The 124,691-nt window shown below is 34.3% G+C and overlaps 8 protein-coding genes across 9 annotated transcripts; 3 read left to right on the top strand and 5 right to left on the bottom strand.

Annotated features, from left to right (window-relative positions):
• Positions 1–25,926: 25,926 nt before the first annotated feature.
• On the top strand, positions 25,927–34,238 carry LOC100790162 (DNA-directed RNA polymerase II subunit RPB2). The gene is made up of 25 exons (XM_003533726.5): positions 25,927–26,275; positions 26,588–26,809; positions 26,904–27,194; positions 27,380–27,577; positions 28,255–28,319; positions 28,414–28,500; positions 28,584–28,704; positions 28,796–28,840; positions 28,921–29,058; positions 29,155–29,227; positions 29,422–29,498; positions 29,600–29,707; positions 29,793–29,909; positions 30,110–30,265; positions 30,344–30,448; positions 30,556–30,681; positions 30,761–30,838; positions 30,940–31,035; positions 31,124–31,239; positions 31,325–31,394; positions 31,504–31,557; positions 31,634–31,777; positions 32,294–32,593; positions 32,983–33,405; positions 33,497–34,238. The coding sequence occupies exons 1-25, from the start codon at positions 26,021–26,023 to the stop codon at positions 33,608–33,610; spliced, it is 3,579 nt and encodes a 1,192-aa protein (XP_003533774.1). The 5' UTR covers positions 25,927–26,020; the 3' UTR covers positions 33,611–34,238.
• Positions 34,239–44,344: 10,106 nt separating this feature from the next.
• LOC100801104 (metalloendoproteinase 1) lies at positions 44,345–45,900 on the bottom strand. Its single transcript, XM_003534879.5, has one exon. It carries the CDS (start codon positions 45,732–45,734, stop codon positions 44,682–44,684), a length of 1,053 nt encoding a protein of 350 aa, XP_003534927.2. The 5' UTR covers positions 45,735–45,900; the 3' UTR covers positions 44,345–44,681.
• A 2,566-nt stretch (positions 45,901–48,466) lies between these two features.
• Positions 48,467–50,536, bottom strand: LOC100789628 (peroxidase 59-like). Its single transcript, NM_001369181.1, has 4 exons — positions 50,292–50,536; positions 49,699–49,884; positions 49,407–49,572; positions 48,467–48,739 (listed from the first exon to the last, which is right to left on the bottom strand). Exons 1-4 carry the CDS (start codon positions 50,499–50,501, stop codon positions 48,576–48,578), a joined length of 726 nt encoding a protein of 241 aa, NP_001356110.1. The 5' UTR covers positions 50,502–50,536; the 3' UTR covers positions 48,467–48,575.
• Positions 50,537–53,415: 2,879 nt separating this feature from the next.
• Positions 53,416–55,380, bottom strand: LOC100789104 (glycylpeptide N-tetradecanoyltransferase 1). The gene is made up of 2 exons (XM_003533724.5): positions 55,154–55,380; positions 53,416–54,947 (listed from the first exon to the last, which is right to left on the bottom strand). The coding sequence occupies exon 2, from the start codon at positions 54,918–54,920 to the stop codon at positions 53,616–53,618; it is 1,305 nt and encodes a 434-aa protein (XP_003533772.1). The 5' UTR covers positions 54,921–54,947; positions 55,154–55,380; the 3' UTR covers positions 53,416–53,615.
• Positions 55,381–66,729: 11,349 nt separating this feature from the next.
• On the top strand, positions 66,730–70,639 carry LOC100788218 (eukaryotic initiation factor 4A-15). Its single transcript, XM_003533723.3, has 6 exons — positions 66,730–66,954; positions 67,864–67,933; positions 68,073–68,179; positions 68,426–68,856; positions 69,236–69,916; positions 70,409–70,639. Exons 2-5 carry the CDS (start codon positions 67,866–67,868, stop codon positions 69,869–69,871), a joined length of 1,242 nt encoding a protein of 413 aa, XP_003533771.1. The 5' UTR covers positions 66,730–66,954; positions 67,864–67,865; the 3' UTR covers positions 69,872–69,916; positions 70,409–70,639.
• A 1,483-nt stretch (positions 70,640–72,122) lies between these two features.
• DGAT (acyl CoA:diacylglycerol acyltransferase) lies at positions 72,123–94,508 on the top strand. Its single transcript, NM_001255528.2, has 16 exons — positions 72,123–72,479; positions 72,981–73,061; positions 73,191–73,264; positions 73,378–73,453; positions 73,638–73,705; positions 74,447–74,570; positions 74,872–74,970; positions 76,978–77,079; positions 77,195–77,331; positions 90,305–90,386; positions 90,498–90,518; positions 90,857–90,919; positions 91,523–91,570; positions 93,701–93,763; positions 94,068–94,121; positions 94,229–94,508. The coding sequence occupies exons 1-16, from the start codon at positions 72,123–72,125 to the stop codon at positions 94,331–94,333; spliced, it is 1,554 nt and encodes a 517-aa protein (NP_001242457.2). The 3' UTR covers positions 94,334–94,508.
• A 9,135-nt stretch (positions 94,509–103,643) lies between these two features.
• On the bottom strand, positions 103,644–109,895 carry LOC100786777 (casein kinase 1-like protein 1). 2 transcript variants are annotated; one of them, XM_003533719.5, is made up of 14 exons: positions 109,342–109,883; positions 109,168–109,208; positions 107,749–107,818; positions 107,470–107,618; positions 107,191–107,286; positions 107,037–107,107; positions 105,853–105,914; positions 105,677–105,740; positions 105,510–105,594; positions 105,299–105,425; positions 105,079–105,161; positions 104,918–104,981; positions 104,286–104,428; positions 103,644–104,186 (listed from the first exon to the last, which is right to left on the bottom strand). In XM_003533719.5, exons 1-14 carry the CDS (start codon positions 109,415–109,417, stop codon positions 103,947–103,949), a joined length of 1,371 nt encoding a protein of 456 aa, XP_003533767.1. In that variant the 5' UTR covers positions 109,418–109,883; the 3' UTR covers positions 103,644–103,946. The 2 variants fall into 2 exon arrangements, 1 of the variants encoding a protein (XP_003533767.1); XR_005886516.1 differs by lacking the exon at positions 103,644–104,186 and having other exon boundaries at positions 104,375–104,428; positions 104,918–104,996; positions 109,342–109,895.
• Positions 109,896–112,041: 2,146 nt separating this feature from the next.
• LOC102661608 (glutathione S-transferase T3-like) lies at positions 112,042–112,681 on the bottom strand. The gene is made up of 2 exons (XM_006587960.1): positions 112,409–112,681; positions 112,042–112,266 (listed from the first exon to the last, which is right to left on the bottom strand). The coding sequence occupies exons 1-2, from the start codon at positions 112,679–112,681 to the stop codon at positions 112,042–112,044; spliced, it is 498 nt and encodes a 165-aa protein (XP_006588023.1).
• Between the last annotated feature and the right edge of the window lie 12,010 nt (positions 112,682–124,691).

The raw sequence follows: 124,691 nt of genomic DNA, 5'->3' as shown, positions 1-124,691 counted from the left end.
GAAGAAATTGTTGGATTTCATGTGGGTCTTATAGCTCTTGTGTTTTAATCTATTTAAAAATAAATATCTTTATTTTTTGTCATTTTTATTTTCATCATCTTTAGTTTAGTAGGATTTTTTCTCTAAATTATATTTTTTCTTCTTATAAGACTCAAACATGAAATCTTAATAAATACTTGAGTCTCGTGCTACTCATACCAACAACATAATATTTTATATTTCTCTTTATTATATATTAAAAAATATTTTGGTTATATACATTATTATGTGTTATCTTTTCATTGTTTTGGTTCCTTGTCCATTTATTTATCTTTTTTCTATTTTTTTCACTCACTTTTTACTATGAACTATCATTGGAAAAAATAAGAAAAGGAAAAATATTGAGATAATTAATTTCTTTTATTAATGCATTATCAATGGTTACTTGTTGTTAAATAGGTGATAATATAAGATTGATTTAGTATTGAAGGGAGATAGGAAGGGAGGAAAGGTTGCATGTTCAAATCCCTTCTCTAACAAAAACTAACAATACTAATAAGTAACATATGCCAATAAAAGAAAATGTTAGTAAATAGGTAATGCAAGCAAATAATAACACTCTCATTTGATTCTTGAAGGCCTTCCATAAATAAGTGGTAGCCTCCCAAGAAACAATAAGTGCAACTTGAAAAAGAACACTATCTTCCCCACTCATTTTCCTTTTGCATAACCTTTTCATTTCTACTACTACCAACCTCAACCTTAATAGTATTATAAATAGGCATAAATATCATAAACTTCAAAAACTCAACTCACCACAAAATGTAGGCATTAAAGGACAACCAGTAACACAATCAATGTGATCATTTATAACATAATTAAGCTCTTTCCATATTAAATGGTAAATATAACAAATACACTCAAGAGTGAAACGAAGGTTACTAGCCTCTTCCAAATCAAGAGGTTCTATGAAATGTACAAAACTAGCACTAGGGATCAGTTGAGTCACAATGGCGTGAGACTAGCATGTTCGACTTCAAGCTAAGAAACAATCATGTAGTTGTGGAAGAGCTTTCATTGGATTTATTGCACAATGTCAATATGAGTTTGCAAAGTGGCAGCTTAAGACACGTATGTGACTTTTCAAGGTGATGATTTGTAAATTGAATAGTAACTAGAGACAATCCAAAAGGTCTATGTTATGATAAGAGTAGCAATTCTTAAAATTTGAGGACTAGGAGCCTCCTCAAAAGAAGAGATGGGGAATTAGTTAATATTTTTCTTGATTCATTCTCAATGCTTACATACTGATATATCACATACTTAAATTCTAAAAAAACAACAAAATGTTAAATGACAAAGTGCAATCTAGCACCTATATTTGTAGAACTAAGTTAATCAATATAGTTCCAATAGATCCACTCCATAACAAAATTTATTAAGCCTTCACTTGACATAGTTTTCTAAATGCTTTAGTGGAATAATCTTTCTCTTGGGCCTTTAGGTGATACTCAGTTTTTCAACATAGCCCTTCCAAAGAAGTATCACCAAGGAACAAACTTGCCCATTGGACTAACACTATCAAACGTGGTGCAACAATAGAGTAATTCCAACAGTATTGAGGATAGCAAGGGGAGTGATCATAGGTTGGTTCTCAACTACGATTTTAGGTAACATAATGGCAGGAATAGTATCCTCAAGAATTCTTGAAAAGGCTTGTGATTGGAGCAATGAAAAATACGATGAATGCAAAATTGCTCTGGTAGTTTGAGCTTGTAAGTCACTTTGCCAATTTTATCCAATATTTGAAAGGGACCATGGAAATGTTTGGCAAGATTGGTATAGGGGTGCAATAGCAGTTGTGACTTTCCTGTGAGGACATAACTTGACCATAACCCTGTCACCAATTTGAAAATTTACCTTTTTCTATGAACATTAGTAAATTGCTTCATACTTTCTTGGGCCTTCGTGAGTTTCCTCCTCAATACAATGATCATTGTGTCTTTATTCACCAAGAGATCATCCACAGTCACAATATTGAAAGAGTTAATAATATATGAAATGATAGGAGATTTCTTACCAAAAGTAACTTCAAAAGGAGATGCTTTAGTACCAGAATTCTTTGAAGTGTAGTAAAACCATCCAGGCCACACTGAAAACTTGCCCCAAGATGGTTTGGCATGAATGTGCATACCTACTACTCAATGACACGATTCAACACCATCGGAATTGAAAAATGATCCTTTACTACAATATCATTGAGAGCTCGGTCCACACAAAACCTCCATGTACCATTTTTTTCTTACCCAAGAGAACATGAAAAGAGAATGGGCTTGTGCTAAGGTGAATGATCCCATTTTGCAACCTTTTATTTTACCTATTTTTTTTTAAAAAAAGTATAATGGGTAATGGTAAGGTCGTATGCTCGCTGGTTGAAAGTTTGGAAGGAAATGAATGGGGTGTAGAGCTGTCAAAATAAGTTGAAACCTATGGATCAACCTAGCGCACCACAGGTTTGGGTCGAGTCGGGTTGAAATTTTTATTACATCTTACAATCACCTAAAAAAATAGAACCTAACTCACCTAAAAAAATAGAAAATAAATTAATAAACATGAAATGCTTTTGTCATTTTTTAAAAATTTTGTTATTGTAATTTTATAATTATATGATCACCATAGATATTTGGCTCACATTCCATGACAAATTGACAAGATATTTTTTAGCTTGTTGATATGCCATGTTGTAGGTGTGGTGTGTGGACAGTGGAGGATTTAATTTAAGTAATATTTTATATTTTTAAACCCATGAAGTTTAAAAACAATGCTATCATTGATTATTCAAAGTTATCCTAAACATTCCAATATATTTTTCTAAAAAAATTATATTTTATTAAAATTTGTTTTTTGAAAAAACATTTTTTTTAATTTTAGGTGGGCTTGCCCATTTAACCCACCAACCTGTGATGGGCCAAGCCGAGCCAACATTTTTATGGCTTAACAGAAAGTGGGTCAAGTTGGTTTCGGTTGACCCGTTTATAAGGTAGGTCGAGTCCAATGGGCTGGGCTAATCCATTTTGACAACTTTAATGGTGTGGTTAGTATTTCCAACGATGGTATTGTGGAAAAGGTTTGAAAGATGGTTGTGAAGTTGTGAGTTAAGATTGTCATTTATGGATTATGGTGAAATAGGTTATTGGTTTAGGTTGAATGGGCCTCTATGGGTATGATCCGTATATGAAAGAAAACACATACTTCATCTATATGAATCATGCGATGGAGTTGATGGGTTATGACTAGATTAAGCCCATTATCACTATCTTTCTTCATGACATTATTACCATGGCTAGGGGTTTAGAGTTAGGGTTTGCATGGTATTCAAAGATTTTAGTGATTTTAAAGATCATCAAATTTGGGTGCATCCAGCTTCATGCAACGAGGTTTATTGGGAAATGTTGTGTTGCTATAGGTCAAATGGGAAAAGGTGAGGGATTTTGGAGATGCACGATGAGCTATTTTTTGGAGGATTTCTTCGATATTTGTGGTCATGAGGTTTTGGACCATCAACTACGAACATGTGATCTTCGAGATGAAAATCATGATGAAGAGGATATAAATTATGTCCCCTTCGATCTAGGTTTGAGGGCATCTCTTCAAAAAAACTCAGTGGTAGCGGGGATCAGTAGTGAGGTGGTGTTTGGTAGGTTGAAGAAAAGGCTCCATATGGAGAAAAGTGAGGCTGGATTATTGAATTAGAAATTTCACATGCTAAAGAAAGGACTAGGGGTGATGAAGGGGATGTATCACAAGTGGAAGTTACTCAAGTGGAGGAAGTGGCAGATTCCCTGGCAAACTTCCAACTGTCAAATCCAAAGGAAGTAGAGAAAACCACGTCTAGGGAAAAATAAATCCCATTCAGAGTGACACATAGTAAGAAGGTTATGCCATGAGTAGAAGACAATAGTGCTGGAAAAAATGAAGGGACCAGTGATCTAAACAAAAATGAGGAAGATAGGGATGAGTTACAATTTCCAACGTCATTCTCGATTAAAGGCAAAGAAAAGGCACAACAAATCCAACATACGACAAAGACATGGAGGAGACAAGGGGAAAATGGTGAAAGAAAGAAAGAGGACAAGCTATATGTGCATGGAAAAAAGGAAATTAGAGGGGGAAATGATAGGGGTTGATGGTTACTTTGTTCACAGTTTGAATAAGAAACAAAATAATTTTGAAGAAAGGCAGAGGCGACACACCAGCTCCACCAAGAGCAATGAAAATTTTAAGTTGGAATTATTTTCTATGGAAAATTATATGTGACAAAGTTTCAAATTTGTTGTTCCTTATGGAGACCAAAAAGAAGGTGGTATAGCTATAGTGCTTGAGGAATGAATGTGTTAAAAAAATATTTGGAGTAGATTTTAATGTTTATGGGAGAAATAGAGCTGGTGGATTCATGTTGTTATGGAGTGATTACATGGAGGTGGATATTTGCTCTTGGTCGTTGAATCATGTAGATATGTGGATCTTTTTAAACACTAGTCAAAAGTGTTTCCACTTATCCACCATCGACGAGCATCCAGAAAGCCCAAACTAATATATAACGTGGAGACTTATTAAGTCATTATTCCCTAGTGACCATGTTCCATGGCTATGTCTTGGAGATTTCAACAATATACTGAGCCCTGATGAGAAGATTGGAGGGGGGGGCAATTGTGGAGCTATCTTAGGTACAAAACTTTATAAATGTTCTAGATGAAAGTTAGCTTCAAGATCTAGGCTATTCTAGAAATAAGTTCGCATGGAATAATAGACTGAAGAAACATTTCAACATTCAAGAAAGGTTGGGTCGTGTTGTTTCTAATGGAGAATAGAGGCAATTGTGGAAGAATTTTCAAGTCTCTTGCCTTACTAGGCATGGTTATGATCATAGCCAAATCCAAGTGGAGTTCTTGCTAAATAATAGAAGAGATGAAAAATGAGTTGTATTTACAAGTTTTAAAAAATGAGGTTAGAAGATGAGGAGAGTACGACATCATGGCAACAACCTAGAGAAGGGGAAGTAATATTTGTGATAATTTGGAGAGGACAGGAACAACGTTATGGTGTTAGGAAGGAAAAAATCAGAAATTTTAAGGGGGCAAAAAGGAAGCTTGATGGCCTCAAGAAAAAACATTGATGAGTTGCTTTGCAATGAAGAAATTTATTGGGCCCAATGTTCAACAACCAATTGGTTGGAGGATGGAAACAAAAATACCAAGTATTTCCACCAAAAAGCTTCCCAAAGAAACAAGGTGAATACAATTAAGAAGATTAGAGATGATGAAGGTATTTATCATGATAATGAAAAGGATATTGCAAGTATATTGTCCAATTATTTTCTCTACACTTTTTACTTCATCAAATCCAACAGGTTTGGATTTTATAGACAACCATGTGGGGGGTCGTATTAATGATGAGATGTTAAGATTACTGGGAAAAAGTTTCATTGGTGAAAAGGTAGAGGAAGCTTTCTTTCAGATGCACCCCACAAAGGCTCTTGGCCCAGATGGGACACCTGCTTATTTTTATCAACAGTTATGGGATCTTGTTCGACCTTATGTGAAACAAATAGTGCTGGAGGTTCTGAACAATGGTAGGGATCCTTCTTTTCTGAGCTAGACCTTCATTGCTCTTATCCTGAAGAATAAGAGACCTTCCCACATAAGCGAATTCAGGTCTATTAGTCTTTATAATGTCTTGTTCAAGATTATTACTAAGAAAATGGCTAATAGACTCAAGAAGATTCTTCCTGATATTATTGGTGAGACTCAATGTGTTTTTGTCCCTCAAAGAATTATGACTGATAATGCCTTTATTGCTTTTGAGTGTTTCCATTATATGAAAAATAAGAATCCATGGAAACATAGATTCATGAGACTCAAACTTGATATGTCCAAAGCCTACGATAGAGTAGAATGAGCTTTTTTAAAGTCTTGTTTTCTATGGGATTCCCAACTGCTTATGTAACACCTCGAACGAATCAAATCAGAATGAGAGGGATTCAAAGGTTCTACAAGTATGAAACTGCACAGTTGATGATGATTTAAAGGAATTAATTTGTACTACCTATAAAAATAAGATGCATATACTTTTCAGTAGCCTATCAATTAAGAATTTCACAGTTAAACATGTTAGGCTTGGAGTAATTATGGGATGGGTGACCTTTTAGGAAGTTTCCCCAAAAAGTGTGTGAGTGGGGACAAAGCACGCTGAAAAGTCTCGTGCTGGTATGTGGGGATAGTTAATGATCTTAAGAGCAGTCAAGCGATGTCAGAGCTGGTTGCCAAGGTCTCAAAAAGGACTACGTACGGAGAATTCTAATCGGTGGAGGGTTCTGACCAACAATGATGTTGAGTGAAGTGTCATCGTATGAAGTGTAGTAGTATGAGAGTCGTTGAGAAGTCAACAATCATGAACGTTACAACTTGGGTCTCCCTCATTATGAGGTGTGTGCAAACATTGTCTTTTTCTATCCTTGTGAATGGTTTCCCCCGTGATGTTTTCTGTCCATATAGAGGGCTTAAGCAATGTGATCATCTTTCACCCTATTTGTTCATCTTATGTGTTGTAGTGCTATCTACTTTGATCATCAAAGCTGATGAACAAGGGTCTTTGCATGGCTTAAGAATATGTCCCTATGCATTTTTTTATTTCACACTTGTTTTTTTGCAAATGACAACATTGTTTTCTCCAGAGCAACAAAAAGGGAAGCCACAATTCTGTTCAACATTTTGAAAAAATATGAAGATATCTTGAGACAAAAATGTAGAAGCAAATGCCTTTGGTGTTTTGATGATGATCATGATGATTTGATGCAAATGATGCAAATGGGCTTTTCAAGTTTATATTCAAGACAATGATTCAAGAATACAAGCCACAACATCAAGATGATCACTAGTATTTTAGGAAGGGAATTCCTATTTGATATAGCAAAAGGTTTGGTCAAGTAATTTAAGTTAAAAAATGTTTTTCAAGAGATTTACTCTCTGGTAATCGATTACCAGAGGATGTAATCGATTACCAATGGCCAAAAATGCTTTACAACAGCTACTAAATATTTGAATTCAAATTTTAGACTGTGTAATCGATTACACAATATTGATAATCGATTACAAGCAGTTAATAAACGTTTTAATTCAAATTTTAAAAGCTGTAATCGATTACACAAATCCTGTAATCGATTACCAGACAAGTTTTTCAGAAAAATGTTTCTAAGAGTCACAACTTCTCAAAAGGTTTTTACATGACCACCAATGGTCTATATATATATGACTTAGAACACGAATTTGCTTAGAGTTTTTCAGAACAACAAGTGTTTATTCTCTCAAAGAGCAAAATCGTTTTATCCTCTTAAGAATTCCTTGGCCAATCCACTTGCAATTCATTAAGGAATCATTTGAGTGTTCAAATTGTATAATCTATCTCTTTCAAGAGAGATTCATTCTTCTTCTCTTTCTAATTCTCTAAGGGATTAAGAGATCGAGGGTCTCTTGTTGTAAAAGAATTCTAAACACAAAGGAAGGATTGTCCTTGTGTGTTTATAACTTGTAAAAGGATTTTACAAGATAGTGGAACTCTCAAGCGGGTTGCTTGGGGACTGGATGTAGGCACAAGGGTGTGGCTGCACCAGTATAAATTTGAGTTTGCACTTTCTCTTCCCTTAAACTCTTTTATTTATTATTGTTTTATATTTATATTCAGATTGTTCTATTTGAATCAATATTTAAGAAGTTCATTGTTAATGGAATTTGTAACTTGAATAGAAAGTGAAATAGAATTTTAATTGGGGAAATAGTTTGTAATATCTTAATTCAACCCCCCCTTCTTAAGATATCTGAGGCCGCTTGTCTAACAAGTGGTATCAGAGCTTCATTCTTGTATAAAGTTTAGAAGCTTCAAGAAAAATGGCCTCAGCAAACTTCTTATTTCTAGAAGGAAATTCTATCAATAAACCTCCAATCTTTAATGGAGAGGGTTACCACTACTGGAAAACCCGAATACAAATTTTTATTGAGGCAATAGACTTATGTATTTGGGAAGCCATAGAAATAGGGCCTTATATACCCACCACAGTAGAAATAATTACAATAGATGGAAGCACATCAAGTGAAAGCATAACAATAGAAAAACCTAGAGATAAATGGTCTGAAGAGGATAGAAGATGAGTACAATACAATTTAAAAGCCAAAAGCATAATAACATCTGCCCTAGGAATGGATGAATATTTCAGGGTTTCAAATTGTAAAAGTGCTAAGGAAATGTGGGACACTATACAATTAACACATGAAGGAACTACAGATGTTAAAAGATCTAGGATAAACATACTAACTCATGAATATGAACTGTTTAGGATGAATGCAAATGAAAGCATTCAAGACATGCAAAAGAGATTTACGCATATAGTAAATCATCTTGCAGCCTTAGGGAAAGAATTTCAAAATGAAGATCTCATAAACAAAGTGTTAAGATGTTTAAGTAGAGAATGACAACCTAAAGTAACAACCATTACTGAATCAAGCGATTTATCTAACATGTCTCTTGCTACTCTATTTGGAAAGTTACAGGAACATGAAATGGAATTATTGAGATTACGCCAACATGAAGAAAATGACAAGAAAAAGAAGGGAATTGCTCTTAAGGCCTCATCTTCAATCCAAGAAGAAAGTGATAAGGAAAATGATCTAGATGAAGATGATTATCTAAGCCTTTTTGTAAAAAGATTCAACAAGTTTCTTAAAGTAAGAGGAAATCAAAGGCGACCCAATTTTAAATCTAAAAGAAGGACAGAAACTTCATCCTCTACTCCAAAGTGCTTTGAGTGTAATCAACCTGGACATCTGAGGGTTGATTGTCCCATCTTCAAGAAAAAGATGGAGAAGTCTGAAAAGAAAAATCTTAGTGAAAAGAAATTGAAGAAAGCATACATCACATGGGATGAAAATGATATGGAATCTTCTGAAGATTCAAAAAATGAAGAGATAAACCTCTGCCTTATGGCTAAAAGTTATGAAAGTGATGAAGAGGTAACATCTTCAAATAACTTATCCATTTCTTTTGATGAATTACAATATCCATTTGTTGATTTGCATAAAGAGTCAATTAAACTTGTAAAGTTAGTTTCATCTTCTAAGAAAACAATTTCAAATTTAGAAAATGAAATTTCAAAATTAAACAAAGAATTAGATCATCTTAGAAATGAAGTCTCAATTTCTAAATCAAATGAAAAAATTCATATCTCTACTATTTTTGACAAGAAAATATCAGATTCTTGTAGTTGTTGTGAAAAATATGAAAAAGAAATTAAAGAGTTGAAAAACTCACTTGCAAAATTTTCTTATAGTAAAAATAATTTAGTGTCATATTAGGAAAACAAAGATATGTCTCCAATAAGGCTGGACTAGGATATAAATCTGAAAAACAACAAAAATTTCATAAAAACTTCTCTACTTCCACACAAAAATATAATTCTAGTTCTATCACTTGTTTTTACTGTGGAAGAAAAGGACATGGCATATCTACTTGCTACTTTAAGAAAAACTACAACAACATTAAAATGATATGGGTCCCAAAAGGTCAGTTTACACTAACACACAAGGACCCAATAAAGTTTGGGTACCTAAGTCAAAAACTTGATTATGTAGGTGTCTTTGAGGAAGGAGTGGTACATAGATAGCGGATGCTCAAAACATATGACTGGAGATGCATCAAAGTTTACACATATCTCTCCAAAGAAAAGCGGACATGTAACATATGGTGACAACAACAAAGGTAGAATCCTTGGATTTGGTAAAATAGGTACAAATTCTTCAAACTCCATTGAAAATGTTCTACTTGTTGAAGGTCTTAAGCACAACCTGCATAGTGTTAGTCAATTATGTGACAAAGGCTATCTAGTATCATTTGATTCTCAAAAATGTCTTATAGAACATAAGCATGACATTAATATAAAGCATGTAGGACATAGAGTCAACAATGTATACATGATAGACTTAAGCCTAAAACTAGATAACAATCATTGTTTTCTTAGCAAAGATGATGATCTATGGTTATGGCATAAAAGAATTGCTCACATAAACATGGATCACTTAAACAAATTAATTTCAAAAGATTTAGTAGTCGGTTTGCCTAAATTGAAATTTGAAAAAGATAAACTATGTGATGCATGTCAAAAGGGTAAATAAACTAGAGTCTCATTCAAACCTAAAAATATTGTTTCAACCACTCAACCCTTACAATTATTGCATATGGATTTATTTGGTCCATCTAGAACCATGAGTTTTGGAGGAAATTACTATGCCCTTGTTATAGTTGATGATTTCTCTAGATATACTTGGACATTATTTATTACTCATAAAAGTGATGCATTCCAAGCATTTAGAAAACTTGCTAAAGTTATACAAAACAAGAAAAATCTTAAGATTGCATCTATTAGATGTGATCATGGGGGTGAGTTTGAAAACAAAGATTTTGAATCATTTTGTGAAGAACATGGTATTGAACACAATTTTTCTGCACCTAGAACCCCTCAACAAAATGGAGTTGTTGAGAGGAAAAATAGGTCATTGGAAGAAATTGCTAGAACTTTATTAAATGATACTTTTCTTCCAAAATATTTTTAGGCTGAAGTGGTCAATACTGCATGTTACATCATGAATAAGGCCTTAATAAGACCCATTTTAAAGAAAACCCCATATGAGTTATATAATGGTAGAAAACCCAACATTTCACATCTACATGTTTTTGGTTGCAAATGTTTTGTGCTTAATAATGGTAAAGATAATCTAGGAAAATTTGATGCAAAATTTGATGAAGGCATCTTTCTTGGATATTCATTACAAAGCAGAGCATATAGGATACATAATAAAAGAACTATGAATATTGAGGAATCCATTCATGTTACCTTTGATGAATCTAATGCTATCTTGTCAAGAAAGAATATGCTAGATGATATTGCAGAATCTTTAGAAAAAATGCATATTCATGGACAAGATACTAAAGGAAAAGGTAAAGGAAACAATGAAGATCCTCCAGAAGAAGTCAAATCCAATGATGAACTTCCAAAAGAATGGAAAGCTTCAAAAGATCATCCCCTTGACAACATTATTGGTGATATCTCAAAAGGGGTAACAACTAGACATTCTCTTAAAGATTTATGCAATAATATGGCTTTTGTATCTATGATTGAACCTAAAAATATAAAAGAAGCCATAGTAGATGATAACTAGATTATCGCCATGCAAGAAGAACTGAATCAATTTGAAAGAAACAATGTGTGGGAACTTGTAGAGAAACCTAAAAATTATCCCATCATAGGAACAAAATGGGTATTTAGAAATAAGTTAGATGAACATGGAATAATCATTAGAAATAAGGCTAGATTAGTTCCAAAAGGATATAATCAAGAAGAAGGTATAGATTATGAGGAAACATATGCTCCAGTTGCTAGATTAGAAGCCATTAGAATGCTCTTAGCATATTTATCCATAATGAATTTTAAGCTTTATCAAATTGATGTTAAAAGTTCTTTTCTAAATGGCTTAATTCAAGAAGAAGTATATGTTGAACAACCACCAGGTTTTGAAATATTGGATAAGCCAAATCATGTTTATGGATTGAAAAAGGCTTTATATGGCTTGAAACAAGCCCCTAGGGCTTGGTACGAGCGTCTAAGTAAGTTCCTTTTAGAAAAGGAGTTTTCTAGAGGAAAAGTGGATACTACTCTTTTTATAAAGAGAAAATCACATGATATTTTATTAGTTCAAATTTATATTGATGACATTATTTTTGGATCCACTAACGAATTGTTGTGCAAGGAATTCTCTCATGACATGCAAAGTGAGTTTGAAATGTCAATGATGGGAGAACTTATCTTCTTTCTTAGATTACAAATTAAACAAACTAAGGATGGTATCTTTGTCAATCAATCCAAGTATTGCAAAGAGTTAATCCACAAATTCGACATGGAAAATGCTAAGCACATGGCTACACCAATGAGCACTACTTGCTATCTAGATAAAGATGAAATCGGTTAGTCAATAGATGTTAAGCAATATCGAGGTATCATCGGATTCACTTCTTTATTTATCTGCTAGCAGGCCTGATATAATGTTTAGTGTGTGTATGTGTGCTAGATTTCAATCAAATCCTAAACAATCACATCTTAGTGTTGTTAAAAGAATCATTAGATATTTGGTAGGCACTACAAACATAAGTTTATGGTATCCTAGAAATTCCACATGCACCTTAATTGGATATTCTGATTCAGACTTTGCTGGTTCTAAAACAGATAGAAAGAGCACTAGTGGAACTTATCAATTCATTGGATCTGCTCTAGTTTCTTGGCACAGCAAGAAACAAAATAGTGTTGCTTTATCCACTACAGAAGCGGAATATATTTCTGTCGGCAGTTGTTGTGCTCAAATCTTATGGATGAAGCAACAACTTTCTGATTATGGAATTCTTCTTGACCATATACCTATTAGATGTGATAATACAAGTGCAATTAATCTCTCCAAGAATCCAGTTCAACACTCTAGAACTAAACATATAGAAATTAGACACCATTTTCTTAGAGATCATGTCCTAAAGGGAGATTGTGTATTAGAGTTTGTTGATACTAAGAATCAACTTGCTGATATTTTCACAAAACCTCTCCCCAAATAAGCATTCTTCTCTATTAGAAGGGAATTAGGTCTCTTAGATGTTAGTGATTTAGAAAAATAAGGATTGATTAATTAATTTACTCTTATGATTGATTGTTTATATGTTACTTTGATTGATTTTGTTTAAATTCTTGTTATTATAGAATTTATGAATTCCTATGTGTTTTATAGTTGAATGATTGAATTAAGTGCATTAGTAGTGATAATTAATCATATTAGATATATTTAGCATAGACATAGGTATTTTTTTTTTGAAACTAGCCTAGTTTATGCTCTGGTAATCGATTACCATCCAGTGTAATCGATTACACAAGAATAGACAGCCTGTAATCAATTACAACATCCTGTAATTGATTACCAGAAGGCTTATTACTCCTGTAATCGATTACCAAGCCTTGTAATCGATTACAACTCGTCCTCGTCTATAAATACTCACGAAATTAGAGTTACTGCGCAGCCAAGGCCTCTCCTCGTGCCTCCTCCATCCTTAAATCTTCCAACCTTCTTATCTTACTCAAATCTTCACCAAATCACGTCCCGTAAAGCCCAATCTTCCTCTTTTTCACTCCTCTTTCACTTCCACCGATTGAAATCCACTAAAACTTCATCAAATGGCAGAACCATCGAAGAAGAGAAAAGGATCATCCTCCACCGCCGCTGCTGTTGCCCATCGCCGCCATGGACCATCCGAAGCACCCACAACACCTATTCATCCCTCTTTGTCATCTCCAAGATCATCCACTTTGTTTTCATCCGATGATCAGCGTCTACGGTACCTTTCTCAATTTTCTTCTAGGATCATCTTAGACCCTAAGTACCTAGACGTAGATTTCTTTAATGATGAAACATTTGATTGCTATCAAGTGTTTCAAAATTCCGGCTTGGTTGATTTCATGTCCTTAAAATTGCCACATTATCCTGAACTTGTAAAGGTCTTCTACTGCAATTTAAAAATTCAGGATGACATTATTTCTTCAGAGGTGCATGGTATTCCCATGATCATTGATCAGTCATTGTTCTTTTCTTTAACTCATTTACCCAGTCAAGGTGCACCTTTTGAGGGCACCATTGTTGATGCCTGGAAATTTGATTATTCTAGTCATGATGCTCGCCGTATGGTCTGCAATGACCAGGCTGAAATGACCGGTAGATTGCTGGTCGGGTCATTAACATTTGATAATCGCATCATGCACTATATAATTGTTAGAATTTTGCTTCCCCGGTCTTCAAATTTAGCATAAGCCTCTGAGGAGGATTTGATTCTGATGTGGGCTTTCCTTACCGGTCGTCAGATCGACTGGCCCCATTTGGTTTGGTACCGAATGCTTAAGGCATTACGGGCCAATGCACCTCTACCTTACCCTCAATTGATAACTTTGTTTCTGCGTCATTTTCAAATTCCGCTTGATGATGAACCATCTGTTCAAGTCAAGCGTTCCTTTGCAATTGGTGCTGGTGCAGTGACTTCCTTTGGATACCGTAAGGATCGAAATGGTCAATGGCTAAAGAAAGACGCACTCCCTCCTCAAGATGAGCGTACTCCTTCACCTCCTCCTCAGCGAGATGATTCAGCACTCATGAATGAAGTCCTTTCCGAATTACAAGGACTTCGTTCTTATGCTGGTGAATGTTTCGACTCATTGGATACACGTTTTGCCGGCATGGATATTCGCCTCACACAGCTTGAAGAGGATGTGGGTTACATTCGTCAGAGTTTCGATCTTCCACCACCACCTCCACCTTCTTAGCATTTAGTTTCTAATTTTATGTCTCTTATAAGCCGTGTATTTTGGCTATGCTACTTAGATTAGTATGTTCAGTACTTTATTTATCTTGTAGTATTTGGATTTCAGACTTTTATGCTTTGATACTATGTGGTTTTTGAATTTTGAACTGTTTGGATTCTGGTTTGGTTATGTCTTATTTATGAGTTTGGTTGGTTATGCCTTATACTTTGATATTGATCTGTTTCTACTTCATTATTATATCTAGTTTGATTCCCAAGTACTTTGGTCTTTTGATGTTGCCAAAGCGGGAGAAAAATGGGGTGTAGAAAGGCTTAGAAAAAGCTTAGAAATCAAGTGATTAGAAAGGCTTAGTAGAAAGGCTTAGAAAAAGCTTAGAAATCAAGTGATCATCAATTCCAAAACATAGGGGGAGTGAACGCAAATTTTATATATATACATTGCTTGCTTGAATCTTGATTTCAGGACTTATATTGTCATCATCAAAAATGGGGAGATTGTAGAAGCAAATGCCTTTGGTGTTTTGATGATGATCATGATGATTTGATGCAAATGATGCAAATGGGCTTTTCAAGTTTATATTCAAGACAATGATTCAAGAATACAAGCCACAACATCAAGATGATCACTAGTATTTTAGGAAGGGAATTCCTATTTGATATAGCAAAAGGTTTGGCCAAGTAATTTAAGTTAAAAAGTGTTTTTCAAGAGATTTACTCTATGGTAATCGATTACCAGAGGATGTAATCGATTACCAGTGACCAAAAATGTTTTATAACAGCTACTAAATATTTGAATTCAAATTTTAGACTGTGTAATCGATTACACAATATTGGTAATCGATTACAAGCAGTTAATAAACGTTTTAATTCAAATTTTAAAAGTTGTAATCGATTACACAAATCCTGTAATCGATTACCAGACAAGTTTTTCAGAAAAATGTTTCTAAGAGTCACAACTTCTCAAAAGGTTTTTACATGACCACCAATGGTCTATATATATATATATGACTTAGAACACGAATTTGCTCAGAGTTTTTCAGAACAACAAGTGTTTATTCTCTCAAAGAGGAAAATCGTTTTATCCTCTTAAGAATTCCTTGGCCAATCCCACTTGCAATTCATTAAGGAATCATTTGAGTGCTCAAATTGTAAAATCTATCTCTTTCAAGAGAGATTCATTCTTCTTCTCTTTCTAATTCTCTAAGGGATTAAGAGATCGAGGGTCTCTTGTTGTAAAAGAATTCTAAACACAAAGGAAGGATTGTCCTTGTGTGTTTAGAACTTGTAAAAGGATTTTACAAGATAGTGGAACTCTCAAGTGGGTTGCTTGGGGACTGGACGTAGGCACAAGGGTGTGGCCGGACCAGTATAAATTTGAGTTTGCACTTTCTCTTCCCTTAAACTCTTTTATTTATTATTGTTTTATATTTATATTCAGATGGTTCTATTTGAATCAATATTTAAGAAGTTCATTGTTAAGGGAATTTGTAACTTGAATAGAAAGTGAAATAGAATTTTAATTGGGGAAATAGTTTATAATATCTTAATTCAACCCCCCCCCCCCCTTCTTAAGATATCTTATGCCTCTTGTCTAACAAAAAATAAACATGGACAAATCATAACTCTTTTGTTGTTAAAATGTGCCCAGTACCATATTTGATGAGTTAGCTTCACTTCTTGGAGTAAAGATAATGGAAAATCATGAGAAATATCTGGGTCTTCCTACTCTTTTTGGGAGATAAAAGACTCATACTTTTAATTTCTCCAAAACAAAGTGTGGAAGAAACTGAAAGAGTGGAAGGAAAAAAAATGCTTTCTAGAGGGACAGGTCCTTGTTGTTGGTGCAAAAACACTGCATGAAATCAGGAAGGCATGGGAAGTTGAAACACTTGTGTTTAGATGGAAATACAAACAACTTGTGATTTATGCCTCCTAGGAATCCAATTCTTAATGAGTAGCTTACACTTGCTGCAACAATGGATGCATGGAAGAAGCGACACACATGGTGTATGGCTTTCACTCAATATTGCTCAACTTTCCTCTTGATTGCTTGGTGTTTACCAAAAGAAGTCGGAATAGGGTTGCACACAAATTAGCAAATCTTGCCTTTTCTATTTCCAAATCTTACTGGGTAGAGGAGGTCCCTAGTCCTTTAGGCCCCACTATTTTGGATGATGTACTGCATTCCAATTTTTAATAAAATCATAGTATTCTAGTTTTAAAAATAAATAAAACATTATCATTAGCAAAACAATAACTTATCGAAACTTTTTTTTCTATTATCATCTTTCTTGAACAAAATATCTATCGTCTTTGTCAATAATTACTCCAAAAAAAAAAATTAACTCATCACTTCTAATTTAGCTTTAATAATGGCTTTCACACTTTTTTTTATAATATTCCACACCTAATTTATCTTCGGTTAAAAATGCATTAATTCTCCCTTTGCCCATTCATATTGATTTTAAGCATAAATATTGGGATTTTTTTCTTCTTCTTTGGAAAATTTGTTTGCAAAATAAAACACCTATTTGAGTCACTATATGACATTAATACAAAATATCCAATTGAAAATTAGACAAAAAGTCTCCCCCGTAAAAATAAGTTATTTTTTGAATCTGAAAATTTATAACAAAATTATTTCTCAATAGTTTTTTTATCCTCTTTAGTTGTTTCACACTTATTTTTATTATGTAAAAGTTTGATTTTTGTTTTTTTCATTCAAACAAAATTAATTATCTTAAAATTATTTTTAAGCAAACTTATCCGAATAATAGCGGATTCTGATTATAATAAATTATAACAATAATCAATTTGATTGTTAAAATAATTTAATTTTAACAAGTATTCTATAAAAAAAAACACTCTAAAAAGAAAATCGTCTACTTGTTTAATTTTTGTTTCTTACTGGAATATTCTCGCCACCCTTGTGAGAAAACTCCAAGTCCATTGACTGCTCCTCTCGCCTATATATACACCACTCCCTACATTTCATTTTTACCGAACTAAAAACAACATTTTGGGGCAAATTGCCCTAAAGGGGGCACTTTTACAAACTTATTCTCCAAATAGGGCTGTTTTCAAAATAATTTCACAATGGTGTTGTTTTCTACGTAAAGTGCATGCAAAAACCATGCAAACCGCCAGCCTCATTGGCACGTTTGCTGTGGCTATGACACATGGTGAAGACGCCACTGCCACTGGTGGGTTCCTTGGTGTCGCTAGCCCCATTGGCGATTTCACCATGCAGGGGGGAGTAGCCAGTCAATCTAGCAAGTTACAGGCTAGGGTGCAGGCTTGTCAGCCTTTTCAGGCTTTTCAGTTGGCAGGGGCTGGGGTATAGGCAAAAGGGAAGTAGCCACTGACATTGACGAGTTAGGCTAAATGGGAGTAGCCAGTGGCTTTAGCGATTTAGGCTAAATGGAAGTAGCCATTGACTTTGGCAATTTAGGGTCTTTAAATAGGTAGCGCGTCTTCAAAATTGCTTCAGTGTTTTGAAAACTTGCTGAAACCCTCAAAATTTGCCTTCTTGAAGTATAAATTTGTCAGCCTTCAAGGTTCGAAATTCCCAATCAAACAATTCTGTGGCATCAAAATTTTTTTTGAAGTAATTTTTTTAGGCCGGAATAAAGTTTGAATGTGAAGTTTTTATTAATATTTTAATTAAATTAGCTTTATATTCGATATGTTTGTTCGTGTGTGTTAAAAATTTGTGAGGGTTGAAGTAAAAGTGTGTCTAAAATAAATAAAAAAATTATGCCATCATGTTTATTTGAAGAAAATATTTTGAGTCCAAAAAAAATATTTTGAATATGAAGTTTTTAGTATTTTTTTAATTAGATTAGGTTGGTGTTGATGCTTTGTTAGTGTGTTAAAAATTGATGAACCTTGTACTTTCAACTGTGTTTAAAATAAAAAAAATTTGTAGCATCATATTTATTTGAAATAAGTATTTTGAGTGTGGAATTTTTTTTAATATGAAGTTGTAGTATTTTTTTAATTAAATTAGGTTGATGTTCATGGTTTGTTGGTGTGTGTTAAAAATTTATGAGCGTTCAACTTGAACGGTGTTTAAAATAAAATACTTTTTGGCATTATATTTATTTGAAGTAAGTATGTTGAGTGCGGAAAAAATTTCAATATGAAGTGTGCAGTATTTTTTTAATTAGATTAGGTTGGGGTTGATGTTGTGTGTCTTTATAATAATAACTTCGTTGATGCTTTGTAATGTAATTAAAATGTCTATTTTGAAAGTGTTCTTTGATGCTTTGTTCTGCCTTTTTAAATTTATAGTTTTATGTTTTTGACATCATATTTATTTTAATGTATTTGTAGTAATTTTTTAATTATTTTGAAGTTATTATTGTTAAAATTAATTATTTATAATACTAACTTCGTTCATGGTTTATGTTGCCTTTAAAATTACTACCTTGAAATTGTTCATGTTTTTTAAGTGTCTATCATCATATTTATTTGAAGTTAATAATTTTTTTTAGAATAAAGTTTTAATGTGAAGTTCCAGTAAAGGGACTTTTTGTGATTACATTTTATTATTTTGAATTTATTATGATTAATTATTTAAAATATTGTTTTTGTAGATACATCATGAATTCGGTTATAACAGTGTTGTATTTCAATGGAAGAGTATATGAAGAGAATGATGGTGTAATATTTGAAGGCAGTAAAAAAGTGATTCAGATTAAACATGAAATTAGTTTCAATGCTTTGAAGAAAAAAATTGGAGATAAGGTAAAGTTAGAAAATAATGAAATTATTTTTGCTATCAGTTGTAGATTTTTAGTGTCTGGAAAATATGTTGCGTTGCAAATTTGTGATGACGAAGATGTTGAAACCATGCTCGAAAGATTTCAACAACAAGATCAAATGTCAGTTCTGGAATTGTACATAGAAAAGGATGTGGCTGGTGGTTCTATGTTTCATTCTGCAAATTCTCTTACATCATGTGGAAATAATTTATCTAATAATGAGGCGCAATCGCCAAAAAATGTGAGCAATTTACATGGTGATGAAGATGATGATGATTATCTTGTGTCTAACTCATACGTTGAAGAGTCTTTAGACGAAGATGATAGTATTGATGGTATATCTGATACAAACAATGAAGTTACCGACATGATTCAATCAATATGAATTGTTTACCCAACAGAAGGTATAATTTCCTCTATAAAAAAATAGGTGAATACATTTATCATTTGATGACAATTGTATTTAATGCTAAATAAGTATGATTTGAAATTTGTTTTTTGAACTATTTGGTGTACAAGGAATTCAAAATCCATTTTGGAATGATGCTTTGCATTATAACAATATCAACTGGAGTCATCCTGATGAGGATGACATTTGTGGTTTGGAGATGCCATCGAGTTTTAATGTTGGCCAAGAATTATATGTTGGCATGGATTTTGATAGTAAAGATGCGGTCAAAAATGCAATCAAACTATATGTTATGAAGGTGCATCAAAGTTTCAAAGTTGTTGAAAGCAAATCGAACAAGTATGTCGTTTGTTGCTTGAATAAAAGCACAGAGTGTCCTTGCCTTTTCTATATGAGGGCAATTTTATCTAAAAAAACTGATTCATGGAAAGTCACACAATGGGGTGGACCACACACATGTCTCAATATGACCATGACACAAGATCACGAGAAGCGATTCAGATTTAATTGCTACTTATGTAGTAGGTACGTATTTTATGTTCATATTATACTACTTTTGCGTTAATTGTCATTTAAATTTTGTTATTTTATTGACAAGCATGATCAGAGAAGATCCATCAATAAAAGTTTATTTGATTCAAGAGAGGATTACAGTGAATTTGCCTACAAGGTGTCGTACAAAAAAGCTTGGTTGGCGAAACAAAAAGCCATTGCAATTGAATATGGCGATTGAGAAGAGCCATATGTGAAACTTTCGTCGTAGCTAACACACATGCAAAATCATTCTCCTAGATCATATTTTCAACTACTACATGACGATTTTATTATTGGGAATACGGTTAGTCGCGAACACCGTCAGTTTCATAGAGTGTTTTGGACTTTTGGTCAATGTAAAGAGGCTTTCAAGTATTGTAAGTCAATCATACAAGTTGGCGACACACATTTGTACGGAACATACCATGGGACCCTCTTAATGGCCACATCAGAAGATGGAAATGGTGGTGTCTTTCCTCTAGCATTCGCCATTGTCGAAGGTGAGACGTTAACAGCGTGGTCATGGTTTTTGGCACACTTGCGTGAACATGTTACAGATAAAAATGGTATTTGTCTCATATTTGATCGTCACACGAGTATAAAGTCTACTGTGGCTAATGAAGCACTTGGTTGGCAACCTCTCCACGGTTATCATGTTTATTTCGTCCGACACATAGTAAGCAATTTCAATCACAAATTCAATGATGCCAAACAAAAAGAAATGTTGAAGAAATTGGGTAAGATTTCATTTATGATGGTCACGTTAATTTAAGTTTCATATATACTTAAAATTGTTGTTGCTAACTAATTTAATGCAGGCTACACTCCTTGCAAGCACATTTTTTTTAATCAAAATTTAGAAAAATTCCGTCAACTGAGTCCAGCCATAGCAACATGGATTGATCGTATTTCAAAGGAAAAATGGACGATGGCTTATGATAGAGAAGGACGTCGATATGGCCACATGACAACCAACCTCTCAAAATGTATAAATAAGGTTTTGAAGGATTGTCGCAACATACCGATAACAGTGTTGGTCAAATCAACATATAGTAGGTGTCGAAAGTACTTTGTTGATCGTGGCCGCCAAGCCCAAAGACAGTTAAATGAAGGACAAGTATATTGTTCTAATCTTGTTAAAGAACTTAGAAAAAAATCAAGAACAAGCTTGTTCGCAAATCGTTCGCGTGTATGATATCCACTCGACAAGGTTTGAAGTAGAGGAGACCTTCAATCCTATAACGCAACATGGCGGACAAAAGTGGACAGTTAACTTGAATGTCCATTATTGTCAATGCGGAAAGTATTTTGCGCTTCACTATCCATGTTCACACATTATTGCAACTTGTGGTTACGTGAGCATGAACTACTACCAATATATAGATCTTGTTTACACAAATGAGCACATCTTAAAAGCTTACTCCGCACAATGGTGGCCTATTGGGAATGAAGCGGCAATTCCTCCTTCTGATGATGCATGAACACTTATCCCTGACCCAACTACAATTCGTGCGAAAGGTCGGCCAAAATCAACAAGGATAAGGAATGAGATGGATTGGCTCGAACCATCTAAGCACCGACAAAAATGTAATAGATGTGGAGTAGAAGGGCACAACAGGCGTCGATGTCCAATGCAATCTGACCATGGGAGTTGTTCATTTAATTGATTTATGTATGTTAGACGAGTGACTTGTATTGGTTTAAGTTCTCTTGAATGTATTTAGTTTGTGGTCTTCAATGAAATCGTTAGTTAGTAACATTACTTATTTTGGTTTGTGTAGTTTAGTTTTTTTTTTTAACATTAGATATTTTGGAATGTAGCAGTCTCTTAATGGCTTGCGACATATTGGCTTGTTTGATTTTTTACGTCTACATAAGATGGACCTTAAAATTGGCTTGCAACAACCTATAGCTTTGATTGATGAGGCAGGGTGATGTTTTTTCCCTGAAATCTATGCTGCTTCTTATGAAGAACCTTATAATTTGAGCAAACAGGTAGCTGGAAAAAGTCCAGACTGATGCATCTAATGAAATAAAATTACATTTAGAAGTTGAAATAAATGGATCAATCCAGATTGAGTGAGTGGGGAGTCCAATGGAGTATCTGGATCAAAGTGCACATATGACATTGATGTTCATCGTTAGTTAGTAACATTAGTTATTTTGGTTTGTCTACTTTAGTTTTTTTTTAACTTTATTTATTATTATAGTTTGATGCGCGACATAAAATGTATCCATTAGTAAGCCTTAATAAATTGCATATGATAGATTAAGTGTCAAATTCAAATGACAAACATACAACAAAAAATTTAAACAGAAACATGAAAATCATTCATTATGATGTCTGTGATGACGGGAGGATGCGCCACATAGTCGATCCCATCTTTGCGCTTGACGATTAGGATTTCTTCTGCCCCGATGTCTCCCCGCTTCTACTTGGTCAGCCTCAACAAAAAATTGGTGACGCAAATCAACACCTAATAAGTCACCCATATCAGGTATTGCTCCGGGTACATTCCATTGTAGACCTAATGGGGCATTAGGTGTTACAATTGGGGCATCGTGTTGCTGTGAAGGGGTCATAGTCGGTCATGAAAAATGAGGATGTGTTTCCGCAACACCACCGAATGAATGTTCGCTTGCAGAAGTATCAATGTGATGACCTTCGAAGGGATACTGATACATCTGTGAAGGATACTGAGAAAATGTTGGTGGCGTGTAATACATTCCATGGCCACCATTTGTTGGAAATATTCTTCCGCTTCAACAACCTCCCTTCGTCTGCCTATGCCTTGAGTTTCAACACTTGACTGAAGAATGTGAAACTCTTGTGCTGGAAATTGACGCTCTGATGCTGGACCATGTGACACAGGCTCAGTGATTCTCTCTTGCTCTTCGGATAAAATCATTATTTTTGCCCCATAAGGCACAAAATCATCAATTGTCCATGTGTTCCTCCCTTGTGGTGACACCATATACTGTAATGTCTCTGCAACTTTAGCCTGCAATTATTAGGGAGAGGAAATTAATGCCGATGCTTTAAAAAATAATTTGAACTTAAATATTCAAAAACAAATAAATACCAATGTAGCTGTGTTTGCATTCTTCGGGTCAACAAACATCTTCATTTTTCGCATATACAGACCATGTAGTCGGAGTTAAAACTCAATAGGCCCTCTTGTCGAGGATAAACGTCGACCCTAAACTCAACTCGATTGTTCCATTGACTGATCATTGGGGCGAACAGTTGTCCCCAATTTTCATCTTGTTTGCCTTTCAGTGTTATGCCATGGATATTCAGTGGTTGCGAAGGACACTCGGGAATAAGTTGTTGCATTCCAAATTATTGCAAAACTCTATCGGGTTGGTGTCACTCAACAACATGGAAACAAATGAGTGGCACCACCGCGCACCATGCTACACTTCCAACCAAACAAATTGGAGGTAACGCTGACATAATAGTTACTGTGTAAGGCTCCCACAGAAACTGCATACAATAATACAGTTGTTAATTTTCACTGAAACATGACATATTATTTATTATTTAACCAATACATTACGATCTTCTTACCTCATGTCGTTTCATGATATCCAATTTGCGAGACGAAAAACTATCAGATCATCATTGTCAATATGCTGATTTTCACGTCGCAGCCACCTACAAAAAATATGAAATCATCATTGCCCACACGTTACATTATTAATTATTTTCAAATAAAATCTAATTTTTTAAACGACTAACTTGTGTCTGAATGGTTTATTTTCTATTACGGGAGGAAACCTCTTTGGAGCCTAAGTCGTGCATCGTTCCCATGCCCACATTTGGGTTAAGATGCACATATCTCCGATGATTTAGTTTTGTAATTGGTGGCGCTGCACATCTCTCTATGTAAAAAAGCAAGCATGACAAGTCCCTATGCATACGTGCTGCACTGTCCAAAGTCACGTAAAAATTGCAGATACCTTAGGGAAACTTTGCTACTGCTTTTCTCAACAAATAGGACACCTCCTATGAATCTAAGGATCCATGCACGGGTAAACCTTTATAGTTGTTGTACGTCACCGTCATGGTTATTTAATTGTGAAAAATGGTGAGCCAACCAACTTAATTTAACCACACTGCCTTGAAGTTCACCTTCCTGTGGTCTGACTCCTAACAATTCTTCACATAAATCAGCCCAATCAAGATTTGTTGGACCAATTAATGGTGCCCGATCAACACGGAGACCTAATAATACAGAGACATCTTGAAGAGTAATCGTACACTCTCCGCATCTCATGTGAAACGTATGTGTTTCAGGCCTCCATCTTTCAATCAAGGCAGTAATTAATGTCGCATTTATTTTTAGGTATTTCATCTTCATTATCCAATAAGTTTTACCAAATTGCCGAAGTAGAGGAATAATTTCCTCTGGTATTTCTTCTTGCCCTTAATACGTGGGGACAGCTCGTCTGATGTGTAATTTTCTGTCTTCTTCCCCATTCCAAACATGTTCTGAAACATGCTTAGCTTGCATTCATAAAACGTCACCATCAATTGGACCAGACTTAATTTGTATATTTGATGAACATGATGAGGAAGATGCCATTGATACTGTAAAATAAAATAGAATACAATAAATTGACAAAAAAAAATTATACATTACAAAAAATTAATTAAATATACATACCAAATAACTAAAATTTGAATAAATAACAGAATACATATATTTGAATAATAAAATATATGATACAAATAATAAAATTTAAATATACTCTCCAAATAAATTAAAATACATGCAATAAATTAAAATACTCTACAAATAACAAAATTTAAAATTTAAAATACATACATAAATTTAAATAAATTACCATTTTTTTTTCAATTAACAAATTTTAAATTAAATAACATATATTATACAAATAAATTAAAATAAATCAAAAAATTACTATGGAAACAAAAATTTAAACAATATATATAAAAAATAATACCATACAAACTAAATAAGTACCATACAAACATTATAACTAAAAATAAGTACCATACCCATAATAATGTATCATATATTTCAATAAAAAGTTAAAATAAGTAAACTAAATAATATTAACATTCTAACTAATTAACATAGTATATGAAACTAATAACTTACAATAACTAAAACTAATGTAATATGTAAAATTTAAACTAAACCTAATCTACCATATAAAATTAAGAACTAAAAATAAACTATACAAAATTAATAAGTTACAGTATCTAAAACTATTCCATTACATATAAACTTTATAGTATCTAAAACAACTAATTTAATTATCAGAACACAAACATCTAAATAAATAAAACACACAGAATATTAAATAAATAACTTACTAAGATTTTGACAAAATGGAAGAACACGAAGGAAAAAGAGATGAAGCTTTCGTTCTCGCCATAAGGTTTTCTCCGTCAAAGCTCACTTTCACTCTCATTGAAGGGGATTTTATAATCCACCAAGCTTAAATCGCCAATAGGGATGGCGATATCCTCGAAGCCCAAGTCGCCAGCAGCAATGGCAACTTCTCCATCCACGCTGGACTCATCAATGAAAGTGGTGACAACCACTGGTCAATAGGGCTGACGGTTTGCATGATTTTTACCTGTCATTTACGTAGAAAACAACACCATTATGGCATTAGTTTGACAACAATCCTATTTGAGAAATAAGTTTACAAAAATGCCCCCTTTATGACAATTTGTCACATTTTGGGCACTCCTCTATGAGGGTTTAGTTTCACTCCTCGCACACTCACACACTTCCGTGTCTCTATTTTAAGTCCCATCACTTACATAACAAAACAACACAAAATTCAATTCAAAACCTTAATTCAAACCTAACTAACGTAAACCTCTCTCCCGCGAGAAGAAGCCATGGATTTGGAAGAGGAACAGGAGTACGACGAGCAAATGATGGAGGAAGAAGACGACGAGGAAGAGATCACGCAGGAAGACGCGTGGGCAGTTATATCTGCATACTTCGAAGAGAAAGGCCTCGTTCGTCAACAACTCGATTCCTTCGACGAGTTCATCCAGAACACCATGCAGGAAATTGTCGATGAGTCAGCAGATATTGAAATTCGACCCGAGTCGCAGCACAATCCCGGTCACCAATCCGATTTCGCCGAAGTATGCACCTTCTATTCACTCTTTGTGAGGTTAACAATAATAATTTATTTTTTTTATTGGTAAATGTTGAGTTGTTAGTTTTTGTTAGCGGGAGATTCGAACATTCGAATCCCGCAACGTTCCCACCTTTCCATTCTCCCTTCACCACTTAGAACAACCTTATATCATCCTGGGAAGAGGCGAAAGGTCGCGGGCTCGATCTCCTCTACTAACAAAAACTAACAAACTAACATTTGCTGATAAAAAAAATTCTGTTTGTTAGGTTAACAATAACAATAATCATGATGACTTGATTTGGTTCAATTTGCGCAGACCATTTACAAGATCAGTTTCGGTCAGATTTACTTGAGTAAGCCTATGATGACGGAGTCTGATGGAGAAACCGCCACGTTGTTCCCCAAGGCTGCTAGGTTAAGGAACCTTACGTATTCTGCTCCTTTGTATGTTGATGTCTCCAAAAGGGTCATCAAGAAGGGACACGACGGTGAAGAGGTCACTGAGGCCCAGGATTTCACCAAAGTTTTCATTGGCAAGGTGTCTGTCTGTCTAAGTTTAGTGTTGCTGTTCAATGCTTAAGCTCAATGACTTGATTAGTTAGTTAGTGATTACTCTTTTTTATTTTTTGTAGGTTCCTATAATGCTTCGGTCTAGTTATTGCACCTTGTACCAGAATTCGGAGAAGGATTTGACTGAGCTTGGGGAGTGTCCGTACGACCAAGGCGGGTATTTCATTATTAATGGGAGTGAGAAGGTTCTGATTGCTCAGGAGAAGATGAGCACCAACCATGTCTACGTGTTCAAGAAGAGGCAGCCCAACAAGTATGCCTATGTGGCCGAAGTTCGGTCCATGGCAGAGTCGCAGAACAGACCGCCCAGTACTATGTTTGTGCGCATGCTCTCTCGGACTAGTTCCAAAGGGGTAAATGCTAATTGTGCAATGTAGATATTTTTGGGCAAGTTGTTTTTTTGCAGTGGTGTGCTTTATTTTATGCAATGTCTAATATTATGGATTTTTACCCTTTCAGGGTTCTTCAGGACAATATATTCGCAGTGGTGTGCTTTATTTTATGCGATGTCTAATATTATGGACTTTTACCCTTTCAGGGTTCTTCAGGACAATATATACGTGCCACTCTTCCTTACATTCGAACGGAAATTCCCATCATTATTGTGTTTCGAGCATTGGGGTTTGTTGCTGATAAAGATATTCTAGAGCATATATGTTATGACTTCTCATATACTCAAATGATGGAGCTGCTACGTCCTTCCCTGGAAGAAGCGTTTGTAATTCAAAATCAACAGGTGGGTTATGCTAGTTTTATACTTGATTGCAGCCACAGCGGTGCTTGCTTATCTAGTCTATAATTTACAATAATTCCTAGTGAGATTAAGATCATTATACAGTCCCTTCCCATTTCAGTCTCTGACTTGTTATTCCCTTGCTCAGGAGACCAAATAGTATTTCCTCCCTGAATTGCAATATTTTATGTTACCCAGCTTAGTTCAGTCTGCGTGTTCTACTTTAAATTCTTTTCTTTTATATATTGCAATATTATTCTCTTCCTTACTGCACTCCCTTTCCATATGATTGCCGTCATCTTATTTTGCAGTGGAATGTTTATTTTTAATTTCAGATGATTGAAAACTGGTATTATTAGTGAATACGGTAATGGTTATTTCTTTTTAATTTCAGATTATTCAAAACTTATATTATTAGTGAAATATGGTATCATTTTATTCACTTTTTTAATACTCCACTAGTTGAAAACAGACACTTCGTGCCTTGTCACGAACTCATGATTGAGGAGTTATCCTTTATAATAATGGTTGTGATTGAAAGGTAGTTTTTAGGTCCAGTTAAAGGTAAAACAGTCTAAAAAATGTGTACACGAAAGATGGGTATCACCTTTATTATTAGAAGATGCATTTAACATTAGGTAATTTTGTTTTATTTTCTAATAAATTTATCTTAACTGCAGGTTGCACTTGACTACATTGGGAAAAGAGGAGCAACTGTAGGTGTGACAAAGGAAAAGAGAATTAAGTGAGTTGAGTTGAATTTCTATAAAAACCTGAGGATGATTTCCGTGACACCCTTTATTAAGATGCAAGGGTTACACTTGTATGATACTCTGCAGGTATGCTAAGGAGATCCTTCAAAAGGAGATGCTCCCTCATGTTGGCGTTGGAGAATATTGTGAGACCAAGAAAGCTTACTATTTTGGGTATGTTTATTCTTTTTCAGATCCTGTGTTTTCATTTTCATGACTTAGTGAGTATTTATTATTATACTACCATTACCCCACAGATATATCATTCACCGGCTACTGCTGTGTGCACTTGGGCGGAGGGCTGAGGATGATAGGGATCATTATGGAAACAAGAGGCTGGATCTGGCTGGTCCTTTACTTGGTGGTCTTTTCAGAATGGTTTGTTTATGATATTACCCAATTTCATTTGTCTTTTTATATAGTAACTTTCTGATTAGTCAACTCCTGGTTACTGTAACTTGTGATGCAGCTATTCAGAAAGCTAACGAGAGATGTCAGGGGATATGTACAGAAGGTTTGTTCTGACTTCAAATTACATCTATTGCTGTATTCATTTTGCATTTCCTAAACCTTTGTACCCCATGAATGGTGCAGTGTGTTGATAATGGGAAAGATGTTAATCTGCAATTTGCTATCAAAGCAAAAACCATCACAAGTGGACTTAAATACTCACTTGCTACTGGTAACTGGGGGCAAGCAAATGCTGCAGGGACTAGAGCTGGAGTTTCACAGGTATGAATATAAATTATTACATTATCATTCAAGTAATCATTTTTCTATGTCTTACATAGAAGAAATAAGATTGATGTTTTTGATTTTCTGCTTCAGGTGCTGAATCGTTTAACTTATGCATCCACTTTATCTCACTTGCGAAGATTGAATTCCCCAATAGGGCGTGAAGGTAAACTTTCTTGGCTATGATCCAGCCTTCAATATTTCCCTCCCCACCTGTACATTGCTTGCATAAATTAATATCATTAATGCAATATGGTAATGCATTCTCAGTTGTTTCTTTAGATTATGCACTATTGCACTATTGCTTGTTTGCCTAAGTTGTAATTTTTATTGTTTTCTTCCTTCCCCTTTTTATTCCAGGGAAGTTGGCCAAACCAAGACAGCTGCATAATTCACAATGGGGAATGATGTGTCCAGCAGAAACACCCGAAGGACAAGTGTGTATTTTGCTTTCCAAGCATACTCCTATATTACTACTTAGTATGAGGAACTCATCTTACTCTCTGGTATTTATGAGTGTGATTGGGCTATTATATAGGCCTGTGGACTGGTGAAGAATCTGGCATTGATGGTCTACATAACAGTTGGTTCAGCAGCATATCCTATTCTGGAGTTTTTGGAAGAATGGGGCACAGAGAATTTTGAGGTTAACGGCTTTCCTGCATAAAGTTAATTTGTTTCTCTCTATATATGATTTCTTGTTTAAATTTGTTTATTCTCCTTCCACATAGGAAATCTCTCCTGCAGTGATTCCTCAAGCCACAAAAATTTTTGTAAATGGTTGCTGGATGGGTATCCATCGTGACCCTGATATGTTGGTGAGAACATTGAAAAAGCTAAGACGTCGGGTAAACTATCATTTCACTTTTGATGTTTTTACAGCCTTTTTTTTTTCAATTTATCTGTCAGCTAATAGCAAATCCCCCTCCCCCCAAACTAAATAAGATAGCATGATATAGTAGATAAGAAATGATAATGGTATTTCCATTTTTTTAGTTGCTTAGATTTTAATTGCTGTGTGGGGCTGATGGCTCTTCATGCGGTGCAGGTTGATGTGAACACTGAAGTTGGGGTTGTCAGAGATATCCGTCTTAAAGAATTGCGTATATATACAGATTATGGTCGTTGCAGTCGTCCTTTATTCATTGTGGATAAGCAAAGGCTTCTCATAAAGAAGAAGGATATTCATGCTTTACAACAGAGGGTGAGCCAGTGGTAACTGCAGTATATCTTAGGAGCTGATATTGTTTCAGTAATTGCTTAACTCATTCAATTGCTTCAGGAATCCCCTGAAGATGGCGGATGGCATGATCTAGTGTCCAAGGGTTTTATAGAATATATTGACACGGAAGAAGAAGAGACTACAATGATTTCCATGACAATTAATGTTAGTACTATAGTTCTTGATTTGGGAAATGTTATACCCTTTATATTTATGTTCCTAAATGCAAATTAATAAAGCAACAAAAAATGATTATTGAATAAATGTTACAGGATCTTGTACAAGCTAGGATCAATCCAGAAGATGCATATTCCGATACTTACACTCATTGTGAAATCCACCCATCACTAATTCTGGGTGTATGTGCTTCCATTATACCATTTCCTGATCACAATCAGGTAAATATGGTGCTTTTTGTGTACTCATTCTGATTAATACACATTATCCATCTCACTTACCTTTGGATGGTGCAATCAGTCCCCACGTAACACTTATCAGTCTGCAATGGGAAAGCAAGCAATGGGAATATATGTTACAAACTACCAGTTTCGAATGGTATTGTTTGCTTCTTTTTTGTGATTATTGTGTGCCTGCTTTTTTCGTTTGTGTTTTACCTGACACTGAATTTTACTTTATGTTTTTGCTCCATTACTTAGGATACCTTGGCCTATGTTTTATATTATCCACAAAAGCCACTGGTCACTACAAGAGCCATGGAGCATCTTCATTTCCGTCAACTCCCAGCTGGAATTGTAAATTCTTGCTTCCTTTATTTATATAATTTTATCATTATGTTGACAATTAAAACATTCTAATATATTTATCACACATGTGTCTTAGAATGCTATTGTATCCATTGCCTGTTACTCTGGTTATAATCAAGAAGATTCTGTCATCATGAACCAATCGTCAATAGACCGTGGATTCTTTCGGTCTCTGTTTTTCCGTTCATATAGGTACGTCTGCCCTTAATTAGATATTCTCCTTTAGGTTGCCATGTTTGTGATTTTTATGATATGCTGCATTCTTATCTTTTTATAGAGATGAAGAGAAGAAGATGGGAACCCTAGTGAAAGAAGATTTTGGCCGTCCAGATAGAGCTAACACCATGGTGAGAATTTTGGCTTTGGTAGCAAGCAACTATTCATGCATTGCAATTTTTATTTGGAAAAGAATATTGGTTTCTTGTTGGTGGTCTCTTACCAAGTTTCATTTTTCAGGGAATGAGACATGGTTCTTATGATAAGCTGGATGATGATGGTCTTGCCCCACCAGTAAGCATATCTGAATTTATGCTTTTTCGTTGTCTGTCCCCAAGAGTTTTTACCAGACATTATTATTATGAAATAGGGCACACGAGTATCTGGTGAGGATGTTATCATTGGAAAGACCACCCCAATATCTCAGGAGGAGGCACAGGGACAAGCTTTACGTTACACAAGGCGTGATCACAGCATAAGCTTACGTCACAGTGAAACTGGAATTGTTGATCAAGTAAAGTTTATCATATTCATTTACTTTAGTGTGTGGCCCAGTCCAATAAGGATAGCACCTTAAGGGTCTGCTCCTGTAGGAAGAGTTAGTTAGAGTAGTTAAATATGTATATAAACAGTTTGCTAGATAGGCAGTTAGTGAATAACCAGATTGTAACCTTGAGCAATTTGGTTCAGTTAGTGAATAATCAGATTGTAACCTTGAGCAATTGGTTCAGTCAAAGGGAAAGACCCTTTGGGGAGTCTTGTCTCCTGAGTGCATTCCTTAACTCACTCTCTCTCTCTCTCTCTCTCTCTCTCTCTTAACCTGGGTGCCTACATACATGTTGAGTTTGAGCCTATGTTGTGAATGTTTAATGAGAGGGAGGTTTTAAATTTTAATCATTAAATAAGAGTTGCTTGACAAAATTAAATTATAATTTCTATATGTGAAGAGCGTATTAATGTATTCCAGAATCCTGAATTCTGGGCATTACTTCTTTCATTACTGGATTATAATATTTTGTCCATTTTGTAGGTTTTGCTGACCACAAATGCTGATGGATTAAGATTTGTGAAAGTAAGAGTGAGATCTGTTCGTATACCACAGATTGGTGACAAATTCAGTAGTAGACATGGTCAGAAGGGGACAGTGGGTATGACTTATACACAAGAAGACATGCCATGGACTGTGGAAGGCATTACCCCTGATATTATTGTCAATCCTCATGCTATTCCTTCTCGAATGACAATTGGTCAGCTTATTGAGTGTATCATGGGGAAGGTGGCAGCCCACATGGGAAAAGAGGGAGATGCAACTCCTTTTACAGATGTTACTGTAAGTAGCATTCTTCCATCCAATTTTCTGTCATGTAACAACAAATATTTGCTAGAAAGTGGAAATGCTTATGCATCCAGTTACATAAGAATAACTAGTTGGCAATATGTGTTCTTGTGGTATGTATTGTGACTGTGAGTAAGCTGTTATGGCTATGAAAATTTGTCTGCCCAGAAGTGAGCCAAGCAATTTGCTATTCACTATTGAACTATGAACCTAATCATGTAGAGCAAGTGTCTGTTGTGGTGGGTAAATTGTATCTTTTTATGTAAGAGTTGGTCAAAATGATTCCTCAACTTAACCTGTCGGAAAAATTATTGTTTTGTAGGTTTATCTCAAGACACATGTGATAATGTTTAAAAATTCTATCTTTTGTTACTATAATCCAGGTGGACAATATCAGTAAAGCTCTACACAAGTGTGGGTACCAAATGCGTGGTTTTGAGACCATGTACAATGGTCATACAGGGAGACGTCTCAGTGCAATGATTTTCCTTGGCCCTACATATTACCAAAGACTGAAGCATATGGTTGATGATAAGATCCATTCTCGTGGAAGGGGTCCAGTGCAGATCCTCACAAGGCAACCTGCTGAGGGACGCTCACGAGATGGAGGTCTCCGATTTGGAGAGATGGAACGAGATTGCATGATAGCTCATGGAGCTGCTCACTTTTTAAAGGAAAGGTTGTTTGATCAAAGTGATGCTTACAGGGTCCATGTATGTGAGCGTTGTGGGTTGATAGCTATTGCAAATCTCAAAAAGAATTCTTTTGAGTGCAGGGGGTGCAAGAACAAAACTGACATTGTTCAGGTGAATAACCATTTATCTTTTCTGGCAACACAGTCAAAGTCCAAGCTTTTCCATGTGCTGAATTCTTTTTTGCTTTTGATTGTCCATGTAGGTTTATATTCCTTATGCTTGTAAGCTCCTCTTCCAAGAGTTAATGGCTATGGCCATAGCTCCAAGAATGCTTACAAAGGAGGTCAAAACTACAAACCAAAAGAAGGGAGCCTGATAAACTTGTTTGACGAAAGCCACTATTCTTATATTCTGACTCCAAAGCTCTCGAGAATATGGATCAAACATGGTATCTAAATATACAAATTTGATTTGATATTGTTTTTCAAGTCTGAAATTACAGGAACCTTTCAAGTGTTGGGAAAGTCCCAAGCAAAAATAGTTTCGATACGTTCATTCTTGACGTTTCCCTTTGCGTTTTCTCTATTCAAGGGTGCTTGTTCCTAGCGACTAATATTACAGAGCATTGTATATATAATGGAAGCTTTTCAATTCCGAGAGCTTGTTTCATATTCACTAAGCAGAGATGGGTTAGAGGAAGTTTGTGTTGTGCAATTTTAGCGAGCCCTGTCTTAGAAAGCTGTGGAAGGTACTGGGTAGAAGTTTCTTGTTTCCAATCAACCATGAATTCCAGCTCCAATTTTGGGAATCCTTTTGTTGGTTTAGGGGGAGATCAAGAGGCGAATACTGTTTGAGTTGTATAAAAGAAGTTACCTGAATTAGATTATTTAAATTTCGTTGCAATGCTTGAGAGCTATGGTATATTGTACTTGTAACTCGAGACTCTGGCAATTTTAAGTTCAATTATTGTACAAAATAATGAAATGAGATACTTTATTTGACAACGTTGATTTGTGAGTTTTCTATTTACCATCGATTCTGGTTCCTTATCAACAGTAGTTTTGTTTTTGTACCAAGTATAGTTATAAGCCATATCTACAGCTGGTTTTCGTACCAATAGCGGCAGTCACCATATGCTCTTCATGGATTTCAGAACAATTCTATTTTGCGAAGGGATTTGCTCCTAACCAAATTTGGGGAAACATCCCACAAAAAAAAAAAAAAACAGTCCTGGAATTAAAAAATATGATATCCAAAAATATTCTTAATTTATTTTGGGGGATAAAATAAGTAATTTTAAAGTTATTTAAATTTGCACATTTAATTAGAGGTATTCTTATGCCTAATTGACTTCCAAAACCAAAATCAGGTTTCAAGACCATTTTCTTTTAAAGGTTTTTCTGTAGTTTTTCTTAATAAACTATGGTGACGACTTCTCTAATTTTAATGTATTTTTTGTCATCCTGCCATGACCCCAATTGCAACCTAGATTATTTGTAAATCAAGACACTTATATGACCCCAATTTTAATGTATTAGCATTATTCAATATAATAACAATATGATGATGTATGAGAGTTTGTAAATTAGGCAAAGATAAATTAACTAAATTGTAATTTTGGTCTCTCTCTTTCTCTTAAATTTTAGATTCATGATTTTGGTCTATATTTTTTTTTTGCGATTTTAGTTCCTACATTTTAGAAAATATGCAATTTTGATCCAAACCTTTATTTTGCATACATTTATTTCTTTTATTTGATATTTTAATTAATTTAATTATTTATTAATGGTACCTTAAATAAATATGTTATGGCTAAGATTCAATTGGAGCAAAATTAAAAAAAATGTATATAAAATTAAAAATTGGACTAAAGCTGCAAATTTTTTAAAATTTGGGAACTAAAATTATAAAAAAAAAAAGGTAAAGTAAGGATGCCAACGGGGCGGGGCGGGGGCCACTCCCCGTCCCCGCCACCCAGTTACCCCGTCTTCGTCCCTGATCTTTGTTGCGGGGAATTTTTTCCCCTTCCCCGTCCCCGCAAGGCCTCGATTTGTTTTAAAAAAAATGTTAATTTTAAATTCTAATATAAATAAATTTAAAAAAGACTTAAAAAGTCTCACCAACATGATATTCAAATTCAAATAATCCATATACTATTAAACTCAAATAAACAAACATGGACAACACATTTAATTTGAAATAACACAAACATAATGTTCAATGATAATACAAATAGTTCAAACTACAAATTTTTTTTTGCAATATTTTGAACAACTAGCAAGTTTAAGTTTTCCAATTCAGCAACCAACAAGTCAAGTCAGCAGCCCTCCAATGTTGCAAGTCTGTAAACTAATAGTATATTAGTACATATTCATTACCTCGCTATCATCAATGGAAAGCTAAACATGAAATTTTGTTGCCAATGTATCGCACTCATCATTCTGTTGCAAGTAACAATTTACAACAAAAAAAAAGACAAGAAACAAACAAAGAAATAGCTAAGCCCCAAATTATATATTGTAAATGATGGACCACCGACATAACTTCCAATATGATCCACGACCATTAATTCACAAAAAAAAATGATCTTTCAAAGAAATAAAGAAAGCCCTAATAATCAAAACATGAAAGTAAATTTGGGTTTGAACTGAAAACTCAAATTTGAGCAACCAACTAGCCAAAGAAAATAAAAGATTAAAACTTTCAAATGTAAAATGTGATTCTGAAATGATCAAGCAAAACCATGGGAAAAAAAAATGAAGGTGATGTGTAGCAAACAATTCCATTGACAGGAAGAGAGTAGCCAACACTTACACTCTGAGGTGATCACCAACGAGCGGTGATGGGACTGGGTGGCGACAGTGTGGTCTAGGGAGAAGTGAACGGCACAACACTGTTTAGGAGGAGAAGTGAAGTGAACGAGTTATTAGATGGTTTAAGCTTGGGATTAAGTTGTTACTTGTTAAGGTTTCTTAAAATATAAGGATAATTTTGTAATTTATCAAACTCATGGGAAAAAAGTTGTCGTATGTGGAGCCCCAAATAGGACAGTTCTCGTGGGAATTCCCATTTACGGACAAATTGACACCCTTAAAATAAACTAAAATTACAAATAAAAAATAAAAGATACAAAATTATAATTTAGTCTCAATTATTTATAAAGCGAGATAACAATTCCAGTATTATGTTGTTTAACTATTAGTAAAACTGTATGTTTAATGTATTAGCGCTATGCACTATAATCGCAAATAAATATGCTCTAACAAAATTATTTTCTGTGATAAAGTATGTTACTTTTTGTAGATTAAGTAAAACCAGCATATTTGCTTGCGCTAAGATCAAGTATAGAATGTAAATGTAGAAAAGAAAAGAAAGTCTATACAAGTATAAAAGTTTATGTTTTGGAATCAATCCTAATATACCATTTCATAATTATTGAAAATTTAAATTAAAAGAATTTTTACATTCAGAAGGTAAAAGCCAATGAAAGTTTTAAAAACTAATCATAAAAATCAAATCCATGAATTTATACCTTAGTTAATTGGATTTCTAAGTCTAAACGATCAAAGCAGTGATACTCTAAATTTCAAGTCGTTTCAATTTTTTAGTATTTGACATGCATGCAATTTTTATGCCATTAATGTGAAGTCCATTGTTTGCTATAAATATTCAAGTACACACATTAAAATATTCATTATGAATTTTATTGTATAAAAAATAGTATATAAAAATATTTTAAAATAGAAAATTGAAGTATATAAATATAATATTAAAAAAAATTATATTTATATATAAATATTGTTGGAACACACTGTTCCTCACTCAATTGCAAGAGATCCAATTCACTCATGTATCACTCACTGTTTTAAGCAAAGAATTGCTCACCTACACACTAGGAATATCACCAGAGACAGAAAAATGATAGAATGAAAAACACTCATATTATTAAGATGTATGTATGTCCTCTTATACAAGCAAAACAGAGCAACAATCCTTCACACTTAGGCTAGGCACTTATAACAGAATTTTAAAATTTTGATACTCTCTTATATTCAATGTACAATCAAATCTACACTACACAAAATAGAATTAAACTCTCACACCCTCCCTTAATTCTGATCTCCTAGGTTCATCAAGCCAATTCTGTCCCTTAACATTTTAAACCTCTCCCCTTTTAGGGGTTTGGTTAAAATATCAACAAGTTGATCAAATGTGTAGTAGTCCTCCACTTTCAGTTTCTCTTTGTTCACTTGATCCCTAAGATAGTGAAACCTTGTTTCTATGTGTTTGTTTCTACCATGAGAGGTTGAATTCTTTGACAAGCTTATAGCTCACTTATTATCCACAAAAAGCTTCACTCCATCACTCTCCTAGATTTTTAATTCCTGTGTCCAACCAGACAGCTTGGCAAGCACTCATTGCAGCTGCAACATACTCAGCTTCACATGTTGATAAAGCCACTATGGATTGCTTCTTAGAACTCCACGATATTGGTGCTACACCATACATGAATATGTAACCTGTCCACTAATTCTTCTGAGTTGTTGTTGTCTTTATTTGGAAATAGAATTCCAATGTTGATGGTCCCTTTTATGAACCTTAGAATCCTCTTAGCAGCTAGGAGATGAGGAATTCTGAGTCTTTTCGTATATCTACTTACCAGTCCAACAACAAATTCCAAATCAGGTCTTGAATGACACAAGTACCTGAGAGAATCAACAATCTGTTTGAACTCAGTTTCATCGACTTTGTTTTCCTTGCCTTTCCTTTCAAGTACAAGACTTGCCTCAGTTGGTCGAATTACATTCAACCATGTTGAATCTCTTCAATATTTATGTTGCATACTTGCTTTGGTGCATCAAAATACCATTCTCAGTCTTCTTGAATTCAAGTCCAAGGAAGTAGGATAGGACCCCCATATCAGTCATTTCAAACTCGCTCATCAATTCCCTTTTCAATTTTGCTATTTCATTTTCATTACCACCAGTGATCAACAAATCATCCATATAGAGGCATACAATAATGATATTACCTACTGATTTGGATCTTACATAGACTCCAAACTCACAGCTACACTTATCAAAGCCGATCTTCATCATAAAATCGTCAATTTTCTTGGTCTAAGCTCTTGGGGCTTGCTTAAGTCCATAAAGAGCTTTTCTTAACCTGAGAAACTTTGACTCTTGGCCAGCTATAGAGAATCCAGGTGGCTGAGTCACATAGACCTCCTCATCAAGATGACCATTTAAGAAAGCACACTTCACATCTAGTTGGTGCATTGTCCAATTCTTTAGGCTAGCAATTGCCACTACTATTCTAATAGTCTCAATTCTAGCAACTGGTGCAAACACATCTCTGTAGTCAATCCCAGCATTCTGTAAAAATCCTCTAGCCACAAGTCTAGCTTTATACATGACCACCTTGCCTTTTGGATTTGTCTTAATCTTATAGATCCACTTTACATCAATGGGCTTCTTCAATTTTGGTTGAGATACCAGCTCCCACACTTGATTTTTCTCAATAGATTTAAGCTCTTCTGTCATAGCTTCAACTCACCTCTGATCAGTCATAGCATCTTCAAAGTTTATTGGTTCTGCTTCAGAAAACAGAGCAAAATGTACAAGATTCCCATCTGCACTTACATCAGCATCAGACAACATCTCAAAACCTTGAAATCTAGCTGGTTTGGGTGCATTTATCTGGGGTCTCACTTCTCTTTGAGTGGTTTTACCATTCCCTTCACTTGTTTCTTCCTCTTCTGACCTTATCATTATTGAAGGTCCCTTCATTTCAGTATTCTGCTCCTAGTCCCAGCTTCTAGATTCATCAAATACCACATCCTTACTGATTATTATCTGCTTACTCTTCGGATCAAACAGCTTATAGCCTTTAGTTGAGTGATATCTAAGTAAGATCATTTGTTCATCTTTATCATCTAGCTTCCTTCTTAACTGATCTGGAATATGCCTAAAACAAAGTGATCCAAAGATTCTGAAATGGCTCACATTTGGTTTAGCTCCACTCCAAGCTTCTTTAGGTGTTATTCCTTCCAATCTCTTTGAAGGGCTCCTATTCAAGATGGAGACAGCTGTAGACACTGCCTCTCCCCACAAGTACTTGGGGAGACTCTTGCCTTCCAACATGCTCCTTACCATATTCATTATGGTTCTATTTTTTCTTTCTGCAGCTCCATTATGTTGAGGTGTGTAGGGAGGAGTTCACTTCATGAATTATGCCTTCCTGATCACAAAATTCTTGAAATTCTGCAAAAACATATTCACCACCACCATTTGTTCTCAATATCTTAATCAATGAGCCACTTTGCTTTTCTGCCATATTTTTGAACTTCTCAAAGACATCACTCTTCCTTTTTATTAGATAAACACATACTTTCCTGGTCAATTAATCAATAAAGGATATGAAGTATATGTTTCCACCAAGAGATTCAGTTTGCATAGGGCCACACACATAAGAGTAAATCACTTCAAGTTTCTTCTTTGCCCTAATTGGTACATTTTGTTTGAAAGTGCTTCTTGATTGCTTACACTGTAAACAACCATCACATACTTCACTAGGAGGCTTGATCTGAGGCAAGCCCAACATCATTTCTCTTGAGTTTAGCTGAATCAGATCTCTAAAATTTAAATGGCCAAATTTGTAATGCCATAACCACTCTTCACTGTTTACTGTAGTGGCAAAACACTTATGTTCTATCACATCAATCTCAATTTTAAATGTTCTATTTTTTGAAGGAGTGGACTTCAAAATGAGCTTGTGATTTCTGTCAAACACTTTCAACATCTTGTTTTCAAGCTTAGTCATAAAGCCTTTTTCTAGTAATTGACCTAAGCTGAGGAGATTACTTTTCATACCTGGTACAAAGAGTACATCAGTGATGCAAGACTGACCTACATCCTTTGTTTTGATAAGGACCTTCCCAATTCCTTTAGCACTCAAAGTTCTATCATCAGCAAATTTGACTTGACTCTTCACAGATTGAAACCACTCTCTTCTTCCTGTCATATGAGTTGAGCAACCTGTGTCTAGGTACCAACAATTATCACTTGCCCCTTCAATTTGAGTAGTTACCATTAGCAGTACCTGTTCAGTGTCATCATCTTCTTCCTGAGCCAATTTTGCCTCATCGCCTTTAGGTTCTCTTTTGTTATTGGGTTTGCTGTAACACTAATCAACAAAGTGCCTAAACTTTTGACAGTTAAAGAATTGAATACTTCTTTTGTCGAACTTCTTTCTATTTGAAGAGTTTTGGGAATTGGATCCCCCTCCTTTCTTGTGGTCCTTATCACTGTTCTGATTTCCCCTCCATATATTGCTCTTCCCTTCAGTTTTCTCTTTCTTCCATCTATCACCATGCTTCTTTGGATTAGACCGTGCTTGCAAGGCTTGTTCACTTTTCTTCTCATTGATCCTTTCATTCATTCTCTGCTCATGAGATTCCAAAGATCCTTGCAATTCCTCTAGGCTAAGCTCTTCAAGATTTTTGGATTCCTCGATGGCTACCACAATATGGTCGAACTTGGGTGGCATGGTTCTAAGCACCTTCTCTACAACTGATTGCATAATTATCTTTTCTCCATAGCCCTTCATTGAATTCACCATTGTCTATACTTTTGTGATGTACTCAGCAATTGATTCATTCTTTTCCATTTGTAGTAGTTCATATTATCTCCTCAGAGTTTGCAGCTTGATCTTCTTGGTTTTTGTGGCTCCATCATGAGATTTCTCTAGAATGTCCCATGCTTCTTTAGAGGTTTGAGTCATTGCTATCTTTTCAAAATTAGCAGCATCTACACTTTGGTGCAAAATGAAAAGTGTCTTGCAATCTTTCTTTTCCTTTTCTCCATCGACAGCCTTTTGTTCATCTGTTTCTCTCTCTCCCACAGGTATATAACCTTCTTCTAGAAACTCCCAAACCCCTTGGAATCGCATCAGCACCCTGATTTGAATCTTCCAATTTTCATAGTTCTTTCTTGTGAGAATTGGTAGATTTGCAGGAATTGAGCCAGATATTGCAGCCATCAAAGAACTCCTTCAAGAACACCTCCAAGAACCTTTCTTTCTTTTCTTGTTAGCGATTATTGCCCCTTTTATCGAAACCAATGCTCTAGATACCAATTGTTGAAACACACATTGTTCCTCACTCAATTGCAAGAGATGCAATTCACTCCCTCACACATTCACTCGTGTATCACTCACTGTTTCAAGTAAAGAATTACACAGCCTTTTGTTCATCTGTTTCTCTCTCTCCCACAGGTATATAACCTTCTTCTACGAACTCCCAAACCCCTTGGAATCGCATCACCACCCTGATTTGAATCTTCCAATTTTCATAGTTCTTTCTTGTGAGAATTGGTAGATTTGCAGGAATTGAACCAGATATTGCAGCCATCAAAGAACTCCTTCAAGAACACCTCCAAGAACCTTTCTTTCTTTTCTTGTTAGCGATTCTTGCCCCTTTTATCGAAACCAATGCTCTAGATACCAATTGTTGAAACACACATTGTTCCTCACTCAATTGCAAGAGATGTAATTCACTCCCTCACACATTCACTCGTGTATCACTCACTGTTTCAAGCAAAGAATTACACACCTACACACTAGGAATAGCACCAGAGACAGAAAAATGATAGAATGAAAAACACTCATATTTTTAAGATGTATGTATGTCCTTTTATACAAGCAAAACAGAGCAACAACCCTTCACACTTAGGCTAGACACTTATAACAAAATTTTAAAATTCTGTTACTCTCTTATATTCAATGTACAATCAAATTTACACCACACAAAACAGAATTAAACTCACAAATATGAATTATAACTTTGAATAATTTTTTATGTTTAATAATTTGACTACCATCTATATTTAATAAATATATTATTTACTATTTTTGCTAGTCAATTTTTTTAGTAATATATATGAATTATGACATTTATTAAATATAACAAAATTATTACATGGGATAGTGGACTCAAATCCCACATTGAACTTTTGTTTTTCAATTTTCAAACCTTATTTTTAAGGGTCAAGTCAACATTTTAGTTTCATATCATCTATAATGAAATCCATGTCTCCTAATGTTGTTAGAAATTTGACGGTAAAATAAGTGTTGGACTAAATTCCATTAATTTTAAAAGTATAAAAACTTAATTTCAGTAAACAAAACTAGAGGAACTGATTAAAATTACCAATTTGATCAACTATAGGGGCCAATAACACAATTAAACCAATATAATGTTGTATTTATTTTATAGGCGTTTACTTATAATATAATGTTGACCTACATTAAATAATTTTGACCCAAACAAGCAATAACATTGAACATATACTATTAATTTATTATTTAATAATATAATATTGGACTACATTAATTACATTTTATTTAATAATATAATACTTTTGCTATAAATATTCAATTGATCAATATGCTTCCAAGAAACATCTGATTTTAAAGTTCATTGTGACATCTTAAGCTTGTAACCTAGGAGATATGTCAAAGGATACATTCAAATTAGTATATTTGTTTGTGATTCTTGCCATCCAAACTTGTCATGGTATTTGTTTTATATTTATCTCTCTCATTTTCAATTTGATGTTTTACTCAAATATACTCATATCGAAACTATAAACTTAACTTTCTAGGCCTTTCATCCTCACGAGAACCAAATACAAAGGCAGGAGAGGTAAATTATGCTAGATGTGTTAGAGATGGTGATTGTAATCCCTACCCTCCCTATTTGGATTGAATGGGAGCTTCAGCTCGTTGTTATCAGGGTACCTGTTACTGTTATTGGGGAAAAAAAATCAGGTGTGCAAATTAAAACTAAAGAAAATAAATTCTTTGAAGAGAAAGAAGTTTATTTTTTTCTTAGCGAACATCTAGTTTTTTTATTTATTTCATCCCTATCATTATAATATCAATATTATTTCAAAAGACACTATAAATTTTGTTATCAAACATTTTGTATTAGATTCCATCATCGTATCTTAAAATTTTCAACCTAGGAGATATTTCAAAGGTTTGATTCAAATTGACGATTTTATTTGTCATTCTTGCCATATAAGTTTGTCATAGTATTTGATTTATATTTATCTATTTTAAGTTTCATGTGATGTTTTACTCATTTATACTCATATTGAAAGCATACACTTAATTAACTTTTCAGGTCTTTCATCCGTAGGGTCACGCGGGAATCAAATGCAAAGGCAAGAGAGGTAGATTACGCTAAATGTGTTAGAGATAGTGATTGCAATCCATACCCTCCTTATTTGGATTGTATGGGAGCTTCAGCTCGTTGTTATCAGGACACTTTGTTATTGTTATTGGGGATGATTTGAGATTGTAAAAATCAAGGGTTTCAACAATATTGTCTTTGCTTGAATAATAGTGTGAACATACATTATTCATGTTCGAAATATATAAAAGTGAAGTGTAAAGCAAAGTTGTCCTTTGTTCATTTGTGAACATTTTGAGTCTTGTTTAGTTAAATAAAGTTATACATGAGTGAAAACTCTTGTGGAACAAGATTTTTTTTAATATGTGGATATTTTTAGCCAATTTTTAAAAAATGAATTCAATTATTGATAATAGGGAATATCTTCTTGTAGAATTTTGTCTTGTAACAAACATAAAAGTAAAAAAAAAAAAAAAAACATAATACTCCTTCTGGCCGTTCTTGTAAAGAAATGAAAGACAATTCCTCAACAAATTAAACAAATTCAATCACTTTTTTTTATTACCGACTTATCATGCTGACTATTGAAACAAAAGAAAATAGCTACAGATTCATAAAAGCAAAAAACACCAAACAAAGCCTAATTGACATCCAACAACAAAAAAGCTCAAAAAATCATCCAATCCTCATAAACCTTTCGGGACCGATCATAACGAACCTCTACATTCAATTCAACAATAATCAAATTCCAAGAAACATAAGTCAGAACCCAAAACCTTATCCGAAAGCTCGAGTTAAATTTTGTCATTTCCATGACTTTGTTATGTTGCATTTGAACGAAAACGTAGTCTTCCTCGCCATCTTTCAAAACCACTCAATTTAAACTCATCATAATCGAATCTTAAAACGCCTACGTTTTTGCAAACAGATTAATAATCAATTACTATAACAGAGAATTATAACACCTCAACATTCAACATTCTTTTTCTAATTTTCTCATGACTCACACCATTAATCGAGGTCCAAATAAAGTTATTTCTAACAAGCTCCATCAGAAAATGAATTATGAGTCTAACTCAACATTACATAATCAATTTTTAAAATAATTTTTTTTCTTATCTATATAGTTTAACTCATCTTATTCTTAATTGATGCAGAATTTCAATGTATCCCATTTTGTCCACCATTACTTATCATGTGAGATTTGATCTAGGAGTGAACACTATTGAGTAGGTACCTTTTTCAACATCAATCAAGCTAGCACCACCGCATAATAAGCAAAGCCAAGAGCCAAGGTGGTTACAATTCGAACCACTCCCCAACTTCCACCATTGCCAGAGTGACCTTTGCTATACACAAGCCGAATATTCTCCTTATCAGAACTCGAAAGCTTCACCTTCTGCCGCCGCGACGGCAACACATAAGGGTACATAACAGACTCTTCATCGTTGGAATGATCAAGTCCTAGCAAATGCCCTATGTGATGCATCGCTGCACTCTCCAAGTCCAATGCGGTGCCGTTTTCACCCTTTTCACCGGGCAGCTTCCAGTCTTTAGTCGCATCCAAACGTATCTCTCCAGAAACCACATTTGAAGCATTCAATCTTATAATGCTCTCACCCCACACTACATCCTCCACACCTTCATCCAAGTTATAGAACCCTACCTTTAAGTCGGCGCTGTTGTAATTCATCTCTGTCAAGTTTAAACCAGGCACAGATCCCGCCCATCGTGCGAAGGCGTCTCTGAACACCTTCGTCGCGTTGGACGGGATCTTGCTCGCAGGAGAAAACCCGTACGTGAGGTTTCTGTCCGGAAACCATCTCCGATGGTATCTGGACATAGGCCACGACACGTTGTCTTTGGAGACATCGTAGTCAAAGTTCATGTCGGGGACGCCGCACCGCGGCAGCGAGATTTGCTGTAAAGTCTCGTTGGTTAAGTCGCCGGTGATCTTGAGATTGAAGAATCGTTGGTAGGTGGTGATGGCTGAAACCGTTGCCTGGTCCAAATCATCGTTGAATGTGCCACCGGAGGAGGGGAGGTAGCCGAAGTTGGAGAAGTAGTCTTTGATTTTGGAGAGGCCTTTGATTTGCTTCGTTGGTTGTGGAGCAGACTCTTGCTGTTCCACGGTCTCCACGGTTTGATCCCATTGGGAACCACCAATCACTGGGTGGTGCGGCATGAACACTGCTCTGGTTAGAGAAAAACGTGCACCGGATTTGGAGAGGGATTTATCCACAAGGAGAAGGAAAAATAGGAATAATATAGAAAGGTATGAAGAATATGATGATTTCATCATCATCTTATCTTAACGGGGATATTTTCTCTGTGTCAGAGAAATTGAATTTGAGTAGAAGAGTTGAGAGGAAAAATATATATAAAAGAACTCATAAGGGCTAACTTGCCAATGATATACTTCCAGGCTGGAAATGATTCATTTAGTGCATAGATGGCTTTCAAGTTCAAATCAAATGGAAATGCATCTTGTTTAATGTTTATACTAATTGAAAAAAATAAAAAAAAAATGTTCACTTTGAAGATTATAATACTTCTACTTATCTTACAATAAAGCTTTTCGCTTCTTAAAATATTTTATAAATGACTTAAATATATTTTTTATTTTTTAAATTTGGTGTAAGTTTATTTTAGTCTTGATCTTTTTTAATCTTTATAATTTGAAAGAAAAATAAAACTTGTTTTAATCTCCCTCTTCAAAAGTCATTAGAAATTTGGCTTATCTTACTAATAAATTACAACTTATTTATTGGTAACTCACTTTAATTTTACATTCTTATCATCAAAAACCTATCACATGTGTGTTTTTGTTTGAAATTATTTGTTTGTTAACATTACATAGACTAAAAGAACAATAAGTTTAGAAGAAAAAAACAAACTTATCCCATATTTAAATAGACTTGTTCTTTTTTTGACAGAAAATATTAATTAATAATAAAAATAATAAGAAAAAAAAAGTAAAACAACCGTGTGTATAGTTAATAGGTGTTATAAAATAATTAATTTTACTATATATAACATTAAAATTTTTAATGTATATTTAATGAACGAGTAAATTTATACAATAAATTTTGTGACAATTAATTTCGGTGCATTAAATATCTTAGAACAAAATTAATTGTCACAAAATTTATTAGGTAAATTTACATGTGCATTAAATATACATTAAAAAAATTAGTATTATATATAGCAACATTAATTATTTTATAATATAATTAACATATTAGTTCAGTTGATTAGAACATCGTGTTAATAACGTAAAAGGCACAGATTCGAAATGGAAATCCACATAGTGATTGTTAATCCGTAAGTTTACAGGTTATTCGTAAGTTTACAAATTCATAAGTTTACCGGAGATAATTTTGAAAAAAATGAAAAAGTGATAGGTGTACAAATAATTTTCTAGGTGCGTAAAGCAATTGCCGGCAAGTGGCAAGTATCCCCACGTGAAAAGCCTTGTCGGAAACGAGTCGTTGGAAGAGTCAACACTGAAAAGCCTGTCAGAAGAAAAACGAAAAAAGTGCTAAAAGGAGTACAATCTAAACCGTCTATACGTATTGGATCCAACGGTGTGAATTTAATATTGACAATTGTTTCTGTTCAAAAAGTGTGTTTGATTCAATTGCTTGTGTTGTGCATGTGGCTGTGTTTTCACTAACAAGTGGAGCAACATGGATGTGGATTTCCACCAGTTGGTTTTTCAAATGAAAAAAAAAATCTACACTAGTTTTATATTTTATAATTAAAAATTTAATAAATATAGTAGAATCATCCTTTTATATATATAAATTAGATTTTTTTAAATAAGAGTATTTTAAACTAATGTTCCTTCCATCTCTAATATAAGATTTTTTAATTAACTCACACCTTTTAATTGGTTAATATAGTTAGTGACATTAAATTTATTAAAAATTTATATTATTTTGTCAAAATTACTCTTAAAATTATTAGAACTCATAATCTGTTTCTTTTCACTAAATTATTTTTTCACATAATTATTTAATGTATGTTAGTCATATTAAAAGTAAAGTAATTAGGTATATATTTAGGTCAAATGCAAAAGTAGTTATCTTTTTAGTACATAATATTTATTATAAAGTACTTAGACTATTTGGATAAAAAGTCTTATATCTGAGGATGAAGAAAGTATTTTTTAACAAAAATGTTTTAATTATTTTTCTTTGACGAGAGTATTTTTAGAAGAAAAAACTAAACTCCTATCTAATTAGTTGAGGAACTTAATATAATTACACTAACAATAATTTTGTAAGTTACAGTACTTTCAAGCATGACTAGGATAACAAGCAAAGATAACAGTCATCTTGTGTGCAACTTTTATTCATGACAGCAACTTGTTAAAAATAATGTAATTCATCGATAGCCAATTCTACTATGTCAACTTGTTAAAACAAATAACAGTAGAGACTGGTAACCACACCCAACACGGGCCAATTCATCATAGAAAACACAATAGCCATAACTAATCAACCAGAGAAATACTATTAGAATTTTCTCCACTTCCTATATTTTAGTTTGCAAAAAAATTAGATATAATTACCAAAGTTTAAACAATTAGAAGAGATCGAAGATCAATTTAAGGAATTGTCTAGGACAATAAAAAGTATGGCGTTCATTCGAGTGTAACTGAGTTCATTAACCAATAGAGAAATTAACATAGTTTCTTTCTAAATTTATTTATGTAAAATACAGCAAACCATGCAACACACATCAAGTATGCATGCACAAACCCTTTAGGTCTACATATAAAAACTCCAGCCGAGTAGAATTCTCAGTTGAGATCGATGCTTCTTCTGCTTCCTAATTCTAGTATCTGTCTAATGTCTATAATCTTCATATCATTATATTACGAATTAGTTAACTACTCTGCAATTCTTTCGAATCTCACCCTCAGAATCAGTTAGTGGATTTATATTCCCCATCTTTATCATGGCATAGGCAAATTCCATAAAGAAAATTCTCTCATTAACGCTATAAGATTGGACCAAAGGCTTAGTAGTTTCTGTGGCATTATCACTTGAAAAGAGAATCTGGTCAGAACTAAGAAGACCCTTCCAATCGAGCAAGTTCTTGAAGTAGTGGTTATCAAATAGATTCACTGACCCTTGGTCTAGCACACTGGTTGTGTTCTCATCACCGTTTTGTAGGCACAAATTTTGCAATATTCAGTGAGCATAGTGGTTTCTATTGTACTGTCCGGTGCTTCTGTCCCTGAGGAGTTGAACAATCTATTGCTGAAAAAAGTGCACCTTGCTCGTCCAGTAGTGTGGGCACCTAGTGCATATAAATAGATAGATAAACAGATATTGGTAATAATATATTGAATCAGAAGAAGCAAGCAAGAAATGTACTAAGATTTTGCTCCACTACAAAGTAGCTTATCATGTTGAGCAAGAATTAGGGGTCTGGTAAAAAAAAATCAAACCAAATTGGTTTTAAATTATTTTAACTGGTTCCATTTCATATTCAAATGGACAAACTAATTTAGAAAATTGGTTTGAAATCGAACTAATTTCAACCCGTTTTAAAAGGATTCTAAGAATCAAATTGGTTTTAAATTAGATTTTGAATTATTTTTAAAAAAGAAAATGATTTAGGTGAAAATCTATTCGTTTAACTAAATCTATTTTATAGAAACAATTCAGTTAACTAAAGTGATCTAATTATTATTATTTTTTTTCCATTAGTTCGAGGAAAAACTGATTCAGTTTTGGTTTGTTACGTCCAAACCGTGTTTTTGCACTTCCCTTTAAATATCAATAATTTGCTGCATCTACGTGCCCAGTGACATAATGAGAGTCACTCAAGATATATAAAAAGTAAAAAAGAGATATGTTATTATAACTTATAAACTAGTTATTAGCATTTCTCATGATAAGTTTTTTTTTTAATGCATTCTTGATAAGCTTGTATAATTGTCTCTTGTTCTATTTCATTGTACCTGATAAAGTAACAACGTCTTTGAGATCGAGGCCAACGTCATTGAACTTTGAAATGATGGTATCTAGTGTGTCAAATGGAGAAGGAATTGCAAGATTTGCCAGTGTCCCGTTTGAGATTAATCCATCTCTCCGTCCTAGCTGAACATACCAAAAGGGACCCCCACTCTGCAAAAACGTGAATACAATTATGGTAAAAAAAAACACAAACTCAATTAATAGGGAGAAGTCAGTGCCAATTAAGAGGGGGGTTTCATTTTTTATGAATTATCAATATTTAACCATTGAACATACAAGGAGAACAGAATCTCTGGCCGCTATGGCTAATATATCAGCACAGGACACAGCTCCACTGCATGCCCTCTCCACTGAACTTTTGATTGTATCAATAACTTCAAACCCTCTAGCAGAATTCAAGTTAGGAGTAGCAAATTTCTCACTATCTTGGTCTCCATCCAGCAGAATTGAACCATCACAACCCTGAGACCCAAATATATTAATTAGGTAAACAATAAAGTAAAAGAAGAAGAAAATAAGGTTGACAATTCCTACTATATAAATTAATTAGTACAGCACTATATTATATCCATCCAAATGTTTTCTAGCGGAATGGCCAGGTTTCATACATTTCAATATTGGCTATATCCATCCACTAAGGAGTGTTACTATTACTAACAAAATTATAACTGAGACTCACTCCATATTATTAAATTACAAAATTATAAGTGAGATTTATTACATAAGAAGTGAAATCCAAAAAACAAAATTGTAATTTCTTATAATTTCCAACTAATAATAAAGAGTATATTCAAAAGAGCCACTACCTTACTAATATGTCTCTCGTCGTAAAAAAAATGAATAAGTAAATAACTGCCACGTAGACTTACATTTACAAAGCAATCATGGAAGTGAAGCCGAAGCAAGGAAGCACCCATTCGCATCTCATATTTTAGAGCTTTTTGAACCTCTCTCCTAACTATTCTATAAAGATCAGGGCATGTTGTTTTGTAAAAATCCGGGGTCAGTTGGGACCTTACTCCCACACTCAAAATGAAGAAATTCACAAGCCAAAAATTTGCATTAGAGGACCTATTCATTGTCACTTTTGTTGTTATCAACTCAAGATGTGTGTAGCAAACACACCAAACAATGGCTTTATTTATAGCCAAGAAATGAGATACAGCAACTTTTTTTTTATCGATTAATTTGCTGCTTAGTGCTGGATGCAGCAATCTTATCGTATTCAAATTAAGATTTCATTGTAAAAAAGATAATAGATAGATGTTTGAATACTACTGATGACACGTTCACTTGAAAGTGGTTGGTGCCATTCTACTTCTGAAAAATGTAGGCCTCCTATTCAAGTTTGAGAACGAAGAAAAAAATCAAAATCACTCTTTCCTAAATATTTTAAAAATGATAAAATAAAAATTGTCGATTTGGGCAACAACTATGGAGCACTACAAAGTTGTGCACGCATTAAGAATTTATAATTGTTATTTTTTTTCTGAAATCTAATCAATAAAAAAAAAAACACAAGGGTACAGTCATGCTACACTATTGTCTTGTTCCTAATTATTCTTACTTGGTGGGGTGTGATAAATGTCAATTTGTGGAAGGGTATGAGTTACCAGTTGTCCTGGTGTCTCTGGGGCACAAGCTTTTTTTATAGAAGGGTAACAAAGTTGATAATGTTAAAAATGTATACTAGTGTAGCTTGGTTATTGGGCCATCAAACTAATTGTAGGCTCAATTTAATAAACTCAGCACTCCAACGCCATTGAAATTAATAATTCAGAGCTATGCAAACAAGAGACCACCTCTATTGTTGATCCTAGATCTCCACATTTTCTTGATTCTTTTAAGCTAAATTCAGTTTGGTCCCTATTGCTTTTAGGTACATATAATTATGATTGTGAACCATGTATATATATCATGTTTGTGTTTCAATTTGCACATATTCTAAACACAATGTCTTTCTTTAGGATAAAAGCTTGTGTCTATCTGTCTATCTATATCAAAGTAATAAAAAAATTATCATAAACAAAATATTGAAACTAATGATTAAAATTTATTAAATTACTTTTTAGTTAACTTTTTTTCTCACAATGTTCTAACCGATCACAAAGCTAACAAAAAATCAGTCCCTGGCTAATACGTGAGCAAGTTACATCAGAAAATGCTTATCCGTGCTGTATCTTCATTAAAAAAACAAAAAAAAAAAAAAAACAGCGTGTTTGGATTTATGTTTTAAAACCACGTCACAACCTAAAATAACGCAGAAGCTACAATACAATGTGTCAAAACAGCACGGATCATTATGGGCATTTGAAGCGATGCTAATCCAAATACATAATATCCCTTGCATAGAAAGCCAACTTAACCGTTCCCTAAGAATGAAGTCTAGTACAAAACAATGGTAGATGGTGTTATATCCCATGTTAAAAGATTCAATGACTTAACCACACAAAACAAAATCTATTTACAAAGGCATCCGCACCTATTAAACCTCAAATTGGATCAAATGAGATCATATGAACTCATCAGCAACAGAACATATGCAGTCAAACAACATAAACTTGACAGGATAAATTTTGTAAGAATTTTGAACTACTTAGAAATTTGAGAAGGAAAAAGAGCTAAAAGGAAATTGAAGCAGCAGATAATATCAACTTTAGAATTCTGCAGTGCAAGCATATTAGCAGAACATCTGCCATCCAATGAGCTCTCACATACCCTGCAAACCTAATATGTTAACTGTCAATATTTGAAAGAAACAAGAAAAAATCTTCAAACAAGCAGCTAATAAAACAAAACAAATGAATGGTTTTGCCAATTACACAGCAAAACCAAACTGAGTAGTGTCAAACTACAAGAGCACAATCCCACCCCACTCCTTTATTTTTTCTAAGAACACTCAAGTTTCTTTTCCTTTCTGTACTTTGGGATGCAAACAGAAACCAAGTAATTCACAAGTGTGTTCTTACTGAAATCTACACAAGCAAAAACCAAACACAAATGCCAAAATCACAGTAAAAGGAAAGAAGACAAATACACATTCTTTAAGTCAATTAAACAAAGTATGAAATACATTATCTTCATGACAACTGGTTTCTGCTCTTGCCTTATATTGTCATGGAACTGAAATAGGGATTCAGTCAGCAGCTTGATACAGGAATGGTTTCAGTGGTTTGCTGTTGGGGGTGGCAAAGCTGAGAAGGATGATGGTTGGCATTTCAATGTCTTTTGGTTTCTTTTTCTTTTTTTCATTTTCATTTTTAGTATCTGAAAACTCTTGTATTTCTTTTGGCAGGTGGCTTATGGTTATCACAATTATGACCCATCTGGTGGGTGGCTTATGGTATTTTCACAAGTTTCATTAGCACAAAAATGATGTGGTTAGTTGAGTAAGCTCAAAACAGAGATTTTTTTTCCTGTTTTCTTAGTACAAATTTTAAAAATCAAAACAAAGTGCAAACAATGTGATTTGCATGCAATTATTTGGGACAAAGAAAATGTTTTCCCAAAGTTCAAACCGATCACAAAACATGTGAACAAGTCAAGTCAGCCCTGGCTAACATGTGAGAGTTAGGTCTTACCCCTGCTGGCCAGTTAGACGTTAGTCCTGTATCTTCATAAAAACTATGCCTTGCATTGAAAGCTAACTTAACTGTTCCTTAATAATGAAGTCTACTATTAAGCAAAAGTAGATGGCAATATATCCCATGGGAAAACATTCAATTAACCACTAAAAAAATCTATATAGATAAGCATACACACCTATTAAACAACGAATTGGATCAAATGAAAGATTATATGAGCAAATGTAGCCAGCCAGCCATACTCATCAGCAAAAGGACATATGTGGCCAAACAGCAATAAAAACTTGATAGGATGAATTTTGTCAGAAATAAGAACTACTTATACATGCAATCATGCATAGAGAAAGAGAAACTTCAGAAGGAAATAGAGAAAATAGGAAATTGAAGCAGCAGACCATAACAAGTTAACAACTTCAGAATTTTGCAGTATAAGCATATTAGCAGAAAGTCTGCCATAAGATGGGCTCTCACATACCCTGAAAACCTAATATGTTAATTGCCAATATTTGAAAGGAACAAGAAATAATGTTGAAACAACAAGCTAATAAAACAAAACAAATGAATGGTTTTACCAATTACATAGTGAAACCAAAACTGAATAGTATCAAACTACAAGAGCACAAGTCCAAGTCCAGATGGTTTCAAGGCACTACGAATCCTATAATTGTACAAGTAGTAGTGAAGCTGTCCATCTCCTGGTCCAAACTTGAGTTCTTTGAGGAAACTCTCATTGTGCATTACATCCAAGGCATTGAAAACATCAAAATCCTTTTGCTTTGCTACAATCAGCACATCATTCATCAACTGGGTCAGCGGAGTTTTGGTGGAAACATTATAATAAGAATAAGCAGCTTTCAAAATTGAGTAATTTTGATTTCCAAGGATGGAAGAAGGAAGAGTATAGAAGCTGCAGAAGTCTGTGATCTCATGATTCTCTGGACTCTCCACCAAGAAACTATCCACCACATTCTCATTGGGAAGAAGCCAATGTTCAACATCATTTTCATCAAAATCAGGTGCAACAACAAACTGGCTCAAGTAGTTCCTAAGCAGCCGAGTAACAGCAGGGACATCCCGAAGCTCCATTTTCCTGAATCCAGGAGTAACCGTTGAATCAGGCAATTTGTAAAGCTTTATAGTGCGGCTCATCGTCATCCTAGCACCAAGCCTTGAAAACCCAACATCAATTAGCTTCTTCGGATTCAACGATCGGTGCCAATATTGACAAGTCGTGATTGGCGTTGGAAGAACAACTCCAGCCGTATAGGCCGCCTGCCAAATATTCTCCAAATGAACCCTCCTGGTGACCTCCTTGATCATAACAGGTGCAAGTCTCTTTGACCTGAGCTTCTTATGAACACACAAGAAATTGATCTCGGCCATCTTCACAACCTCCTCATTAACCCTGATCCTGGCGGGGATGCCACTGATGAAAGCAACCAACTTCTTCGACGTCTTGGCTCTCACGCCAATGTGCCAACTCTGGTAATAGCCCGGAACACGCAACGCCCAACTGAGAAATTCCTTGGAATAGTTGAACCTGAACATGTTCTCATCATCCTCAACATAGTTATTCTTGAGAAGGGCATAAACCTCATCACAGATTTCCTCAGAGTCCATGTCACATGTTGTCCACTCATAAGCACTGGGAAGGTTGTAAGGCTCCTGCTTAACCTCGGACAAAGGTGTCGGGGGCTCAATCGGGCCCTCGGGCAAACTTGAGTCCCCAACATCCTTGTATTGCCCCACAGGCTGAGTTTCCCAGAACTTGTGTCTCTTACCAAGAGACATTGAATCTTGGAAACTTTGCACAATGGTTTCCAACGACGACGCGTTGTTGGAAACCGCCAAGTCTCTGTCAACAAGATCTGATTTTGCATTTGGAGACCCAGATGGAACACTGCTATCACCCATTATCAATTATATCAAAAAAACCCAACTCTGCAGAAATATCAAATCAAATAAAAATAATAATAATAAAAACACAACCCTGACAGTGAAAACGAGATTAACTGAATTCGAATCCAAATTGAAACAGAGAAACAAGAGGATCTTGATCCGGTGGAAACAGGAGATGAAACAACAATGCAATAAAATTATGAAAGGTGGAAGAGATTAGAGAGTGAATGAAAATAAGATTAACTCACTGTGTGTGGGCGGAAAAGATGATTCGGATCGAAGGAGTGGCGAGGGTGGATTGGAATAATAAGGGTTACTTGGTGCGATAGCGAAAGTATCTATGTGATGAAGAGAAGGGCTTCCGAGATGCGTGTGGAAAGAAGCATTGGGGAAGACGAAGGTGCGGCACGAGTGTTTTTATTATTATCTGCTGCTTCTCCCTTGCCACGGGTTAACCAAGGACTCGTTCGGTCATTCTTCGGGCTACCATGTATTATTTACTATTTAGGCTTTGCAGTAACAAATTACTAGTCCCCAAAAATAAAATAAAATAAATACAATATGCATCTGTAAAAAATATAATAATTATTGTGAGATTATTTTATTATTATAATATTATTAATTTGATACTAAATTTTATTTATGTAGATTAATTTGATATTAAGTTATAAAATTCAAACTTAATTTGTCATTAAATTATTTATAGGACTAATTTATTACATTGTATACACATTTAAAAATTAAATTTGAATTTTTTATCTTTGAAGGATTGATATAGACACTTTCGAGGTGAATTTTATTATTTATCGAATGTTTTTTTAATATTTGCAATTTAGTATTTTTTTTCTTTTTGTCCTTGTAAATATATTTTTTTATTTTTAATCCTTACAAATTATATTTATTTTATTTTTTGTTGAAAAAAGTGTTATCTAAGGTGCTTTAAAGATAAAAAAAATAAAATAAATATAATTTATAAAGATTAAAAAAATTACAAGGACAAAAAAATTATTAAATTACATAGACTAAGAAGATATTTAAATCATATATTCATGGCTTAAATATGTTATAGGTTCTTAATAAATTAGCATATTTCTTTTAGGTTGTTAATAATTTTTTTTCTTTGGGTTGAATTACTAATAAAGTAAATCTTTTGTTTTTTGTCCTTATTATTTTGTTTTAGTTATTCTAATATATCTATTTTTGTGTTTTCCCCCTAAAATATATAGATCATTTATTGTTAGTCTCTATCAAATATTTTTTATTGGAATTAATATAAAATAAACAAAGAATTACATGGAGTAAATTGAAAAATAGATATATTAGAAGGACAAAATATTTTATTAAGAACTCAACACAAAAAAATATTAGAAATCCAAAACAAAATTCATTAATTTATAATAGACCTAAAGCATATTTAAGTCTATATTTATTTATCTTTTTATAAAAATATAAGGACTTAATAGATGTTTTAGTCTTTCAATTTGAATTTTTTTAGGCTTTCAAATTTAAATTTATTTTTTTAGTCTTGAATTTTTTAAAAAATATTTCCTACCATTAATGTGTGACATATAAAAAATAACAATATTGACAATTTTTTACGATTTTCAAATACAAATTATACCAACTAAAATTAAAAACCAAATTATGACAATTAAAAATGATAAAAAAAAAATATCAATTTATTATTTTCTGTTTGGTGCAAACTCATGGGAAGGACTAGAAAAGTAATTTTCCAAATTCACTTACTAAAACAAATTTAATTTTAAGGGACTAAAAGACAAGACTTATCACAAATTGATGGATTAAAAAAATAATTAGGCCAACTATAAGGGTTAATTGTGTTTTTCGTCACTAATATTGATGTTGCTAGTGAAATTGGCATTCTTTTGCAGAGGAAGTGGCAAGTGGATCTTCAAACAGTTCCAAGGAGGCTAATATTGTAACTCATACACTTGCAAGATGGGGTTCAGCTACTTTGTTGCTGATGTAATGTTGGATTTTTTTCCCTTACGGGGATTTTAGCTCATTTAGAATTTGATTATTCTGTTTTGTAATCTCTTTTACTTTCCTTAAATTACCAAAAAAAAAAGGACCATCTCGCTTGAACAAGCCTCAACTCCTCATTACCTCATTACCTCTTTCTCATTGCACATGGGAATTTGCACGAGGACCATTTGAAAAAAAAATCTTGTCTCTATATTCATTATCTACAACAAACTCAAACAAAAACCTACCATGTGTAGAGCCAATAGAAGAAATCCTTCACTCCAAACGCATGTATCCATAAAAAATTCTCCAACTGAAGCCTTGCCGCACTAAAATGCCACCATTTGAAGTTATGCAATGACCTCAAAACACAAGAAAAAAATAGCATTTACAAACCAAACACCACCCATCAAAATAACATTTACAAATAGGAATCCAAAGTAAAAATAAAACTTTCTCACTTTCCATATTTTATTAACATCCAAACACATACCCAAAAAGAGGGAAATGCAAAATTTGAGTAGAGACAATGTCGGGGTGAAGTTTATTTTAGAATGAGGAATCTCGAAAATGATGTCATATGGTATATGAAATAGTTTGAAGCTTCATATTTTGGTGGATGTTATGGTTGTCTACCCCTGAGAGTCTTCAGTCCCCATGATGTCGGGAAATTATGGAAAAACTAGTTTAATTGATTAAAATTACATATAGGGAGTTTTTTTTTATAACATTTATTTATTTTTAAATATTATACTCATTGAAGTGAATCAGTTGATTATTATTGTAGAATGTAATAATAGTTTGTGTATTCCAATTGTATGTTTTACATGTTTATAACATGAGAATAAATAGAAGCTTGTGTTGGCAATTAGTAATTAAGATAAGCTAGAAATAAAGCAACAAAATGACTGAGAATAAGACAACAAATCCATATCATAATGGTCAGTTAATTATACAATATTTTGAATAAGTAATTGGTACTAGAATGAAGGGCTGAAGGAGAGAATCAAGGAGCAACACATGTGGATGTACTAATACGCCCCAGCAAGATGGAGGAGTGGTCAACGACACCAACCTTGGAGACAAGGAACTCACGTCGTGATCGAGAGAGAGGCTTTGTGAGCAAGTTTGTTAGTTGGTGACTTGAAAGTACATGAGACACTGCGAGTTCACCTTTGGCAATAATATCACAAATGAAGTGGTAGTCAATAACTAAATGCTTCATTTGTGAATGGAACACTGGGTTTGCACAGAGATACGTAGCACCAATGTTATTTGAGAAGATGTTTGTCTGTTTAGGTATTTGGATCCCAAGCTCCATGAGAAGTTGTTGAATCCATAAGAGTTCAGACGTGGTGGTTCCGATTGTGCGATATTCGGCCTTAGTGGAAGATCTCGCAATTGTGGACTGTTTTTTGCATGACCATGAAAGGCATTAGGGCCAAGATAAACAATGTAGGCACTAGTAGACTTCCAATCAACATTGTCACCACCCCAATCCGCATTGCAAAATGCAATGAGATCAAGATTTCTTGTAGCAACAAGGTGGATACCATGGAAAATGATGTGCTTGAGATAACGTAGAATGCGCTTGAGAGCTTGCATGTGAATGGATAAGGGTGCTTGCATGTATTGTGATAACTTATTGACAGCAAAAGCCACATCCGATCTGGTGATGGATAAGTAGTGCAAGGATCTAATGAGACTGCAAAAGAAAGAGGAGTCACAGCTAGGTATATCATCATTAGTGCCAAGTGAGCAAGTGGTAGACATTGGAGTGCCTATTGGCTTGGCATCAGTCATATTTCCTTTCTACAGTATGTCTCTAATATAATGTTGTTGAGACAAGAAAATTCCACTAGATGTAGGAATGAGTTCGACACCAAGAAAGTGACTCGGTCTACCAAGATCTTTGAGAGAAAATTTGGCAGCAAGATCAACCTTAAATTGACTTACAAAATTGTCATCATTGCCCGTAAGAAGGAAATCATCAACATATACCAAAAAATAGGCAATGGCATTATCGTGCTTGTAAATAAAGAGTGAAGAATCGAATTTGTTATTGAAAAATTCATAGGCAACCACAAAGGATTTTAATGCATGGTACCAAGCTCGAGGTGTCTACTTTAGACCATATAGGGCTTATGGAGCTTGCACACATGATGAGGGAATGTAGGATCAACAAATCCTTGAGGTTGGTGCATGTAAACATCTTCAGAGATCGTACCGTGCAAGAATGCATTATTAACATCCATTTGTGTTAGGACCAACCTTTTGAAAGAGCAATGCACAAGACTATTTTTGATTGTTTGAGGTTTGATAACTAGACTAAAATTGTCTTTATAATCAATACCTGGTCATTGATGAAAGCCTTTAGCAACAAGTCGTACTTTGTGACGTGCAATGGATCCATCTTGATTTCTTTTCAAGCGAAACATCCATTTGTGCCCAATGACATTAAAGTGTGGTTGATTAGGAACTAGGGACCATGTGCCATTGGTCATAAGGGCTATAAATTCTTTAGACATAGCTTGTTTTCAGTCATGACATTGTAATGCTTTGGAACACACGTTGGTTCGTCTGCTGGGGGTAGTGGATGCTTAGACATAGAAAAAAACTTCTTGGGTTTGACTTTTCCAACTTTTCCACGAGTGATCATGGGATGGTTTGGCACTGCCAAAGTTGAAGACTGTGAAGGAGAATCCGTTGCAAGTGACTAAGATGAAGATGAAACATGTATAGGTGATTGGTGAGGGAGTTGTATTGTGGTTGAGATGGAAGGAAAAGGACTCACAGGTTGATTGGGTGATGAGGTGTCATTTTGGGTTAAGGAATTGGGAAGTGAATCGGGTGAGGTGATGATGGGTGAGTGGGGTCGTTGAGGAAGGTCAGTGATGGTTAGATTTGGAATAGAGATAACTGAGGTTAAGAATGGTGAATTATAATGTTGTGACACCCTCTACCCCATACATACATACATACATATATATATATATATATATATATATATATATATATATATATATATATATATATATATATATATATATATATATTAATAAGAAATCAAACTTAATTAAAAGTTTTTTAAAACATTTAAATACAAGTCTTTCAAAAGGGTAAAAGGCTCACATTCACCTTTCTAACATCATAATAAAACTTGTCCAAATAAATAATAAATTCACTTCAGCTAAAAACAAGGTCGTCTAAAACTTCATACAATCAACATAAAACCTATACCCTAATGTCACATCCTATCAGAGCATTGTGTTCCCGTGTCCTCTAGCATCAGGTTCTTCATAGTCATCCACTTATTCATCTGCTCCCACGAACACAAGGTTTGAGATCATCATAGGATCCAAACACAAACAACACACTAGGAGTGAGTTATTACATTCCTAACTAATAGAGAAGCAAGACAACTAGATATACATATCATATAAATAAAATAAAACTTACTTAAACATAACTCACGTAATTCAACCACTTTGTCATTCAAAATTCACTTCTCAATCATCAATCACACCTTTCAATCATCAATCACAATACACAAGAATCACACACTCCGATCAAGACATAATAACACATCAATTTCATAATAAACAATTAACAAGCGCATGAGATAGTTATGCTAAGACTCAAGCCTATATGCAATGTGGTACCATGTCAGTGAAAAATCACCCCGGGGCGCTTAGGAGTACATAACAAGACACACCATACAATGGGTATGTCAGGTCACTCTTACTAAGTAAAATCATAAGGAGATCAGTCAGGGTCACAGTGTTTTGCGAGAGTGCTCCAACCATATGGGATCAATATAGGCTTAAAGGAGCACTCAAACTAAGTGACCCCCAAGGCCTACACTCCGAAGAGTCCGTCAGGACCTCTCCCTCCTGATTTAGGTCCAACCCCTAAAATTATTTTTGCAAGTAGACACTGTTCATGAATTATACAATACCCACGACATCACACTCGTGTTTTAAACACGTTTAACACAATTGCGCTACAGTTTAACACTGGTTCCTAAATAGGAAACTTACATTTTCTCTTTAACATTGGTTCCTAAATAGGAAACCTACACTTTCTCTTTAACATTGCGCATCAACACTTTTCTCAAGATAACACTGGTCAGGTTATTATACAATTCACAGCTTACAACACAAGTAATGTTACATCAAGTGTTAACCACACACTTATTCATAGCCAAAACTCATTCACAATTTCACATCTCATAGTATCGTAATCCACCATCACATGTCTACATGTATCTCACAAATTAACACATGTTCAACTTTGCACTTATACTTAATCTCAATAACAATACTATAATATCAAGGCAACATGTTATTCCACAATTCATCACATATTTCATTTATAAGCATTGCTCATGAATTATACAATACTCACGACCTCACACTTGTGTTTCAAACATGTTTAATACATTGCGCTAAAATTTAACACTGGTTCCTAAATAGGAAACCTACATTTTTTCTTTAACACTGCGCATCAACATTAGTCGAGTTATTGTATAATTCACATCTCACAACTCAATACACACATCTCAATACACATGTACCTCAAATCTAACCATAATATTCTCAAACTCCAACACTTAAATAATTTTTGGAATCACACTATAACAACACTACATTATTATTTACATAAAATATTAATATAAATAAATATATAGCTAAATCTATATATATAAAACCAGCAACATACATCATATTGGATCATGAATTTCAAATAAGCTTTTAATGTACCAATTCTAAATAATTATATGAACACTTTCCCGTATATATAAGTATACATGAATTCATATATATTATCTAAGAATACAACACACAGTCTATTAGAAATCTTTGGTCAATTTCAAATATAATATTAATTTTAAACTATAAAAAAACCCTAAAAAAACATGAAAAAGAGAAAATACAAAATCAATATCTCACTCCCTCTTACGCTAAATTTCTAGTTACTTAATTTCAATAATTCACGCTAATTAGACAAAGGTTCAATTTATAGGATTCATACTCAACACAAGGACACATCAATTCATAACAATTTCTCATTGGGACATCAACTGGTTCATCAAACGTATATAATTCACACTTATAATTATAAGGATAGAATAAAAATTATAGAAATAACCAAAAACCCATTCCAATTTATACTCTAAGGATCCCTGCACATGTCCTCACTAATCTTCAATTGTGAATAACTCATCCCTTACCTCTAAGCGGGCTCACGTGTCTTCCGACAGCGATAGTGGCATCTCTAGCATTTTCCTGATATTCCTCAATTTTTTCCTCTGATTGCTCTTATAGGGTTCCTAAACGTTAGAGAGAAGGAGAAGGGATTGAAGCCTCCATTTGTACTGTCTTCATGCGATTCCATTATCTCCATCCATGAATATTATCTCGCAAATCCTAACGGTGAAGGTGTGCGGAATTGCATCTCTAACAACATATCAAAATTCATGAAAATCCAACGGTTAACAAAATCGGGATCGTAGTTTTACTAGGATGGTTTTGGGTTTCTGCGGGAAAAGAAAAGACTATGATACGAAGTGTATTTCTCTCAGCTTCGAAATGATTTTAGAATTCCCAACGGTGGGATTGATTGGAATTGAGTGGCGAACCATGTTCTTAAATTTCACGACGATCCAACGGTGAATGAGTTTGAAATTGTCATTTTCCTAAGACAAATTTGGTGGTCTACGGGAAAAAAAGAGGATTTTGGGAGAAGAATGAGGAAAAACGAAAATGAGGAGAAGAGGAGGCATCATTGGTGTGAAAACTGACCTAACATCGTTATTTATACCTAGGGTACTCATAACTTATTATTTACTCTATTTATTTATTTTTATAATTTTATAAAACCAAAATATATTTTATTCTCCATCAAATGAATAAATAAAATACACTTTTTATTTTCTCTAAAATCATTATTTTAATTAATAAAGTTATTTCTCCTTATTTATTTAATTATAAAATCTTATCATTTTATAAAACTATTTATTTATAAATAACAATCCTTTTTAAATTAGTCTACGAAAAATGAGATATTACATGGAATAAAGGGAGGTTGTAGAGAGGCTGAAAGGGAGTCAAAGATTGGCAACAAATTTGGGGAATAGGGAAAAATGTCTTCTAAAAATTGGACATGCCTAGAGTGATGAAATTTGTTGGTTTTTTAAATTGAAACAAATATAAGCACTTTGTGTGAGACGATACCCAAGAAATAGACATGGTTCAGATCTTGGTTGAAGCTTAAGCTTGTTATTTGTATAGGGTTTAAGCTAAGGGAAACAAAGACACCCAAAGGTTTTTAATTTCTTGTAGTTTGCTGGGGTTTTAAAATGGACATGGTGAGGTGTGCTCATGTTAAGGCCATGGGTGGGTAACCAATTGATTAGGTAGATTGTTGTTTGGAAGGCAAAGGACCAGTAATGTGGAGGAAGGGAGGCGTGGTTTAGGAGGTAACGAGCAGTTTCAATGAGGTGACAGTGTTTTTGTTCAGAGAGACCATTATGTTCAGAAGTATGTGGTGGGGTTGTGAGGTGGGAGATACCATTGGCTTGTAAGAATGATTGAAGTTTGATATATTCTCCTCCGTCGTTAGAATAAAGGGTTCTAATTTGGGAATTGAATTGCCTTTCTACCAAGTTCTTAAAAATTGAAAATATGACTGAGACATCAGACTTGAGTTTTAGTGGATAAAGCCAAACATACTTGGAAAAATGGTCCACGAAAATTACATAATAACAAAAATCATTAATTGAATTAACTGGAGTTGGACCCCATAAATCTGAGTACACAATTTCTAATGGATAAGAACTAGAAATTGAGGATGTTGAGAATGGTAGCTTGTGGCTCTTATTGGAAAGATAAGAAAGACATTTAGTGAAGGAACCAAAATAGACAATGTTGTTTGACTTGAGTGCATGAAGAAGAGTTGGTGGTGAAGGATGACCAAGTCGATCATAGCTTGAGTGATGGGTTGGAGAGCAAAGGAAGTCTGTGGGATAGGTGCATGTGGTTGGAGCCTGTACACATTGTCTTCATTTAGTCTTCGCAGAAGAATCTCCTTCGTGTACAAGTCCTTTACCTCGAAATGCCAAGGGAAAAATTCAATAGAAACCTTGTTAGTTTGGCAAAATTGAGAAACAAATATCAAATTTTGAGTAACATTGGGAACATAAAGGATATCTGAAAGCTTTAAAGAAGAACCATTAGTGGAAATAGTTGTTGAACCAATATGAGTAATAGGAAGATGATTACCATTTGCAACTTAAAGATTATCAATTCCATGGTAATATTCTTTTATGGACAAATTGTTGATGTCATTGGTGACATGATGGGATGCACCAGAATCAAATAGCTAGGAAGGTGGAGATGAGTGAAAGATCACTTGTTGGGCCACATGGGCAGTTGGATGGTGTGGCTTGTTTGGGAAAAATCTTGCAACATTGCTTTGCTGAATGACCAGGTTTTTCACAGTATCGAAAAATGGTAGGATTGTTGATTGGTGGCTTTGTTGGTGTTGGAGAGAGTAGGAGCATAACCATGGTAATTATTGTTGCAGCTAGTTTGATAGTGTCCTCGAGCATTATGATTATAATGGCACTGAGTAAGGTATGCAGTAATAGGAACCGGTGTTGAGATGTGTTCTTCACATTGTAGAAACATCTCAAAATCCACCAGCTTGTCATAGAGTTCGTTGAAAGCAATTGGTGAATCACGAGTGCGAATGGAAGCAGTAAATTCTTCGAAGGTTGGTCCAAGATCATTCAAGGCACGAATAACCATTTCAAGGTTATCAATAGGATGACCAATGAGAGCCAATTCATCAACAATATTGCGGATTGAGTGTAAATAAGTTGAGACAGAGGAGTTGCCTTTGGTTATGGAACTGAGCCATTCCCTGAGTGACATAATTCTCAACTGGGATTGATTAGAAAAGGCATGAGAAAGGGCTAGCTAAGCATCGCGAGAAGTATCAGCAGCAGCCATGACAAATCATGCTTCAGAATTGCACGAGCCAAGAAAAGCAAGGTAGATAAGTTTGTCTTGTCTGATCCAAAGGGAGAGAGCAGAATTAGATGATGTTGTTTCACCAGTGCCAATAGTGGCAGGGGGCACGTTGTTGTGCCTGTGGCATAGCCTTAAAGATCATGAGCTATGAGAAGCGAATTAACCTATTTATACCAAGTTGGATAATTGGTGTTGTTTAGCTTAATTGGAAGATAAGAGTTTGTGTTAAACTCTATGAGGTCTTTGAGGTCATTGGAATGTAGAATGTAATAATAATGTGTGTATTCCAATTTTATGTTTTATATGTTTACAACGTGAGAATAAATAGCAGCTTGTGCCAGCAATTGGTAATTAAGACACGCTAGAAATAAGGCAACAAAATGACTGAGAATAAGACAACAGATTTGCACTATAATGGCCAGTTAATTATATAATATTTTGAGTAAGTAGAATGAAGGGTTGAAGGAGAGAAACAAGGAGCAGCAAATGTACCAATAATTATAAGGATGTTAAATAGTAACAAAACAACTAATCCGACTAATTTTTCACAAAGCACACTTTCACACAAGCACACTACACTTTCTATTGTAGGCCTATCTTTCAGACTTGTTCCATACTTCTAAATTTGTCTTGTTTTATTGTATAATCTAAGAACACTAAAAGCAATTATTAGCAATTTTGCTTTTTAGTGGTTTATCATCATTAGAACATTAGTTTTTTTTTAGGGCTTTGTCTCAACACTTATTAGTTAAGCTTTATCTTTGATTTTCTAGAAGTTCAAATCTTTTGTTTTACTTGTATTTATTATTGATGCATGCACATGAGAATTATTATTTTTAAATATTAAAAATTAGTTAATTTCATTGGTTAGAATTATAATAAAGATAGCCAACGACAAACATAAGTTTTCATGACTCATCTTGTAATACTAACTTGACTCGATTTAAAGTTAATTTTGAAGGGTTAAATTTTTAGAAATTAAATTTGATGTACTATGAGATTTAGTTAAGTTTTGGTTGTCCATTAGTACAAAATAAATCTTTAAATATTAGTTGTCATTTTCAACATTCTAAATTGGTTACATGAGTGGATGTGTAATCATTTGATATAGAATGTTAGTATTTTCTAAACCAATTATATAACTAATGTAGATAATGACTTTCTATCTTTATTTTAGACTTGATCATTCACTTTTTACATCGAATATGACTATAATCAATTTAAAAAATGATGTTATATTAGTTATGGTAATAATAAATGTTTATTTTTTCAAAAATTAGTATTGCAACTAATGTTTATCTCAATAATATAAAAAAATCCTTAGTAAAAGAAAAAAAAGCAAAATCTAAAAAGCTCTCTTCCTTCCTCAAGCCACACTCTTTGAGTTCTGGTTGCTTGGTGGGACACCATCCTAAGGAGGGAGGAGTTAGTGAATGATGAATGCTAAAAATAAAAGAACTTTTACAAATTAACTTATGTATAAGTTTATTTTAATTAATAGAAGTACTTAATTTTTTTTTATCTAAACATACTAATTTATATATGTAGAGGGATCTTTCTAAATTTATAAAATAATATTAAATAAAAATAATATATTTAATATCTTAAAAGTATAAAATATGTATATTTTTCTTTAATAAGTAGGAGGATTTATAAAATATATATTGTAATAATTAATACAAATATTTTTCTTACCATGGGCCCGAGCCCAAGAACGGTGGATTCTCAAATCTCATGGCGGTTTGACCCATGCCCGTTGACTGGGCGAAAAGTAAGTAAGGGGCAAGGGCAAAATGGGAATCGCAAGAGAAAAAAGAGCACACTCCCAAAGCCAAAAAGGAGAGAGGGTTTTTGTGTAGTAAGCTATAATCTTCGTTTGTTCTCATAGCTCCCACTCACTTTCTCGCAGAAACGTATTGTTTTTCTCTCTTTCCGCGGCCTAGATCTGAGCAGTTTGGAAACCCTAACTGCTCTCACCAACGACATCACCACTCTCTCCGATCAACTACCTCTTTCGTCGCCCTAAGGTTCCTCTCTCTCTCTCTCTCTCTCTCTCTCTTCTTTTCTCTTATCCGATTCGACGCTACCTCTCTGTCTGTATTTTTTTTCATATTTAATCGATGTAGTTGTTATCGCTATTTTACGATTGGATCTGCTTATGCCGCTCTGGCTTGTTAGCTTTTGTTCGTTTTGAACCCTATGAACGTTTAGGAAGTTACTTTTACTATCGTTTTTTTTTCTTCCTTTCGATAAGGAAGACATCATATGGAGATTTAGATTTGTCTCCTTTGCTCTCGTGATATCTAGTTTATTGTCGTTGATCTTAGGTTTTGCTCTGACTGTGTTCTTTTACGCTGATGTTTTTTTTGTTCCTTTATTTTTTATTTTTTGGTGCTGATCTGCTTAACGTGTGTTTTGGCTCGGATTGGAGTTTACGAAGTTGGTTTTATTTGGAAGTGGTTTCGATGAAATGGAATGACCTTCGATATATGTTGAGAATATAAATTACTTTTTGATGTGTTGTTAAGAGAAAGGGTATGAGCTATGTCTTGAGTTTGATTGAAAATAATTTGATGTTAAAAAATTAGTGGTAAAAAAGTTTAATTAAAAACTTGTTTAGGTGATATTAAATAGAATCAGTTCTGGAGTAGAACTACAACATGTTGAAAACGTTAGAGTTATATAAAGTAATTAGTGTATTTTGTCATTTTACAGACAAACAAGTGTTTTTGTGCTCCTTAATGTCCAAAGCAACAAAATTTGTTGCCTCTTTGGCTGCTGTGGCCAGTGAGAGAATAATGTTAGAGTGCAAACATGGATTTGCCTTTGCCTTGGCAGCATTTATGTGGTGCATTTGAGCCGCAAATGGACTTTGGATAGGCTGAACGCCAAACCAAAAGCATGCCTTTATAATACTATTTCTTTTCATCTTGCAGTCATGGCAGGAATTGCACCCGAGGGATCACAGTTTGATGCTCGTCAATATGATACCAAGATGAATGAGCTGTAAGATCTTCCCCTTATTTTTTGTTTATTGTTCTTCAAAGTAGTTCTGTAGGATTCTGCTTCATTAGCATTTAGTTACTGTGATTGTTTTTCATGTTTCAGTCTAATTTGTTTGATTTTGATAACTTGATGGCTGCAGGCTTACGTCCGATGGTCAGGATTTCTTCACATCCTACGATGAGGTTTATGACAGTTTTGATGCTATGGGCTTGCAAGAGAATCTCCTGAGAGGCATTTATGCATATGGTAGATTTAACTTTCTTTATGTCCTCTTACTTTTTTAATTTTATTTTCCAAACCAAGAGTTATTTTGTATTTTATCGTGATGACAATTGTAATTTTTTTTATTTGTTATGTATTTATGGGACTGAAATTCCATTTTTTTAATCCTTCAAATTCCACTGCATTTTTGTGTAAATCATGGTGTTTATTGTCCTGATGCTGGTATCAATCTTTAACTGTATATTTAAACTAGTTTGATTTGTGTTTTAGGTTTTGAGAAGCCATCAGCTATTCAGCAAAGGGGAATAGTTCCATTCTGCAAGGGACTTGACGTTATACAACAGGCCCAGTCTGGAACTGGGAAAACAGCAACTTTCTGCTCTGGAATTCTGCAGCAACTTGACTATAGTGTGACTGAATGCCAAGCCTTGGTTTTAGCACCAACTAGGGAGCTTGCTCAGCAAATTGAAAAGGTTATGCGGGCACTCGGAGATTATCTTGGTGTGAAGGTGCACGCATGTGTGGGAGGTACCAGTGTTCGTGAAGACCAACGCATTCTATCAAGTGGTGTTCATGTTGTTGTTGGTACTCCTGGTCGTGTATTTGATATGCTGCGCAGACAGTCACTTCGGCCAGACTATATCAAGATGTTTGTATTGGATGAGGCTGATGAAATGCTTTCCCGTGGTTTTAAAGATCAGGTGCTTTTTAATTCATATTCTTTTTGTTAATTTTATAATTACTGACTGGACTTGTTGTTTTTGATATGTAATGCCCACACGTTTCTGTATTTTTGTACATTGATGATAAACTATTAGCCAATGCCTTTTATACATGTTCTTTGAATTTCTTAATTAAATTTATTTTATTTCTTTATTTTTTTTTTTTAACATCATCTTTTGTTGGCATGTATGCTTGTCATGCATTTGAAATTCTTATATTATCAGCAGCAGTAGAACTAAAATGTGATAGTAAGTTCCTTTGAATTATCCTGGAGATTTTATTTATATTGGCCTATTTGTTTAGTGTCCCAAACAAATTTATTCATAAGTGCTTTAACCTTAATTTCATTTTTATCAGATCTATGATATATTCCAGTTGCTTCCATCTAAGATTCAAGTGGGAGTTTTCTCTGCTACAATGCCTCCCGAGGCACTTGAGATCACAAGGAAGTTCATGAACAAACCTGTGAGGATCCTTGTGAAGCGTGATGAGCTCACCTTGGAGGGTATCAAGCAATTTCATGTCAATGTTGAGAAAGAGGAATGGAAGCTTGACACACTGTGTGATCTTTATGAGACATTGGCAATTACTCAGAGTGTCATTTTTGTGAACACCAGAAGAAAGGTTGATTGGCTGACTGACAAGATGCGAAGTCGAGACCACACAGTCTCAGCAACCCATGGAGACATGGACCAGAATACCAGGGACATTATTATGCGTGAATTCCGTTCTGGGTCATCCCGTGTTTTGATAACTACTGATCTTTTGGCCCGTGGTATTGATGTCCAGCAAGTGTCTTTAGTTATAAATTATGATCTCCCAACGCAGCCTGAGAACTATCTCCATCGTATTGGACGTAGTGGAAGGTTTGGTAGGAAAGGTGTTGCCATTAACTTCGTCACAAAGGATGATGAAAAAATGCTGTTTGACATCCAGAAGTTTTACAATGTGGTAATTGAGGAGCTGCCTTCAAATGTTGCTGAACTCCTTTGATGAGTTTTTTTGTTCCATCATATTAGAGGAAAGTTGGTTTCTGAGGTAAGTGTTATGTAATGTTTTTTGTTCCTTTTGTTGTATTTCTGCTCTTAAACCTTGTTTGACCTTCTTAATAGGTGTAGTAATTTAAATTACATTATCATCAGTCGTCTGAATGTCCCAAGTGATGAGTACTTGCAATGTGGAATCACATTATTGTCTGAATTGGTGTATTGGTAGTTGTTGCACCTTTCTAACAAGCAAGGTTTTTTTCATACACGTTTTGGTTATTCTAACATACGTAGGGATAATTTGATTCTTTTTTTCGATTTATTCAAAGTTGATCCATGGCATGGCGTGGTGTGCTGTGGTGCTTATTTTGAGGTTCAAGGGTTAAATCTTATGCTTTTTAAAGTTATTTTTCTTGATCGTTTCATTTCCTCAATTTGAAAATGGTATTTAATAAAATGAAACTGGACATTGGTAGCGTGGTTCTAGTGATTTTTTTATCCTCATTTGAAATAGCTATCAACTTACATTATTCGATGTTCCAAGGATTGGAGGATCATTGTGAGGCAAGATATTCGGTTGTGGTTCTCTACTCAACAGCTATATGGATTGCAATAACCGTGGATTCGCCGAATCATCAGTCGGAGGTTTTTTTTTTCCTGGTTTGTTGTCACAATGTTGTAAGCATTGATGGAGCACGTAGTTTACTTGTTTATGAGCAGGATGTTATTGAAATTGTAAGATTTTAAAATCATAATGTTTGACTCTTTTGACCAACTTTTCAAGTAACTTCAAATATTGAATATTGTGTTGAGCATTGGAAGTCTAACGGTAATTCTGGTGCCATATGTAATTACAATTACCTCTTAGAGGTCTATTTTGTCGAGGCAGAAAACGAAGTATTACTACTAATGAAACATCATTGCTTTTTCTTAAAGTAAATGTCAAACACCCGTATTAATATTAATACCTGATTAAGTATTAAAACGGAGGCTAAAACCGGTTTTACTTTGGTTTATGTTGCAGCTTCCATTTGTATTCAATGCGTGACGAGTAAAGAGCCCGAGATGTCCATTTTGGGAGCATTGTCCTGCGTCCCAGAGATGTCCATTCTTTGGCTATAAGCTATGCCAACTGCACTTTAAAAAAAGGTTTTATATTTGTGATTAACAACGCATTTACTAAGCAAAGGATTAAGCTCGGAAATAATAGCTGGTCATGGAGCATCACAAAAAAAAAATTGAATTTAAAATTAATAATTAACGCATTCGAAGGGAATAATAGCAAGAGCTTATTCATTAACAGATATTCAAAACTCAAAAGAGCGTAAAACACCATTTGGATGCTCATTATTCAGCCGCCATTATGGCGTTCAGTTGATATTTAAGTACCACCTAAACAGAATAATAGTCTAAGTAAGCCTTAAAAAGAAAGGAACAAAAATAAAAAAAAATGCAAACAACAACCTAGTGCGTGTTTAATTTAGCGTTGCAAACAAACATGATCGTGTACAAGAAGTTAGATGATAAAGTAAACATAGTCTTACGGCTTAAAGTATATGCTCCCATGACGCAGCAATTTAAAAGGTAGCATTTATTGCTTCAGAAACAAAAGTCCGCGTTTACGTTACGTGTCAACCGAAGGCTGTGCCTCCCGCGTAATTTTCTTCACAGGAATGGATAGGGAATCTTCCAAGACACAACCTCATATATGCTCTGCTCTCCTTCAATGATGTTTTCACCACCTTCCCCTTCCCAACGTCTCAAATACTTCCATCATAATAAACAAACAACCACACCCTAAAACAAGCAAAGAAAAACTCAAATAATAATAATAGTAAAAAACAGAAGGCAAAACAATATTTCAAAATCTTTTTTTATTGATAAATATTAATTTTTTTAGTTGGAGAATTTAACTCATATTTTTCTTCTTTTACCTTTAAATTAATCTTATAACTTTAATATTCTAAATTCCCTCACTTCTTCTTCCTCGCACCACACGACGACGCTAGACCCTCCCCCATTCTTTTTTTTCCCTTTAATTCCCCTGACGCCATTCCGCGAAATTTCGCTCTTATATCCCACGACCTCGTTTCCAATCTTTTTTCTTAATTGATTCTGATTCTGATTTCTTTCTCTTTTTCTCTCTCCCTATATAAAAGACATTCGCAGTCTTTTTTACATTAAAAGAATAATCATTTTTGCACTGCCACGTGAGTGCCGTGTGGCGAAAGAGTAAACAAAACCGTTACTCCCTGCCGATGGCGATCTCCGATGTGCCTGCAGCCGCTGGCACGACCGCCACTACCACCAGCGACTCAGATCTCCGACAGCCTTCTCTGCGGCGCAGGTCCTCCGCCGGAGTCCTCTTCGACGCTGCCAGAGATTCCGGCTCCGACAATTCCCTGACCGGCAAAATCACCGACGACGACAACATCAAAGATCACAAGCCGAATAATCACGCAGCCTCCGACGACAATGTGGGCGCCGCCGCCAATGACGCTGGGCAGGAGCACCGACAACCGGTCGCCGATTTCAAATACGCTTACCGTCCCTCCGTTCCCGCGCACCGCAGAATCAAGGAGAGCCCCCTTAGCTCCGACAACATCTTCAGACAGGTACATCTCTCTCGCTGGTTCACGATTCCAATCGTGCATGGCACGTCGAATTGACGAAAATGTAAAATTGTAGATGTAGCTCGTCGAATTGCACTGGCGACCTAAACAGCTTTCATGATTTTGTAGTAATAATAATAACAGTAGTTACAAATATGCAGTGAACTATACTCTGTTTTGAAAATATAATTCAAGTTATAAGAGAAATTGTAACGTGCGTGTGTATAAATGATAGTATTTTTTATTTTTATTGGCAAATGTTAGTTTGTTAAAATTTTAGTTTTGTTAGTAGAGTTGATCGAACTCCCCACCTTTCCTTTCCTCTCTTTCATTCTCCCTTAAGCATCCAACTCACCTTTCCTCTCTTTCCCAACCTACTCTTTATTGGTATGTGAGGTGCATGCTTAGTTGTTTTGTTTGTTTGTTTATCTTTTGGCCTCATCTATAGTTCTTTCTATTTTTTATTTTTACTAATAATTGTCATTGTTAATCAATGAATTACAGAGTCATGCAGGACTGTTCAATCTCTGCATAGTAGTGCTTGTTGCCGTGAACAGCAGACTTATCATTGAGAATTTAATGAAGGTTTGCCCCTCTTCCCTCTATTTTTCATGTCTATCCTGCAAAATTTGGATTTCCAACTTGTATGCATGCATTTATCTGTGTGCAGCTGTTTTAACTTTTTTGTCATCGGTGTGCATTTATGTTTTGCAGTATGGTTGGTTGATCAAGTATGGCTTTTGGTTTAGTTCAAAATCATTGAGAGATTGGCCTCTCTTCATGTGCTGGTATGTTTGATGAATCCCCTGAAGAGTATACTATGCTTTGTGTATCCATTTTGAGGATTAAATCTTAAATTGTCATTTGACATTCTGGAACGATATCTATGCTTCGTTTTCAGTCTTAGTCTTGCCATATTTCCACTTGCTGCCTTTGTTGTGGAAAGGTTGGCACAACAAAAGTGTATTTCTGAACCAGTAAGTGGTCTGACCAAGTAAGCTTTTATTATATTTTATGAGAAAAAAAATGTTGTGACCACTGACCACCTCAGTTCCTTGATTTTTTTACAGTGACAATTGTTTCAGAATATTACATGAGATATTGTTAATCACATAAATTTCAATAGTTACATACATGTGAATGTTGAATTGAATATTGCAGGTTGTTGTTCTACTTCATCTAATAATATCAACTGTTGAACTGTGCTATCCGGTTTTAGTAATACTCAGGTCAGTGTAGTCTTCAAAATTTATTGCAGGGTTTCAATTTACTTTTTTTTTTTATTTTTTTACATTTGTTAGTACACAATAATATATACAAATTTTGGAAGTATTTGCTAATATAATTCGAACTTAACTTGATAAAGGTGTTATAACCATGGAATAATGGCCATTATCTAGGAAGGAATTTTAATAATTTTTTTGGCATTATTTGAGAAGAGATTTAATGCCCTTTGATGAACCTCATTTCAATGTTTGGTTTATACTATGCTGAAGTTAGATTATCTTGATAATTGTTATCATTATAAACACAAAAGGTTATGCCAAGGAAAAATTGAAAACAATTTTTGTTGCTTCTTCAAATGTACTAATGTGATAAATATCATTAGAAACACAAAAGGTTATGTCAAGGAAAAATTGAAAACAACTTTGTTGCTTCTTCAAATGTACTAATATGATCAAAGAAGAAGCCTAGTCTGTCGAAACTACATAAGGAGTCATTTGCTGTCAGATGCATTTGACTGACATCCATGTAACATTTGCAATCCCTTAATAATTATATGATCAAAGTAAATCCCTATGTTTCCATCAACAGAAAAGGTTACCACATCTTTGGCATTCTTTTTAGAAATTGATTTCCTTGTAAGGGATACAGTAAAGATGTCTGCTTGTTGGTTATAATAGGTAACTGTTCATTTCATTGATATCAATAGCAAAGATAACTTATGAATCTGGTACTTTTCTGTGCAGGTGTGATTCTGCTTTTGTATCTGGTGTCACGTTGATGCTATTAACTTGCATTGTGTGGTTAAAATTGGTGTCATATGCACATACAAACTATGATATGAGAGCACTTACTGTTTCGAATGAAAAGGTAGTGGTTAGTTTTCATGAAAAATAATATATTTAATAAGAGCTTATGCTGTACATTTTATGTGATGGTTAGTTTTTGAGAATGATGAATGACCAAACTGTAGTTGTAGTTTGTGTTCTAAAACTAAATCATATGCAAAATACAGTTTTGTTTTATCATTATTAGAATAACATCTATCCCACTCCCCTCTCCAATCCTTCCTTCGTGCTCCATGCTGATATTCTGCTATAATCTGTTCAGATTAGTGAAAGATAAACATTCTGTTTTTCCCCTTATTCAATAATGATTCCCTGTGTTATAGGGAGAAACATTACCCAATACTTTGATTATGGAGTATCCGTACACTGTGACCTTCAGGAGTTTGGCATACTTCATGGTTGCTCCTACATTATGCTATCAGGTAGTGGAACTTTTTAAGTGAGTTGCTTACTTACTTTCTGTTTGCAAAATTATTTTGATTTGTTGTTGTAGCATTTTTGGATTCAAATCTCTTACTGGCCTTTGTGTACATTTATTTTTCTGATTGAAGCCCATAAGGCATTGTTTTATGAACTTTTTCCACCTATGTCGTTGGTGTGAAATGCATTTGAGGTTTTAAGTTAGAGCTCCAGTCAGAATCCATCACACACACACACACACACACAATTGTACAGCTAGGAATGAAATCCCCATCCTACAAGAATACTGATCTGTAATCATTCAATCTGTGGGATTTGTCCAAATGACTAACTCTTTATTTTCTTCAATAGATGTTATATCTTTCGGAGAATCTCTTCATTTTTTTATCTTAAATTTCCTTTCATCTCCAGATGTTGCCCCTTTAACTTCATTCTTTTCTGATACTATAATCTCTCTCTCTCTCTCTCTCTCTCTCTCTCTCTCTCGATAGACAGGAGCAAATTTTCAGTACTCCTATAGTGCCTACTTTGATCGTTATTACTCTTATTTTGACACTTTTTTTTAATCTCAAAATAAGTTTTAAAATAGGGAAAAAAATAATCATACATGCCAAGTGTAATGCTTTTAAAGGAAGCAGTAAATATTCCTAGAGCACAGGAAATTTTTTCTTAGACAGCTCAACACTTTGCAATACCAAGCACTGCATAATGAAATTTGTAGCAGAACCACCAAAGTTCCCTATCATGCTTCACTGCTACCTTCCATTCATACTAAATTCCCAACAACAAACCTTCCCATTGTAATGAGCTAGTTTCTATCTCATTCTTTTTTAGTTACATCTTCCTCAATCCACTAATTTTGGAGGGGTAAAATGAAACTTGCTGATCTGGTTGCATTTTACAATGGTGGTCGTTTCTCATTTTACCCTGGTGCTACGGATCTTTTAGGAACCTGCTATAACACCACTCAGTGACATAAAAATATAAATGGTGTACATTTGTGGAACTTCACGATACTGGTTGGCTTTGGCACTATGTTGCATGGATACAGGTACAGTACCGGGTATGAGTACAGTACCAGTACCGGGTACAGGATACAAGATTTTTCAAAAATCTAGGATACAGATTCGTTAATATATATTTCAAAATAATATGTATGTATATAAAAAATAGAATTTAATAGGTATGACTAAATCTTCAAGTGGTTAAAAAAACACAAATAAGCATAATTTATAATATAAAAGAGATTAAATTGTTTAATTTGATATCACATTTTAATAGTATTATGATACCATATTTTAACAATTTCAATCTTATCATTTTATCATCAATAGTCACAATAAAAAATGTCTCTATAGCTGGTTTGTTAAGAGAAAGAGTAGTAACTTGAATTTAAGAATGTCAACCTCTTTTATAACTCTTACTCTTTTTTAAGAGATGAAGATTTGTATGCATAAAGAACTAGATGTTAATGTCTCTTTGGATAAAGCATATTTATTTTCGTAGAATGGCTAAAAAAATATGTGTTTCAATTTGTTTTGTAACATACAAACTTAGGTGTGTGCTTTGATAGGTACTAAAAAGTACCCATATGTACCCAAGTGAAATACCCCATTCGTTTTTTGAAAAATAATTTTTGGTACGTACCTGGTACATACTCACGAGTACCTAACAAGTACCGGGTACAGGTACGGGTACATACTCAGTATGTGTATGGCACGATTTTAGAAGTACTCATGCTTCAGAGCTTTGTCAGCTTCAGTTGTTTTTGGTGTTCGCTTTTTAGTAAGAAATCAGCTCTTTGATATTAATTCATCACTTAACCCATAGGGAAAGAGCTGGAAAAGATTTTGCCAGATTTTGTTTTAGAAGTATTTTCTGCTGTTCACTTGTTTTTGCACTTGCCAAAATGCATTTGTGTGTTAACTTTGTTCTAGTAGAAAATTCTGAAATTTTTACTCACATGTATTTTACACTTAAATGTCCTATGTGATGAATTACTGTTATAGACAAGCTATCCTCGCACACCTTCAGTTCGAAAGGGTTGGGTGTTTCGTCAACTTGTCAAGCTGATAATATTTACAGGAGTTATGGGATTTATAATAGAACAAGTAAGCACTATCCGTTAACAAATTTGGGGTTCATCTCTACCCTTTTCCCCTTTAATTTCTATTCATGAATTCTGCTATATTCTGATTTATAACATAATTCTGTTCATAATTGCAGTATATGAATCCTATTGTACAAAACTCAACTCATCCTTTGAAGGGAAACCTTCTATATGCCATTGAGAGAATTCTGAAGCTTTCTGTCCCAAATGTATATGTGTGGCTCTGCATGTTCTACTGCTTTTTCCACCTTTGGTGTGTATTTCCTCTCTCTCTCTCTGTGTGTGCTTGTCTCTCTCTTTTTGAAAAAATATTTGCATGAAATTGCTGTTTCACACCATAAATTGAAGAATTGTAGCTCTCAGTTGTTATTGTGTTTATTGCCGTGAATGTTTATTGTCAGCAGGGAGATTTTTCACCATAAGAATGATTAAACTGTCATTAAAGATTACATCTTTATCATTTTTCAGTCCCTCTCAATGCCAAGATAGCATTGGAAAACTGATAGTATTACCAGAGGGGGAGAGAGCAAAAATAAGTAATTAAGTAAATTCGGCAATGAATGTCAAACAGTGCTTCCAAGCAATGGCAAGCAAACATAATTAATGGCTTGGAAGAAGTGAAAAGAGTGTCAAACAAAAAGAAGTGTGGAACCTAAGCATGAATAACCCTCAAAGTAAAGGAAAAAGGATAGAAAGCTGAATCCATACAGACTAAAATAGGGTCAATTGAACAAATAACGACCATTATATTGCATGTAGTGTGGGAACAGCAATCAAACAGTAGCAAACACATCAAATAGAGACAAACCATAATGATGATGTGGTTGCCTGAAAACTGAAGAAAAATGCCAAACATTCTTTCACACATTGATGATGGTCACTGAGAAAGAAACATGGCAGAACATCAGTGCTTAGAAGGTTAAAATAGATTGTTTATTGCCATAATTTAATCAGTGCACAGTAGGAGAAAACATTGTCATCAGTTCTTTTTATGGAAATCAGCACCAAAATAATGACAGAAAATGGAGAATGGTTCTGACCCCAATTATAAGGTTTAGGTAGAGAAAGAGGAAAAGGAATACTAAACATATTTGGATAAATACTCAATTTAGTCCTTGAATTTGCAAAGCGCTGACACTAGGATCCCTGAATTTTGAAAAAAATAAAATTTTGTCCCTTAATTTGTAAAAAGTGTGACAAATCCGTCCTACCATTTATTTTTTCCGTTAATGTAAACGGCAAAGTCTACGGGGTATCATTGGACCGTTTTGACAATGAGAAATTTGTTAAGTATGTTGCTGACTCGAATGGACTAAATTGTCATCTACAATTTCGATAGACCAATATGTCAGCTTGGACAAATTTCCATTTATTTTCTCTTTCTTTCTCAGATCCCTTTTTGTTTTTCCTCTCCTCTCCCTCTTCCTCACTTCCCTCTCCTTCTGTGCTTCTATGTCAAGGACCACAATGTCGCCGCCGCTATAGTGGTGCTGCAGACATGGTGCGATGGTTCAAGGAGCGACATCGACCTTATGAAGGAGGTAGTGTACACATGGTGGAAGGGGAAAATAGAAAGACAGAAGAGGAAGTTAAACAAAAAGCGCCGTTGCCGGAAATCACTTTCGTTGGCGGCCAACGACGACACTTATGTTGCTTTGAATAACAGCCATGTCGAAGCAGCATTGGGCAAGAGCATGGCAGTTCCCAGTGGCTCGAATCGGTTAAGGGACTTATGGGATTAAGTATGAGTGCCCTTGTTACTCCCTTTTCCTTTTGTTTTGTGTTATGGTGGTTTCTCTTTGGTTAGTTTAGGTGTGGCATTTGGGTTGTTAGAAACCACTGAAATGAAAATGTAATACTAGATTCAGGGTGTATCTGTTCATGGTGGACTAATTTGGCATTTAGTTGTTAAATTCAGGGATTTAAATGACATTAAGTAATATTATTCAGGGGCTGATTTGTCAGTTTTTTTTTATAAAAATGAGACACTGAAAATGGTTCTTGATGATAAGGAATCCAATTGTCAAAGGGTTTGTCTCTCACTCACTCAGAGAAGGCAGGAACACCAAAAGGCACACATGGTGGGCATTGGTGAGAATGGGTAACAAATGTTGACCCCTTTCAATATTATACAAGTTGTAAAAAGTGAAACAAAATTTTCTGACAAATTAGTCCTTCAAATTTTCATATGGCAATTTAGTCCATCCGAGTCAGCAACACACACAACAAAATTTTCATTGTCAAATACATCCAACAATGCCACGTAGACTTGGCCGTTTCGTTTAACAAAGATTTGACGGCAAGGTGGATTTATCGCACTTTTTTCAAATTGAGGGACAAAATTTTATTTTTTCATAATTCAAGGACCCAAGTGTCAGTGCCTTAAAAATTCAAGGACTAAATTGGGTATTTACTCAAATATATTTGGATTATATTGATGTGGTAAAAATGATGTGTTACAGGATACTAATCCATTGGTTCTCTTTATACAAATGATTAGGTCAAATACTAGTGCAATACTACTAGTACAAGCCCAAGCCTGATAATACCATACGTGATACGACTACTAACCCTGATAAATTAAGGTGTAAAAAATAAGGAAACATAATAAAATTAGGAAACAATGTCTACTATTGTTTCCTCTATTAAGCATTAAGTAACTAATTGATTCCATAATATACTCTAAAGATAAAAAGATATTCTGAAATCTTCTAAGATACACAAAAGATATTCGAAGACATTTTGTACATATTTGAACTGATAGAATATCATAAAAGAGAAAGAGAGAGAGTAAAGTCTATTTCTCATATATTGATCTTATCTGAAATAATGAATACAATGCTCTTATATAGAGTAGCAACAAACTATTGCATAACAACGTAACAAACTAATAGAATCCAGCTGGCATAACTCACTTACTAACTATTTACCCTATTCACTCTATTATTCCCCCTTAGAAACTGAGGGTGCATCAAGCAGATTGAGTTTGTTGATCACACGCAGTTTGTCATGCAGAGGGAGAAATTTCACTGCTGAGAGAGGCTTAGTTAGTAAGTCTGCCCATTGATCTTGGGCTGGAACATGCTTCACAATGAGATTCTTGGAGAGCACTTTTTCCCTCACAAAGAATATATCCAATTCCATGTGCTTGGTCCTATTATGCAGCACAGGGTTATGAGCAAGGGTAACGGTACTGAGGTTGTCACAGAGAATTGTGGGAGTGAGAAGTCTGCATTTAAGTTCTTGAAGGAGAGACTGCACCCATAGAATTTCTGCAGCAAGTTGAGCCATACTTCTGTACTCAGCCTCAGCACTTGACCTGGCAACCAACCGTTGTTTCTTAGACCACCAAGATATCAAGTTTGGACCAAGAAACACACATGCTCCTGAGGTGGACCTTTTGTCATCAGGGTCTGATGCCCAGTCAGCATCACAGAACCCAAGCAAAGACAAAGGCTGGTGAGGTGAGGCAGGCTGAATTAGCAAGCCATGATGCAGAGTGCCACTAAGGTACCTCAATATCCTTTTAACTGCCTTCCAATGCTCTTCCAAGGGATTAGATAAAAATTGGCAAACCTTATTGACAGAAAATGAGATTTCAGGTCTGGTGAGAGTGGCATATTGAAGAGCCCCCACAACAGATCTGAACTGAGTGGGATCTGAAACAGCCGGCGAACCAATTTTAGACAATTTGCTTGTGGACACCATAGGAGTAGGCATGCCATTAGCATTGAGCATGTTAATTTTAGCAAGTAAATCTGTCAGATATTTGGCTTGAGAGAGAAGGAGGGAGCCATTAGGCAAGTGTGTTACCTCTATGCCAAGAAAATAATCCAACTTACCCAACTGTTTGAGGGAAAAATCAGTATTCGGATTCTTGATTAAAGCAGTAATAAAGGATGCAGAATTGCCAGTTATGATGATATCATCAACATATACGAGCACCATTATAGTTAAGCTTGCAGTGTGAAGGAGAAATAGACTAGGGTCACATTTGCTAGCAAGAAAACCATGATGCAGAAGGGATCCTTTAAGTTTATCAAACCAGGCTCTAGGGGCCTGCTTTAGTCCATAAATTGCTTTGTTCAACTTACATACAAGTGTCTTGTCAGCAGCTTCAAACCCAGGAGGCTGCAGCATAAAAACTTCCTCCTCAAGGGTGCCATTTAAGAAGGCATTGTTCACATCAATCTGCTGTATAGGCCACTTGTGAGTAACAGCAAGAGTAAGGACAGTTCTGACAGTAACAGGCTTCACCACAGGAGAAAATGTCTCTGTAAAATCAGTGCCAGCTTGCTGATGGAAGCCTTTAGCTACCAGCCTGGCCTTATATTTGTTAATGGAGCCATTGGGGTTCTCCTTCACCCTAAAAACCCACTTGCAGCCAATTGGCTTCCTAGAAACAAATGGCGACACCAAGGTCCAAGTCTGATTCTTTAACAATGCATGATACTCATCTTTCATGGCCTGAAACCAATGGGGAGAAGACAAGGCCTGACCAACTGAAGTAGGTTCCATATGAGTGAGTAAAAGAGTGGGATGAATTTTAGGCTTGGTAATGCCACTCTTGGCTCGAGTTTGCATGGGATGAGTGTTATGAGGATGGATAGAGGGTTGTTGGGGGGTTGGTACAGGGCTGAGAGGAGAACTGGTGGCTGGAATAGAGGATGGAGAAATGGTGCTGGCCTCTGCAATATCAGATGTGATAGGGGTGAGAGAAGAGGGAGTGATGGGAGAGTGTAAAGAAGAATTTTCAGAAGCAGGGGAAGCATCATTGGAAGGTGTTATAATAGGAGAATTGGCAGTGTTAATAGGAGCAGACATAGGGCTGCTAAGAGAAACAGAGGTAATGGGTGTAGCAGGAACAGAACTGACTTGTAAGAGGAATAGCAGATACAGGAACTGCTGGTATAGACCAGGCAGAAGAAGTATGAGGAGATGATGTGGATGTAGCAGAAGAAGAGGGGAATAAGATGGAGTAGGGAAATCTGGTTTCATTAAAAAGAACATCCCTAGAGATGTAAATACGGCCAGTAGCTGCAAGGCATTTATAACCCTTATGAATGGTAGAATAACCAAGGAATATGCACTCTTGGGATCTATAGTCCAATTTATGAGCATTATAGGGACGAAGGAAGGGAAAACAAGCACAACCAAGGACTCTAAGATGAGAATAGTCAGGTATTTTGTGAAGTAGCTTGAAATAAGGGGACTGGTTGGCAAGAGACATACTAGGCATCCTATTAATTAGGTAAGCAGCTGTGACAAAAGCATGATCCCACATTTTGAGAGGTAAGTTAGAGTGAGCTAATAAAGCTAGGCCTGTTTCAACAATATGACGATGCTTTCGTTCAACTATGCCATTTTGGTGGTGGGTGTGGGGACATGTAAACCTATGAGTAATGCCAAGGTTATTGAGATACCTGGTGAAAGGCCTAAATTCACCTCCTCCATCACTTTGAACAACTTTAATTTTACAGTTGAATTGAAGTTCAACCATTGTTTTGAATTGGACAAATTGAGTAAGTGTGTCAGATTTAAGTCTCAAAGGGAAGACCCAAACAAATCTGGAACAGGCATCTATACAAGTCAAGAAGTAGGTATAACCTCCTAAAGATTGGATAGGAGCTGGTCCCCATAAGTCACAAACTACTAACTCAAAAGGTTGAGCATACACAATAGTGGATAAAGAGGTAGGCAGTCTGTGAGATTTGCCTAAACAGCAGGCAGTACAAAATTCAGCTAGAGACTTGGGGGGTATAGGAATATTGCAAGTTTTTAGCACTTCTGCAAGAGCTTGGTAATGAGGATGGCCTAACCTTGTATGCCACAAAGCATATTTGCTGGTAGGTATAATATTAGGAACAATAGAATGTTGTGGAGATTGAGAATTATTAAATGTAGTAGCATGAACAAGAGGTGAATTAACACAGGAAACATTGCTTGTATTCATTGAAACAGAAGGAGTACAATCAGTAATACAATCACTTTGAGCATTAGAATGAAGTAAAGTATTACATGATGTACTAGGATTACAATTGTTTGAACCTAAGGCTACACTAGAATTGAGGCTAGAGAGAGACTTGAACTTGGACACTTGAGACGAGGGACTCTGAAACTTGTAAAGACCATCAGCTTCTACAACTCCACGAAGAAGCACCTCAGAAGAATCCTGAGATTTAACAAGACAAAAGGAAGGATGAAATTCAAAGAAAACCTGATTGTCTTAGGCAAATTTACTAACACTAATGAGGTTCTTGGTGATGTGAGGTACAAGGAGTAAACTGTGTAGAGTGAGTGGTTTGTGAGGAAAGTTAGGGGAAGTAAAATTCATGGAACCTATAGAGTTGATAGACAAACCTTGGCCATTCCCCATGAACACTTGCTCAGAACCAGTCACAGAGTGAGCATCAGACACATTAGAAGAATCAGGTGTAACATGATGCGATGCACCTGAATCTGGATACCACCATTGGTTGCTGAAGGTTGGATCAGAACTGCCCATAAACGCTTGTGGTGGAGAAGGTCTGGGTGCAGCTGGTCTAGGTGAAGCATAGCCAAAAGAAGGTGCATACACCGGTCGAGCATTCATCAGAAATGGATTGAAGGGAGCACGTTAAGGTGAAAACGGTATAGAAGCGGATTGCGAATACCTGTAATAACAGATAGAGGCGTTATGACCACTTTTGTGACAAATCTGACATTGAGACTTACCAAAACGGCCACCTCCACGGCCAAAACGGCCACCTCCACGGCCAGAACGACCGCCTCTGAAGTTATAATTATTGTTTTCAGCATGAGCAGTAACATGACTAGTGCCAGTGGGAAACAACTCTGTAGCAGGAGACGACAGTTCCATCGGAGAAGACGAATCAGACGGCTGAGCCTGCGTTAAATTGACTGACACTGGTTCTGTGAGAATTGCTTTCCGATGCTTCTCCAATCTCGATTCGTGTGCAAGGAGACAGGATTCAAGTTCATCCAAAGAGCTAAGATCTTCCTTACTATTGACAGCAGCAACGATAGGATCATATTTCTCGGGAAGTGCATCAAGGACGATCTCAATTAGGTTACGAAGAGGAACGGGATCTCCAATTGAGATCAAGGATTCATTGATTTCGCGAACACGCTCCATGAACGACTCAATCGTGAGAGTACCTTTGGAGAGACGACGCAATTCTGAGCGAAGCTGACGTGCTTTCGTCGTGAGGAGCGTGGCGAAGTAACGATGCACTTCAGTCCAAACCTGCCACGCGTGCGTGCAGTCAACAAGCTTCGGGAGCAGCGAATCAGAGATCGTGGAGAGAAGCCACGTACAGATGAGAGCATCTTGTTGTTCCCAATCCAGATATGCATCGTTCACCTCACTGAGATTAGGATCGGAAGTAGAAGGGGAACGATGAGGAATCACCGGAACCGTGACGAAGCGTTGAAGCTTGTGGCCACGAACAACACCGTCAATTTTTTGTTTCCACTGCTTGAAATTTTTATCATCAAGCTTGATGGAGATAAGATGTGAGAGTTTGACATGAGAAGAAGGAAACGCGCCGTCGTTGCGAAACGGAGACGCCATAGATCAAGATCACTGGATCGGAAAAAGAGTAGCTCTAGATACCATGATAGAATATCATAAAAGAGAATGAGAGAGAGTAAAGTCTATTTCTCATATATTGATCTTATCTGAAATAATGAATACAATGCTCTTATATAGAGCAGCAACAAACTATTGCATAACAGCATAGCAAACTAATAGAATCCAGCTGGCATAACTCACTTACTAACTATTTACCTTATTCACTCTATTATGAACATTAAGAAATTGTAGGGCTTTACTATATCAAATAGTATGCATACTTTTGCTGTGAGATATCTTCTCATTCTGTGTGCTCTTAATTTCTTTTCCTTCTCATCATTATTAGAGTATGTACTTGTACAACTGTGAAAACAGTTTTGTAAAATGATTGTAAGGGCTGTTAGCTTTTGCTAACAGCACCCCTTTAGTGTTAAACAATAGATTATATGTTTGTAAGGGCTGTTAGCTTCGACTAACTGCACCTCACTAGGATTAGGGAGTCAGAGTCTATTAGTGTTAGTTTAGAGGGTAAGAGGTAAGAGGTCTATATATACCTCTGCTGTAACTAATTCTAACTAATTTTTCAGATCACAATAATAGCAGTTACACTTTTCTCTCATTTCTCTTCTCAGCTTATCAAATATGGTATCTAGAGTCAATTTTTTGTAATCATCGTCCCTTCGCAAGTTCCAGATCAGTGCTTTCATGGCTTCCACTCCTTCGAACCTCGTTTCTCAGTCGTTCCCAAACTCCATTGCCGAAAAACTTGATGACTCAAACTATCTTCACTGGCGTCAACATGTAGAACTAGTTATCAAATCTCACAAGTTGCAGTGTTTCGTTGTCAATCCCGCCACTCCACCTCGCTATCTCACAGAGGATGATCGAATTGCTGATCGCGTGAACCTTGATTATGAAGCTTGGGAGGTTCAAGATCAAGCGCTCCTTGTTTGGTTTCAATCTACACTTCATGAGTACTTTAGCCTCCATACGAAGTCTCGTGCTTGACAGCTTCGCACTGCAATGCGCACAATTACACTTGACTGCAAATCAATTGATGAGTACTAACACAAAATCAAAGGATATGTTGATAAACATGCTGGCGTTGGAGTTCCTGTTCGTCACAAGGAGTATGTTGATGCGCTTCTCGAAGGACTACTGTCAGATTACGTGCCAGTAATCTCTGTAATCGAGAGTAAGAAGCGCACTCCATCCATTGCAAAGATAGAAGCTTTACTCTATTGGTCATTAAACTTGTCTTACGCTCTACAACAAAGATGCACAGGTGATAAGCTCTACGTCCTTGAACTACACTCAAGGCTATTCGCAACAAAACTCGTATAAAACTGGTGATTCTCGAAGTTCATATGGCCGTGGCGGTGGTTTCGCTGACTGTGGTGCCAGACATGGTCGTGGTGGTGGTCGATTTGCTAACTTCTAGTGTCAAATTTGTCTTAAATATGGACACACTACCAATGTTTGCCATTTTAAGTCTGATATAAATTTTCAGCCCCATGAGTCCATGAGTCTCTCACTTCTCTGATCCTACCACATTCCCACCCATTCCTTACTCCACTAGTTCAGTCAGAGCCTCCAATACCTGGGTTAATCCCAATTCCAAAGTTGTTGTTCCAGGCCCCAACTAACCCAGTGCTATGCTCACAAATTCCTCCTCTCATGGGAATGGTCCTACTGGCTCTACTTGGATTCCAGACTTTGGAGCCAGTTTTCATGTGACTGGTGACTTACAGAACATTAAACAATTCACTCATTTTGATAGACCCGATCAGATTTTCATAGGCAATGGTGAAGGTTTAAGTATCTCTAATATTGGTTCCTCATCCTTTGTGTCCCCTGATGATGCTGGCATAACATTTAAACTTCACAAATTATTACATGTTCCTTCAATTTCGATAAATTTGTCAAGTGTGAGTCAATTTGTCAAAGATAGCTCTGTTTTCTTTGAATTTCATCCTCACTTATGTCTTGTGAAATCTCAGGAGACCAATAAGGTCCTCCTTCAAGAAGTTGTTGGTGCTAATGGACTTTACTCCTTTCATAATCTCAAGCTTCAAGCAAAATCTCGTCTGCTGTTGTCTACCTCAACCTCTGTTTCAAATACTAGCTTCCCTAGTTCAACTGCTATTGTTAATAATAATTCTAGTGTAGTTTCCAATTCTGTTGTTTCTTCTTCTAGTATTACTAATCTCTGACATGCTAGGTTAGGCCACCCTAATGGTCATGTAATGAAAATTGTCTTCACTCATTGTAACATTTCTCAATTAAATAAAAATTTCACAGGTTTCTGTTCTTCCTGCTGTATGGGCAAATCTTATAGATTACCATCTCACAATTTTGTTTCTGTTTAATCCCCTTTAGAGGTTATTTTCACAAATTTGTGGGTCATGTAATGAAAATTGTTTTCACTCATTGTAACATTTCTCCATCGATTAAAAATTTCACAGGTTTCTATTCTTCCTGCTGTATAGGCAAATCTCAGATTACTTGGTTCTCACAATTCTGTTTCTATTTACTCCCCTTTAGAGGTTATTTTCACAGATTTGTGGGGACCTTTTCATGTCACTTCATATGCTGGTTATAAATATCATGTCTCCTTTATTGATGCCTTCTCTAGGTACACCTGGATATTTCCTATAAAGTCCAAGCCTGAAAGTATTTCTATTTTTCAAGCTTTTAAGTCTATGGTTGAACTGCAGCTTAATAACAAAATCAAGAGCATTCAATCTGATTGGGGGGAGGGGTGAATACAGACTTTTTTCTACTCTTCTAGTCTCCTATGGTTTCTCTCATAGACTAATCTTCCCTCACACTCATCACCAAAATGGTGTGGTTGAAAGAAAACACAGACATATAGTTGACTCGGGCCTCACATTGTTGCATCATGCCTCTTTATCCTTGCAGTTTTGGGATTATGCCTTTACTACAACTGTCAATTTGATTAACAGGCTTCTCACTGCTTCCCTCAACTTTGTTGTCCCTTTTGTTACCTTGTTTAATAAGGATCTTGATTATTATTTTCTTAAAACCTTTGGCTTTGTCTGTTTTCCTTTACTGAGATCATACCATACACACAAACTGAATTTTCAATCTCAGGAATGCTTATTTTTGGGGTATTCCTCTTCCCACAAAGGTTACAAATGTTTGTCCTCATCTGGCAGAATTTACATTTCCAAAGATGTTTTGTTTAATGAATTAAGGTTTCCCTCTTCCTCTAAACCCATTAAAAATCTTGATTCCTATTTTAGTCTCAATCCCAACCTTTCTCCACCTTCTGCTACTTCTACCCCTCAATCCTCTCAAATGTCACCCTCTAATTCAGCCTCTATTCCTCTTGTTCCCCCTAGTTTTTCTCCTATACCAGCTCATTCCCCCATCACCTCTATGTTTGTGCCTCATCCATCCACTTCCTCTGAACCTACCTCTATTCAGCCTTAAGTTTCAGAGTCTACTACCCCTTGTGCATCCACTTCAGAGTCTGTTTCAGCACCTAGTTCTATACCCAGTGAATACACACCCTATGCAAACAAGGTCTAAATCTGGAATTCACAATCCTAGACTACATCCTTCTTTATTTCTTACCCATTTTGAACCTAAAATTGTGAAACAAGCTCCAGAAAATACAGATTGGCTTTGCAGCAAGAGTATGATGCCTTGTTGAAGAATAAAACTTGGGACTTAGTTCCCTTACCTCCTAATAGACAGGCCATTGGTTGTAAATGGGTTTTCAGGGTAAAGGAAAATGCTGATGGTTCCATTAGCAGGTTCAAAGCAAGATTGGTAGCCAAGGGATTTCATCAAATTCATGGTTTTGATTTTCATGAGACATTTTCTCTTGTGATCAAGCCAATCACTATTCGAATTGTTCTCACTCTTGCTCTGTCCCGTGGGTGGCAATTGTTTCAGCTTGATGTGAATAATGCTTTCCTAAATGGGTCTCTTGAAGAGTCTGTTTTTATGATACAACCTCTTGGTTTTGAAGTTGCAGATAGGTCTTTAGTCTGCAAGCTCAACAAAGCTCTCTATGGCTTGAAACAGGCCCCAAGGCAATGATTTGACAGGCTGAAATCTACACTGTTGCAGTTTGGTTTTGTTGGGAGCAAGAGTAATTCATTCCTATTTATCTATCGGCAACAAATGCATATAGTTTTCCTTCTAGTCTATGTGGATGATATAATCCTCACAAGTAGCTTAGCCTCTCTAATTCAGCAGCTCACAAACAAACTACACACTGCATTCTCTCTCAAGCAACTTGGTCATTTGGATTATTTCATGGATCTAGAGATCAAGTACCTATCCAATAATTCTATCCTGATGACTCAAAGCAAATACATTCGTGACTTCACAAAACTCACATGGCTGAGGCTCATTCTATTTCTTCTCCCATGGTCTCCAACTGCAAGTTATCTTGACATGGTGCTGATGTTTTTCATGATCCAACTCTATACAGATCTGTGATTGGTGCATTACAATATGCTACCCTTACTAGACCCAAAATCAGCTTTGCTGTCAATAAAGTTTGTCAATTTATGGCTGCCCCTCTAGACTCTCATTGGGCAGTGGTGAAAAGAATCTTAAGATATCTCAAGGGCACTTTGTTTCATGGCCTACTTCTATTACAAAGCCCTTGGTTATTCATGCATTCTGTGATACTGACTGGGCATCAGATGTGGATGATAGGCGCTCCAACTCAGGGGCTGCTAAATTTCTTGGTCCAAACTTAATATCTTGGTGGTCTCACAAACAAAAAGTTACTGCTAGGTCCAGTACTGAAACTGAATATCGCAGCATAGCTCAAACTTCCTCTGAGTTAACTTGGATTCATGCTCTACTAACAGAATTAAAAGCTCCATTCTCTACTCCTGTGATCTTTTGTGATAATCAGAGTGTTGTCTCTATTGCTCACAATCCTGCATTTCACAGTCGTACAACGCACATGGAAATTGATGTCTTCTTCATAAGAGGAAAGATTCAGGCCAAGCAGCTCTCTATTGTCCATATTCCAGCTTTGGATCAATGGGCTGATGTATTGACCAAGCCTCTTTCTGCATCAAGATTTGAAGTTCTCAGAGACAAACTCAATGTGAAGAGTGTTTCTTCTGAAAACTTGAGTTTGAGAGGGGGGGGGGGGGTATTAGAGTAGTTGTACAACTGTGAAAACAATTTTGTAAAATGATTGTAAGGGCTGTTAGCTTTTGCTAACAGCACCCCTCTAGTGTTAGACAGCAGATTATATGTTCGTAAGCTGTTAGCTTCGACTAACTGCACCTCACTAGGATTAGGGAGTCTGAGTCTGTTAGTGTTAGTTTAGAGGGTAAGAGGTCTATATATACCTTTGTTGTAACTAACTCTAACTAACTTTTCAGATCACAATAATAGCAGTTACACTTTTCTCTAGTTTTCTCTCATTTCTCTTCTCAGTTTATCGAATAATCATTAAGATTCTTATTTTATGAAAATAGTATAAATTCCGTGTTCTCTTGCTCAAGTGCTAACCTTTCAAGCTATGATCAATGTGTCTTATTTATAGTTATTAAAAGTAGTATTTTAAAAATTATTCATTTATTGACTTTTTTTATTAAAAAAAAAGTAATATCTGTAGTGGTTTATCCTTAGAGGCACTGTTGCAATGTAGGTTAAATATACTTGCAGAGCTTGTTCGATTTGGTGATCGTGAGTTCTATAAAGATTGGTGGAATGCCAAAACTGTTGAAGAGGTAGGCTCTGTCCTGGCATGTTCTTGGATTGTTTATTTAAAAGCACTTTCTTGAAGAGAACTTATGACTTGTGTTTGCTGAATGTATTTCTGCTGCTGATGCTGCCATCAGTATTGGAGGATGTGGAATATGGTATGTTTCCTTTTCAGATTTGCCTGTGTGAAATGATATACTTGCCCAGTTTTCAGATGAAATTCTTGTCAAAGTATATATATATGTGTGAGATTTTGATATAAATATGCCCATTAGGTATAGCCATGGTATTGTAAGGCTATTTTAACAAAAAAAAAAGAAATTAGGAAGAAAGATAACTTTCAGTATTTTCCAAGTATTCTGTCTTAAATATTCCGCCATTTACTTCATATATGGTTCTGAAACCATATGCCAGAACATATCAGCAATTGTTTATAACTTTCATTTGTAGTTCTAAACCATTAATATTCAACTGAAAGGATTTTTTTATAATGCAGCCTGTGCACAAATGGATGGTTCGCCACATATATTTTCCATGCTTAAGGCGTGGTATACCCAAGGTAAAAAGAAGCATCCTACCATATTGCAAGTGGACCCTAAAATGTAATTTTTAGGCAAAATTTAGGCGCAAATGAAGAGCATGTCTTCAAAACTTTCTGTTTTTAGAATATAGTTAGTCTATCATGATAAATAAGTATGTGTAAAAAACAATTTATAAATATGCTATTTAATTAATGTGAAAACAGAAATTAGGTGCAAATGAAGAGTATGTCTTATGTTGAATTGTAACTGTTGTTTTTCTCAATCCATCAGTATTGTAGCTTCTCAGTTTTGTGCTTTGGAAAGCATGAATGGATGTTAAGAACCTGTGAAACGGCAATCCAAACACACACTTAGTTGTTTGTGAAACATTTTCAACTGATATACTATATTCAAACTCAGCATTTTTTGTTTTGTCACTTCAGATATTGAATTTGGCATACCTAGTTACATGAATGATGAATTTGCATGTGGGTTGACAAGATTAAACAAGAATAGTAGAGGAGCTCACTTTATTTTTCTCATGTTCTATAATCTTGTTCTTTGTTATTTTGGGTCTTTGCTTTCAGCTTGCTTTTCTTAGTTCCTTTTGTATTTGTGATTGTGATTTTCATTGTATACAGGGTGCTGCTTCATTAATTGCATTCCTGGTTTCTGCTGTGTTTCATGAGGTGTGTCGTTCATCTCTCTTTCTACTTCCCCAACGAGTAATGATATTTAGACACTCACATATTGCAAACACCTATTTGACACCTTTGTTTTCTCTCAATCTCTTTCTTCATATCATCTATCATACTTATACTTTTCTATCTTCTCTCTTGAGGTATCAAATAGCACATGGGTTTCTATTTATCCTTATCCTTCCCGAATTGTCCTCTCCTTTTTGGTAGTTTGCTATAATGTGATTGAGTAAACAATAAAATTGAATTTAGATTATCTTAATTTTGAAAAACTAGTTTTAATAAAAAATTGGTTTGAAGCAAAATAATTTATGGCTAGATATCTCATATCTCTGTTGAAAAGTAATGGCATACTAAAAAAGGGTAATTAACTCTGTTCACCACATAAGCATCAATGTTTTACTTCTACTCAAACTTCCATTTGAACTAATTATGTAAATTTCATGGAAAATAATTGCCTAATTATCACAATTACGTAAATTCTAAAATTGTCTAATTACCATAATTTAAGTTATCTAACAATATCCAACAACTGCTTAATTGCCATAACTAAAGAACCACTTTGAGACACTAAGGCAGAAGAATCAATAGGTCTAGATAGAACATCCACAACAAAGGGGGTCCGGCCATTCGGGTGGCACACACAATAAAGTAGACCACATAGAATTCAAAGAAGGAACGATAGGAGGACCCAAAATTTGGTTAGAAGAATACTCCGCAAGTAACCCATATAAGGTCAAGGGCATGAAAATGGTCTTCTGGTGTTCATGCTCCTAGGCTAGGGTGGCTGTAGGGGACAAATGCTCTTTGAAGTCATATGAATAAGACTGTGAACTTTGCCTAAATATTCAGTCATAGGACCATCAAGGTGGTGAGGGGCAATGATATTCATGAGGAATTGACGAACCCCATTAAGGCGTTGAGTATCATTGGTGTAAAGAACCTGTGGTCTGTTCCCAAACTTCTTGACAAGTCTCTTGAGCACAAAATATATGCTTCAGAGTGGGGTTGAACGGTGGTTTTCAGGACACCACACAGCTGGGCATCAATCTTGTTCCAGAAAGAACGGTCAACACATGGGATAGAATCAACCTTCGTGGCGAGGTGATCAACATAGTCTTGACCCTTATGCCAAACCTTGATCCCATCCAACTTGTCAATAGAGAGTGGAACAGAGACATGGTGAAAATAGGAGGCTCAACCTTGAGAGGGGCAGAAGATGCCATGGGTTAATCCAGACTCCAGAAGAGAGATGTACAGCCTGTAACAGCAAGAAAAAAAGGAAAATAAAAAACCACAAGTTGGGGTAGAGCACAGCGCGAGCATGATTGCGTTTACGGCAACAGGAAAAGGCACAGAAGGCAGCAACACTACCCGGACACCAGATAGACATGGTTTCTGGAAAAGAAAATAGGCACCAATGAACAGTGACTCCCCCAGGAAGGCACGAAATAAGGTCTCGTTAGGCTCTAGAGAGAAAGCAGGAGACATGACTGAATCCATGTCAATGTACACAGCTGAGTGTATTAGTTTGGATAATAATAATTACAGAGAAAACGATTGCTAATTACCATAATTATGTGAATCCTAGGATTTCCTAATGAATATAATTAAAGATATCTAGCTTTTTTTATTTGGTACCCATAACATTTTTGTGGAGTTTCCATTAGATTTGCTTATGATTAATCTCGAAAACTGGTCATCTTTAATAGAATTTTCTCTCTCAATTATGTTTTTTCCATTCATACCAACAACTTGTTGATAAAGATATCTAATTATAGCCAACAATTGCCTAATTACCATAGTTAAATATATCTAAATAAATACTATCATGTTGGAATAATTGATTTTTTAAATCTCTGTGGAAAAAACTTAAACATCAATTAATTTGGACTAGAGGGAGTAAAATATATAGTGGAGCAACCCCTGTAAAGTGCTTAAATAGAGATGCCCTTATATGGTGTTCAGATACTCGGCAGACTATTATGTTTCTAGTTTCTACCAGTGTATTCATACTTATTATTGCCATTGTTTTTTTAGTTGAGTTGAGTCATTTGTTGTACAGCTTTTCATTTTTTCTTCATTTAGCAATTTTGCTCATAATTTCTCATTTAACTGCAGTTATGCATTGCCGTTCCTTGCCACATGTTCAAGTTGTGGGCTTTTATAGGAATTATGTTTCAGGTAAAGGCTTATTGCTATATTCTCTTTTTGTCCATTGAAATTATCTATTTTTAAGCTTCAATTATCAATTTATCATTCAAGTATAAAATTTGCACAAATTTTCGTAGAACAATAAACATCACTTTATATAAGAAACGAAAAGCTGGAGTGAGAGTTTAATTCATGTTATATGGCCAAGTGAAAGATGTTGTTCTCTAGACAAATTTGTGTTATCTTAAGCACAGTTGATAACTTAATTATGATATCTGTATTTTTAGTTCACTTGACATGATAATGACAAATGTCTTTTCCCTCCTCCATCTAGGTTCCTTTGGTCTTGATCACTAATTACCTCCAAAATAAATACAGAAACTCAATGGTATGCCTCTAAAGTGTCATATTTAAGAACTTTGGTCTATTAATGAGGTATCTTATAAACCTTCAAGTTGATTTATTCGTTTTTAATTGTTATTTTATGCATGCCAGGTTGGAAATATGATTTTTTGGTTCATATTTTGTATTCTTGGTCAACCAATGAGCGTACTATTGTACTACCATGACTTGATGAATAGAAAAGGAGAAGTTGACTAAGGTAGCATTACACTGTTCATGTGGATGAGCTTTTGCGTTTTCTGAGTAAAATCGATGTTGATATGTTGGCTTCTTTGTTTTGTATGGGGATCACCACCTGTTTTGATAGTGAGTCCTCTGGGTTGCATTTCCATGTTAATTGCCTAGTCTTTCGAGCTTAATTCATCTTGATGTATTTCTTTGACTTAGTTGCTTTGGCGCTTTTATCATGAAAGCAATTTTGGAAGCAAACTAACGAAATGTCAAACACTAACTGCTAAGGTAACACTAACTACTAAGTTGAGTGATATATAGCTGTAAATGCCAAAGTTGGTTTAACTGTATCTGGTTTCTGGAAGTTCAACCTATGAATCAGTTGGGGATCTAGGATTCTAAGTTAGGAGGGATAATTTATTTAAAAAATAAAATTTAATAATTTTTATCATGAAAGGAGGAAAAAATTAGGTGTAGAGGGTTCAAATATACAAAATTAGGAGGGACAAAATACAGGTATTTAAGATATTTTTATGTAACTTTTTAAAAGTGAGGGAATGCATGTGTACCCCCTAAAATAAGTGTCAATCTGCCATGAATGGTGATGGTTATCATTCAATATGAAACATGTTATTGCACTAATAGCATGTTAATTTCATAAAATGAGGAATTGTTGCGTAATAGTTGTGGTAAAATCGTTGCGAACTGCCGAGCTACATTTGTTTTACCTGATTCTTGAATCATTAAAGGCGGTTCCGTGAGATCTCTCATTCCCTCTTGGCAAACAAGGTTTGGGATTCATTGCTTTATTGATGGCTTTGCGGCTGGCATTTAATAGAAACTAGATTTTGCAACTGTGCACCTGTAAGTATTTTTCTGTTGTGATATCAATTTTAACTTTTAAAATTCCACTATATTAAGTCAATTTTTGAGATTAAAGAAAAATATTTTTGCATTTTTTCCTATCTCAAATCGGTATCATGAAAATTAAAAGATGAGTAAGATTAATGTCAAGTGAATATTTATTAAAGAATAAAATTAAAAGTCTAATCTTAAAGTCATGATTTTTTTACATATTATACTTGTATTATAATAATAATCATAAAATAAGGATAAAAATATTAAATGCGAAGAATTCAAATTACATTTACATATCTTCATTTTCTATATAAAGAAAAAGCCACCTTGCCTTATGCGACATTATGGAAAAACACTCGAGAGGGGGAGAGAATGAAGGCAAAAATACCAAATGGGATTCCTTTTACAAATTATTTACCTAAATGGGTATGTTTTATATTAGGATATATTTGTTTTTTATATTTGTTTTTATCTTTTCATTCTGTTACAACAGCAGAATATTTTTTTTTGTTATTCTGTATTTCATCCTTTGCCAACTGTATTGATAAGGGCAAGGCAGCTACTATAAATGCTCCCTTTTGTACTCAGCTTTGATTAAGCGGTGGAAATATGAAATACACCATTATGTTTTAACTTTTGTATTCAGCTTTCTCTTTAAGATGGTATCCAGAGCCATTTGGTCCAGCGATAAACCCTAATTTTGTTTTTAAGCCCATCTCTTCTTTTCATCTATGGCTACCTCAAATCCTTCATCTTCTGTGCCTCAATCTTTTCCTAACTTAATTGCTGAGAAACTTGATGACTCTAATTATCTACACTGGAAATAGCAAATTGAACATGTCATCAAATCCCACAAGCTTCAACGATTTGTCGTTAATCCTTCAATTCGTCAGCGTTATCTCACTGATGAAGATCGTGTTGCGAACAAAGTGAATCTCGCATATGAGGCTTGGGAAGTCCAAGACCAAACGCTCCTCACATGGCTTCAATCAACATTGTCGAAGTCCGTTCTCTCTCGAGTCATTGGCTCGCTTCACTCGTATCAAGTCTGGGATAAAATTCATGAGTACTTTCATATGCAGACGAAGGCACGTGCCCATCAACTTCACACTGACCTTCGCTCCACCACCCTTGACGGCAAGACAATGCGTGAGTTCTTATCCCAAATCAAAAATATTGTTCATGAACTTGCAAGTGTCGGCAATCCGGTACCTCATGACGAACACGTCGATGCCATTCTTGAAGGCCTACCACAGGATTATGCCCCAGTGATCTCTGTTATTGAAAGCAAGTTTGAGACTCCTCCGGTCTCTGAAGTTGAGGCTCTCCTTTTTGCACATGAACTCGAGCCAACTGATTTCGTAAACACTCATTTGCCCCCTCTGTCAATTACTCTCAAGGGTATGTGTTTTCTAACTCAAATGATTCTAGTACTCGCAATAACTCTAGTGGTGTATATGGCCACGATGGTGGAGGCCGTGGCAACAACAGTGGTCGTCGTGGCGGCGGTCATGGAAGGGGCCGTGGAGGATGCTTTGCGAACTTCCAATGCCAAATTTGCTTGAAATATGGTCACACTGCTAACATTTGTTTTTACAGGGCTGATTCAAATTATCACCCTCATGAGTCGCTTGTGCTCTATGATCCCCATACTCTACAATCTGTGCAAATTAATCCTTCGCAACCCACCAACAGAACTTCCAACACTTGGGTGAATCCCAATTTGCCAAACTCCCGACAGGATATCAATGTCACTTCAGCTACTCCCAGTGCCATGCTTGCAAATGTCTCTTCTACAGGTGCTGCCCATTTTGCATGGATCCCTGACTCAGGTGCATCACTTCACGTCACCGGTGAGCCACAGAACATCCATCAGCTAGGTCACTTTGAGGGTCCAGACCAAATTTTCATTGGAAACAGTCAAGGTTTGCATATTAATGGTTCTGGTTCTTCTTCCTTTTTGTCTCCCATTAACTCACATGTTTGTTTTAGGCTAAATGACTTACTTCATGTTCCATCTATTACAAAAAATTTGTTAAGTGAGAGTAAATTTGCTAAGGACAATTCTATTTTCTTTGAGTTTCACCCACATCATTGTCTTGTCAAATCTCAGGAGACTCATGAAACTTTGCTTCAAGGTGTTGTTGGTGTTGATGGTCTATATTCCTTTCCCAACCTAAAGCTTCAAGAGTCATCTATGTTGCTGTCCTCTGCAGCCACACCATCTTCAAATTCTGTAGCTTTGTCGTCTAGCTCTAGGGTTGTTTTTAATTCTGGTGATGTAAATAAATTTTCAAAGGTTTCTTTGACCCCTAGTTCTCACACTCTGTGGCATACTAGGCTGGGTCATCCTAATGCTCATGTTCTTAAACTTTCTCTTAATCATTGTAATATTGCTCCATCCAATAAAAATGTCTCTGAGTTTTGTTCTTCTTGTTGTGTAGGAAAGTCACACCAACTCCCTTCATCTAGTTCTCAAACTATATACTCTACTCCATTGGAATTAATTTTTACTGATTTGTGGGGACCCTCTCATATTACCTCCAACTCTGGTTATGCTTACTATGTTTCCTTTATTGATGCTTATTCTAAATTTACATGGATATATCCTTTGAAATCAAAATCTGAGACACTTTTTGTTTTTCAACAATTCAAGACTATAGGTGGAACTTCAACTAAACCACAAAATAAAAAATGTCCAATCTGACTGGGGGGAGAAAACAGGCCTTTCACTACATTTTTGTCTAATCATGGCATCACTCATAGGTTGATTTGCCCCCACACACACCATCAAAATGGTGTGGTTGAAAGAAAGCATAGACACATTGTTGAACTTGGTCTTACACTCCTTCATCATGCTTCCCTGTCTCTTACCTTTTGGGACTTTGCTTTCACTACTGCAGTATATCTCATTAATAGACTACCTACTGCAGTATGATAATATTATTTTTTATTTGTGATTTTTATAGTTTTTGTTTCATTATATTAGTATTTTTAAAAATATATTGGATATATTTTTATTGTCGCATTTAATGAAATTATTATTGTTAATATTTATTTATATGAATGACTTAAATTTATGTGTTTTTTTATATAAATTTAATGGTGTTAATGTTTTTAATTATTTGAGTATTTATGGATATCGTTTTTGTTATATTAAAACATATGTTACCAAACGGGGTGTATCCTGCACATAATTAATTATCCGCATCAGTAAAATTTGCATAAAAAATAACATATGTTATATATGAAATAATATATGTTAGATAAGAAATGTTACCTAATTTTTTTAACATTTCTTTTTGTTTCCCATTCTTAAACTTGTGATTAAAATTGCTTACAATGTGGCGCACGCAATACACATGATACACATGAGGAGGTTGCCACCCAAGTGCTTCATTCGCAACAGTTGACTTTATACTTGCATGACCCAAGTGTGCCAAAAACCATGACCACGCTGTTAATGTTTCTCCCTCAACCACAGCGAATGCAAGCGGAAGAACATGACTATTTCCATCTTGTGTTGTTGCAATTAACAGCATCCTGCGATACTTCCCATACAAGAATGTACGATCAACTTGTATGATTGGTTTGCAATATTTAAAAGCCTCTTTGCATTGACCAAAGGTCCAAAAGACTCGATGGAACTGCCGGTGTTCACGACTGACAGTATTCCCAATAATAAAATCATCATCACAATTTGATAATACGATCTTGGCGAATGATTTTGCATGTGTTTCAGCCATGACGGAAGAGCGACATAAGACTCATCCCAGTCGCCATATTCAATTGTTATTGTCTTTTGCTTCGCCTTCCACGCTTTCTTGTAAGAAATGTTATAATTAAACATTCCATTGATCTTCTCTTGAATCAAAGAAATCTTGAGCGACAGATCTTCTTTGATCATCCCTATAATAATAAGTACGAAAAATTATTGTACACCAACAAACACAAAAAAAAGGATAAATAAGAATGAAAATTTATAATCATACCTAGTACACAAGTGACAATCAAATCAGAATCCAATTTATCATGGTCTTGAGTTATACTCATATTCAAGCAATTGTGTGGTCCTCCCCATTGCATAACTTTCCATGTATAAGTTTTTTTAGATAAAATTGCCCTTATATAAAAAGGGCATTGGATGTCAACACTTCTATTTCCACAACAGACGACATATTTCTACGATTTAGATTCAACAACTTTGAAACTTTGATGCACTTTCATTACATATTGTTGTAATGCATTTTTTACTGCGCTTTTGGTATCAAATTTCATACCAACATATAATTCTTGACCCATATTAAATTTGATCCCATATCTAAACCGCAAATATCTTCTTGGTCAGGATGACTCCAATTAATATTACTATAGTGAGAAGCAGAATCCCAAAATGGAGTCTGACTTCTACCTACAAAAATAATATAACAAAAATTTAAAATTCAAGGGTAGCGAATTATTTAAATATTATAATATTTATTTATATATAACAATAAATATACCTTCTCCCGATTGCACAACTGTAAGTGGTTCGATCAAACGGGCAGCTTCATCATCTGTGTCAGATATTTCATCAATATCCTCATCCTCATCTATGAGTCCTCAACGTATGAATTAGATATTAAATAATCATCATCATCAAAATCTTCTTCTGAATTTGTTCCAACTCTTGAACTACCTGATTCATTGTGAGACATATTATTTCTGCATGATAACAATGAATTTGTGAAATTAATTGCAGAAGCACCCGCAACATCAACTTCAACACATAATTCTATGACAAACATTTCTTGTTGTTGTTCAAAACTTTCAGTCATTGTTTCAACATCTTCATCGTCACAAATTTGCAGCGCAATATATTTACCTGCAACTAAATCTACAAGTGATAGTAGATATACTTTCATGTTTTTGTAATTTTACCTTGTCGTGTATCCTTTTTTTAAAACTCTCAAAACTAATACCACGCTTTATTTGAATAGCTTTTTTAGGACCTTCAAATGTGATACCATCATCAGTTTCGTAGATCTTACCATTTAAATAGACGAGTGTAATAATTGAACTCATTTTTCAAAAATATACCAACAATAAATAATTAATGTCGTCAACAAACAATAATATAAAAAATATATTAACATAACATAAATTATTAACCTAAAATAAATTAACATCAACAAATTACTCAAAATAAATTAAATTAATGTGAAAACAAATTACTACTTCGCACACTCATGATGCAAAACAATCGGCATTTATTTTTAACGTCTATGTAAATTTTGGCTATTAAAAAAATATACCAACAACATCAATAATTATGAGCTTAACTAATAATAATAATAATAATGTGGTGGACATAAAAATTACTACAATAAATAATTATTGTCATCAACAAACAAATATAACATATATAAACACAACATAATTATAACCAAATATTAAATTATTAAGTTACAAAAAATTACTATTTATCACACAAAAAATATAAACAAAATTACTATTTCATTTTATCACCCGTGTCAATTTGTTTATGCACCTACAAAATATAATCATTATCATCATCAACAGAATAAATATTAAATAATGCTATAATATATCGAAGATAAAAACATTTACTAGTTTTGAGCAAAATTTCTAACCGGTATAAAGCACTTCAACAATGATACATACAACAACAAGGAGTGAGACTCAGCTGAACGTAAACCACTTCAACGATTTCGTAGTGCAAATGGAACGAAGGAGGAGGAGGGGTTTTATAGGGAAGCGTGGAAGGAAGTGTCTGGCAGACCAGCATGGCTGGTCGTGCCTGGCAGGCCAACACGTCTAGTCGCGCCTAGCAGACCAGCACGTCTGGTTGCGCCTGACAGGCCAGCACTTCCTAACTCTGTCCCACCTCCCCTGCCACCTAGTCACGTCATGCCATGTGTCGCCATTTCGGGGATCGCGCCCAACGAAGAAGCACATTGTATTAAAAAAATAGACCCACAAAGTAAATAATTTCATAACAAACCCATTTAAGTAAATAATTTGTAAAAGAAACCCTAATTGGTATTTTTGACAAAGAATGAAAGTTAGACTGCAAAAGAAATATTAACATCAAATGGCATACCTTTTACTTAGAGCATCCGTAAACGAGTCTTCCAAGATTTGTTTCCTCAACAATATTTACCACAATGGCAAATCTTCTTCATATCACTTCTAGAAACTAAACTCGTGAAACAACTTCATTCGTTATTGTGGGTTAATGACTCAATGCAAATGAGTAGCTTAAGACTCGACATCTACATCAATACGGAGGCAGGAAAGATGAGGCTAGAAGAATAACAAGATGTACAGAGGAAAAAATAGAGATGAAGGAAGACGGACAAAGATGATTGAATTTAGGTTTCTCGTTGGGAGAAAAATCCAATAAAAAATCATCCCACTTTAAAATGTTATCCTTTTGTCTTTTGACATGAAGCGTAGGTTCTATCGCATCACTTAATGTATCATGTCATAATTTCATTATTAGTTTTTTTATATAAACTAAAAGTCACGAATGAAAATGGTTGATGTTTTTTAATGTCATACACTAATGTCTTAAAACAATCAACAATAAACAAGGATAGCAATTGAACTTCAATGAGTATCCCTAAAAGTACTCATATTATGAGTCTAGGTCTAGACATAGGTATTTTACTTGCATAAACTAATAGGGATGAGTGTGGATACTTTTGACATATTAAATTAGTTTAAATATTTTTAAATATATTAAATTTAAAATAAAATAGAGTTAAACTTATAGTCTTCATAATTTATACTACTAAGTTTATGAATTAGTTATTTCATTAGTTTATTATGTAAAATGAATTAAATTATTTTATTTGTTATGAATATTAATGCATATAATGTTTTGTAATTAACTACTTTATTATATTATATTTGAATTTAGGTAAATATTTTATGTTGTGTTTTACCATAAAGTTATAAAATAGTACTTATGCTCAATGCTATAAAATTCATATTAGTAATTAACAAGGCAAAGATGTTTAGTTAACTAATCTCTAGTAGAACCAATAAGTCGTTAATTAAAGTAATATAAAGTATAATTACATAAATAATTAAAGATGTGTGACCTAGTGATTGCTTTGCAACAAGCCTAAATTGAGTGCATCATTCTTAGAATGATTTCACCCATTTCAAGTCGATTTGATGATGTCAAAATTAAATCATTTGCACATCCAATCCAATTGTAAAACAGAACCATCTACGAGCTCATGTTTCAGACAAACCAACATGTGAAAATTTGCTAATAATGTTGATTTAACTAAAACACATATAACAACAAATAGGATGTGACATAATTGGTAGATAATCTTCTCTGTTAAGCATATGGTTAATGGACACGTTTCGTGCATATGAAAAAACTTTATTAGAAGAGGTCAACCTCTTAAATAATTCTCAGTATCTCAAGAAATTAATTTCTGACTTTCTACCGAATAATACTTAAATTCTCTAAAAAAAAACATATATGACAATTTCAAATATGAATATCTCATAAAATATATAAATGGACAGTAAAATTATCAACAATTTGGATTAATTTGGAGAGGGAAATTTTTGTATAACATAATAAAGTCTAGTAATATAATGTCTTATCCAAACTCAAGCACATTGTAACATTGTTGATTGTCGACTTCTCGACGGCTTACACACTACGATACTTCCTACGGTAATACTTTACTTAATTCCTTGTGGGTCAAAACTCTCCGGTGATCAAAATCTTTCGTAGGTAACATTTTTTGAAACATCAACAACCAATTTTGACACCGCTCGACTGATCTCAGGATCAATGATTGTCCCTACAAATTAACATGATATTTTTCGGTGTACTTTATACTTGCATGCTTTCCAAAAAATTAGTCAGAAGATCACTCATCACATAACTACTTCAAGTCAAGCACGTTTAACTATAGAGTTCTTAAGTAATAAATTACCAAAAAAAATAAATACATCTTATTGATATAAGTAATATATATTAATTTTTTTAAGTCATTCTCAATTATATTTTTTCATATCTACACAATCTTTGAATTCCTATCATTCCAATGCGATTCATCCACAGTTTTACAAACATAGCACGCTAAGGATAAAAGTAACTTCCCACTTAACATTTTGGGAAGTAAAAAGAAAAAACCGCGTGTTTCCTACCGTTTTCATCCGAGGTAATAATCAACAAATGAAGTCTAGCAAGACATGAGAGAAGCTAATTTCATTCACAAGATCTATTAGGATTTAAGAGCAAATACCATGGTCTTAACTAGGGGTGGGCAAAATAGATAGCACGCTCAAGAATTTCACAGGGTAGAAACATTTCAAGAACCTTGAATATTCCTAAATACCGCAGTAATCTCCGGTTCACATCTTGGAAACTTTAGTCTTATCCAAATTTTTATAGATTTTTGCTGGTGTTTGATAGTTTTGAACAATGTGGTCGACATGACACTTTAAACATCTGGAAAATCAATAATAACTCACAGGAAAAGGTTACAAAATTTAGGGTTCCCGCCAGAAGACAAGAGCCAGTGTAAACCTGAGCTATAAAGCAAGAACAAATCAACAAACCCTGATTTAGCTCAGGTTCTTTCAGCTTACCCGCTTGATCAGTATGAACACGAGGGTTAAACAACACAAGCCCAGATTTCTGAGTTCATATCAACATCCCTTCACAACTCACCTTAGTAACACATGCAACTATTGTAGTGTCCGGCATCTAAAATTTGTATTTACAACATGAAAAGGTGAGGAATTAATAATGTGCCTTCTCATCATTTTCTAATTGCAAACCCTCAATGCCCTTGACTGCAGTTTCATAGCTCTTGACATGAGAAGCATTTCTTACAGATGATGTTTTGGGCGCTGTTCCAGGGTTAGTTTCAGTAGTACGAGTACGAAGATCCAAATCAGAACCAACAAATGCATCACGACTACTAGAAACAGCAGCTCGTCTTGATCCACTTGACTGGCCCAAGACATTGGGCCTCGATAACTGCATGATTTGACACACGTTAGACTCATAATGAGGAGTTAAGAATGATCTGATTTTTAAAAAGAACCCCAAAGAAACCGTGCAATCCAAACAACTTACCATGGCTTCCTTATTAAGGGCAGCATCCGTGGTGACTGGATTTTTCTGCTTTGAAATGTTTACAGAGTTTGGGATGGGCCCTGTCATTCTTCGCCTTGTGGAATCCCCTGAAACCAGACCAGGAGGTCGCCCTTCTTCCTCTCCTGTAAGGGGTAAAAAATTGGCGACAGAAAGCTCAAGATATGTTAACAAGTTGCTGAAAAATAAAGACAACATTAGAGCAACAACAACCAATGTGAGGCAGCAAAAAGTAATTATTTTTACAGAAAGAATTAAATAAAATTGGTTTCTGTAGAGGGAGACCAAAAAGGACGTTGGAGGAAATCATCAAGTGAGATCTCAAACTTGATAACATTTCTGAAACTTTGGTTTCTAACTATGCCAAATGACGTCATGTGATCCATGTAGCAGGCCTCACCTAGCGGGACAAGGCTTTATTGTTGTAATGAATTAAATAAAATTAGATTTGAAATTTTAAATTTTAAAAATGATAGAAAAGGTTAGATCACACCAAGAACAGCAAGCTAGACAGCATGGATTAGACTTGAATATACTAAAGAAAGCAAAAACTTCAATATAACACTGCCAAATTTCAATGCCATGAAGAAATATACAGACAATAAAGAAATTACCTGTCTGTCTATCAGCATTAGTCACAGCTGGTGGCAATGCTGAACTAGTTCCAACATTAGGACCCTAAAATACAAGCATCTTGCCATCTCAGAATTCTATCCATGGCTGAAGTGAAAGATCCCAAAGGAAAAAGTAATCAAGAGTAAAGAAAACTGCTTACAATGGCACGTGCTGGAGGAGCAGCTAGCTGTGATTGCTGATACTTCAAGATTGTCCAATCAAACACATAATCAAACTGGAATCCTGTCCACATGTCAATTTATTGATAAAATACACATGATCTTTCATAAATTGAAAAGCAAATCATAAAAGAGTATATACACAATAAACTCAAGGCCAGAGACAAAAGTGATGCACTCTATGCGAGATTAGTTTCACACCTTCACGAATAAACAGGTCACGAAATATTCTTTTGAGGTAAGCATAATCTGGCCTATCATCAAACCTTAATGAGCGGCAGTAATGGAAGTATGATGCAAATTCTGTTGGATAACCTCGACACAAGGCCTGGAATAATCAACAAGTTATCAGTATAATTCAAGAAATAGTGCAAAATATGGATTCAAGGAGGCCAATAATAACAGTACCCACCTCAATTGAGGTAGAAACCTTTTTTTCACTAATTCTCTCATACTTTTGTTTCTTTGTTCCTGCTTTAAGTCCTTGCCAAGGGAGACTACGTATAAAATGAATATCAGATCAAAGGCACTCAGCACGGTACTTGATGATAACAATGCAAGGTAGACAGCAATAATCACCTTCCTCTCAAGAAATACATCAAGACATAACCAAGAGACTCCAAATCATCTCTCCGACTTTGCTCTGTGCATTGATCATAAAAAGGACCAAGCAATGTGTATCTGTTAGATGACATAACTTTGCTTTTTGCCACACATTAATCAATGCCAGGTAAGAATCATACAGCCATACATACCAATGCCAAGGTGGGTATTCATACTCGCATATCTAGCAGTCCCAGTTAAATTCTTATTTTCCCTGCAGTTTAATGATCAAATAGAATATATGTCACACTTACAAATTAAAGTAATATTAAAACAGCACTAGCCAAGTCTGGGGCAGGCTACATAGACCATAAAATGAGGCAGACATATGAATGCGACATCACGAACAAGAATAATAACCTTATCCTATAAATCACAAAACTAGGATGATATGGCAATGCAAAAAAGCATTCTACACATAATCAAATTTAATATCTCACCACCTACTAATCAGGTGAATACATTTCTTCTGAATAGAAAACTAAACAATGGCATCGGTGCAAAATTAAAACTTGTCTGCAAATTATAAATAATGCAGGAAGAAGGGCATATCATATATATATAAACCAAGCTTTGGAACTTGACAGATTCTGCATCAAAAGGAAGAAGGATAAATTTATAGGCATAGTGGATAACCTAGCACAACATAGCTGATTTTAGGATGTCTTGTTACAATAATCAAAGCATCTTCCTACTAAGTGAGGTGCGCTATATGGATCAAATGATGTTGTGTTTTATCCACAACCAATTCTTCAAAATTCATAGAGAACATTTGATTCTAGATCTTTTATAGAAGTTTCACCAAAAGTCTTTCTTGGTCTACCTCAACCACTTATTATTGGGCCAACCTCCAAATGATCAACTTATTAGGGCTTCTAATTTTATTGGTCTTCTTATCACATGTCCAGACCATCTTAGGCAGCAATTCTACCATTTTTTTTTCAGTAAATGCCACTCCAGTTTTCCCTTTAATTGAGAAATTATTAGGTGGTCCAAGACCACCACGCCATCCATGGTCCCGACCAATAATCATGTGACACGTAGATAACTTAATATTTTAAATTGATTAAGATCCCTTAAATTAATGGATAACACAATTTGCTAGCGCATACATATAATTATGCTCTGACGAAATCATATGAAAACACCCTCCCTTAATGAAGATGACGATGAACAGTAATATAGCATTGACAACATGTAACAACATGAGAAGTAACAAGAACAACCACCCTAAACATGAAAAGTTACAATTACAACTTCAAAAGTCATATCAATTCAATTAGGTAACAAGGTCCAACAAAAGGGATAACCTAGATTAGTATCTGAATCATTGTACCTGTAAGGAATGTGTTGATGGGTTGAACTATCTCTATATTTCTTCGCCAGACCAAAATCAATACAGTAAACCTACATGTAGATTCAAATGGATAAATACATGATACATTAACATACAATACATCAAAGGCTTACAAGTAAACAGGGTCAGCCACCTGGTTTGCCCGCCTTCGCAAGCCCATGAGAAAATTATCTGGTTTGATATCCCGATGTAAAAACGATTTAGAATGAACAAACTCAACACGGTTGATCTGACCAAAAAACAAAATACAAGTAGTTACTATTAGTTTATTAGTTAGCCAAGTAGTTATTTCTAATCAGTTGCATAAACAAGACCTAGAGGACCTATACGAGTAATTAATTAATAGTATCATTTGAATGAAATAGTTCATAGGAATTTTCTCTCCTTCACTCAAAAGATGAGGAAGACCTACCATTTGATCAGCAAGCATGAGAACTGTCTTTAGTGAGAGCTTTCTACTGCAGAAGTTAAATAGATCTTCAAGACTAGGTCCAAGTAGATCCATTACTAGAACATTGTAATCCCCCTCCACTCCAAACCATCTAACATCTGGAATTCCAGCTGCCAATACCAGATTTGTGTTAGAATCATTTATAAATTATAAATAATATCAATTACTAAAAGCAGGGCCTGTTGCAAAAAGTGCAAATAAAAGAAAGACAAAAAAAATTAATATGAGAAGAGGCATTACTTCCTCCCTGGAGAACTCTGTACAACTTGGACTCATATAGCAACTGAGGATGTTTTGTCTTGACATTTTCCTAATATAAACAAGCAGAAAACAGCAAAGAACAGGAACAAGAGAAGGAGAAAAAAGAATAAGAAAATCAGCTTTGGAACACAAAGACATCCAGAATCTAGTAATTATCTAAGAAAAACAAAGTTCAAAATGACCAAACAATATACGCTCATTCTAGACAAAGTAGATGCTACAAAACTAACAATTGAGGGAAAAAATATAACAACTTCCTACATAAGAAAAAAAAAGCAAGATAAAGAAGGCTTAATTTGTACATAATTATGATTATGATTATGGTCTTCAACATTGAGCAAAAGAGACATTTATAAACCTCTTTAGAATTTAGTCTCTGCTAAAAGAAAATTATTTCTTGATGACCGTTGGATACAAAATTTCCTTGCAGTTAACAGCAGTACCTAAGGAATGTTTCAAACTGTAACCAACCCCCCTATCCCAAATCTTTGGACCATCAAATCTATTCTATCAAATTGAACTATTTCATTGATCTTGCAAAAGTAAGCTAGAAAGATCAAGTAATATGCATTTTGCTATCGTGAAGCAGTTACATCATCACATTCATAATCATTTTACGGATAACTAAGGAAACAATTCACTATGGAATGAATAAAATCTGTCAGAGTAGAGTCATGCATGTCATAGAAGGTACTGAGCAATGCTGGGCATGAAAATCCCATCATATTTAAAAGAAGTAATAATAATAATTAAAATGATCTACAATCTGAACCAGTCAATAATTAAAAAATAAATCCATTTTTTATTCGAAAAAATAACTTTATGCATAAAGACACGTGCTTATGAGTTTTGACAGTCATCAACATGTTAGGAACAGTGCACCAGTTAAAGCATCTTCATTCCTATTCCTATAAAATTTACACTAGTCCACCTAAAAAAGAACTGAACTTAAGATTCCAACCAGCTCTGAAATGTTACAACGTTTCCAATCTTCTGCATAACAGCAAAATTCTCGCTCACACACCATAAAGATTGATGACTAAACAGTGAAAAATGTCTCTCATTAGAACCCTTTATGCGTCCACCTTGTCCCCTCCCACAAAAAAGTAAACAACAATAAGCTAAGTGAATGAAGACACATCACAGACACCCACAATAGAAGCACACGACACAAACCCCAATCAATGACATTAAGAACACCAGGGCAAAATCCAACATGAACCCAATTTTAACAACCCCTTGCAGAAACTGACTTCACATGAGAATGTTTCATATAACTCGTGGCTACAAAAAGTGACAACTTGTTCTCTCATTCAGACTTTATAAATAACAAAAGCATTCTAATTCTAATTCTAATTTCTAATATAATACAAAACCCAATTGGTTAAAAGCACTTACAAGCTTAATTGCAACCTCTTCATTGGTTTGATTATTAGTACCTGCACAATAAATAAATAAACGTTAATCACCATCACCATCATCCTCAACAACAACAACACATAGAAATTACAAAAAAACCGTTGAGAAATCAAAAGAATAATAATTATAACAACAGAAGGAAAACAAATCAACCTAAATAGATCTCTCCAAACGATCCGCTACCGATCTTACGGCCAAGCCGAAACTTATTCCCAATACGAGGTTCCATTAAAAAAAACAAAATTAGAAAAAAAAAAAAGAGAATTATTTTTTTGAAACCCTAAGCTAATCCCAACGCCGAATTCCGACCATTTAATGCCAAAATTTCAACAAACCAAGAAGAAGCTGCGTTCATATCGATCGGATTCAAAAAACACAAAAAAAAAAAAAAGGAAAAGGAAAATGCAGCTCCGATGGAACAAAATAAATAAATAAAGAATATAAAAAGGAGGATGAATTATTTTAGGCAACGATGGTTAGAGAGAAAATGGAGATGTTGTTGTGGTATTTCTCTCTCATGATTGTGATTATGATTATCAGATTATGGTTTGGATTTGATGAAGTGGAAGCAGGAATATTCTTGTAACCGTCGGTTATTTTGGTGTGTTGAAGGATACAAGTACGACCGGACACACCGCGAAGCTTTCGCCGAGTTGTCACTCTTCACTCGGCTCCACATCACGTGACTTTCATCTAACATGTCATGAGAGTATCGTAACCCACAAACTCATCTGCGTTTCTCTTTTATTTTTTTAAAATTATTTTATATTTTTCTATAATATTTTTTTTTATTTTAAACAATTCAATTAAATTTTTATTTCAATCAAGTAACTCATAATTTTTTAAAAATAAATCTCACAAGAAATCTATTTTTTATATTTTATTATTCATATGTTTTTTAAGTTAATATATTTAAATGATAATTATTAAATAATAAATAAATATATAATCCATTTTAATTAAATAAAATTTAAGTTTCAAAAATTAAAATACATAATGCCAATTAAAATTAATAATAACGACTTTTAAAATACATAAACAAACATAAATAACTTATCATTAAAATAGAGTTCAATTTTCGGTATTCTTGCATCCAAAACGCTCTCATATATATTCTACTAAGTATGCTTGAAAATGACAATGTATCTTCTTTTGAAAAGTATGTGTTTTTCTTTCTAAATATCCTCTAAAAGTTTCATGATGTCCATTAAAAACTTCAAATGTTGAGACATCATTACTTGGACCATTGTATGAACAATCAAAATTGACATCATTTTCTTCTTGTTCATCTTTGACAATCATATTATGCATGTATCCATTATTTGTTTCAATGTATATGTGCTCCAAAATCGTGTCGGGTCACATATAATTCCAAATCATGATTGTACTCCAAAAGATCTTTTGATATTTTCCTTGTTACTTCTTGATGTTGGGCAAACAATTTTCTTTTTTCTCCTAATGGCTTTGGGATGGTTTTTACAAATGTAGCTCATTCTAGATAAATCTCATTTTCCAAATAGTACCCAATGTTATATGTGGTTTTATTTATTGTAAATTACACCTGAGGAGCTTGTCCTTGAAAAATTTCATTAAAGACGCCAGATTGGTTAAGGGCATTGATGTTGTTATTTGAATCAACACCACCAAAGTATGCATGCCAAATTCACAAGTCATAGGACACCACTGCTTCTAGCATAATAGTTGTTTTGCTGTGATTTACTCTTTGATATTGACCTTTCCATGCTATAGGACAATATTTATATTCCCACTACATACAATCAATGCTACCTAACATACCGAGAAAGTTATATGCATCTCCAATTTTCAAAAGACATTCAATGTCATTGTTGTTGGGCCTTCTTAGATACTCGATCCCAAATACCTCATTCACTCCTTAGACAAACTTCTACAAGCATTCCATTACAGTGGCTTCACCAATGCGCACATACTCATCCACGCTATCTATTGGTGATTCATAAGCCAACATGCGAATTGCAGCAATGCATTTTTGCAACAGAGAAAGACTCATTCTTCTAGTTGCATCATTTTGCAATTAGAAATACTCGTCTTTCTTCCTAACTCCTTCGACAATGTGTAGTAACACATGCCTTCGCATTTGGAATCTTCATTGGAATTGATTATCAATGTATACTGAACTTGCGGAGAAGTAATCATTAAATAAGAAAATATGACCTTCTTCACAATTTCTTGGTATGAGTTCTTTTTCGAGCACGTTGCTTAGAGTTGCTATGTTCTTCTTCCACGCGTTTATCAATTAATTTTTTAATATGCTTATGTTGGTATAAAATGACACTCAACTCATATTCAATAAATTTCCAATCGAGCTCACTATCAAAATGCGAATAGTAAGGATCCATTTGACAAAAAAGGGCAAGAAATAGTAAACAAATACAATTGAAGAAAAGAGACACTAGGGAAACAAAGTGGTGTAATACAAAATGGTAGCATTAAAACAATATATAAGGATCAACAACTAATGTTATGTAATGATTATTTTGACTCCGACAACTACTTTGACTCCCAACGCCTAGTTTAATCCATGTTTTTTCTTAATTATTTAGCACAAATGATTGTGATATTAAAGTTGTGTCTCTATCATCCCAGTTGTATCCTTCATGAGGGTAGCAAACTCCTTTAAAAGTAACTTTCTATGTCAATTTCGGACTTCAGTCTCCTTAATACCTATATGATCATTTGATTGTAAATACCTGACTCAATGACTCTTGCATTGCCTTAATCTCTACAAGGTCAAAATTTATTTCTTTAGATTTTGCTTTAACTTTCCTTTTTTCCATTTTTGTTCCCATCGTACGCTGTAAAGACGGTGTTGGGTCAAATTTCTGAATTTGTTGTTATGTCTGATTGAGATGATGACGTGTATGCCCTTAAAGCCGATTTCTTTGTTCTTTTTGAAGAACCTTCACCGTACACTGCAAGCCATTTAGCTTGGTTCCTCGCTTCACGACATGCATACTCATATTTGAATGCTTCTCCTTGATCTCGAATAAAAATGGCTAAGGCATCATTGATGACATCATCCTCAGAGCTCTCACTTTTCTTCATTCAAACAGCTTGTACATAACACCCATAGAACTTTTGAACATCACCATTCATCTTTGTCTAATGAGATTTTAGTGCACCTACTCTATTTTGTCCTTCGTTAACAAGATTTTCATCATAATATTTTTTGATCCTTAACCAAAAGCCATCCCTTTTGATCAACCCCAACAATTGGGTCCTTTGAAACATTCAACCATGCATTCATAAGTAGTTTATCTTCATCCATGCTAAACCTTTGTTTAGAATCTACACAACCACTCAAGCTTATATCTTCATTGATTGGAACATTTTGCAAGTTAACTTGGGAGCAAAACGAAGGGACTTGAGACTCCGCTACAAATCCAACTAGTGTTTGCACTTGTTGATCTAAACAATCTCCACCATTGCTCATCATTGAAACACCACCAAACATGACGGACTAGGTGCTAAGAATGAAAAATTCATTCTACTTTGGCCTAACATTACATATGGATGACCCATATATGACATGTTTGGTGGAAAGTAATTAGGGAATGGAAATTGGGAAAAATTTCTCATGTTTGGGTTATTTGGAGAATAAAGAGGATTTTGAACATTTTGACCATTTGGCGTATCACAATTAGGCATCCAATTGAAGTAAAAATGGGATTGTTGGGATTATTGGGATCCATTTATGTGTAAAGAGAAAGAAATACAAATAATAAATTTAAGAGAGTAAATAGATGAAATGAGATCAAAGAATTGAGACAATTTTTACCAAAACGCATTATTTATACACCACAAAATTGTATTGAATAACGTTAAAAAAATTGATCGTTAAAAAAATATTGTATAACAATTGATTCAGTATAAAATTATCTGTTATAGCAATGTTAATTTGGATTACATCCATCTCAATGGTAATATAAATCAATGTTGTTCGCTAGTAAAAAAAAGAACTTCAACGGCTAAATAAAATACAAGTTTAATGAATAAGTAAAATAAATTAACATTATATTCATACAACAACCCAATTGATCCCACAAGATCATTAAAAATTATGTGTTGCAATTGAAACACATTCCATAAGTGGGACCCACAATGGCATGTCTCCAAACGGTGTAATTTTTTCATTTGGGTTTCTCTTAGTGTAGGCATGTGTAGAGCACTGCCCGTTGGAGTTGCTTTGAGTTATTGTTCGTGATGCGTCAACAAGTGTACCAATTCGCTCAAGTAGTAAATAAAACGGTAAGAACCGAGTATCGTATCCACAGGGAACTTGTTTCACTCAGAAAATTGTATATTCAGTGAGCAAACATTTGTTTGTATAAACTGAAAGCAAGTGAATAACAAATTGGGTTTTTGTATGAAAATCTAGTTAACTATAAACTAAATATCTATGGTTTGAGAAGTAAAAGCAGTCAAGTGAGAAAGCGTTGGGTTGTTCTACTGAATCTACCTTGCTGTTGCTATATATTTTTCTCTATTTAATGTTATCTTAGTGTTCTTATGCTGAGAAATTACCCAAACCAAGATCCCTCGAGTGAATGGGCCTAACTCTCTTTAAATCTCGTCCTTGATCCCTCAACAAACTTAGCCTAAAAGAGTTGTTTTAAGTTTACAGCATAATATGGACTAGATCGTTGCACTCAATTCCTAGACATACAGTTTTCTAGCTTGCTCTATCAAGTTCTAAGGCTTTAAAGCATTTCCCAGTACTAAAAATCCTAACTATACATACAAATGGGTGATCAAGCCACAATCATGCAAAAATAAGCATAGATAAAAGCAATGAACACATAAAAACAACATTAAATAAATAGTAAGAGAATTTTACATCAAAAGTTCAGCAGAACTCCTCAACCAAGAGGTTTAGTCTTCCATTACAAGTAATGAGCTTTCGATACAAAGGTTAGATTTTGAGGGAAGAAAATGGCTAAGGAGGGTTGAGGATGTCTCCTTCAACCTTTAGAACCCTAATCTCACTCCTCTAACCTAGACTTTCTTGGTGGCTTCATTTTTGTCACTCTAGCTTTTCCTTTGGCTCTGTTTTTCGACTCCTCCCTTTAGTTTTCGCCAACTTCAATATTTTAAAGGCTTCTTGACGTTTCAGATTCTGAAGGCTTGCTTAGCAAGATTGGCTCGCTAAGCGAGAGTAAGTGAATTTTGCCTTAGCGAGCTGGACACGTTGAGGGCGAGAAGAGATAAACGACTCGCTGGGCGAGCTTGCGGCGTACTGGGCGAGCACATCTCTGACTAATCTTCTTCTAAGATTTCCCAACACGCTAAGTGAGCTGCATGCCTCGCTTAGCGGATGCCACTCGCTAAGCGCATATACCTCGCTTAGCAAGACATCAGCTTCTTGAACCTTCTCTTCTTTTAGCCTGAAACTGAAGTGGTTTCTGTGGAAGCAATGCCTTCCAAGATTATTTTGATGTGCCAAAGAATCAAGAGTTAAGAAAATTCCAAAGATTCAAGAATCAAGTTTCAAGAATCAATATTAAAGATTCAAGAATCAAGATTCAAGAATAATCAAGATCAAGATTCAAGAATCAAGAGAAGACTCAATCAAGATAAGTACTAATTTTTTTTTTCAAAACACTCAGTAGCACAAGAAGTTTTCACAAAATCATTACCAAAGAGTTTTACTCTCTGGTAATCGATTACCAGAAGATAGTAATCGATTACCAGTAGCCAGCATTGTTTTCAAAACTGATTTATAAAGCTGTAACCGATTACCATGAGCATGTAATCGATTACCAATGTTTTAAAAAACGTTAGATTTCAAATTTCAAGAGTCACAACTTGTGTTTAAACATTTTCAAATCATTTTAAACTTGTGTAATCGATTACACAATACTTGTAATCGATTACCAGTGTTTCTAAACGTTTTGATTTCCAAAATTTAAATATGAAGAGTCACATATGTTGATGTGTAATCGATTACACCTTGATGGTAATCGATTACCAGTGACTGATTTCGGAAAATAAATTTCCAAAAGTCATAATTCTTCAAGTGACTTGTTTCTAAATATTTTTTTCAAAAGTCATAACTTTTTTAAGTGACTAGTTTTAAAGAAATTGCCAAGAATCACAAACTTTGACTTTAGTCATAAAAAGATTATAAATATGTGACCATGGCAATGAATCTTTGAATAATCCTTCAATCATCTTTGAATCATCAATCATCTTTGAATCATCTATCTTTCAATCTTTTTTGAACATCATCACTCAAATATCTTTCAATATCTTTCTACAGAATTTTCTGATTCATTTCTCTTCATCTTTCTAAAAGTTTTTTATCAACACTTTCTCTTCCAAGAAAAGTTCTTTGTTCAAAAACTTGTGTTATTCATCTTTTTCATTCTCTTCTCCCTTTGCCAAAAGAACGAAGGACTAACCGCCTGAATTCTTTTGTGTCTCTCTTCTCCCTTACAAAAGTTTCAAAGGACTAACCGTCTGAGAATTCTTTTGATTCTTCCCTTCCTCTTAAGCAAAAGATTTCAAAGGACTAACCTCCTGAGATATCTTTTGTTTCCCCTTACAAAGACTCAAAGGACTAATCGCCTGAGAATTCTTTGTCCCAACACATTGGAGGGTACATCCTTTGTGGTACAAGTAGAGGGTACATCTACTTAGGGATTGTTATACTGAGAACAAGAGAGGCTACATCTCTTGTGGATTAGTTCAAGTGGAGGGTACATCCACTTGGTTTTTCAAAGAGAACAAGGGAGGGTACATCCCTTGTGGATCTTTGACTTGCAAAGGTTTTTACAAGGTTGAAAGAAATCTCAAGAACTGCAGGTTGCTTGGGGACTGGATGTAGGCACGGTTTGTGGCCGAACCAGTATAAATCTTGTGTTTGTCTTCTTCTTCCCTACACTCTTTAATTTCCACTGTGTAATTTTAATTATCGCTTTTACATTTGGTTAAGTTTCTATTTCTGTTCTTTACTTTCTTAACTTAGTAGTAAAAGCCTATTTGAATCGAGTAACATTAAGAAGGATAGATTTTTAATTAGTCAAGACACGTTCATAATTAATTCAACCCCTCCTTCTTAATTATTTCGAGGCCACTTGATCCAACAAGTGGTATCAGAGCAGGTTTCTTATAGAAAGTTTAATAACTTCAAGAAAAATTGCCTCAATAAATTTCTTATTCCCAGAAGGAAATTCCATGGTAACTGCCATTGTAGAATCTAAAAATCTATCTACTATGTCTCTTGCCACATTATTTGAAAAGTTACAGGAACATGAGATGGAATTGCAAAGACTCAATCAAAATGAAGAAAGCAACAAACGAAAAAAGGGAATAGCACTCAAAGTCTCATCCTCCATCCAAGAAGGTAGCGACAACAAGGACTTGGATGATGAAGAAGATGATTCTCAAGAAATCAAAGACTAAAGCAAAAGAGTAGAATGTCTCCTAAAACATTTTCTTGACAACATTATCAGTAATATCTCAAAAGAGGTAACATCTAAACTATCTCAAGGTTTGATTATTGCATTCAGTTAAGTTTTATTATTGTGGCTAATTAAAAATAATTCTAAAATTGTTTGATTATGTTTTTACAATATTTAATTAACTATATTTAGTTTAAAGAATTTGAATATACATGATTGATTTTTTTTTTGTGTTTGATTTTGCTTGATTGATATTTAGTGTTTGTTAGTTTGATAGATTGATTATATTTTATATTTGATAAATTGAGTTTTGATTTTTTTTTAAGTTTTGATTGTCTTTGGTAATTGTGTCTAACAAGTTGGAAGTTTGAAATTAAAATTTGGAAGTTGGAAGTGGAAGTTATTGGAAGTTGAAAGTTAAAAATGAAAGTTGGAAGTGAAAGTTACTGAAAGTTAAAAGTTGAAAATGGAAGTTAGAAGTAAAAGTTACTAAAGTTGAAAGTTGAAAATGGAAGTTGGAAGTGAAAGTTACTGGAAGTTGGAAGTTGGAAGTTTGAAAATTGAAAATTGAAATTTCAAATTGAAATTTCAAAATTTGAAATTTGAATAATTTTTTTGAAATAGAAATTATTATGCATAGTTAGTTGATTGTTAATTTAATTAATTTAATTTGAAATGTTTGATGATTGATTATATTTGATTATGTTTGAAAGTTATTATGATTTTTTTATTTTGATGATTATGTTTAAAAGTTATGTTGATAAAGATACTGGATATGTATTTTCAAAATAGTTTGTTTTAATGTCTTTCTGTTATGTGTTTAAACTTGGTTATTTTGTTGATACATGACTATGACTGAAATTTATAAATATGTTATTAAAATTATGTTTTGTGTATATTTTAAAATTATTTATGTATGATTTTATTTTTTCACGAACTTTGGATTTTTGATGTTGCCAAAGGGGGAGAGAAAAATGAGTATTTTAAGAAATCAAGATATTGTATTTTTAAAAATTTAAAATTAAGCATAAATTCAAAAAGAAAGAGGGAGAAAGGGATGAGTGAATGGTAGAACAAAACTTGTATGTACTCTCTTGATTTTAGGATTGTCATCATCAAAAAGGGGGAGATTGTGGAAGCAATGTCTTCCAAGATTATTTTGATGATGACAAAGAATCATGAGTTAAGAAAATTCGAAAGATTCAAGAATCAAGATTTAAGATTCAAGAATCAAGTTTCAGGAATCAATATTCAAGAATAATCAAGATCAAGATTCAAGAATCAGGAGAAGACTCAATCAAGATAAGTACTAAAAAAGTTTTTCAAAACATTGAGTAGCACAAGAAGTTTTCACAAAATCATTACCAAAGAGTTTTACTCTCTGGTAATCGATTACCAGACGGTAGTGATCGATTACCAGTAGCCAGCATTGTTTTCAAAACTGATTTACAAAGCTGTAATCAATTACCATGAGCATGTAATCGATTACCAGTGTTTTAAAAACGTTAGATTTCAAATTTCAAGAGTCACAACTTGTGTTTAAACATTTTCAAATCATTTTAAACTTGTGTAATCGATTACACAATACTTGTAATCGATTACCAGTGTTTCTAAACATTTTGATTTTCAAAATTTAAATATGAAGAGTCACATCTGTTGATATGTAATCGATTACACCTTGATGGTAATCGATTACCAGTGACTGATTTCGAAAAATAAATTTCCAAAAGTCACAATTTTTCAAGTGACTTGTTTCTAAAGATTTTTTCAAAAGTCACAACTTTTTAAAGTGACTAGTTTTAAAGAAATTGTCAAGAGTCACAAACTTTGACTTGAGTCATAAAAAGATTATAAATATGTGACCATGGCAATGAATCTTTGAATAATCCTTCAATCATCTTTGAATCACCAATCATCTTTGAATCATCTATCTTTCAATCTTTTTTTAACATCATCTCTCAAATATCTTTCAATATCTTTCTACAAAATTTTCTGATTCATTTCTCTTCATCTTTCTAAAAGTTTTTTATCAACACTTTCTCTTCCAAGAAAAGTTCTTTGTTCAAAAACTTGTGTTATTCATCTTTTTCATTCTCTTCTCCCTTTGCCAAAAGAATGAAGGACTAACCGCCTGAATTTTTTTGTGTCTCTCTTTTCCCTTACGAAAGATTCAAAGGACTAACCGTCTGAGAATTCTTTTGATTCTTCCCTTCCCCTTAAGCAAAAGATTTCAAAGGACTAACCGCCTGAGATATCTTTTGTTTCCCCTTACAAAGATTCAAAGGACTAATCGCCTGAGAATTCTTTGTCCTAACACATTGGACGGTACATCATTTGTGGTACAAGTATAGGGTACATCTACTTGGGGATTGTTATACTGAGAACAAGAGAGGGTACATCTCTTGTGGATCAGTTCAAGTGGATGGTACATCCACTTGGTTTTTCAAAGAGAACAAGGGAGGGTACATTCCTTGTGGATCTTTGGCTTGCAAAGGTTTTTACACGGTTGAAAGAAATCTCAAGAACTGCAAGTTACTTAGGGACTGGATGTAGGCACGGTTTGTGGCCGAACCAGTATAAATCTTGTGTTTGTCTTCTTCTTCCTTACACTCTTTAATTTCTGCTGTGTAATTTTAATTATCGCTTTTACTTTTGGTTAAGTTTCTATTTTTGTTCTTTACTTTCTTAACTTAGTAGTAAAAGCCTATTTGAATCTAGTAACATTAAGAATGATAGATTTTTAATTAGTCAAGACACGTTCATAATTAATTCAACCCCTCCCTTCTTAATTATTTTGAGGCCACTTGTTCCAACAGTTTCAACATTAATTCACAAAATGAGAGTATCTACTCTATAAAATCAAACTAAACATGAAAGTATGTACAATGCCTACAAAAAGAACCATAAATTAGAGGAGAGAGGTTAAATTCATGTAACTATTCAATGCAAAAGTTAGTCGTAAATAACGACTAACAGTTATCCAATCACCAACCTCGCGCTTTACTAAAAAAATCATTATTTTACGAATTTCATCACTCAAGTTTTATTTTTGTGAATTTTATCATCCAATTTTTTTCACAAATTTTACTATCCAACTTTCAATATTTTATAAATTTTATCATTCAAATTTTCAATTTTTGTACATTTTACTATCACTTTTGTAACAAAATGACGTCATTTTGTTTTACCATTAACTATTTTTTGTGACATGTCAGCAGTGGTAATATGTGCTAAAGTTATAAACTTGGGGGGTAAAATTCCCAAAAATAAAACTTTAATGATAAAATTTTCAAAATAATGAAAGTTAAGTGATAAAATTTATAGTTAACCAAAATTTAATATAGTCTTTTATTTTTTAAATTTGATTCAATTTTTTTTATCCATTTAAATCGAAGACACATATATTAGAAGTTTTTTTACAACCCACACACCTATTCAACCGACTAAGAAGTAAGAATCTCAGACTCTCTTGGTTAAATTTGTGCACATGTAATTATCAAAGTAGGAGTTTTAGTTGTCATAATAATATTTGAAAGGCTAAATTGTATTTTTGGTTTCCTGTTAGATTATTAACTAATAATTATGATTATTAGAGATACTAAATTAATTATAAATTAAATAAAAACTATTAATAATTAAAAAAACTTTAATAAAAGCTATTAATCGTGATTTTGCTACCAGTGGAGTCGTGTGTGGTAGTGGAGGTGGAAAAGGTATTTGGGGAAAAGTGGAGGAGCACAATATAGTGGAAAATTAGGATTATTAATAATTTTTATTATATTTTTAATAATGAATGGTTTTTAATAATTTATAATTAGCTTAATAACTCAATTAATTGGAATTATTTGTTAATAATCTATCAGGAGGATAAAAATTACCAATTTATAAAACTAGAGGGACTAAATGTTATAATTAAAATTCAAGGGGACCAAAATCATGAATTTGATAAACTAGGATACCAAAATTACAATTTAACCCATTTAAAAATTTAAAAATTAAAAAAAATTTATGCAAAGAAAAATAAATTTTGTGTACTCAATGCATCCTAAATTATATAACAAATGGATGTCTATATTAAAAGAATTGAGTAAGTCATGTTAAACCCGTGCCGCAAAAAAATGGGTTTTTCCAACTTGGAAACATAACCCAATTCCTTATCTTTCATTGTTGATTATAATGAATACAATTTTGAATATGTTGATTGCATGAGATAGGTGACATGAATTCCTCAATCAATTGTAGAAAATGTGAACTCAAAGCATAGATCAAAATAAACTAGATTTCATAAAATTCACAACATAAAAATATTCAATTGTCACATGTTTTAATGAAATTATTTAATTTTTTACAATATTGAATGAAACACGTAGGATAAGATAATCTCTCAATCAATTTTAAGATTCCTAGGATCATGTGAGAGAAATTGAGCATGGAAAACTTAATGTCCTTTGTAAGAGTTTTAAATTTTTATAATTTATAAATACTATTTGATAGCTAAAAATCACTTTGTTAATTATGCATGCGAAAATGCATCTAGTGTAACAACCCGTCGCTGTTACATGAAGCTAAGAACTAACTCAAGCAAAAAACTTTATTTTAATTCATTTAAGACTCTTCAATTAATTTTATTATGAAAATACTTGCAAACTTTTCGTGTTTCGAAGGTCAAAGTTAAAATGCATGATACGAAGATAAAATATACCGATACATATACAAATACACACACACACACACACACACACACACACACACACACACACACACATATATAGACACACACACACATTAACTCACAACAACAGTTACACTTAAATTTCTTGAGAGTTTTGCGTACGACACATGTGTACCTACCATCTCACTCATGGTTGGTCTCAAATATCTAAGTTTCATCATCAACAATAATTCATCCCATATACATTGAAAAGTTATTAAGCTTCTTGGAAAATAGTTCTTACCACTTCAACATGTCATTCGAAGTCAAAACCTAAGGGTGGTACTTGGGAAGATTAGGGGTGGCAATGTAAGCCTTGGCCGGACGAGTTGGGCTAGATGACTCAACCCGCTAGCCCATATTGACTCACCCCGCCTAACCCACCAACCTAGCGGGACAGGTTGGCTAGCCAGCCATCCATACATACATATACATATATATACAAATAGGTGTTTTGTCTTAGTTGTCACTTTGTATTTTTTAAGTTTATAGTGTTATTCAAAAATCAAAATATATATTTGTTATCATTTTTATATTATTTTATAAATTTAATTCCTTTAATACAAATAGACAAATTTATATTAAAATTAAATTTAGGATAAACAATTAATATATTTTATGTTCTCTAAATAAATTTGTTCATTTGGGATAATTTTATAAAATAAGATGATAAAACTTCTTTTTATTTTATTTTATTTCTGGCAGGCCAATCTGTCAATCCACCCCTAAGTGGGGTGGGCCAAATTTTTTAGCCTAACATTAGAAGGCGAGCTAGCCATGGCCTACTTTTGGCAGGCTAATGGAGGGATGACCAAAATGGGTTGGGTTGCCAGCTTCGCCACCCCTAAGAAAGATACCTCACTAGGTGAGATCCTAGGTTGCTTTAGTGAGGCAAAGTTTTGACATGAAACTCACCCTCCCAAGTATATAATTTTCATTTCAACAAAAAAATTCTCAAAGGTCATAGATAACCTTCCAACCCATATGGATGGTTACAAGGCAAAATTGTTATCAATTATCATCATCTTATCAACATCACTACATTCGCCTCATCAAACAATATTCATATCATCATCAAGAAATCAACCAACACAACTCAAGATATTATCGGTTAAAAGAATCATCTCATCATCAATATAATTCATTTCATCAATAATAAAAGCATAGACCAATCAAATCATATCATTATGCATCATTATACCATTATATCAACTTTCCACTTCATTTTTAAGGTTATCAAAACATCTCAGAAGTTTTGGGTTACTATCTCCTTCATTTTCTATTTTGCACCTATGACTTTCATAACTTATAAACACGACCAATAAAGATATATTAACTCAATTAAGTTGATTTTTGTCTCATTTGAAATAAAAAAAGATTATCTCCAACTTTTATGTCTTTTTACTTACACATTACATTTTGGTCTTCTATTTTTTCTATTTCTCTTAAACTAAAATTCATTCTATTTTTGACATATTTTTATCTTTTCCATTTATGTATTTCCTACACTCATCGACAAAGTTGAGTATATCTTTTTGTTGAGGTATTATAATTTTATTTTTTAATTAAACTAAACTCTTGTAATTTTTTTATAGATAAATTATTTTCATTACATTTTTAGTTTCAATTATTACATTTTTATATTATATATTCTATTGTTCTTAAAATATTTTTAATCAAGTTAAAAAATAATAAACTTAAGTAGACATTATACTTTTTTATGTTAATTAGCAAAATAGTTAAAATAAATCATACAATATAAAAATATTCAAAAATAGAAAATTAAAATAAAATAAATCTAGCCTTTATCGAACAATAAAACATAATTTTTAGCTAATAAAAAAATTTAAAATCTAACTTAAATGATTTGTGAAATTGTCAAATAACTAAAAGTGTAATTTTGACCTTATATATATAAATCAAAATAACAATTTTCATGATAAAAATGCTTACATACAAACAATATATGCATTATAGCGTGTATAACTTTTTACATTTTTATTCAATTATAAGTTGTAACACCTTCACACATATTATCATCGATAAATAAAAATTCAAATATACCGACATGAAAAAAGAGTCTTAAAATAAAAGTTTGATTATATATATAAAAAGACATAAATAAAAATAAACTTCTTAGTGTAATGCTCCAAACACCTTATAAATCCTTAAAATGAACATAGGTCCTTAAATAAAATGGAATCAAGTATCAATATAAAAACAAAACTAAAAGAAATGACAATAGTTCTTTATCATAGAGCATTAATAGGCATGTGCATGCTTGACACAGGTGACAGGTATAGAATATGTTTGAAAAAAATAGGTGACAGGTATAGAATATGTTTGAAAAAAATAGTTGAAAAGTTAGTTGGAAGCTAAAAAGTTAAATAGTAGGTGAAAGTTGAAAAATTAACTTATTAAATTAGAAGTGTTTAATAAAATTAACTATTGAAATATCTGAAAAATGTAAAATGATAAAAAATAATAATACCATGATTTATTTAAAAATGATAACAAGGAAATCAATAAATATATTAAGAATAAAAGTGAAAAAAAATATAAAAAACTAGAAGCTAACATTTGAAAAAATGCTACTTCAAGTAGCGTTTCAAAAAATAATAGAAGCTACTAAAAAATTATTAAAAGAGTCTACTTACCGAACAATCAAATGAGTTTTTTAATTAGTAAAAAAAGTTAAAAATTAACGAAAATATCTTGTCAAACGTAACCATAATAAATCCAATAAAAACTATCATATATACAAAGATAAAGACAAATATTAACTCATAAATTTCAATTAAGCTAATAAACTAAACCACATACCTTACAATTGTCATTTGCGTGATTTCATATTCAATGATGTTAAGATATGATATCACGTAAAAGACAATAAGAAGGTATTTGATATTTTTTAGTTTTATTGAATTTTATAATTTAACTTTTGTCTTTATCTTTGTATATATGATAATTTTTTAGCAAATTTAATGACAAATAAATGTAAATCTAATTACTTTATTGTGTTAAATTATATTTGTGTCAATAGTCTTTTGACACTTTTTTAAAACTTTTCTTTTGACTTCTACATTAGTAAATATAAATATTTCCTATAAATTCTAAATTTAAGTTGTTTAAATTCTTAACATATTAGACTATATATTTTTTATATTTGCTTTATGTAGTTTTTTTTATCATTTTTATTCAATTTATTATGTTAGAATGTGTGATGATCATATATATATATATATATATATATATATATATATATATATATTGACTCACAATTTGCAATAAAATATATACATATTATATGCATATATAGTCAAATATGTATATATTTTATGGCTTAGAAA

The sequence above is a fragment of the Glycine max genome, chromosome 9 (genome assembly GCF_000004515.6).
Source record: "Glycine max cultivar Williams 82 chromosome 9, Glycine_max_v4.0, whole genome shotgun sequence".
Classification (NCBI taxonomy): domain Eukaryota; kingdom Viridiplantae; phylum Streptophyta; class Magnoliopsida; order Fabales; family Fabaceae; genus Glycine; species Glycine max.
Note: the sequence above shows the minus strand (reverse complement) of the source record. Positions and strands in the feature narration are given on the sequence as shown.

Excerpts from the sequence above, each read along its gene's own strand:
- LOC100790162 (XM_003533726.5), top strand. The coding sequence starts at position 26,021 with ATGGATTTGGAAGAGGAACAGGAGTACGACGAGCAAATGATGGAGGAA. Across the intron at positions 30,839-30,939 it reads CAAACTACCAGTTTCGAATG|GATACCTTGGCCTATGTTTT; the intron begins GTATTGTTTGCT and ends TCCATTACTTAG. Across the intron at positions 31,240-31,324 it reads CTGTTTTTCCGTTCATATAG|AGATGAAGAGAAGAAGATGG; the intron begins GTACGTCTGCCC and ends ATCTTTTTATAG.
- LOC100801104 (XM_003534879.5), bottom strand. The coding sequence starts at position 45,734 with ATGATGATGAAATCATCATATTCTTCATACCTTTCTATATTATTCCTA.
- LOC100789628 (NM_001369181.1), bottom strand. The coding sequence starts at position 50,501 with ATGAATAGGTCCTCTAATGCAAATTTTTGGCTTGTGAATTTCTTCATT. Across the intron at positions 49,885-50,291 it reads TCCATGATTGCTTTGTAAAT|GGTTGTGATGGTTCAATTCT; the intron begins GTAAGTCTACGT and ends TTTGGGTCTCAG. Across the intron at positions 48,740-49,406 it reads AGACGTTGTTACTTTATCAG|GTGCCCACACTACTGGACGA; the intron begins GTACAATGAAAT and ends TATATGCACTAG.
- LOC100789104 (XM_003533724.5), bottom strand. The coding sequence starts at position 54,920 with ATGGGTGATAGCAGTGTTCCATCTGGGTCTCCAAATGCAAAATCAGAT.
- LOC100788218 (XM_003533723.3), top strand. The coding sequence starts at position 67,866 with ATGGCAGGAATTGCACCCGAGGGATCACAGTTTGATGCTCGTCAATAT. Across the intron at positions 68,180-68,425 it reads GAGAGGCATTTATGCATATG|GTTTTGAGAAGCCATCAGCT; the intron begins GTAGATTTAACT and ends TTTGTGTTTTAG. Across the intron at positions 68,857-69,235 it reads CCCGTGGTTTTAAAGATCAG|ATCTATGATATATTCCAGTT; the intron begins GTGCTTTTTAAT and ends CATTTTTATCAG.
- DGAT (NM_001255528.2), top strand. The coding sequence starts at position 72,123 with ATGGCGATCTCCGATGTGCCTGCAGCCGCTGGCACGACCGCCACTACC. Across the intron at positions 73,062-73,190 it reads TCATTGAGAATTTAATGAAG|TATGGTTGGTTGATCAAGTA; the intron begins GTTTGCCCCTCT and ends TATGTTTTGCAG. Across the intron at positions 73,265-73,377 it reads TGGCCTCTCTTCATGTGCTG|TCTTAGTCTTGCCATATTTC; the intron begins GTATGTTTGATG and ends CTTCGTTTTCAG.
- LOC100786777 (XM_003533719.5), bottom strand. The coding sequence starts at position 109,417 with ATGGAACCTCGTATTGGGAATAAGTTTCGGCTTGGCCGTAAGATCGGT. Across the intron at positions 107,287-107,469 it reads TCATGCTTGCTGATCAAATG|ATCAACCGTGTTGAGTTTGT; the intron begins GTAGGTCTTCCT and ends TTTTTTGGTCAG. Across the intron at positions 107,108-107,190 it reads TGCGAAGGCGGGCAAACCAG|GTTTACTGTATTGATTTTGG; the intron begins GTGGCTGACCCT and ends ATCTACATGTAG.
- LOC102661608 (XM_006587960.1), bottom strand. The coding sequence starts at position 112,681 with ATGTTTGGTGGTGTTTCAATGATGAGCAATGGTGGAGATTGTTTAGAT. Across the intron at positions 112,267-112,408 it reads ATCAAAAGGGATGGCTTTTG|AAAAGTGAGAGCTCTGAGGA; the intron begins GTTAAGGATCAA and ends GTTTGAATGAAG.